Source organism: Gorilla gorilla, chromosome 8, assembly GCF_029281585.2.
Source record: "Gorilla gorilla gorilla isolate KB3781 chromosome 8, NHGRI_mGorGor1-v2.1_pri, whole genome shotgun sequence".
Lineage (NCBI taxonomy): Eukaryota > Metazoa > Chordata > Mammalia > Primates > Hominidae > Gorilla > Gorilla gorilla.
The window spans coordinates 126106208-126250386 of NC_073232.2; the positions used below are offsets into that span (position 1 = coordinate 126106208).

Genomic DNA, 144179 nt, shown 5'->3' on the forward strand with positions numbered 1-144179 from the left:
ACCTGGGAGGATGAGGTTGCAGTAAGCCGAGATCACGCCACTGCACTCCGATCTAGGTGACAGAGCAAGACTTCATCTTAAAAATAAATAAATAGGCCAGGTGCGGTGGCTCACGCCTATAATGCCAGCACTTTGGGAGGTCAAGGCGGGTGGATCACAAGGTCAAGAGATTGAGACCATCCTGGTCAACATGGTGAAACCCCGTTTCTACTAAAAATACAAAAATTAGCTGGGTATGGTGGTGTGCACCTGTAGTCCCAGCTACTTGGGAGGCTGACGCAGGAGAATCACTTGAACCCAGGAGGCAGAGGTTACAGTGAGCCAAGATCGCGCCACTGCACTCCAGTTTTAATTCCTTATTAAAACTTTGTTTCAGGTATATTATCTTATTTATACATGTTTATATTCTTAAGCTCCCAGCAGATGAGGCTCCCAAATCTTATTCTTTAGAGACCTGTTATGCTGGTATCTTTTATGCTGTCTGTGGCGTAGCAATGAAGAAGCTTTTTCCTCTTTCGGTATTTGCACATACATATTTCTTTAATATTTCAGGAGGCTTACAGCTAAGCAACACCCACATTTCTTGCCTGATGATTCAAGTGCTAAAAAAAAAACTGCTAAATTTTCTGTGTTTTTTCTTTTTCTTTTCTTTTCTTTTTTTTTTTTTTTTAAGTCTTGCCGAATTAAGCAGAACTAAATTTTATCTTTTACAGGGAGAAAAACAGAGTTCTGGGACCTATGGATTAAAGCAGATTCTCCAATTTTTGTTGGCATCAAGAACCATCTGAAGGCCTTGTCTCTTTCAAACAAAAGCAAAAAAGCCCTGCACATTACAAATTCCCAGGTCCCACTCCTAGAGATGCTGATTTAGGCTCAGGAATTTGTCTATTTTTTTTAAAGCTAGGGCCCTAGGTAATTCTGAGAAAGACTCACAGACTATGCTCTGAGAAACCTTAGAATGAAGATGAGTGGTTTCAGGTATTCTCACCTAATTGTCCAGCTGCCATCAAGGGTAATTTCGGTCTGAGCTCAGAAAGAAACCCACACAAGTCCTTCTGTGAGTGAACTGAATATTCTACAATAAGTGGTTTTAGATGCCTTGAGAAGAGAGAAAGGCAAATGCTTTGTTTCAAAAAAGTAGCCTTATTTCACCCTCTACCGTCTTGTTCTTCTTGTCCTCTTCTTCCTTTTCTTTTGCCTTCTCTTCCTCGTCTCCTTTATCCCCCTCTTCTTCCTCTTCTTCCCTTTCTTCTTCCTTTCTTCCTGCTTCTCCTCTTTTGGTTCATTTGGGCAAATGTTATTTTCTCCTCTCCTTATCCAATCTCCTTTTTCAGAGGCCGAAGTGAAGTCTGCCACAGAACTCTTAAGAAGATGAGGTAGGTACGTCTCTACTGCTAGCAGAACTTAAAGGTAGGACTCAGAACTTAAGAGACCACTCTCTCCAGAGTCCTGGAATTGGCTGGGAATAAATCACCTTTCTTATTTTTCAGGATGAATCTGATAGGCATGATGTAAAATAGTGGAGAAATTCAGGAATGCACCATTGCTTGGATCCTAGCAAAGGAGCATTGCTCCCTATCCCACTCCATACACCATAACAGGAACTGGCAAACAGGTGGCAGTCCGTGGAGTGCCACTACATTCAAACAAGTTCAAAGCCATCACACACAGGAGCTAAGGAAGAGGCTGCCACAAGATTCTCAGGCAGCCCCAGTAGTATCCTCCAGGAACTGATTATCAGGATTAGCACCCAGAGTAACTCATAGCCTAGGAAGGGAGCAGTGCTTTTGAAGGAGCCATTGGGGAATGGGAGGGTAGCAAGACTAATTTAAGAGATTGTGCGCTGGGCACGGTGGCTCATGCCCGTAATCCCAGCACTTTGGGAGGCTGAGGCGGGTGGCTTGAGGTCAGGAGTTCGAGACCAGCGTGGCCAACATAGTGAAACCCTGTCTCTATTAAAATTCAAAAAACTCTGGGAGTGGTGGTGGGTGCCTGTAATCCCAGCTACTCAGGAAGCTGAGGCAGGAGAATCGTTTGAACCTGGGAGGTGGAGGTTGCAGTGAGCCAAGATGGTGCCACTGCACTCTAGCCTGGGCAACAAGAGGGAAACTCCATCTCAAAAAAAAAAAAAAGAGAGAGAGAGAGAGAAAGAGATTGTGAACACAGACAAAACTATTTACAAACAAGGTCCTTCATTCTTTTGTCAGTGAAGCAAATCTGCTGCCTGTTAGTCTTGACGCTGTCATCTGAGTGGACGGTTAGCAACATCTCTCTCACTGAACCGGGAAAGGGTGACAAAGTATCTCCATGGACCCCTTGAGGGATAAATGGGTGGGTTGAGGGAAGGAGTGCTCATTGTCTTTTGAACATTTAGCTGTTGGAAAGGGAAGAAAGGAGTTGCAAAAAATGGGTGAACAAATGAACAGTGGGGTTTGAATCCCGGCAGTGTCTGTACTCACCTCCTTGTAGTCAGAGGTGCTGTCCTGGGAGAGAAAAGAGAACTTTTAACAACTAGTATTTTTTTTTTTTTTCGAGAAGTGGAATAGCTCTGTCCTCTGTGCTCTCACTAGGAGTCAGACCCCTGGATGGACTTGCCAGATAGGGAATTAACCCATTTTCCATCTGGGAACCTGGCTCTCCTATGACTACAGAGGGTATTTGGAGTACATGGCAGGGAATGGCATGAAAGAGCGCTCTCCTGTGAGTAGGAGATGAGCAGTTCTTACTCAGGGTCACTCAGCTTCTATAGGTTTCAACTTCCGATTCTCCCTAAAGCCACATGAAACCTTCAAATGTATCCTTTCTGTTCATGTCTCTTGGGCCATCAATTTATTCTACGTGCAGGGGAGGAGCAGATACTGCGGTGTGTTTATTGTCCAACAGGAATCACCAAAGACATTCCATAGGCTGCTAAAAGCCTGTTCATGTGTTGCACCACCAACTCGAATCTGGAAACTGCAGTTCTGAACTGTAAGCCATTGTTTGGCAACTGATGTAAGATACATAGGTTTCACCAAGTATTTGTATCAACACATTGCTAGTCAGAATGAATAATCTGTATTGATGGATGTGCTCAGTGCCTGTGTGCTCACCCTGGGAGTGCCGAAGAGTTAGTGTGCTGTGCTCTCTAAACTCTTTCACTCACTTACTACTGGGCTGCTCTGTTGCTGTCAGCTCACTGCCTCATTTTATGGTTAATACAACCATTTTACACTTTACACCACCATGAGGGATTGATTCTTCCACTGTTGTACCTCCAGGCCCCAAACCCAAGCTGGAGGAAGTTCTGCTGTTTTATTTTTTATCTTTTTATTTTTGAGACAGAGTCTTGCTCTGTTGCTCAGGCTGGAGTGCAAAGGCATGATTTCAGCTCACTGCAACCTCCGCCTCCCGGTTCAAGTGATCCTCCTGCCTCAGCCTCCTGAGTAGCTGGGACTACAGGTGTGCACCACCACGCCCAGCTAATTTGTGTATTTTTAGTAGAGACAGGGTTTCACCATGTTGGTCAGGCTGGTCTTGAACTCATAGCCACTACACCCAGCCAGTTCTGCTGTTTATATATCAAAAAGCATTAGATAAATACATATTAATAAGTAAAATAAACATATTAGCTCAAAACATTTTCTCACCTGACATATCTTAATATTATAGCGTACACCCATTGTGATAATTAGCTTGAAAAATATGATCATGTCCAAGCCCTGGCAAACCATGCAATACTTTGAAAAAAAAAAAAAATAGCAATGAAGCTAACAGACTCATAGAATCTTCCAGGCAGGACCTAAGATCAATTACTTCTCATTCTAGTGGAGGAAACTGAGATGCAGGATAGCGAACTAAGTTGCCCAATGTCACAAAAGTTAGTGGCAGAACCAGGCCTACCTAAATTATAGTCTCTGAACACTAAGTCAACAGCTTTCATTACTATACTGGCTGATTAAGCAATATCTCTTTTCAAAGAATCCTAAATAATTAGAAGTTATGTGATCATATCTATGGCCCAGGGACGGGGCCAAGATGGCTGACTAGAAGCAGCAGCATTTGCAGGCTCCCACTGGGAAAAAACATAATAAGAGTGTGAATCCTTCACTGACAACCAAGGTATCCAGGTTCTCTCATCAAAATTGACTAGAAGCTGGTGTGACCCACGGAGGGAAGGAAGAGCAGTGTGGTGCGGCAGCCCACCTGAGAGCCACACAGGGAAGGGGAACCCCCTCCCCCCAGCCAAGGGAGGCAGTGAGTGAGCGTGCTACCCAGCAGGCAAAACTGTGCTTTTCTCACGGAACTGTGCAACCCACAGATCAGAAGAGCCCACTTGTGAACCCACGCCACCGGATATTCAGGACTTTAACTCGGCTCTGGATCAAGTGGACCTAGTAGACATCTACAGAACTCTCTACCCCCAATCAACAGAATATACATTCTTCTAAGTGCCACATAGCACTTATTCTAAAACCAACCACATAATTGCAAGTAAAACACTCCTCAGCAAATGCAAAAGAACTGAAATCATAACAAACAGTCTCTCAGACCACAGTACAATCAAATTCGAACTCAAGATTAAGAAACTCACTCAAAACCACACAATTTCATGGAAATTGAACAACCTGCTCCTGAATGAATCCTGGGTAAATAATGAAATTAAGGCAGAAATCAAGAAGTTATTTGAAACCAATGAGAACAAAGAGACAACATACCAGAATCTCTGGGACACAGTTAAAGCAGTGTTAAGAGGGAAATTTATAGCACTAAATACCCACATCAGAAAGCTAGAAATATCTTAAATGGACACCCAACATCACAATTAAAAGACCTAGAAGGGCAAGAGCAAACTAATCCAAAAGCTAGCAGAAGACAAGAAATAACTAAGATCAGAGAAGAATTGAAGGAGATAGAGACATGAAAATCCCTCCAAAAAATCAAATGAATCTAGGAGCTGTCTTTTGAAAAAATTAACAAGATAGATAGACCACCAGTAGACTAATAAAGAAGAGAGAGAAGAATCAGATAGACACAATAAAAAGTGATAAAGGGGATATCACTACTGACCCCACAGAAATACAAACTACCACCAGAGAATACTATAATGCAAATAAACTAGAAAATCTAGAAGAAATGGATAAATTCCTGTATATATACACCCTACCGAGACTAAACCAGGAAGAAGTCAAATCTCTGAATAGAGCAATAAGAAGCTCTGAAATTGAGGCAGTAATTAATAGCCTATCAACCAAAAAAGTCCAGGGCCAGACAGATTCACAGCTGAATTCTAGCAGAAATACAAAGTGGAGCTGGTACCATTCCTTCTGAAACTATTTCAAACAATGAGAAAGGAGAGACTCCTCCCTAACTCATTTTATGAAGCCAGCATCATCCTGATACCAAAACCGGGAAGAGACACAACAAAGAAAGAAAACTTCAGGCCAATATCCCTGATGAACATCGAAGCGAAAATCCTCAATAAAATACTGGCAAACTGAATCCGGCAGCACATCAAAAAACTTATCCACCACAATCAAGTTGGCTTCATCCCTCAGATGCAAGTCTGGTTCAACATACACAAATCAATAAATGTAATCCATCACATGAACAGAACCAAAGACAAAAACTATATGATTATCTCAATAGATGCAGAAAAAGCCTTTGAAAAAATTCAACATCCCTTCATGTTAAAAACTCCCAATGCACTAGGTATTGATGGAACATATCTCAAAATCATAAGTTATTTATGACAAACCCACAACGAATATCATATTGAATGGGCAAAAGATGGAAGCATTCCCTTTGAAAAATGGTAAAGACAAGGATGACCTCTCTCACCACTCCTATTCAACATAGTATTGGAAGTTCTGGCCAAGGCAATCAGGCAAGAGAAAGAAATAAAGGTAATTGAATAGGAAGAGAGGAAGTCCAGTTGTCTCTGTTTGCAGACAACATGATTTTATATTTAGAAAACTCCATCGTCTCAGCACCAAAACTTCTTGGAACTTATAAGCAACTTCAGCAAAGTCTCAGGATACAAAATCAATGTGCAAAAATCACAAGCATTCCTATACACCAATAATAGACAAACAGAAAGTCAAATCATGAATGAACTCCCATTCACAAATCTACAAAGAGAATAAAATATCTAGGAATACAGCTAACAAGGGATTTGAAGGACCTCTTCAAGGAGAACTACAAACTACTGCTCAAGGAAATAAGAGAGGACACAAATGGAAAAACATTCCATCCTTATGGAATAGGAAAAATCAATATTGTGAAAATGGCCATGCTGTCCGAAAGTAATTTATAGATTCAATGCTGTTCCCATCAAACTACCATTGAAATTCTTCACAGAATTAGTAAAAACTACTTTACATTTCATTTGGAATCAAAGAAGAGCTCATATAGCCAAGACAATCCTAAGCAAAAAGAACAAAGCTGGTAGCATCACGCTACCTGACTTCAAACTATACTACAAGGCTACAGTAACCAAAATAGCAAGGTACTGATAACAAAATAGACATATAGACCAATGGAGCAGAACAGAGACCTCAGAAATAACACCACACATCTACAACCATCTATCTTCGACAAACCTGACAAAAACAAGCAATGGGGAAAGGATCTTATATTCAGTAAATGGTGCTGGGAAAACAAGCTAGCCATATGCAGAAAACTGACACTGGACCCCTTCCTTATACCTCATACAAAGACTAACTCAAGATGGATTAAAGATTTAAATATAAAACCCAAACCCATAAAACCCCTAGAAGAAAACCTAGGCAATACCATTCTGGACATAGGCATGGGCAAAGACTTCATGACAAAAATGCCAAAAGCAATTGCAACAAAAGCCAGAATTGATAAATGGGATCTACTTAAACTAAAGAACTTCTGCACAGCAAAATAAACTATCATCAGAGTGAACAGGCAATCTACAGAATGGGGGAAAATTTTTGCAATCTACCCATCTGACAAAGGTCTAATATCCAGAATTTACAAGGAACTTAAACATATTTACAAGAAAAAAAAAACCATCAAAAAGTGAACAAAACATCTGAACAGACACTTCTCAAAAGAATATATTTATGTGGCTAACAAACATATGAAAAAAAGCTCAACATCACTTATCAGAGAAATGCAAATCAAAATCACAATGAGATACCGTCTCACACCAGTCAGAATGGCAATTATTAAAACGTCAGGAAACAATAGATGCTGGCGTGGCTGTGGAGAAATAGGAACGCTTTTACACTGTTGATGGGAATGTAAATTAATTCAGCCATTGTGGAAGACAGTATGACAATTCCTCAAGGATCTAGAACCAGAAATAACATTTGATCCAGCAATCCCATTACTGGGTATATACCCAAAGGAATATAAATCATTCCATTATAAAGACACATGCATACGTATGTTTATTGCATCACTATTTACAATAGCAAAGACATGGAACCAACCCAAATGCCCATCAATGATAGGCTGGATAAAGAAAAAGTGGTACATATAGACCATGGAATACTATGCAGCCATAAAAAGGAATGAGATCATGTCCTTTGCAGGGACACAGATGAAGTTGGAAGCCATCAACCTCAGCAAACTAACACAGGAAGAGAAAACCAAACACCACATGTTCTCACTCATAAGTGGGAGATGAACATTGAGAACACATGGACACAAAGAGGGGAACAACACACACCAGGGCCTGTTGGGGGAGTGGGGGTTGAGGGGAGGGAACTTAGAGGACGGGTCAATAGGTGCAGCAAACCACCATGGCACATGTATACCTATGGAACAAACCAGCATGTTCTGCACATGCACCCTTTTTTTGTTTGTTTTGTTGTTTTTTAGAATAAAGAAAAAATAAAAATAATAAAAAATAGAAAATAAATCATGCTGATGGCCTTTTTGCAGAGCTAACCCCTGAACCCTCTGATCATCATGAAATGGTGCTAACATCCTGTTATGATTTGAATTTTTTATCTCCTCAAAACTTCATGTTGAAACGTAATCTCCAACGCAATAGTGTTAGGAAGTGGGGTCTTGAGGAGGTGATTCGGTCATGGGAGCTCCTTCCTAGTCAATGGGATTAAGGCCCTAGGAAAGTGGCTTCTCACAGGATTTGGCTTTTTTGCCTTTCTATCCCTTCCACCATTTGAGGACACAGTCTTCCAGGTGCCATTGTGGACAAAAAGACAGGAACCTCATCAGACTCTGAACCTGCTGGCACCTTTATCCTGGACTTTCCAGCCTCCAGAACTGGAATTTCTATTATTTATAAATGTCTACTATTTCTATAAATTTCTATTACTTATAAATTACCCAGTCTCAGGTATTTTGTTATAGCAGCACTAACAGACTAAAGATATGTCCCCGGCTCATTTGGCTAATTTCACCTTGTTTAATTGGAGCCGGCAAAATTTTCCTCCTCTTTTGGTTGGTGGCCTTTTCAACCAAAAGTGTTTAGTCATCTAAAGAGCCAGGCAGGGCAGTGTGGGTGCTTTACCCATTCATGGACATCTTTAAAAGGTCCCCAGGACCTGCCATCTACCACTTTGTCTGCCCCTGTCTGAGTGTGTCTATTGGCAGAGACCACCATGTCCTTGAGGAAAGCTGTCATGGCTTTATCTCCAGGGCTTTCCAAGGGTGAGGGTCTAACCTCATCTCTTCCTCTCCCCCAAAACCTTTTGAGGGTATTCATGGCTGCCTGAGGCTTCTCATTTATCACAGACTAATCGAACAGCTACTAGGTGCAAGGTACTGAGCTGAGACCTGTATCTGCTATTGATATCTACAGTACGTGCAGGGTACTTACTCACCACCCAGGTGGTGTCAATAAATCTACAGAATGTACAGGGTACTTACCACCCAGGTGGTGTCAATAAATCTACAGAATGTACAGGGTACTTACCACCCAGGTGGTGTCAATAAATCTACAGCAGGTACAGGGTACTTACCACCCGGGTGGTGTCAATAAAGTGTTTTCGAATAAATTTCTGACAAAACAGGTAGTATACAATTAAAAACATTTTGTTTGAACATAGTACACTCTACCACAAAACAATCAGGCTCTTAATATTCCTATGCAATTTGCTAAATAATTTATTGCTTCCAAGAGTTATTTACAAAGGGGCCAGGCACAGTGGCTCACACCTGTAATCTCAGCAGTTTGGGAGGCCGAGGCAGGCAAATCACTTGAGGCCAGAAGTTTGAGACCAGCCTGGCCAATATGGTGAAGCCCTGTTTCTACTAAAAATACAAAAATTAGCTGGGCATGGTGGTGCACACATGTAATCCCAGCTACTTGAGAGGTTGAGGCTTGAACCCGGGAGACAGAGGTTGCAGTGAGCTGAGATCACGCCACTGCACTCCAGCCTGGGCAACAGAGTGAGACTCTGCCCACCCCCACCAAAAAGAAGTTATTTACAAAGAAAAAATCATGAAACACAAGAGGGAAAGATGACAGACAGAATTCATGCTATTCAAGTGGAAGCAAGAAACAGGCTGGTTAATTGTAAGGGAAAAAGTCCTGTTCTGGGGTGGTGATAAAAATAGAAATAATATATTGAAGGAGGAAAGAAGAGGGGAATGAAAGCTGTATTCAGGAAATAACTATGTGCTGAGAATATTCTTGGCCAAGAAAATTTGGAAAAATACACAATCCAAACGTCAATCAATAATCAAGAATATAATGGCAGCATAATTTTTCATGCCATAATTTTTCATGTCAGTCCTTTTCTGGAGTGTGTGTGTGTGTGTGTGTGTGTGTGTGTGTGTATCTTTGTTCTAGGAAAGATGAAAAAGATACACACGAACTGTAAATGCAGTCATAAAGCAAGAAAGCCAAGTATTTGGAGGCCTGGTTTTGTGGGACCCACGTTCTGAACCAGCACAAACAAGTCTCTGTCAGCTTACTGATAGTGACCTGATTAAAAATGTGACCAAGTGGAAAAACCCTGCTGCCAAACTAGTCACTGGAACTTTGATAAGAAGGTGACAATCTAGTGGTGGGTACAAGTCCAGAGACTCATTAAAATTAAAGGAGAAAAAGTTAAAAAGGAGGAAAAAGTGGCAGATTAGTCATTCAGCCTTCTTAACAAAATGGTTCCCAGTCTCTAATTTTTTATATATATTCCAAAGCACCTCAAGTGATCATCACTAATAACTTATTTGTTCTAAATACAACGGACGATGTTTAGAGCCCACCTTCATGCTGTACTGGCAGCATTTCTTACTGCTGATCATCCCTTCTTCTGTGACAGCAGATTGTCCCTCCTGCCTCTCTGCTGCTCCTTTGTCTTCTCCTCCATAGGCCCCTGTCCTTTAATTTTGGAATTGCTTGGAGGTTCTGTCCTATCGTCTCTCGTCTCTCGTCTCTCAATGCTATATACTGTTTTTGTTTTTGCTTTGTTTTTTGAGACACAGTCTCACTCTGTCACCCAGGCTGGAGTGCAGTGGCACAATCTCAGCTCACTTGCAACCTCCACTTCCTGGGCTCAAGCAATTCTCTTGCCTCAGCCTCCCAAGTGGCTGGGATTACATTTGCCTGCCACCACACCTGGCTAATTTTTGTATTTTCAGTAGAGACAGGGTTTCGCCATGTTGGCCAAGCTGGTCTCGAACTCCTGGCCTCAAGTAATCCACCCGCCTCAGCCTCTCAAAATGCTGGGATTACAGGCGTGAGCCACCATGCCTGGCCTATAGTGGCCTATTACTCTTCTAATAAAGTATTATTCACCCTCTGCCTAAAGGTACCATCCGTATGCTGAGGACCCTTAAGCCTATCCCTTGCCAAGATCTTCCAGACTTGGACAGCCAACTGCTCACTGATTACCTTCCCTGGAATGAACACCAGGCATCTACAACCCAGCAGGTCCAGAGTATCTCCTTCTACCCACACTGGTCCTCCTGTCATGCTTAGTGAACAACCTGTGGTTCACCAGGCAACCTGGCCAGACTTCGAAGCCGCATCCTTCATCATTTTTTCTTCTTAAGATCACAAATATTTCCTGAGTGTCAATATGCACCCGCACTGTGCTAGGCAGGCCCAGGACAGAGTACTAAACAAGGTCAAAGTGGTCCTTGCCCTCATGGAGCTTATAGCCTTGGAGCCTTCTTCGCTTCCGCCAAGACGGCCAACCCTCTGTGCTGTTCTGCAGACAGTCCTCTTCTCTCTGACCTGACTGCTGCTTTCCTGTTTTAAGCATCCATCATTTCTTGCCTTGATTGACTTAATAGCTTCCTAATTATTTTTCTGATTCCAAGCTCGCTTTCTAAAGCCATTTTCACAAATCTGCCTAAAAACAATCTTATACCACTGCTGCTAAACATACTTCACTGGCTCCTTACTGTTCTTAGGATAAGGGCAAAACTCCTCACTAAGTGGCTAAAAAGAAGGATTGGACAAAGGCCCGTAGGAGTTCTGGGAAGGAAGACGCTGTGTTGTCCCTTCAAACCTGAAGTCTTTTAGTATTCATTCAACATTGTTAACCAGGAAACACTGGTTCTATTAATAAAAATAGCATATTCATTTATATCTAAAGTTAGGAATTGGCTGTATGCATGAACTATAAAAGCATCTTTTTAAAGCTGTGTGCTTCATACATGTATAAGAATTGAGTCTTGCTCTACGTATGATATATTGTCATATTATAGATGTCGTTCCATGTCATTAAGCATTCTTCTACCATATTTTAATGACTACAGAGTATTTATTTATTTACTTATTTAGAGATGGAGTCTCACCTGTCACCCAGGCTGGAGTGCAACGGCACAATCTCGGCTCACTGCAACCTCCGTGTCCCAGGTTCAAGCGATTCTCTTGCCTCAGCCTCCCGAGTAGCTGGGATTAAAGGTATGCACCACCGTGCCTGGCTAATTTTCGTATTTTTAGTAGAGATGGGGTTTTGCCATGCTGGCCAGGCTGGTCTGGAATTCCTGACCTCAAGTGATGGGCCTGCCTTGGCCTCCCAAAGTGCTGGCATTACAGGCATGAAGCCACCGTGTGTGGCCTCTTAATTATTTCTTAAATTTGGTCTTTTCCAAAATAATATATGCACAAGTTTAAAAATCTAATAGTATCAAAAAATTTTTAAAAAAAAGCAGTCTGTCTCACCTGTTCTCACTTCAGCCCTGATCCCCAGAAGCAACCACTTAAGAATATTTTAGCTCTTGCTTTTCCTAATGTATGTCTGTATGTCCGAACAGTGTGCGTATGTCACTTTTTACTGATTTATTTACTTTATCTACTGACCTCCCATCCACTGAATTCCCATTTGATGTAGTCAATCGCGCAGCAAATATATATTGTGCACCCACTATGTGCCAGGCACTGTTCCACGCATTAGGAATCCAGCAATGAGCAAGACAACAAGGTCACTGCATTCACGAAACTTATAATCTAGGAGAAAGACAAGTAAAAAGCAAACAACGAAATAAAACGATGCCATATACTGCTATGTGCTATCAAGAAAATAAAAGAGTGACAGATTTAACCGCCTGACTTTCAGTAGAGTGGTCAGAAACATTTCTCTAAGGCGATGTCAGAGTTGAGCCCCTAAATGATACGCAGGGCCTGCCATGTGAAGCTCTATGGGAAGTGCCATGATAGGCATCAGCACATGTAACAGAGACCCTCTAACAATGGCATAAGCAAGTAAGTTTATTGTTTGCCTCATGTAGTAGCCTGAGGATAGGCCATCCAGGGACCCAGGCTCCTTCAGTCCTTCATCTGTAAGGTCCCAGGTGGCTCCACCACCTCTGTGTTCCAAACAGCAAGACAGAGGAAGAAGGAGAAGGGCAGTTCTCTATAAGGACACAACTCAGCAATTTCCCATCTCTTCTGCTCACATCTTTTTGGCCAGACCTTAGTCACACAAGCACACCTAGCTGCAAGAGAAACTTGAAATGTAATTTCTATTCTGGGCAGCTACATGCTAAGCGAAAATTCTTACTGTGGAAGAGGAGGAGAACACTATCCGGAACCAACTGATTTTCTGCCAAAAGAACATTTTACACAGAGGAAAGATTGAAGGCAAAGGCCCCGAGGAAGGAAAGTACTTGACTTGTTAAAGAGAAAAAACTGCCCCTGGAGGCGTTGCAGATGTGGCTGCTGTGTCACGTTTGTGTCATTAGGTGGCAGCGATTAGAGAGGCTATGTCTATGCTCAGCGTTCTGCCCCGTGAACGTTTGAATGTTTAATAGTCTGACGCTCCTGTTTTGTGGACTTGGCATCTGTTTTCCTTCACTGGTATCTGGGAGAGTGGGTGGGCCTCGTGAATGGGCTTTCTGACCCTCGCGCTGGGCTGGGCTGGCCACTAGGGGTCTGAAGGGACAGTGGGAAGGTAGAGGGTGCCTTCACCAGGAGCAGCCTTCATTAGTGAGTTTTAAGAGCCTGTGAGAGGATGGATCAGGTCTGGTGTGTGCTGGTTCATGCTGCACACCGTGTCAGGATCACGAAGGAAAGGACTGGGGAAGGGTTTGCTGGTGTCTCAGTTAATAGCAGTAACGGCATCCACTTTATTGTGTTCTTGATTCTGTGCCAAGCATTCTTGTTATTTAAAAAAAGAGAGAGAGAGAGAAGTCCAGGTCACTGAACAGAGGTTAAAGAAGGGGAGAGTGGGAGGATCTTAAACCAGGTAGCAGATAGGACTGAACAATGTAGAGATTTTAAAACCACGCTAAGGAATTTCCATGGGAGAGTTTTCAGCGGCTAACTGATTCGACCATTCTCTCTCATATCTACCTCTTTCCCATTTCTTAATAGCATTACAGTCTTAATTTTGACTAAATTATTAATCACTATTTACATGGTGGATCCAGAACATCTGAGACAGGTCTCAGTTAATTCAGAAAGTTTTTTTTTTTTTTTTTGCCACGATTGAGGACGTGGGCCCATGACACAGCCTCAGGAAGTGCTGACGACGTGTGCCCAAGGTGGTCAGGGCACAGCTTGGTTTTACACATTTTAGGGAGGCAGGAGACATCAATCAATATACGTAAGAAGTACATTGGTTCGGTCTGGAAAGGCGGGACAACTTGAAACAAAGGCAGGAAGACTCAAAGCAGGGAGGGGCCTTCTAGGTCACAGATAGGTAGAGACAAATGATTGCATTCTTTTGAGTTTCTGATGAGCCTTTCCAAAGGAGGCAATCAGATATGCATCTATCTCAGTGAGCAGAGGAATGACTTTGAATAGAACGGGAGGCAGGTGTGCCCTAAGCAGCTCCCAGCTTGAGTTTTTCCTTTAGCTTAGTGATTTTGGGGGCCCAAGATATTTTCCTTTCACGACCTCATCATTAGTATATAAATATTGTTCACTGCAGAAAAAAGTAGCATGCTGAGATTACATTTCTTTTTCTACACAACTCTTAGCTTGCCTCAAGTTAATAATATCCTTTGTTTCTCACACACAGACAAAACTACAGAATAAGTGGCTTGATAGGTGATATGGTGGGGAATCGGGAATGAATTGAAGCTGTTATTTGTGTGCATATCAGCTTCAACTCACTCCAGATTGTCCATTATGTCACCTACCAAATCGCTTATTCTGTAGTTTTTTCTGTTTTCCAAAATCTAGTTGAAATCTCTCATCGATTGATGTCTACTATCTTATCCTTGTGAACGTATTCCTTTTTAATATCTTCCCTGCCATGTTAATGAATCTTGGCATGAAGAGGAGGAAAATAAGCATTACCTATGTACCAATTTAATTGAAATTCTATTAACGTTTTAGCTTAAGAATTCTCCTATTTAACAGTGACTGTTAACCTTGTAATATACCTTATGAGACTCGCTTTTGACATTTTTTGAGGCTACAGAAAAGATTTAAATGGCTTTCCACATGTCTCTGTGAAATGGTGGTTTCTTTGAATATGACTGAATGACAGGAGGAGATGATGAGGTGGCTTGGTTTCAATGGGGCTGTCCTTCTCCTTATCATTCAACTCCCAGCTTTGACATCACCACACCATTCTCCTTCCGCAGCAATGAATTATGATCTGCTCACTTCTTTGTATAGTCCACTAGCCCTTTAAAAGCTAGCATCTCTGTCTTTTTGGTTGTTTTTCTTTTTGAGATGGAGTCTCACTCTGTGGCCCAGGCTGGAGTACAGTGGCGCGATCTCGGCTCGCTGCAACCTCCACCTTCTGGGTTCAAGCAATTCTCCCGCCTCAGCCTCCCGAGTAGCTGGGACTGCAGACTGGTGCCACCACGCCTGGCTAATTTTTGTATTTTTAGTAGAGACAGGGTTTCACCATGTTGACCAGGCTGGTCTCAAACTCCTGACCTCATGATCCGCCCATCTCGGCCTCCCAAAGTGCTGGGATTACAGGTATTAGCCAACGTGCCTGGTCTTTTTGGTTGTTTTTCAACTGCTCACCTTATTGTCCGAACTATTTCAGTGAACACTTAAATATTTCTTGCAAGTATGGATTCTGTCCAACTCTTCCCTGAGATGAAGGTTTTACTCACAATCATCTTTGATTTTTTTTTAAAGATATAATTGCCATTCTTAGCTTTTATCGCCCCTGTGAGTATCCCAGTTGTGCTTGTGTTTAAAATTCCACCTCAGAGCTGGGCACGGTGGCTCATGCCTGTAATACCAGCACTTTGGAAGGCCGAGGCAGGTGGATCGCTTGAGGTCAGGAGTTCGAGACCAGCCTGGCCAACATGGTGAAACCTCATCTCTAGTAAAAATACAAAATTAGCGAGGCACGGTGGCGCATCTGCAGTCCCAGCCACTCGGGAGGCTGAGGCAGGAGAACTGCCTGAACCCCCCGGGAGGTGGAGGTTGCAGTGAGCGGAGATAGTGCCACTGCGCTCCAGCCTGGGCCACAGAGTCAGACTCCATCTCGAAAAATATATAAATAAATAAATAATAAAATAAAATTGCACCTCAAATGCTACCTTGTCCCTGAAGATTTCCCAAAGGAATTAATCTAAGTTTCCTGTCCTCTGTCCGTCACAGTGTCTTACACATAACTACCATTCAGCAAATGTTTCCTGAATAAACTAAGTCACCTGGTGAGGATTCAAATAAACTTTGTTTTTTATGTTATATATTTTAAAACATTTTCAAGCTTCTATCACTAAATTAGATGAAAAGGCTACCACTGTTAACATCAAACACCAAGCTGATATGTAGCAAAAGGATATTTAATGTTTTCCCCAACTGTTTATTTGGCACAGCAACGATAATGTAACCAAACCCATCTGTTTCCTCTCGTCCAGGGATTTCAAACGCTGACCAAAAACACTTTGTGCTGAACTTCTAATGACTCCTGACTTATCTTACCTGTTCTTTGTCAAAAACTTGTTAAAAATTTTAATACATATGAATAAAGTACTAGGATACAACCTGGAATAAGAATAGAGTTCTTATATAAAAGTCAAGACCTTGGAAACAAAAAGATAAGTTTCTTGGCTGCTTATCTATTCTCCTGACATGTGAATAGCTGGGTTGTTTAAAACTCTATGCTTTTACTATGTATGTTTTAAAAAACTTGATCTTAACCAGGAATTATATAATTATAGACTGTGGAGCTAAAAGTAACTCAAATAATTTATCAATTTCATTATCCAACTTTCAGAGAAGATCTATAAGAGCCTGCTGCAATTTTAAAGTTTAAAAACTAAAGATTTACATTTTATATATTCACATCAACACTTTTTAAAAATGACATTGCTTATTCGAGGTCAGCTGATGTTATCTACCTTGATATTTAAAACTCCCCTATCTCAAGTTTTCCATTCCAACTGACAATTATGAATTCATTTTCATTACTTTCTGCAATCTGGAGCAGTAACTGTCCTACCTGCACTGCATACAACCACTTCATGACACCTGCAATGCTGCTGTGCCTTTTAACTTTACCCTATTATTAATTCAAATAATTCTCATTGAACCAACATTGTAGGCTTCTCATGATCAAACATCATAATCATATAGCAATTCAAGGCCAAAGTCTATAAAACTATTTTGCTTGGGTTTAAATAATACATTTTAGAACATCCATTTAATTGAGCTTTCTATACATTGTTCCCTTTCAAAACAGTTAGTGAAGAGATACTCAACATCAGTGGTCATTAGGGAAACGCAGATCAAAACTACAATGAGATACCACTTCACACTCACCAAGATGTCTACAAGCAAAAACAATAACAAGTGTTGGTGAGGATGTGGAGAAAATGGAACTCTCATACATTGCTGGTGGGAATGTAAAGTGATGCAGCACTTTGAAAAACAATTTGGCAGTCCCACAAAAAGTTTGAAGTTACCATATGACCCAGCAATCCTACTCCTAGGTATATATCCAAGAGAAATGAAATGTATATCCACACAAAACCTTATACACCAATGTTCATAGCAGCATTATTCATAATAGCCAAAAAATGGAAACAACCCACATATCCACCAACAGATGAACGGGTAAACAAAATGTGGCATTTTCAAGCAATGGAATATAATTTGGCCATAAAAAAGAATGAAGTACTGACACATGCTACAACATGGACGAACCTTGAAAATATGCTAAGTGAAAAAAGCCATGTGTTATATAATTCTATTTATAAGAAATGTCTGGAACAGTTAAATCCATACAGGCAGAAAATTAGTTGTTGCCTAGGACCAAAGAAGGCAGGTGGTAGGGAACTGGGGCATGACTGCTAATGGGTCCAGGGATTCTTCTTTTTTTTTTTTTTGAGATGGAGTCTTGCTCTGTCACCCAGGCTGGAGTGCAATGGCGCGATCTCGGCTCACTGCAACCTCCACCTCCCAGGTTCAAGCGATTCTCCTGCCTCGGCCTCCCGAGTAGCTGGGACTACAGGGGTGCAACACCACACCCAGCTAATTTTTGTATTTTTAGTAGAGACGGGGTTTCACCATGTTGGCCAGGATGGTATCAATCTCCTGACTTCGTGATCCACCCTCCTCGGCCTCCCAAAGTGCTGGGATTACAGGCATGAGCCACCGTGCCCAGTCTAAGGATTCTTTTTGGATGATAAAAGTGTTCTAAAACTGATTGTGGTGATGGTTGCACAACCCTGTAAATATAATAACAACCAATGAGTCGTACACATTAAATGTGTGAATCGTATGGTATGTGAATCATTTCTCAATAAAACTGTTTAAAAAAATTTTTTAAATAGAGTTTGGGGGCCGGGCACACACCTGTAATCCCGGCACTTTGGGAGGCCGAGGTGGGCGGATCACCTTCAGGAGTTCAAGACCAGCCTGGCCAACATGGTGAAACCCCATTTCTACTAAAAATACAAAAGTTAGCCGGGCATGGTGATGTGCGCCTGTAATCCCAGCTACTCAGGAGGCTGAGGCACGAGAATCACTTGAACCCGGGAGACGGAGGTTGCAGTGAGCCGAGATCACGCCACCGCACTCCAGCCTGGGAGACAACAAGAATCCGTCTCAAAAAAAAAAATAGAGTTCAGCACTCTCCACAGATAAAAGACACTAATAAAAAAACCCGGCTGACTTAGCAAACAAGGATATTTGGGCTTTATTCCCTGCTTCCAGATACTGTTGCTTTTAGTTTATTTTACAATTTTATCTGTTTATCCCATGTGATATGTAATCAGAGCTCAGGGCTTCAGCAGGAAATTTGTAACAGTCCTTTCAAACAAACTTAAAAAACAGTTTAGTAACATTATCTAATGGTGTATTAAAGCCCTGCTTTGATGCCGTTTTATGATCTTAAGCACTTGCTTTCCATGTTGAATAACAGAAGGGCTTATACAGATAATGAAATTTGACTTTGCTAAACTTCCTTTTCCTTTGGGAAAAAAAAAAAGCCTACCATATTTGGGACAAAGCGGTGTTTCTGAATCTCTACATAATCTACTATAGTTCTACCAGGATTTAAACCCCCCAAATTCAGTCTGAAACACAGAAGTAGCACTTATGTAAAACCAAGTTTGATTTAAATCAAATAAGTTGTCTAAAGATCAGTCCAATTGATCACTTACGACTTTACATACCGTTTTGTGTTTCTAAATTAGTTTCCTGTGTGTTCTATTTCATCAACTAGATCATACAATTTCAATCTACCCTAAATCTCATGCTTCTCAAGATATGAAACCACACAGATTAATTTCTTAAGTATTTTTATATATATTAGCTTTTGTCCAGCCTCCTAAGGAAACTCTAAATTCCTTAAAGGCAAGGACCTCGTCTTAAGCTTCAACACGTCACAGGGACCCCACAACTGAAATGTGTTTCTCAAGGTCTAAGGCGTGACCTTAGACCAGTCAAGCTACAATAATATACTGTATATATTATTAAGGTATGTATATATGTGTGTGTATCAAGTTTATATCTATATATCTTTATACCGCTACCATCTATTTTTCTTTTATACTTCATTTCCAACACATAATATATTGACTACCCCCAAATCTTTAAGAACTCCCAATTTTCTTCAGAATAACCCCCAAACACCTTCCTATGGATTTCAAAGCTCTTTGTCAACTTCCCCATCTACCCTTTCTAGCCTGAGCATCAGATGCCAACACACCAGTTACTTAAAGCTCCTCTTCCACCCCTCTGCTGTTGCACCTCCAGGCCTCTGCTGTCCCTTGGATTGCTATCCAGTCTATGAAAAATCTGCTACACTTTTAAGTCCATGTCAAGAGCCATCTTCTGTATAGACCCTTCCTTTTCAGAATTTCTCCTCTTTAAATCCCTTCATAGCACTTTGTCTAATACTATACCCCTTATCACAGCTTGACTTATATGGTGCCTAAGACATGCCTTCTCTCCTCGTATTAATTCTCTGATGTTTGCAACTGTTTATGTGTGACTCACCTACCAAAGCACTGTGCTTGTATCCCCTTCACCCTTTACATAAAAACCACTCAATAAATGCTTGCTAGGGATGACACATCGATAGGTGTAGCAAACCACCATGACACTTGTCTACCTATGTAACAAACCTGCACAATCAGCACATGTATCCCAGAACTTAAAGTAAAATTTAAGAAAAGTAAAATAAATGCTTGCTAGATTGAATTATTCTTATCTTGAATTCCCCAAAACACCAAGAATGGTATGGGGCATATAGCAGTTAATCAATAAATAATGTTACTTGATAGAATATACATTCCTGGGGCAAAGATTCAGATGCTCAGTGACTGATTTTAGTGACAGTGAAGTGATAGATCATCACCAAAAAAAGTTTATTCTCTAAATTGTTCCTACACTGAATTGGGCTTAAGTAACAGATGCTTTAATGTACCAAAACAATTAGCTGAGTGTTTAGTTTCAATATATTTTTATTTCCAGTGTTCCTTCTGGAATAAAACTATTTTCATCTGAGGAATACACATAAAATAATTTTGGAAGTCAATTCTTAGAATGTACATGGATTTTTGTCACTGTTTATTAAAGATTCATTCAAGTATTCATCACTTATGTGAACTGTCCCTGGGCAGACACTGGAAAAGGTACTGAATCATCAATAAGATACAGGCTCTGACCTTAAGTGTTTACAGTATACTAGGGGAAGGATCTCAAAGGAATCTAGGTTTGATGCTTCAGAGAAACTGGTACTAATTATCTTGATATTGATGAATTTGGAAGTTCTTTAAAAAGTACTCTTTTAAATTCAGATTTAAATGTTTATGTTTCAATGTGTACTAAAAACAAAGGTATAACAATATTTAGAAAGCCATTTTTATTCATGCAAACAGCAAAAGAACATAACTAGATGCTATGAGTCAGGGCTGGGACTAGGGTGAGTAAAGAGAGGTTTTCTAGAGCAAAATTTCATGAGGCCACTCACTCTCAGGGTCCCGTAAATACAGGGTCAGCCTTAAAAAGGAGTGCCTCTTTAAATTCATCACCCTAGCCACCTCCTCTGCCTTACCTGAGCTCCGGCCCAGCTATGAATGTTTAAGAAATTAGTAATTTTGTGTTATACCTGGTTGCGTATACTTGGTATACTCCACAACAAAAGCTTTATAAATTATTTCTGATTTATAGAAAATGGAACTGTGAAATTATGGAGGGAATGCATTATGATGCAAAGGGAATATGTTTACTTTTGGGAGGAAAGAGTAGATACTTAGGGAAAAGGAGAAATGAAACAGAATTAGCACATTAAAATGATTGCCAAGTTAAAAGCTTTCAAGTGTTCAGATTGGAAGTAATTCTCATGACTAAACTGTTCTACTGTTATTTATAACCATTAACTTATGCTTTTGTTAACTTCAAATAACTTGTATTGGCATCTGTAATTGTCCATTCTCACGCTGCTATGAAGAAATACCCGACAGTGGTAATTTATAAAGAAAAGAGGTTTAATTGACTCACGGTTCCGCATGGCTAGGGAGGCCTCAGGAAACTTACAATCACGGCTGAAGGCACTTCTTTACAGAGCGGCAAGGAAGAAGACGAGTGCCCAGCGAAGGGGGGGGGAAGCCCCATATAAAGGCATAGGATCTCGCGAGAACTTACTCACTATTATGAGAACAGGATGGGGGAAACCAGTCCCAGGATTCAATTATCTCCACCTGGTCCCTCCCAGGACACATGGGGATTATGGAAACTACAATTCAAGATGAGATTGGGGTGGGGACACAACCAACCCTATCATTTTTCTAAGATCAATACCAAATGAACTAAATGAATAAAAAAACAGTAAGTTACAAGCTAATATTGACACTCTTTTAAGACAGATTGTTTTGGAGATTAGCACCTGAAGATTATTTTCTTAATTCCTTAGTGTAGTTATTGATGGTTATTCAAGACTGAATAAGGAAATTCTGGGTGCACTTGATCCATGGGAATACAACTCATTTAAATTTTAAATTTAAATGAAATTTAAAATTGAAATTAAAATTAAATTTGTTGTCCAAAAGAGAAATTTCATATTTAGGTACATTATTAAATATAGACTAAGTGATAATTTAAATGTAAAAGGCATTGACATTAAGTAAGAAAGGTTTTCCCATTAGATCAAAGTTAAAACAATTTGAAATCAGCCTTTCAAGTGTCACTACACCTGGTAATAAAATGTTCAATGTCAGATAAGCTTGTAAAGAAGCTTTCTGAAGGCCGGGCGCAGTGGCTTACGCCTGTAATCCTAGCACTTTGGGAAGCCGAGGCCGGCAGATTGCCTGAGCTCAGGAGTTCGCGACCAGCCTGGGCAACATGGGGAAACTCCGTCTCTACTAAAATACAAAAAATTAGCCGTGCACCTGTAGTCCCAGCTACTTGGGAGGCTGAGGCAGGAGAATTGCTTGAACCTGGGAGGCGGAGGTTGCAGAGCTGAAATCGCGCCACTGCACTCCAGCCTGGGCGACAGAGCAAGACTCAATCTAAAAAAAAAAAAAAGCTTTCTGAAAAGTTCCAAGTAAATATAAAGCAAAACATTTCCCCCACCTTGGCTTGATTCTACTTCCCCTTCTCTCCACATATTTTAGGATGTTAAGAGCTGCCAGATATTTTGGGTTGGTGGTAGGTTTCTTTTTCTTTCATTTCGCTTAAAAATGGAAAATTTCTACCTACCAAAATGTTGTATCAGAACTAAGAATTTCATATATGCTGTCAATAGAACCTAGAAAAGTTTAGTTGTGGTTGTGACTTATTTATAACACTATTTGGTATGTCCCTTAAATGAGGTACTTAATTTGGTATGTCCAGCAATAGCGGGACATTATTCCAAGCTGCCACAAATGATGATTTTCATGTAGAAAGATGTTTTTGCATAGAATAATAAAAAGGCTGAGGCTGAGGCTGCTCTTAAAATAACATGCTTGGATTTTCAAAAACGTTCAAAATCATAAAAAATCTTTTTACCTATGAAAAATGACAATTCTAGTGGGAAAAATCATTCAATTAATAAAAATAACCCCAGACGACTATCTCCCCTATGTTAAGAATATCTATAATTACAGAAATATAAAGTTTTTCTAATTATAACTCTTAATAGCTTACAAAAAGTTTAAAACATCAAGACAAGCTAAAATATTTTAAATTTGTAATTTAACTGAGAACATAAACACTACCACTGTGCCCCCCAAAAGCTTCTATTCTTCTAAATGTGATCCCCTATAATTCTTACCTCTACAAAGTAAAATCCAAACCCATGAAATAAAGTTCATGGAGAATACTATCCTTCTGATTGTTACTGAAAATGTTCCATGACTATTTCTATGAAAACATTAAGAAATTCCTTAATTTCGTTGCTAGAGCTAATGCAAGAATACACAAATACACACATGCATACATTCATTGTACTAGCTATTGTCTTATTTAGACCATATAAAAAGATCTTTAATATGCATTGGCCGCAAATTTTCACTTTGGATCAACTATTCAGTCTATGTTGGAGAGATTAGGATCCATAAATAAATTATATAATCTCACTTTATATAAAACACTGCAACTTAAACTTTTAGTTATCTGATGTCTTAAGTTGAATAGTTCAGTAAAACATGCAAACTTTTCTGCATCCTCTATTGGGTGATTATCTAAGCTTTTTGAATTGTCTTGTTCAAAGCCACAAGTTGAATTATTTTCACTGAGATTCTGTAAAATTTCATGAATGTCACAGCTATAAATCCTAAAATCCAAAAACAAAACACACGATAACCTCAAGGAAATGAGCCAATTCTTTAAAGACACAACCTGTCAAAACTCACACAAGAGGAAATAGACAATCTGAATAGGCCCATATCAATTAAAGAAATTCAATTAATAATGAACAACCTTCCAAAACATGAAGTACCAGGCTCAGATCAGTTCACTGGTGAGTTCTACTAAACATTTAAGGAAGAAATTACACCAATTCTTTACAGTCTCCTTCAGAAGATAGAAGCAGAGGAATATTCCCTAATTCATTCTAAAAGGCCAGCATTACCCTATTACCAAAATTGGACAAAGTGATTATAAGAAAACTCTAAACCAATATCTCTCATTAACATAGATACAAAAACCCTTAACAAAATATTACAGCAAATCCAACAATGTGTAAAGAGTTATAAATCATAATCAAGTGGGATTTATCCTAGGTATGCAAAGCTCGTTTGAAAATCAATTAACGTAATGTATCACAACAAAAGACTGAAGAAAAGCCACAAGATCATAGATGCAAAAAAAAGCGTTTTACAAAATCCAGCACCCATTCATGATAAAAACTTTCAGTAAACTAGGAATAGAGGGTAACTTCCTCAACTTAAAGAATATCTAAAAAGAGCCCTACAGCTAACATCATATTTAATGGTGAGAAACTAGCAGCTTTCCCACTAATATTGCAAATAAGGCAAATATGTCCCCTCTCACCCCTCTTTTTCAATATTATACTGGAAGTCTTAGCTAATGCAATGTCAAGAAAAGGAAGTAAAATGTATACAGATTGAGAATGAAGAAATAAAACCATCTTTGTTCACAAATGACATAACTGTCTATATGGGAAATCAAGATTATACAAAGGTTGAAGAATACAAGCTAGTATACAGAAGCCAGTTGCTTTCCTACATACCAGCAATGAACAAATGCAATTTGAAATTTAAAACATGTTACAATTTACGTTAGCAGAAAAGAAATGAAATAGTTAGGTATAAATCTAGCAAAATGTACACAAGATCTATATTAGGAAAACTATAAAACTGATGAAATAAATCAAAGAAGAACTAAATAAATGGAAACAATCCATGTTTATAGGTAGGAAGACTCAATATTGTTAAGATGACAGTTCTTCTCAACTTGATCTACAGATTCAGTACAATCTTAATGAAACTCCCAGCAAGTTATTTTGAGGATATTGACAAACTGATTCTAAAGTGTATATGGAGAGGCAAAAGGCCAAGAAAAGCGAATATAATACTGAAGGAGAAAAAAGTTAGAGAACTGACACTACCTGACTTAAGACTTAAAATAAAGGTACAGTAATCAAGAGAGTGTGGTATTGGTGAAAGAACAAATAAATCAGTGGAACAGACTAAAGAGTCCAGAAATAGACCCACATAAATACATTCGGTTGATCTTTGTCAAAGGAATGAAAGCAATGCAATGGGGAAAAGATAGTCTTTTCAACAAATGATGTTGGAACTGGACATCCACATGCCAAATAATAAATTTAGAAACAGACCTTACACTATAACTCAGAATGGATCACAGATCTAAGTGTACAACACAAAACAATAAAACTCCTAAGAGACATTATAAAAGAAAACCTAGATGACCTTGTGTATGAAGATGAATTTTTAAATACAACACCAAAGGCATGATCCATTAAAGGAATAATTGATAAGACAGACTTCATTAAAAACTTTGGCTCTCCAAAAGACATTGTACACTGTAGGCCAGGCACGGTGGCTCACGCCTGTAATCCTAGCACTTTGGGAGGCTGAGGCGGGTGGATCACCTGAGGTCAGGAGTTCGAGAAAAGCCTGGCCGACATGGCGAAACCCCATCTCTACTAAAAATACAAAAAATAGCCAGGCGTGGTGGTGGGCACCTATAGATCCAGCTACTCGGGAGGCTGAGGCAGAAGAATCGCTTGAACCCGGGAGGCAGAGGTTGCAGTGAGCCAACGTTGTGCCACTTTACTCCAGCCTGGGTGAAAGACGGAAACTCCGTCTCAAAAAAAAAAAAAAAAAAAAAAAAAAAAAAAAAAAAAAAAAAAAGACATTGTACACTGCCAAGAGAATGAATAGACAAGCCACAAACTGGGAGAAAATATTTGCAAAAGATATATCTGATAAAGGACTGTTACCCAAAATAAACAAATAACTCTTAAAACTCAACAATAACCAGGTGCAGTGGCATGCTCCAGTAGTCCTAGCTACTCCAGAGGCTGAGGCAAGAGGACAGCTTGAGGCCAGGAGTTTGAGGCTGTACTGTGCTATAATCGTACCTGTGAATAGCCACTGCACTCTTGCATGGGCAACCTAGTGAGACCCCATCTCTTAAAAATAAAATAAAATAAAACAGCAATTCAAAGTACTGTATTTTTTTTAGAAAAAATAAAATACAAATTTAAAAACCCTCAACAATAAGAAAATGGACAACCCAATTAAAAAGTGAGCCAAAGATCTGAACAGACACTTCATCAGAGATATACAGACGGCAAATAAGCAGATGAAAAGGTGTTCCGTATCATGTCATTAGGGAAATGCAAACGAAAACAAAAATGAGATATCGCTATGCACCTAAGAGGATGACCAAAATCCAGGAAACTGACACCAAGTGCTAGTGAAGATGTGGAGCAACAGTAATGCTCATTAGTTGCTGGTGGGAACATAAAATTGTATAGCCACTTTGGAAGACAGTTTGGCACTTTCTTATAAAAGCAAACATACTCTTATCAAGGACTGAGGTTGCTGGGTAGTATATTTACCCAAAGGTGTTGAAAACTTAGCCCACAGAAAAGCCTGGATCAGGATGTTTATAGCAGCTTTATTCCTCATTGCCAAAACTTGGAAGCAATCAAGATGTCCTTCAGTAGATGATGGATAAACAAACTGCGATACATCCATACAAAGGAATAGTACTCAGTGCTAAAAAGAAATGAGCTATCAAGCCACAAAAAGATATGGAAGACCCTTAAATATTACAAAGTGAAAAAAACCAATCTGAAAAGGATACCTATTGTATGATTCCAACTACATGACATTTTGGAAAAAGCAAATATGGAGATAGCAAAAAGATCACAGTTTGCCAGGGGTTTGGGGGGATGGAAAAATGAATAAGCAGAGAAAAAAGGATTTTGGGGACAGCAAAAATTTTGTAGGATATTACAATGATGGATATGTCATTATACATTATACAAACCAAGGAATGTACAACACCAAGAGTGACCTTAATGTAAATTGTGGACTTTGGGTGATTATGATGTGTCAATGTAGGTTCATCTCTTGTCACAAATGTACCATTCAGGTGAGCAATGTTGATCACGGGGGAGCTAAGCATGTGGGGGTGGCAGGAAGTATATGGGAAATCTCCGTACCTTGTACTCAACTTTGCTGTGAACCTAAAACTGCTCTGAAAAATGAAGTCTTGGGCCGGGTGCGGTGGCTCACACCTGTAATCCCAGCACTTTGGGAGGCCAAGGCAGGCGGATCATGAAGTCGGGAGTTCGAGACCAGCCTGGCCAACATAGTGAAAACCCGTCTCTACTAAAAATACAAAAAATTAGCTGGGCATGGTGGTGGGCGCCTGTAATCCCAGCTACTCGGGAGGCTGAGGCAGGAGAATCACTTGAACCCGGGAGGTGGAGGTTGCAGCGAGCCATTGCACTACAGCCCAGGTGACAGTGCGAGACTCCATCTCAAAAATAAATAAATAAATAAAATAAAATCTATTAAAAACAAACCAAAAAAACAAAAGACACCAGAGCAAATTTTATATTAATTTTATTTAAGTATACATGTCATATAAAAGTTTCATCTCATAATTTTAAAGACACATAATTACTTATATATATAATGCTTCAAACTACTTTATTAATTATCATTAATCCTTTTGGTCTCTGAATCTGCCTTTGCTTCCTCTTCTAAGGCTTGATGCAGAATATAACTGCCCATGGAGGGCAGGGGACAAGAAATTAAGGGTCCCAGGGAGACCCAGTTTCAGTTGTCCCTGATGATGCTGAGAGGCATTCAGCACCACGAACATGTTGTTCAAACATAAATGAGAAAATAAACTATCTGAACAATCTTCATGAGGTTTTTCCACACAAAGTGTATTTCACATTTCTATAGATTTAACTACTAACAAGCTACATCCAAGGAACTTAACTACTACTGAATCCTCGGAGGTATCATCAATATCCAGCTTCCAATTTCCACTCTCTAAAATATTTCTCCATTGTGCTCCTAGATTTCCAGGTGCCCACATTTACAGTAGGTATGATTTTCTGGGGCTTCAGCCACTGGACAAAGCGCTTCATTTCTAGGTAGCTGCTGTGTTCACTGTAAGGAATTCCTGTAACAAAAAAGAAACGAATTTGTACACTAAAATCCAACTAATTTAAACTTTCACAATCCTAAAATAAAATAGAATAAAACAAAAGAGAAAAGCAATCCACAGTATTTTTGTCAAAAACCCCTCAGTGCTTTAGTTCTGATAAGAAAACTTGTTGATATCTTTTATGAATAATAAAGATTAAGACATTAAAATTATACCGATATGGTTTGGCTCTGTGTCTCCACCCAAATCTCATCTCAAATTGTAATCCCTATGTGCTGGGGGAGGGGCCTGGTGGGAGGCGATTGGATCATGGGGGCAGATCTGCCCCTTGTTGTTCTTCTGATAGTGAGTTCTTGGTCAGGCATGGTGGCTCACGCCTGTAATCCCAGCACTTTGGGAGGCTGAAGCGGGCAGATTACCTGAGTTCAGGAGTTCGAGGCCAGCCTGGCCAACATGGTGAAACCCCGTCTCCACTAAAAATACAAAAATTAGCCAGGCGTGGTGGCACATGCCTGTAATCCCAGCTACTCGAGAGGCTGAGGCAGAAGAATTGCTTGAACCCAGTAGATGGAGGTTGCAGTGAGCCGAGATCATGCCACTGCACTCCAGCCTGGCGACACAGCAAGACTCTTGTCTCAAAAAATTAAAAAAAAATAATAAGATAGTGAGTTTTGGAGATCTGATGGTTTGAAAGTGCGTGGCACTTCCTCCTTTGTGCTCTCTCTCACTCTCCTACTCCGCTAGGATAAGATGTAAGATGTGCTTGCTTGCCCTTTGCCTTCTGTCATGATTGTAAGTTTCCTGAGCCCGGCCAGTCATGCTTCTTGTTAAGCCTGTGGAACTGAGTCTATTAAACCTCTATTCTTCATAAATTACCCAGTTTTAGATAGTTCTTTAAAGCAGTGGGAGAATGGACTAATACAGATATGAAACTTAGAACATTCAAAAATCGATTACCTTATTGCGTGTATACTTAATAACATGCATTTCCAGAGAGTCCTATTTAATTAGGTTTTTCTTATTAAACAATTCTTCCTTTAGACACTTTACTTAGCTACAGGTTTCAGGAAAATATGGAAGAAATATGAGTCAAATGTGAAGAATAACAAGCAGGAGACTCTCACTTCCAGAGCAGGTAAGCAGATTTGTCCCCAAGCTTTGCACACATAAAAAAATAGGAAAAAAAGAAAAAACAACCACACCCTTTATCTTCTTTGTTGAAGATCAAGTACCACAGAGAAAGGTGAAAAGGGTCCTATTTTCAGTATACTAGGGTCTTCAGAGGCTAAGGGTAAATCACTGGTCTGGTGACACCCCAAACATGTTTCCATCAGCTGTCACTGCAATAAGCCAACTCAGAAGGCAGTGGTAAACCTCCTTCAAGGATGAAAACAGGCAAGTCTGTATCTCCTGCTGTCACCACATCTAACCCATCATCTTCCTGCTCCCAATCTCACATTGTCATCTATACTTCCAGTATACAACCACAGTAGTCCTTTCAAGTTAATTCTGCAATTTCCTCTCAATATCACTGATCGCAAAGTGAAATGATCTGTATTCATTAATGTCTATCTACTAGTCAAGCTCCTTTATATCAGTTTACAATGGACTAGATACAGGATTAGAGTTGTAGAGAGATGAAAACTCTTGAATTATTAAATTCTTTGGTGCCTGTTTTTGTTGGATTTGAACTTTACAACATTTTTTAAAATGTAAAGTAATTATAAACATTAAAAGTGAGAAAATTTAGTAACTATACCATATATTGAAATGTTTCCTTTGGTCTGGGGAATAACATCTGCTATTCTAGTGAACTTGTTAGAGTGTGTCCATCCTGTAGGTCGAAATGCCAAAATCTGATTGTATTTCCCACGACACTTCTTCAAATGACTCTGTAAGCCCTGTTAAATTAAAATAGCATATTGAGGTCAATGGAGACGAGTTATATGGAATAAAACAGACTGATTAAAGATGTTATATTGGCACAGGCATGGGGAGTTTTCATTTTTAAGCATTAGCTTCAACAACCTAGTGCTATGCTTCTAAAAAATAATCACTGAAAAATATATATATAAAATGTTTTCTCCTTTACTTACCTGAAGTTAAACAAGTACAGTCTGGAAAAAAAAGTATAGCGAGACAACTTTAAACACAAGCAATTAGGTATAAACAAATTACAATTCTGATAGCTACCAAAAACAAAAACAAAACTACTCTCCAAATCTTACTCTACAGAGATAATAATATCAACAATGGTAAACACCAATGCAAACATATCTCCATGCATATACACCAAAAGGGGATAGCTAGGTGGATAGAAATAATTTTATGTGAATGGCATTATACTTAATACAGAGATACATTTTACAGCTGCTTAATAGCATTCTTTTCAGGTGTTTATGCCTTTTACCCTTTAAACATGAACTGGATTTATTTTAAAACTTTTCATACCACTATTGTTGGAAGTAATATGCTCCCCTTATAAGTCTTGAGTAAAATAGAACTTCCCCAAACTAAAGTAATCATAAATGATGACATTTGATAAAACTCTTAGAAAATCAATGACTGAAGTTCAGTCTTCGAAAGATAAGAGAAATCCAGTTATAAATAATAATGGCACGAGGGATACAAAAAAATCTAATACTTTTGGTCTGAGGACTAAAATCCATAGTTTCAAAGACTTAGAATGAATAATAAAATTCATTTTATTGATGAATTGGTAACAATCCTTTAATCTTTTGTATCAAATAAGAGCCTTTTATTAATTAGAAGTGAATATAAAAATACCTACCATAAGACAACCATATTTCTTACCAATTACTATGCACACCAAAAAAAGTTAAAGTTATTGATACGTAACTAAATTTCCATTTCAATATTCTTGGCTCTGCAAATTTGCAAGTTTTTGCCTTGCTTAGTCTAGGACCTAGCTAATGTAATATTATTTGTTTAATCACTATTCCTTCTGCCCTTGTCCTCACAAAGAAAGAAAATAGTAAGAAACTGAGGTTTAGAGTAATTATACATATAATACATAAACTGAGTCCAACTTTCAATACACATCATCAAACCTGTCCATTCCTATTTGTCTCTGCAAAACCATCCAGAAGAATTAAATGATAACTAATATTTGCTTTTTGTGGGACAAATTAGAGTTACCACAAAAACATCATTAGCTTGTACCATAAACAAAAACTTTGGATACTATCATATAAGCCAAATCTACAGAAAAAAAGACTACCAGCAGCTACAAATAGTCCATTAACCACAATCTGAGAACTATTCTCATGAGGAAATTTATTAAGAATACTTTAGTCAATATGAAATCCCTGATTTATGACTTGTCTCTCTCCGTTTATTGCTAACCAGTTTGGGAGAAAAACACTTTTAGCAATGTTACTAGAATTATTTTTTCAGCATGCAAATAATCATCTATAACATCATTGTTATAACATTTTACCACAATCAATCAATCAGGTTTAAATCAGGTGGTAGTCAACTACGTAGCACATGTGAACTTGGGATGTTGAACTAGATAGCATGAATTGTATTTATAGCCTTTCAAAGGCTTTCAGGCATGCCCTGGGCACCTTGAAAACTGTATTAGGATTACCTTTTCACAAAAAGTAATTATCTCTCATGAAACACAACTTTTGGCTGGTTAAAAAAAAAAAAAAAAAAAAAATGGCTCTAATTACAAACATCAGCTTCTGCTCCATCTGTGTTTTGGAGGTAAGAAATCTTCCGAGGCCGGGCGTGGTGGCTCACGCATGTATTCCCAGCACTTTGGGAGGCCAAGGCGGGCAGATCACGAGGTCAGGAGATTGAGACCATCCTGGCTAACACGGTGAAACCCCATCTCTACTAAAAATACAAAAAATTAGCTGGGCGTGGTGGCAGGTGCCTGTATTCCCAGCTACTCGGGAGGCTGAGGCAGGAGAATAGCATGAACCCGGGAGGTGGAGGTTGCAGTGAGCCAAGACCAAGCCACTGCACTCCAGCCTGGGGGACAGAGCGAGACCCTGTCTCAAAAAAAAAAAAAAAAAAAAAAAGAAATCTTCCGAAAATATTTGGGTAAATGAGGGACAGGGGAGGAAAAAAAACTTTTCACAATATGCCATTTTATAGTTTTGTTTTTAACGTTGTGAATGTATCATCTATTCAAAAACATTTTAAATACATATTTCCATTATCATTGCTAGAATGTTTAATAAATATTAAAAGAAAAAAAAAGAAGTCTTCAGAAAATGTGATCAATACCCAGTCACTTTAATGGAGGAAGAGGAGGGACTACTGAAGGCAATACCAGTAAATATCCATTCTGGTATTACATAGTTGCTAGGGTCAGTGTGGAGGACAAGAAGATACAGACTTCACTTTCTGCGAGCTTACAGCCTAGTGGGCAGGAGGTCAGTAAACCCCACCTTCTAATGGAAACCACCTGCCCTTTCTCAGCTTTTTCTATCCCTCATCATCTATTACACCATCAGCAGCTAGGAGCCTTACAGACTGACCTTTTCACAAAGAACTTGTGTTTTATTATAAAATCCTAGACGTGGAAACATACAGACTTGACGACTATCAAAAATATAGATTTAATGACTCCAGATCACTCCTCCAAGGATACTAGCCTCAAAAAATCATTCAAAATCAACATTTCTGAGTTATTAAAACCAACTTGAATTCCTGTATTAAAAAGTTATGCTTAGGCCAGGCATGGTGGCTCACACCTGTAATATCAGCACTTTGGGAGGCTGAGGTGGGCAGACCATTTGAGCTCAGGAGTTTGAGATCAGCCTGGTCAACATGGCGAAACCCCATCTCTACTAAAAATACAAAAATTAACCGCACATGGTGGCACATGCCTGTAATTCCAGCCACTCAGGAGGCTGAGGCATGAGAATCGTTTGAACCTGGGAGGCAGAGGTTGCAGTGAGCCAAGGTTGCACCACTGCACTCCAGCCTGGGCAACAGGGCGAGACTCTGTCTCAAAACAACAACAACAAAAAGTTTGAGTTTGTAGTAGTGAAAATCTAACTCTTGTTTAAGTTGGGATTTGTAAATATATGCTGTCTACAAGAAGGCCATATGCATCAGAACACACAGTCTGTAGAGTGGTAGGTTGTGACGGAACTGTCAGAGAGGAAGAGGTGGCCCTCTTCCTGTTCAAAGTGGATGCACTTCATTACCTATTTTTCAGATCTTGCTCAGAAATCTTACTTCATCAATTATTCTCTTAACTTAGATTCTTCTTGTCCATTAAAACATAAAAATCCTCATCTCTGATGGCCAACAGACAAGCAACCCTCCTCCCTTTGGCCATCAAAGTATCCAGCTTCTCTTCACGCCATGCTCTAGTCTTCCTGTCTCCATTGCCTCACCTCTCATTCATTCTTTTTATTTCATAAACACAATAGCAAATGTGAAAATACATTCTTTCATGCATTATGTTCTGAATTTATTTTAATATACAGGTTTGATGTATTCAATTGCCAGGTGTCAAAATGTTAGTATATGGAATAAACGTTAGTTAGTATATGAATAAGTCTGACAAATAAGCCCCCAAATCCCAGCAAAGTCATATCATATGTCTTAACTTACACCTTGGAACTAATGCTCAAACTTCCTCTTAGGATACACTTCCACTATTTCATTTAATTGTCGCAACAAGTAAATTTTCAATATTTATCAATCTAGAAAGGCTTAATATTAATACAGAATAGAACAGACCTGAAGTAAAGTAAGAACTTCTTAGATTCTTCACTCATTTCCCCACTCACCCAGAAAGAACTGGAAAATGATCTTAAAAATTGAAGGTTTGAATGACCAGATAGCTGCATACCTTTCCATTTTTGTTCCTTCCTATATATTAGTTCTCTAGCTCCTAAACTTCTGGTGGGCATATGAATTACTCTACAGAGTTGCACATCTAGAAAAACTATGAACATTTAAAATTCTTCTTAAAAGATTGTCTACGGCAAATTTTACTATGGGCGACTCTATTATAATTGAATTCCTCTAAGTTAAATGAAGCTTAAAATAATCAGATTACCTTTTTTGTTCATCCTAAAAGACATAGCTCTTGAATGCTTACCTTAAAATTAATTTGCACCATTGGGAGAAGGTGAACCAATGAACTGCACATGTCGGTAGTGATGAGTGAATTAATTTCTGGTATATTGAGGCACTGTAGAGTTTTATATTTTTCCTGGGACATGCCCACTTTTGAACCTAAAACATCAGCAATGGCTATGGGCAAAAGAAAAGATTAAAAATAGTAAACTTACAGCTTGTGAAAAAAAAGTTACAGTTTAAGCAAATTTTAAGGTAAGAATTTACCAAATAAAAGGAAATTCAAAACATTCACACTTTTACCATGATATCTCAAAAAGGCTGAATCATTTTGTTAGTTTACTGTGTGGAATGAATTGTGAGAAAACCAAAAAATTTATTTTTAAAGGCTTATTATTTACTATTTAAAAACTGCAAAAGTGTATAGAAAGTGGGTAGAGGAAGGGAAGGAACTAAATTTGAAGAAATTAAAAGCCCCAGCTTTATCATCTTTAATGTTTGATATAATGTGGCCATACGTAAGAAGAAATGGAAAGTATTTTGCAAATTAGTACAATACTACCTGGACAAACTAAGTTATACATCCAGAAATCATTTAGGAACAAAAATTAAAACTGATTGCTAATATAATTATTATCCTCAAAGAATGCAGCAATACAACTATGCATTAATCATCTTTCAAAGTTTACTAAATAACAATGTAGCATGGGCAGCTGCTCTATAAATTTCTTATATCTAGAAAGCCTAAATTAAACACAATTATCAAATGTTTCCCTAAAGTCAAACCTTTCAAAGATTAAATGTTTCAAACTGTCAAATTTTCCTTCAACTTCAAAGGTAATATTGAATCATTACAGGAAATAATTATCAAATGCAAGAGTAGAAACTGAAAGGGCATTATGCAAAAAGAATCTGATCTTTATAATATATTAATGTAAATTAGATACACCTACCACTCACCTAGGAAGACTTTCTCTTTTCCAATAGAGTAAGTGCCACAGACAACAAGAGCATGTGGGTTTAGAGTTACAGCCTCAAAGGCAGTATTGATGGCAAACCGGATAACCTCTTGCTGAGATGGAAAGGTGTATTCTGGGCTACAATATCTGTGATATGGAAACATGGTACTTACTAAAAGAACAATAAAAAAGCCATCACCTTAAGCTGGATGCTATTTTAGAAAACAAGCGTTAGCAACTTACATACAACAGCAGTGTAATATATTAACACCACAAGTTATCTCACTGCCTGTGGTTGGAATTATTTACCAGTTACTACTAACTTAAAATCAAATTGTAAGTTTTCAGTATATCTTTTTCATTATATTTCTTTTATCACTCTCAAAAAATTGTCTTTTTGAAGACTTTTTTCCTCCAAGAATATTTCTAGCAAGCCAGCTATTTTAGTTATAAATTATAAACCTCACTGTCTTTTATTTAACTCCAAACACTATCAAAAAATCATATTGATAAGGATTATATTTGGACTAAAGACTGACTTAATAAAAAATGATTAAAGTAATGAAACTAAATATGAATTTAGTGAAACAGTTTTAAATCAGTTAATATTGACATGGTTAATATTAATATCATTTCTTACAGACACAAAATATATATACTATGTGTATATATATGTACATGTGTATACACACACACACACACACACACACATACACAGATACATACAAATACAACAGATCCAGTTGGGTCTATCTCCATGCAATATAACCCAGTGAAAAATTAAGCTACTATCTATCTATCTATATTTGAGATGAAAAGTAAGCACTTTTTCACTAAAAATGTAATCAACTGCAAAAGCCAAAGAAACATATTTTTCCCAATTTTCAGAATTGTTTTTGCTAGTCAACCACTAGAGAAGAGGAAGAATAACCTTTCTCCTATAAAAACCCATGAGGAAATTCAGAATCGTATCAGAATAGAACTAGGTAACAAAAAAGGGTTTTTTTAAAAACTTATTTTCTTAATTTATCCAGTGCTTAAAACTCATATAGAAGAATGGAAAAACCAGTTATAGTGTGAGAAAACTGGATGCGGAAAGACCATCTTTTACTAAAATATTGCATCCAAATGTACTTCTCCTTGAAACAGGTTGAAATGGTTAAGATAATTTCTAACAAGTTGATGAGATATTTTAATATATAAAATCACATCATATACCAGAAATATATACAATTTTTATTTACTTAATAAAGCTAGGGAGAAATACATACACAGTTAAAATGTAATGGCTTATGCCATTATATTTATAGCACTCAGGAATTCAAAACTGTCACTTATAAATTATCTTTTTAAGAAAAGAACAACAGCAACTTTGGATACTCAAAAACAGAATCACATTTTGACCTCTGTCTTCTCTTCACAATTAATAGCTACACAGTCACTCTGAAAGGACAACTTAAAAGGGTGTCTTCCTAAAGTTTGCTCCTAAGTTTTTCTTCCTTGTTTCAGTAACAGGATTCTCATGTAACGTATTTTCAAAAATAAATCACACAAAAAAATGAGCTGTAGTCAGTTAACACATACAATCTCAAATTTGCCCTTAAGCAAGTATATATATATTTTTCAAACAGCATCCCTCTGATAAAGAGCCTTAAAATAATAATTGGCAATAAGCCATCATTTTGATAACCATAATACAGAGAGCAAAGGCTGTCAGTGGGAAAAGGAAACATACAAAAAAAGCCTCTCTTACGTGGTATCTAAGTACAGCATATGGACTTTCTGGTCCGCAAGAAGAGAATGTTCCATGCTGGGATCTGCTCTGAAGTCTCCCGTGTGTAATATGACAGTACCATTAGGAAGATAAAAGAGGATCATGACAGCACCTGGACAGCTGAACACAAATGTCAAAGGAATGTTCATAACACAGGCAAGCACCTAAAGGAACAGTATCTATTTCAATATCAACAAGTTAGCACACTTTATTAGCTGACCACAATGACACAGCATTGCACTACAGGAAATGCGGCACTTCAACTCAAGGAAATTTACATCATAAAAAGAACTGGTGTGCAGGAAAGGCAGACCCAGGTTGCTCAAACTCCACACATTCCCAAGAAAAGCATGTCTTCGGGACTGGCCCTTGGCTGGCTCCTAGGAAATGAACTCTGAACCCTAGGAATATTATGCCTGGTAAGACTGTTTTGTATGCCTGAGACATTGAACTATGTGATACTAGCTTGACGCTAACTTTGTGATCTATGGTGAAAACCCCATAAAGTTGACTTTAAAAATCAGAACTCAGCCAGGCATGGTGGCTCACGCCTGTAATCCCAGCACTTTGGGAGGCCGAAGCGGGTGTATCACCTGAGGTCAGGAGTTCGAAACCAGCCTGGCCAAAATAGCAAAATCCCGTCTCTGCTAAAAATACAAAAATTAGCCAGGCGTGGTGGTGTGCTCCTGTAATCCCAGCTACTTGTAAGGCTGAGGCAGGAGAATCACTTGAACCCGGGAGGGAGAGGTTGCAGTGAGCTGAGGCTGTGCCATTGCACTCCAACCTGGGCAAAAAAAGCGAAACTCTGTCTCAAAAAAAAAAAAAAAAATCAGAATTCAAACTGGCAATTAAAAAAAAAAAAACAGCAGCAAAGTTAGCAGACAAAACCTTAAAGGCAACCTAATGTAATAGCTTGGCCTGGATTTTAGGTAACCTAGATTTAGTCTTCTTTCTCTTCATCTATGACCTCTATGTTACAGTGGGCTAACATTCTATAGAAAGTAGAAAGAAGCAGAGTTGACAGTTGTGTTTTGACAACATGAATGCTGATAGTACTTTATATTAAAGAAAAAAAGAGGGGAAAATGGAGGCCATTTCCAAGAAAAAAAAATCTTCCAAACCTTTAATATCTAAAGCCTGAATGATTTCTTAGTTTAAAGAGGGGTAGGGGGAGATAAAACCAACCTCTAGTATCTGAATGGAATACAAGCTGTTAATTTATGTAAATGATAAATGATACTAAAGAAAATGGCAAAATGTTATCTTGCAAAGAACAGCAACAACAATATGTTAAAGTATTTTAAAAAATAAGATGGAATCTCAGATGTCAAGTGTAGTAATTTAAACTGGATAAAAAAATGGGTTAGATAACATTTAGAAGATCCCTTTACTTTTAATCTCTGATTCTATAATTGGGCACATTATTTTTCAAAAGGAGAAACATCTTACTCAAGTTTTAAGAAATATCAAGCATATTAATTATAATGAAAAAGTTATTAATCATGCCAATGTGTTGTCCTTTTGAACATTTAAAAAATGTGCTATTAAGATGACTTTAATACTTACTGATTGGCATCAAGCAAAACAACTTTGACACCATTCACAATACATTCAGTGTCCAGTGGCAATGGGTGAATATATTGTTCTTGCACATGAAGCTTGTTCTTCAACAAATTGCCAGTTATCTGCAAAACAGGACGTGCTTATTGCTGATGCAGTAAAACACTAAATATTTTATTTCATACCTAGTTTAGAACCATAGCACCTTAATAACATCCATTTTCCTACTTATATTTAAGTAAACACTCCACAATGCCAGGAAGAATTTCCTATAATGGCTGTGCCACTACTCTGCTTGAACATCGTCACTGACTTCGCCTCATCTGTGAAGAGTCCATCCTTCCCACCATGACATACAAAAGCCTGAGTGATCTGGTTCCAGCCCATTCCTGTGGGTTTGTCTCCTGTTATTCCCTACCTTGTGTTCTAGCCATTTTGAATTACCTGAAGTGCCTGGAATGGGCATATTTCTCAGGTGCCTGTGCCTTTACATAAACTTTACTCTCTACCTAGAATGCTCTTTCCTCTGCCTGGTCCTGGAATCAGACAGATTTGCATACAAGTTCAGACTCTGCCATTGCTAGCTCTGTGACCTGGGGCACGTCACTTAACTTCTCCAAACCCCAGGTGTTTCATTAATAAAAAGAATTCCTGAAGCATGCTTCAAGAATGCTGTGAAGATTAAATCAAATTCTAGTTCAAGCCCTTAGTAATGAGCATTAAAATGTTCACTTTTTACTAATTAGTTCGAGGTATCTTTTACCACAAAACTGTGTCTAACCTTAGCCCAGGACAGGATAAAGCACTCTCTTCTCCCTACTCCTAGGGAGTACTACTTCTATTATGATACCAATCCCAATATGGCATTATTTATGAATGTTTCCTCTGGAGGTTATAGGCTCCTTGAAGCTTGATACAGTCATGTCCCTCAGTATCTGCAGGGGACTGGTTCCAGGACCCCCTGAGGACACCAAAATCTCAGGATGCTCAAGTCCCTTATATAAAATGGCATAGTATTTGCATATAACCTATGCATATCCTCTTTAAATCATCTTTAGATTAATTATAACACCTAATACAATGTAAATTCTGTGTAAATAGTTGTTATACTATATTTTTTAATTTGCATTATTTTTCATTGTTGTATTATTTTTTATTTTTGAATCTTTTCGGTTGCGGTTGGTTGAATCCATGGATAGGGCACTCACAGATACAGCAGGCTGACTGTATTTTGCCTTGAGAATCCATTTAGGCTTTCAGTGAATGTTAACTAAATGAAACTTCTTGTTTTTAGTACATTGTGAAATAGTTTATCTTTTGTTTCCATGTAATAAAACAGATGTTTTCTAAAAACTGAAACTTGACATTAACTCGTTTTAAGTTTAGAACTTTTACGTGGAATATGTTCTCTCATTTTTTTTCTAGTAGAATGAAAGATCTTACTGGTTTAATTATTATTTTTTAACCAAATTGCTTAGAAATTCACAGCATTCTACAAAGTCAAAAGTTAGAATACTAAAACTTACCTCACTACAATAAACTGGAAATGTGAAGTGTTTAGACAATCCAGCATAATGATCAGAATGAAAATGTGTGAGAAAATAGGCTGTGCAACCTTCAACCATGCCATACTGAAAGGCATCAACTGTAAAGCCGGTTCCTGCAATAAAAATACCGACACAGTAGGTTGAGCAAGAGCTAAGATACTCAATTTGATTATAAATACTGAATGAACCCTCTATCCTCTTTACCTCTTATTTCCAATTTATATTTAAAAACTTATACCACATAAATTTAACAAAAGGTAAAGCTAAAGTTGAGAATGTCTTAAAAGTTTCTACCAAGTATCTCAGTATAGAGACTTTTGTGAATAATTGCACCAAAAAAATTTTTTTAAATTCTAGGTTACAAACCAATTACTTCGTTTTAACTAATACTTTCACAATACTTAGCACTTTACTTCTGCAAAACAGCAAAAGGAGAATGCTAACTTTCTTCTAAAACATGAATTCTCAATGGGGGCAGTATTGATCTAAGGAAGCCAAAATGGTTGAGGGCCAACATAATCTCACATATGAGACAAACAATGTATCTACCATCTTTGAATTTTGCTGCACAGTCGAACTAGAGGAGGGGGTGGGAAACAAGAAAAAAAATGCCTAAAAAGGCTCCTTAGAGGAAGAGTAATGAAGAAGAGGTTGAGAAATACTGTTCTAAAGTGTGCTCATGCAAGAAATAATTAAGTGTACTGACTGGCGATGTGCAAATAAATAAGCATAACTTCCCAATTCTATTGAGACTTATCAACACATGGTTTTAGGATCATTTAAAGTATAGAAAATTGGCCGGGCTCGGTGGCTCACGCCCGTAATCCCAGCACTTTGGGAGGCCGAGGCGGGCGGATCACGAAGTCAGGAGATCGGGACCATCCTGGCTAGCACGGTGAAACCCCGTCTCTACTAAAAATACAAAAAAAAATTAGCCGGGCGTGGTGGCGGGTGCCTGTAGTCCCAGCTACTTGGGAGGCTGAGGCAGGAGAATGGCATGAACTCGGGAGGTGGAGCTTGCAGTCAGCTGAGATCACACCACTGCACTCCAGCCTGGGCGACAGAGCGAGACTCTGTCTCTAAATAAATAAATAAATAAATGAAGTACAGAAAATTAATCAAAATAATTATTAAAAACACCACTGATGTTATGAAGTATATAAATGCTATTCTTTACATAAATATATTGAACAAATTATAGATCTAGAACAACAATAAAGCACTTTAAAAATCTTTCAGCAACCAAGTATATTTTGGCAGCAACCAAAGTATATGAAAGGGCAGAGAAACTAAGTTCTAATATGGTTTTAAAATTTTTGGCATTTACTATGATATGTAAAACTTGTGACATTTCCCATCTTTGAAACTATTTAGTACTTCGTATTTCTCACAAGCACTTAGAGGCTGCCTTTTATTACAGTTATTTACAGAGATGCCTTTCCTCCTTTTGTATTAAGCTGAATCCCTACTCCTCTCTTACTAATCTTTCTATAGCCCATAATATCTACCTAACTAGGATAGTCACTTACATAGAGGGCATGTTTAATAGAAACTTGATTAATTGAATGGAGCAAAAAAAATCAAATAGGCAAAAACCAAATCTACGTTAGAGGCTCATGAAGTATCACAAAAGCAAAGGAAACACATACAAAAAAATTGTCTCATACACACACACACACAATGGGCAATAAACACAAAGTTCAAAAACGTTGTCTTTGTTGATATATCGAGTATTGACATTTCAGCTTACCAGGTATTTTCTTATAGAATGGACATGTCTTTTTTCTTGATCCTTCTCCATTAGATGACTCTGGGATTTTCTTGTTGCCCCTTTGCAGCCCACCATGAGCTGATTTTGTGAAGACTTTGACTTTACTTAAATTGACTGCTTCAGATTCTGTATTAATAAGGTGATCTGATCTCTTCTGACATGCTCCTTCCTGCAGTGAATTTGACTTTCTACATCTCTTTTTTTGACGCTGTGACCTCTCACTAGAAAGTTCCACAGAAAGCTGACTCTCATGTAAAGTACTTGCATCAAATTCTAAATCACTTAAAGATTTTTCTGCTTTCCTCTTGCACTGCGAGGACCTCTTTTGATTAGGACTTGGAACTGGATTTAAGTTTATCCCTTCTAATGCACTTTCCCCTAGCAATTTCTCTTCTTTTCTTTTGGGAGGTAATCCAAAATACACACCTATATCCATTTGCTTCATTACCTTGGTAGAAGGATGTCTTGCATTATACTTAAGACCAGAAGGCAATATTTTCAAATACTTCGGAGCAGGTGTACTAGACAAGTTTTCTGTATTTAAAATTGTAGCTTTACCAACTGGCACACCCTCTAATGCCTTTCTGCAGAAACATACTGAGTTAGTATTATTCTTAGCATTCAAGTTCTCACTTGATAATTTTCTAATTGTATTTTGGGTTGGTTGGGAAGAAAGATACCCTTCTACCTGACTTTCAAAAGGTTTCAACATTAAACTCTTAACTAACGGAAGAGAAACTTGATTGTAAACATATGATTCTTCAATTACCTGTTTCTGTTTATTTGATTGAGCTGAGTGAAATTCTGGCTCATCAGGTTTTGCTTTAGTTGCCTGATGAACAGAAGCAGCAAGCTTCCCTGCCAATGCAGGTGGAAACAACACAAAATCACCACCAGTACATGCCAGATCATAAGGCAAAGTACTCTCATTATTTTGAGAAATAGGTTGAGACAAATCATTTAGACTATTGAATCTAGACAATCCTTCATCATACTTATCCCGAGTTAAGAAGCTGTTCACTTCGGGGCAGCTCTCATCCTGGTCCTTGAGTAAGGGACCATGTCGTTTTTTAAAAAAACCACAGCTGTCATCATCTTCTTCGAGGCTGCCATCTTTTGAGCTTTCGGTAAAAAACAGTTGTTCTTGTGAATCATCCGGTTTTTCATCGATATCATGAGTGTCTTCATCACTTTGAAGTGGAGAATAGGAGATTTCACAGTCACTGAAGTCATTTTCTGGCAATGGCAAATTTATGTGTTCTGAGTTGTTTGCAAGACGCAAAGCAACTCCCACCAGTTTGTCATTCTCAACAAATTCTGTAAATTGTAGAGCTTGTTGGGATGTTTGGATATGAGTAGAAATCTTTTCACTGGCTTCAGTCGGAGACGGAGACTTTTTAAAATACTGTGTCATCAATAAGGGATCATTTGAAACCGAGTTATCAGTTTGGTTCTGATACGAAGACCATCTTTCCTCAAGGCTACAAAGGACGCCTGACTTAGTCTCACTGAAACTGCCACCTGACGCAGGTGATGGGCTGCTAAAAGGATGATCACCAGCCCTGCTTTGAGCTAGCAGGAAGTGAGTGTATCTCTTGTAATGAAAAGGAATGGTTGAGGTACACAGAAGACCATCAGGACACTCTGAAATTTTAATAAAGAAAAAATATTACACGATCAAAGCATAGACTAAGCTTTGACAACATTAGCAGTATAAATTGGGTTCCATTATTTAATATCCACATTGCATATAATAAAAAGCAACAATTTTAATAAGATTAGTTATAATTGTTGATACACTGAACAAGTTTTAGATTCTATTCTAAGAATAGAATTTGAGAAATTGGTTCATTATAAGGCTTTACTAATTTGGAAACTATTCCCTATCATACTACCATGATTGAGAAACTTTCTATAAGCCATCTTGGTATATCCCTGTGTATGTTAATTTCCAGATTTATCAAAAAATGACACCTCCCTCCCCTCAAAAAAGATGTTGTATTTGTTATATTAAATTAGAAAACTTCATGGCTTACAACCTAACTTAAAAATGCCTCTTAAAAGCATTTGTTATACAATGGAATTTAATTCAAGAGCCATCTGAGAGTCTACTCAAAGGAGTTTAGTGAAAAACCAAAAGAAAAATTTTTTGAGGTGGCTTCATCTATATGACATTTTACCCTAAGGTCTTCAACCATGGACTCCAATTTCCATTCTTGATTTTCAAGTTACATGAAAGCAAATTACTAGCAAATTTATGAGGTTTTCACTTGCTATCCTTTTCTGGGAAAGGCTAATGCCAAATTTAAAGAAGAGTTTTTTTTTTTTTGTATCTTCATGCAGTACTTTAAAATAACTACAGGTTAATAATAAAATGTATTCTGAATCATAGCTAACATGAAAGCCATATTGAGTATTTTTTTATTTTACTGAATTTTAACTTTTTCAGATTAAAAAAATCCATATATGGAATATAAATGATTTCAAAATATAGAAATCATCACAACAACCTGTTCTCCATATGTATTCCAAGTAGGATTTTCTACGTTAAATACTTATTACATATTTTAAAAGATAAAAAAACATAGCATACTTTTATTATCATTTGACACGTTTTTTGTTAGAATCTTAATCACCTAGGACTCCTTCACAGTTCCTCTTCCTGTATACATAGCACGATGACTAAAACATAACCATATTTAGAAACCACATTATATCTATACTTTTTTTTTTTTTTTTTTCAGACAAGGTCTCCCTCTGTCGCCCCACCCAGGCTGGAGTGCCCTGGCATGATCACAGGGCCCTACAGCCTCGACCTCTTGGGCTCAGGTGATCCTCCCACCTCAGCCTTCCAAGTAGCCCACCACACCTGGCTAATTTTTGGTAATTTTTTTTTGTAAAGATGGGGTTTCACCATGTTGCACAGGCTGGTCTTGAATTCCTAGGCTCAAGTGATCCGCCTGCCTCGACCTCCCAAAGTACTGGGATTACTGGCATGAGCCACTGTGCCCAACCTATTTATAATTTTCTATGGAGTTCCATAATAATAACCAACTGGGGCCGGGGGCGGTGGTTCATGCCTGTAATCCCAGCACTTTGGGAGGCCGAGGAGGGCAGATCACGAGGTCAGGAGATCGAGACCATCCTGGCTAACACGGCGAAACCCCGTCTCTACTAAAAATACAAAAAATTAGCCGGGTGCGGTGGCGGGCGCCTGTAGTCCCGGCTACTCGGGAAGCTGAGGCAGGAGAATGGCGTGAACCCAGGAAGCGGAGCTTGCAGTGAGCTGAGATCGCGCCACTGCACTCCAGTCTGGGCAACAGAGAGAGACTCCATCTCAAAAAAATAAATAACCAATTGGACAAGTTATCTGGCTTTTAAGAACTTTCATCTATAAAATGTCAGTACTACCTACCTTATATGGTGATTGTGAAAGTTGGGTAAGTAGACAGTGTGAAAGTACCCAGCATAGTAAGGATTCAGTTAACATTTATGGAAAATAATCCAGATACTTAGGAACTTTTATGAAATAACACAATGTATTTAAACTGTTTTCTAGTCTGCCATTTGCTTTACAATTATACCGTTGACTGGTATGGTGTCTCCCAATGTCTCATCTCTCTTTTAGGTTACTGCTTGCCTTCCTTGTTTCACTGAATTGGTATGTCTGACCTAATGAAGACTTTTTAGATTATTTAGAAACTACTACCTTTTCTGCAGTCTTACCTGTTTCAGAGCGTGGTGGAGAATCCAAACATTCAAAAACATGCCATCGAGGTGTCTGCCCTATCAATGAGGAAAAAGGCATCTGGCAATTTGGACAGTATCCATCATAAACTGGACGTATCTTTGGGGGCACGTGTTGGCTTTTTTGAGTTCTACAGAGTTTTCCTGGAGTAGTTTCCTTGTCTTGGGTCTGCTGAATACCATCTCCACAACTTGAATTCTGACTAGAAGCTACAGAAGTCTGACAACCTGCATTTTCAAGGGGCATTTCATGGTCCTTCACCTCTTTAGCTTCTGTGGCTCTTTTTCTGTTTCTACTCCGTTTTGACTGGTATTTTCCATCTGTTGCTTTTTCAACAGATTTTAGAATATTTTTAGAGCCATTATTTGGATCAACTCGTTTTGGTTTTCTTTTAGATTTGTATTCCCAAATGTCTTCTTCGGAAATGTCTTCTAACATGGCAAAATGATTTTATCATTCAAGAAGTATTAATCTTAAGTAAATTGAAAGTCCATTTCTTGTCACAAAAAGTTATAGAATTATTTTGCTGAGAAAAAAAAAAAACAAAGGTAAGAAAACCCCCACAAACTCAATGGGAATCTGCAGTGTTGGTAATGAACATATTGGCAAGCTACAAACCTTGTACCTGACAACACCTGCTATTCCATTTATACCACAATGAAACTAAGATAAACCTATCACGGGAGTAGCAACTGTGAAGTTCTCCATTATGGGTGCTATTTCATTCAAATATCTTGTCCTTTTCCAGGGCTTGATTCATAAAAATAAGAATAATACTTCAAAAATTAAGCACTAATGGGAAATATAGGTTCAACAGCTTAATCTTAGAACGAGATTTGTAACATTGTTATGAAGCTACTGTCAGTTCTTTCAAGTGGACAACCGTCCAAATAATTCATAAATCCAACCACAGTCCCTGGACAAGGGGCTTAATAGGTATCCCAAACACTAAATGACTATCTAACAAAACTAGTCACAACATAATCAAAGAGATGTGTAATTCGCAAAAAAACTGCGAAGTCACTGCCCTCATCCACGACTAGTGGATACTCAACCACTTCAGTTTCCCGGGACAGTCCATGATCTTCCTCCAGCAGCAATGAACAATCCCTGCACAGTGAACAAAAAAAGTTGATATGTGAAAAAAGTTCAAATATGTGAAAGGGTGGGCTTGTATTGAGGTCTGACTCCGTATTGCACCCATGGTTCCGAAGGTGGCCAGCCCTCTGTCCACCTGACTCAAAACGGGGTCACACGCCAGCCTCTCCCTTATCTTTTGGCATTAGAGGCTGGAAGGCCAGGAAGCGGGGCCTTAATCCTCTCCAGGTTAAGCACAGCGAGCTCCAAAAAGCCCTCAGAGTCCTCCCCTTCTGAAGACTCTAAGGCCCGCCCTCAAGGACCCTCGCCGCCCCCTCTCTGCCACTCGGCACCCCAAGGGAGCCGCTCCAGCTGCATCCGCTCCTCCCGGCACCCCCATCTAAAAATGTGTTCGCGCCCGCACTTTCAGCACTCCCAGATGACAAAACGCTGTGTTTGTGTATAAGTGAAAGCCACTCGCGCCAGTCACTTCCAGTTTACAAAGCCTTCTCTCTGGAGGTTATCCCTACCCCCTTTACCTTTAGAGTCTTGGCGGGAACAACTTCCCGCTGCCAGTGCCGTGTCGAATCGGCGGATGCTGGTCAAAGAGAGAGACTTTAAAAATAATTTTTAAAAATACACTGCCCTTTTAAGTCCTACGGATTTATTGTATTTTATTTGTGTTCGAAAGTCCGCTAATTCCCAATGTGGAGGGTTGGGGATGTTTCCCTTAGCGCCTCTGGGACGCTGTCCCTGAGGCCTTATTCCATGTTGAATCTGACGCTCTCAATGTCCAGGCTCGGCTGCGGCGTGGGGACCGAAAAGGGGCGGGGTGGGTCGGGACGGCAGTTTGATTACGTCCCCGGGAACTGCGCCGATTTGGACTTTTGGCACTTGGACGTATGCTTTAAAAAGAAAAAAGTGTCATTGGCGTGGAGTGGGGCTAGTGGAGGGTGAGGTGAATGCGCCGTTTGGAAACCACAGGACAGTGAACGTTTAGTCTCTCCCAGCGAGACTCTCCCGTGGGCCCGGCGGCCGCCTCAGGAGCCCGGCGGAAACATGGCGGCGCCCGGAGCCCGGGGCCGCAGCCTCTCCGGCCTGCTCCCCGCGCAGACCTCGCTAGAGTACGCCCTGCTCGACGCCGTTACCCAGCAGGAGAAGGACAGCCTGGTCTATCAGTATCTGCAGAAGGTGGACGGCTGGGAGCAGGACTTGTCAGTACCCGAGTTTCCGGAAGGTGAGGGGCTGGCGTCGGGGTGGGGGCCCCTCCCGGCACCTCCCCTTCCTCGGGGACGGCGCCCTCCCGCGAAGCAGTGGGCTAGGCGGGTTTGTGTCGCTGGCGCCCCGGGGAGTGGCCCTTCACCTAACTTGGGCCGCTGCTTGCGTGTTCTGCAATTCCCAGGGGTCCCCAAGCGGCCACCGACGGGGGTTTTCCTGGCACGGGGATCCACATACTCGTCTGTGTATCCTGAGTCCCGCCCGCGTCTGATGTTATTAGCCAAGTGGACACTCCGTGAATATTTAGTGTCCCCGGTGGCAATGATTGCAACGTCCACACCATTCTGTCCAATCAATCTGGTTCCCCAGTGTCGTCTCGTTATCTTTCTGCATCATCTTGACATTTATTGATCACTTTTTCATGTATCACACACAGTTTTTTTTTTTTTTTTTTTTGATACGGAGTCTCGCTCTGTCTCCCAGGCTGGAGTACAGTGGCGTGATCTTGGCTCGCTGCAACCTCCGCCTCCCAGGTTCAGGCGATTCACGTGCCTCAGCCTCCGGAGTAGCTGGGACTACAGGCCCGCGCCACCACGCCTGGCTAGTTGTTTTGTTTTGTTTTGTTTTTTTGTATTTTTAGTAGAGACGGCGTTTCACTATGTTGGCCAGGCTGGTCTCGACCTCCTGATTTCAAGTGATCCTCCCGCCTCCGTTTCCCAAAGTGCTGGGATTACAGGCGTGAGCCACCGCGCCCGGCCTGCCACACACAGTCCTAAACACTTGAGGGATACCTAAACACTTGAGGAGATATTACCTTATTCAATTACCTCTATAGCCCAGTGAGGTGCTCCTATCATTCCCCTTTTACAGTTGAGGAAATGGAAGCACAGAGAGGTTAGGTAACATGCCCAGGGCCTCACAGCTGATAACTGCCCCAGTTGGATTATACAGACCCTAGATTTGCTGGTTTCTTAGCTGTGCTGTGCTTCTCCGTTCAAAGTCGTGAAACTAATACTTTTAAAAATCGGAATCAATTATAGCCTATTTCCAGGGTTTAAATCCTGGCTATGTGAGCTTTTGGAGCATGAAGGAACAGATATTCCCGGCAGGGATGTTTGTGAAGCACATCTTGCCATGATAAATTAAAACGTATTTTACCTTCTTTGGATGGGAGTAGCATTGCTTTGCCTGATGGTGCTGGCATGTGTCCTGGCGTGACACTGAAACCACATGTATAGTTAATTGGTTGGATGTGGCAGAATTCAGTTATCTCATGGGAGGTATATCGGAACCTGCCTCCGACAACAGAGTATTGGTGTCTTTCCAAGTCTTTTGCACTACCCACCTTGAGAAGTGCTTATTTTTCCTGCTATTAATCTTATACTGGATTTGAAATATTGTGGAATTCTTACAAAAGAATTGGGTACATGAATGCTTATCCCATCAAATAAACTTTAAAATATTGTTTACATCTATACAAATATATGATTTAAAAAAGTTTTGGTGCAGAAGGTAGTTATATAATAAGTACACTGTTATAAACAAGCAGGCCATCAACTGGGATTTGGGGAATGTTTTTTATTTTCTAGTCTTGTTTGTATTTACAGGGAGTGTATTTTATTCCCGTGAGATTTGACCTCTGTGACTCATAACTAAAAAAACATATAATAAAATATTCAGGCTTTGTGTTTAACACAGTATGATTTTCTCCTGGACCCGATTATTGAGGACAGAATGCTAGAAATGACTGTTTTCTTGGTTTCTTTAGCAGTAAATTATAATCAGGAAGTCATAAACATAACTTTATCTGAAAAACTGTATGCTTTGTTCATTTCTTAGAAGACTTACATGTTTATAGGAGACAGTGCAGTGTAATGGATAGATGCACAGAGACCTGGAATTAGATCCTTGTTATTTCCATTTTGTTGGTTGTGTGATTTTGAGCAAGTTACTTGACCTCAAAGCCTTATATTTCTTACTTGCAAAACTGAACTATTATTTACCTTTCAGGATTGTTATTTGTATTGAAAGTAATATATGTAAAATTCTTAATTCACAGAAAAGCTTACTAAATGTTAGCAGCTTTTTATTGTATTCATTGTAATTATTGTTATTGTAAAATACATTTTATTAAGCCTGGTAAGTATCTAGCACAGTGACTGAGATGTAGTCATTCCTTCTATACCCCCGATCTAAGCCACTCTTGACTATTTACAGAAAAGTCACAGAAGACAGATTAATAAATATTTTGCAAGTAGGATATGAAATATACATTAATTAGTGTGAAGTTTTGTATGATCACTTGATCTGGTATATAATTAATATTTTAACAAAATGGATAATTAAGAGGTCACTGTACCCTGAAAGCTCATTAGTTTGGACTAATTGGCCCAAATACTAGTTTGATCTGCAGATTTTTTTTCTAGAATTTTGTTACGATTGAGTAACTACAGTTGTTGTTAGTCATTAGCTGTTACTGTTTACTTATTCCTCCCAAGTTTGGCTTTCAGTTGCTAAAAGCTATTCTAAATACCTGCTTCAAGGTATAATTAATAGTTGTAATAGCTGCATTGAGTTATTTATAAGCAGTAAACTTTGTTTTCTTAAATTGGTTAAATAGGGATGCTGTACTTTATTATTAGCTAACAAAATCTTTCTTCATAGTACAGAGCTTTCTTTTTTTGGAGGAAAGGGAACACGTTCTTCATTAATATTAATGTTACCTCAGTGAAATCTGTGACAATAATAAGTGTATTTTGCTTAACTTTACATTTAGCATATTTTATTTTGTATTTACAGTCTCATCCAAATCCAGAATATTTCAGTTTCTTCTCCTTTAGGAAACTGTTTTAGGTATTTTGTACGTTTATCCTTACACACATTTCACTCCTTTTTGATGTTTAGTTATATCTTACTATTCTTAAGCTTGACCTTTATTCTCAGTAGCCCATTTGTATCTAATTGTTTATGTAATTAGGTTCATTTGCTTTTTGATATTTCTTCCTTTTTTTTTTTTTTTTGCCTAAGTGTGTTGCCTTTACTCCTTTTCACAGACTGTTACCCTATTTCTGAAAGAATTTAGTAGCTTTTTCTTGCTTTATTTGCAGACGGCATCATAATAGCAGCTTTCCCGTCCTCTACTCCTCCTGCTCCCCCACCCGTACCCCCATCCCTTCCTTTTCTTTCTTCCCTTTTTGGGCTTTTAATCTCTACTAATTTGCCTTTTTGGTATGTTCTTCCAAACCCAAATACCTGTTTAGTCACAGTCATAAAGATATGTCTTTTTTTTCTTTTGTTGATAGAAAATGATGGTTCATAGTAAACAACTATAAATACATGCAACTGCCACAGCCTTTATATGGTGCTACTCTCTCAAAGTGTTTATTTGCATTAGTCTTAAAAAAAAAAAAGGTCACATTTTAATGGAAAGTTTTAGGTAAATTTTGTCTTTCTCTTTCAGCATTGTAATTTATTTTATGTAAATTTCAGGATTAGAATGGCTGAACACAGAAGAACCTATTTCTGTCTACAAGGATCTATGTGGAAAAATAGTCGTCCTTGATTTCTTCACCTACTGCTGCATAAACTGTATTCACCTATTGCCAGATCTCCATGCATTAGAACACACATACTCTGATAAAGGTATCTGCTCTTTAATTAGTTTCTAACAGACTGTCCTGGCATAGTCACTGGAAGAGTGGCTGACTCATTAGCTCATAGGAGAATGAACATTTGGCAAGACTTCAGGGATTCTAAAAGTAATCTCTTATCTATGAATTAAAGACTTCATGTACCTTTTCATAAAGGATTAAGCTTAGTGATAGTGGTTTGCCTATCTAAAGAACCAGCATTTAGTATATGGTTTTTCTCTGAGGATAGGGGCATAATTTGCTATTTTTCATGATCAGATGTTTTAAAAGGTCTTTTTGTATGTTGAGGCTGACTTAAATTTGTTCTATTAAAGAAATAAAATATCTGACCTTAATTTTACACTGTTTTCACTGTGATACAAAGGTTTAAAGTTCTTATTAGGAAATGTGACTAGGCTTTCATTAATATTGAATGACATGAACTGCAGTGGAATGCAAAATATAACAGATACTCTTTCTTTGACCCTGCTTCATTAAAAAATGATTTATTACAGCTAATGTTTTTCAAAGCACACTAGGAAATCCATTTTTATGGTATTACAAATTCTAAAGATGTAGGAGATTATACTTATTGGCTTTAGAAGTTTGAAAAATTAATCAGATTTTTTTTTGTCTACTTTCTAAAAAAGCATGGGAGTGAATGAAATTAATTAAAAGTATCATTTAATTAGGTTTAAATGAATTGAAGCACTAATCTTGGAGTGAATAAAAAAAAAAGAGATAGGGTCACCGATCCCGTGATAGTAAAGATGAGAATAGAATATATACGTATGAAAGTAAAGGATATTCTGAAACTTAACTTTAAAGGGGAAGTGATAGAGAAATCTTCAGTGCAACTGAAACTTCAGATGCTTTTGAATTGTAATACATTGTATGTTAAAATTACCAGTCAAATGATTTATCAAGAACTCAAATATTTCTACTAGCTAAATCCTGTTATTAAAAATTTATCTGTATGGATTTAAGAAATATGGATATCTTATCTCCTAGGTTTTAGATGCCAGTGTTTCTTGTTCAAGACATCACATTTATTGAACATGTTGTTATGTGCAGGGTACTCAGCTAACTGCTGAGGAAATATGTAACAAAATTGAATAAAAAACATTATGGAACCTAAGGAAAGGAATAAGTCACTTTGCCTAGAAACGTTGGAAAAGATTTCTCAGAGAAGGAGACAATTGAGCTAGAACTTGAAAAATGAGCAGGAGTGCAGCTGAAAATGAAAGTGGGGCAGAAGGGACACTCCTGGCTGAGGAAGCGTCAGGTAAACAAGCATGGAATCACAGAGGAGTAGGATTCTTGCTCCAAGAACAGGTAAATAATTTAGTGTGGCAAGATTGTAAGGGTTCATGGTAAAAGTAAAAGGAGACAAAGGTAGGTTAGGTTAGGACCACATTGTGAAATGCATTGTATAGCATCCTTAATAGTTTAGACTTTTCCTTCTGTGAGGATACAGAGATTGAAGTTTGTTTTTGATTTGTTTTTTTAGTAGACGGATGACGTTTGTGTTTTAGAATGGCATTACACATGGAGTTAAGAATCTCAAAGTTTACCAGTTCCATACCTAAGATCACCCCTGAAAGACTATTTGGTGAACTCATGGTTAACCCCATACCTTAAGCAGATTCAGTGACTTTCTAGAATGGATCCTTATAGTCTCCTACTAGTTTACTGGAAACATTGTTTTTGTAGCACATTGTGACAAAAAAAATAAAAATATTTTTATATACAAATACGCTTCTGAAAAGTAAAATACTTTGTAAGTGGAGCAAGAATTCACTGTCAGTTTCAACAAAGAATCGCAAAGCATACACAAAGAACAGGGAAGTACAGCCCATTCAAGAACAGGGAAGTACAGCCCATTCAAAGGAAAAAAATAAACCGATAGAAATTGTCTCTAAAAAATACCTGATACATATCTATGAGACAAAGACTTTAAAACACTGTCTTAAAGATGCCCAGATAACTAAAGGGAAATATGGAAAAAGTTTTAAAAAAACAATGTATGAAGAAAATGGAAATACAATAAAGAGATAGAAGACCTAAATGGAAGCTAGAAAGAAATTCTGGAACTGAAAAGTGGACTAACGGAGAGGAGAAACTCACTATAGAGGCTCCTTGACTTATAGTGCAGCTGATAAACCCATGGTAAGTTGAAAATATCATGAAGTTGAGAAAGTATGTTTAATGCTTGGTAGCACAGCAGATGGTTCCTGACTTATGATGATTCGACTTAAAATATTTTGACTTGATGGTGGAAAGGTGATACTCAGTAGAAATCATAACTTCCTAAATCCTAAGGAGCTCTTTGACTTACAGTGGATTATGTCCAGATAAACTCATCGTAAAGTTGAAAAATCATAAGTCATACCCTCGTAGGTCAGGGGCCATGTAGAGATTCAAAGACAGATTTGAGTAGGCAGAAAGAAGAATCAGTGAACCTGAAGATAAGGCAATGGAAATGATTAAGGAACAAACAGAACAGAGATTGAAGAAGAGAAAACAGAGCCTAAAGGACCTTGGAACACCATCAATCAGACCAGCATGTGCATTTTGGCAGAGAATATTTGAAGAAATAATGGTTGAAAACATCCCAAATTTGATGAAAAACATGAACACAAACATCTAAGAAGTTTAGTGAACTCCAAGTAGGATGAACTCAAAGAGAACCACGCCAAGACACGTTATTATCAAACTGCCTAAAACCAAAGAGAGAATTTTGAAAGCAAGAGAGAAGCAACTCATCACATACAAGGAATCTTCAATAATCAGCTGATTTCTCATCAGAAACTTTGGAGGCCAGAAGGCAGTGGGCCAATATATTCAAAGTACTAAAGGAACAAAACTGTCAACCAAGAATTCTATGACTGGCAAACTGTCCTTCAAAAGTGAGAGAGAAATAAGACATTTCCAGATAAATAAAAGCTAAGGGAGTTCATTAATAGACCTGTCCTGAAAGAAATGCTAAAGGAGTCCTTCAGGTTGAAATGAAAGGACACTAGACAATAATTCAAAGCCTGTGAAGAAATAAAGATCTCAGTAAAAGTAAATAATAGGCAAGTATAAAAACTAGTGTTATTGTAACATTGGTATTTAACTCCACTTTTTGTTTTCTACATGATTTAAGAGACTACTATATTTTTAAAATTATTCTAAAAGCTAATGTTATTGTAACATCACATTTTGTTTTCTATGTATTTTTTTTTTTTTTTGAGACAGAGTCTTGCTCTATTCCCCAGGCTAGAGTGTAGTGGCACATCTCGGCCTACTGCAACCTCTGCCTCTCAGGCTCAAGCAATTCTCCTGCCTCAGCCTCCCAAGTAGCTGGGATTACAGGTGCCTGTGACCACGCCCAGCTACTTTTTGTATTTTTTTAGTAGAGACAGGGTTTACTATGTTGGCCAGGCTAGTCTTGAACTCCTGACCTCAGGTGATTCGCCCACCTCAGCCTCTCAAACTGCTGTATGGGATTACAGCCATGAGCCACCGAGCCCGGCCTATTTTCTATGTAATTTAAGAAACTAATGCATTAAAGTAATTATTAGTTTATATATTTGGAGATATAATGTACAAAGATGTAATTTGGGGCCATCAACAACTGAAAGGGATGGGATGGAGGTGTTAAAGGAGCAGAGTTTTTGTGTGTTATTGAAGCTGGCATAAATTCAAATTAGAGCGTAATAACTTTAAGATGTTAAATGTACTTCCTCTGGTTACCACAAAAAAAAAAAAGAAAGAAAGAATATACACAAAATGAAATAAGAAAATAATTTAAATGTTTCACTACAAAATAAAAATCAACTAAACAAAAAAAAAAACAGTAATGTAGGAAATGAGGGACAAAAAAGCTCTAAGGCATGTAGAAAACAAATAGCCAAATGACAGATAAGTCCCTCTTTGTCAATAATTACTTTAAATGTAAATGGATTAAGTCCTCTAATTGAAAGGCAGAAATTGGCAGAATGAATAAATAACATATTCCAACTATATGTTGTCTTCAAGAGACTCACTTTAGATCCAAAGATACAAACAGGTTAAAATTGAAAGGATGGAAAAGGATATTGTATGCAAATTGTAACTAAAAGAGAGCTGGGATGGCTATGCTAGTATCAGACAAAATGGACTTTAAATCTAAAAAGGTTACAAGAGACAAAGAAGGACATTATATACTAATAAAAAGCCCAAGCCGAGCACAGATTGCACCTGTAATCCCAGCTACTCAGGAGGCTGAGGCAGGAAGATCACTTGAGGCCAGGAGTTGGAGACCAGCCTGAGTAACATAGCAAGACCTCATTTATTAAAAAATAAAATTAATACATAGATGATATGATTATAATGATAAAATGATTATAAACAGGCACTTAATAACAGACAAAATATATGAACAAAAATTGACAGAATTGAGGGGAGAAATAGACAATTCTACAATAGTATTGGAGAATTATACCCAATATATACAGGACGCTCTCCCCAACAAGATAACACTACCCAACAACAACAGGATTGCATATGGGACATTTTCCAGGATAGACCATTAGTTATGCCACAAGTTAATTTCAATAGATTTTTTTTAAAGATAAATATTAAAGTATCTTTTCTGATCACAGATGAAGTTAGAAAACAATAACCAAAGGAAAATTGGAAAATTCACAAATTTGTGGAAATCAAACAGCACACTCTTAAATAACCAGTGGACCAAAGAAGAAAACACATAGGTAATTATTAGAAAATACTTAGAGATGAATGAAAACACAATGTAACAAAACTTATGGCACATGGTGAAAACAGGGCTAAGGAAGAAATTTATGGTTATAAATGCTTATATTAAAAAACAAGAAATATCTTAAATCTAAGGTGTAATATATTAGAATTTTACACCTTAAGAATCTAGAAAAAGAAAAACACAGTAAACCCAAAGCTAACTGAAGGAAGGAAATAAAGATTCAAGCAGGGAGAAACAAAATAGATAATAGAAAAGTAATAGAAAAGATCAATTTGGGTACAACCAACCAAAAGTTGGTTCTCTAAAAGTACCAGAAAAATTCCTAGACCTTTAGCTAGCTAGACTAAGAAAAAAGAAGACTCAAATTATTAAAATCAGGAATGAAAATGGGAACATTACTACTGATTCTACAGAAATAAAAAGGATTGTAAGAGTACTATGAGCAATTGTACATTAACAAATTGGATAACCTAGATGAAGTAGACAAAATTTCTGAAAACAAAACCTACTAAGACTAAACTATGAAGAAATAGAAAACCTGAATAGACCTATATCTGGTAGCATTATTCTCAATAGCCAAGATTTAGAAACAACCTAAGTGTCCATTGATGGATCGTGGGTGAGGAAAATGTGGTGTATGCATACAGTGGAATGTTATTCAACCTTGGAAGGAAATTCTAACATGGATGAACTTTGAGGACATTATGTTAGGTGAAAAAAAATTCACAATTTATGCCACTTATAAAAATTCAAATACTACATAATTTCACTTACACAGGGTACTTAGAGTAATCTGAATCATAGAGACAAAGTAAAATGGTGGTTTCTAGTGACTAGCGAGAGGGGAGAATGCGGAGCTATTGTTTAATGGGTACATTTTCAGTTTTGCGAGATGAAATGAATTCTGGAGATGGAGGATGGCAATGGTTGCACAGCAATAGGAATGTACTAAATACCCTGAAATGTACACTTAACAAACGGTTAAAATAGTAAATTTTATGGAAGAAACTATAAGAACACAAAAATGAGCCAGGCGTGGTGTCTCACGCCTATAATCCCAGCACTTTGGGAGGCCAAGGCAGGCGGATCATGAGGTCAAGAGATGGAGACCATCCTGGCCAACATGGTGAAACCCTGTCTCTACTAGAAATACAAAAATTGCTGGGTGTGGTGGCGCACCCCTGTAATCCCAACTACTAGGGAGGCTGAGGCAAGAGAATCGCTTGAACCCACGAGGCAGAGATTGCAGTGAGCTGAGATTGCGCCACTGAACTCTAGCCTTGCGACAGAGCAAGACTCCGTCTTAAAAAAAAAAAACACACACGCACAGAAAAATGGGTTTTTAACAACTATTTTAAAAATGAACCTTACAAGGTCAGAATTGTGCACCACTGGGAGGGGTACAGTCAGTGGTGTGTTGAAGCTGGCTCCTGTAGGCTGGTGAGAGCCATTTGTTAAATATGTAAGAAATTTTATGAGCCAGTGGTAATCTTGAAATCAGCCATAGTGGGAGTATTTAGACCATGGAAATCAACAAATGCTACAAATCAGAGGTTTTTTGGGTTTTTTTTGAGACAGAGTCTTGCTCTGTCGCCCAGGCTGGAGTGCAGTGGCGCCATCTCAGCTCACTGCAAGCTCCGCCTCCTGGGTTCAAGCGATTCTCCTACCTCAGCCTCCCGAGTAGCTGGGACTACAGGCGCCCCTCACCACGCCCAGCTAATTTTTTGTGTTTTTAGTAGAGACAGGGTTTCACCGTGTTAGCCAGGATGGTCTCGATCTTCTGACCTCGTGATACGCCTGCCTTGGCCTCCCAAAGTGCTGGGATTACAGGCGTGAGCCACCGCGCCTGGCCACAAATGAGAGGTTTTTAAAAATCGCTTTTCATCCACCCCGTTCCTCTCACCATATAATAGAGCTGGTTTATTAGCATATTACTGGGTATGATTTGCTGGCCCAATAACTCACTTGTTAATGTGGTAGAGAATACTGACTAGTGATTTTCTGTATTTGGCTTAGAATATTGTTTGTGGAATATATTTCTTTTTTAGATTACCGTAGAACTTTTTCTTTAATTTGCCACAGGTTTGTGAAGAATATTAGAAAAAAGGAAAAGCACGAGAAATAGTTGAGAATGCCATTGTGATAAGTGTTCACAGAGGCTTTCTTTTTTTTTTTTTTAATATAACTTCGACTTTTTTTTTTTTACTTTAAGTTCTGGGATACATGTGCTGAACGTGCAGGTTTGTTACATAGTGGAATAAATTTTTAACCATTAAAAAATATTTTGTAAGTAGTCTCAACATTGTATTTCAAAGAAACATTGCTTCTGTAATATGCTACTATGTGAAAATCCTAATAACTTTAAAGATTTTTATATTGATTAGAAGATAAGTTCAGTTCATATTCATAAAAGCAGACATAACCAGAAATGATCACATGGCAGCTCAATAAGCTGTCACTAAGTCACTAAATTAAATTTGCTTTTTTGTAGTTAAATATCTTCTCCCATTACTATTTGATGTACTTCTGAATGTATCTGCAGCAGTGCTATTTATGTTCTCGAAGTGCCATTTGGCAGTATATTTAAAATTCCATGAAATGTTCTGCTCATTTTACCATAAAGCCAGAAATGCTCCACTGAATAAGGAAGTGTTTATTAATTCAAAACACCTTGAAAGAGGCCCAATTTCATAATCAACTTGCTTCCTCCAAATCAGCTTTTAAACGCAGGTTTGTAATAGGGGCCAGTGCCACTTTCACAGTTGCAAATGAGAAATCGCAAATGCCAAAAAGTTTGAAAGCAAAAAGCAAAACGTACTTAATAGGAATGAATTGTTCTGATGTTTAAACATTTTTAAAGAAGCAACTATGCCCTAAGATTGTTATTAATTAATAATAACTTAGTACATATTTATGTTAAACTGCAAGTGATATTTTACCATTTTCTACTTGAGAACTTCTAAGTTTTTTATTTATGGTGTATACATTAATGGTATGTTATTATATAGTACTGAAATTGAACATAATGGCTATTATCTAAGGAAAAGCACTTTTGTTTTATAAGAAAACTTCTATTAGGAAAGCCTTGTGTATTTTAATGTGATTGCTAGGTGTATGTTAATGTATAACTAAGTCAGACTTCTAAAAATCTGAATTTCATATTACTGTTGAGTAAATGCTAGTATTATCATATAGTATATGCTTTTTTCTGTTTTATACTTTATTAAAAATTAGAAGAATGCACTTTAAATTTTATAGTAAAACTAAGCCTTTAAATAAGTCTATATATAATTTCACTTTGTGTCATTGTTCTCAAACCTCGCCTGCCCCCCTCCCCGCCTCCACCCCCGGCTCCTTCACCAGGTTTGATAGTTTTCATTAGGAGTACTCACAAGATTCAGCATGTAATTGTACTCATGACTATATTATAGCAAAAAGATACCAAGCAGAATCAGGAAAGGGAAAAGATGCATGGGGCTGAGTTGAAGGGAGACCAGGTACAAGATTCTAGAGTCTTCTTTCAGTGGAGTCAACCCAAGGTGCTCTTAATTTCCTCAGCAGTGTGTTGTGACAGCACATTTGGGATGTTGCCAACCAGAGAAGCTTAGAAATAACCAAGGCTTTTATTGGGGGCTGGTCATCTAGGCAGCTTCTGCCTGCTGTCATGTTTCTAAAGTTCAGATTCTCAGAAGGAAAGCAGGTATTCAGTATAAGCTGTATTGTTTGTACAAACATTTTAGGCAAAGTGAGCCACTTATCAGTTCTAGGAATGGTGAAAACCCTCCCGAAATCTAAGCTCCCAGAAGCCAGGCAAGAGCCAATCTTGTTTGCACACCTTTTAAAGGATAGCAGTCAGGGCTACTATGTTAACTCTTTCTGCACACACTTTATATTTTCTTTATTCAGTAGTTCGTCTATTCTGTGTTCTTAAATAAAGTACTATGAAAACACTGCCAATTTATGGCATATTTTCAGATGTTTAGTGTGGACAACAGCCTGACATCAGTGTTTGATTGGCTTTCAAATTTGCTTCTCATTTATTTCCCAATTTAGTGTTCAGCGATTTTGATCCTTTCATTTTTATGTTTCCATTGTTCTTAGTATAAAAATGAAAATTTTCCCTCTCCAGCATCTTTTCCACACCCTTCTCATCCTTCCTCAAGGCTGTTCTAGCCTCCCTGGCTTTCCTTCAGTTCCTAAGTATCATCGTTCCTCTTGCTTTAACACCTTGACACAGTGTTCCCTCTGCCTGGAATCATCGTCTCATCCTTTTTGTCTAGTGAAGCCATGGTTGTCTTCTGGATCTCAGAATGTCTCCATTACCGGTTTTTGTTTTTGTTTTTTTTTTTAGCATCTTTCGAAATGCCTCAAATAGTCTCAATCCTTGCATTTAACTAGGTTTTTACATTGCCTGTGATTAAACTACACGTTCTGCTATAGTATATACAATTGTAATTGAGTGCATTTAGAAGTATACGTCTCTCAATAAGACTTTTGAAGCTTTAAAAATACGTATTTTAAAAAGTGGTTTTATTACTAATATTTTAGAAGCAGTTATATATTTATCATGTTTTTTGTTTGTTAGTCAGAGACAAGGTCTCACTCTGTTGCCTGGGCTGGATTTCACTGGTGCGATCACAGCTCACGGCAGCCACGACCTCCTGGGCTCAAGTGATCTGCCCGCCTCAGCCTCTCAAAGTGCTGGTATTAGAAATAGCCTGAGCCACCATGTATGTGTGGTTTTTTTATTGGTGGTGATGGTGGTGTTTTACTTCACTGAGAAGAAGGAAGTTACAATTTTTGATATAGTTTCTCCTTCCCTCATTCCCTTCTTCCTTGCCCTCTTCTCTCCCTCTTTCCTGTCTCCCTCTCTTCTTTCCTTTCTTCTGTATTTTCTCTTAAATGGAGTAATTTTGATCCCTATGTTGGCAAAGGATTCATAAAGGGAAGAATCTTTTACATCTGCTTTTCAGTATACATGATTAACAGAAAACGCAAAATAATTTAAGAAAAATCTGCATATTGAGGTTCTTACAGAAAAAAATGGGAGTGGATATTTGGCAATTGTGTTTGTACGTAGATCAATATAGATCTCTTATTTGGACAATATGATATGGTTTATTATACAGATTTATAAATTCCTTCAGTATTTATGTCCTGTGAAATCATTTGTTTCCTACTTACGTACTAGGCACTGGAGAATAATAAAACATGCATGGGACCTATGTAATTAGTAGGCATTATAGTCTAACAAAAGAAGGCATATAATTAAATAATCATACATATTTTTATAATTTCTGATTAGTGATCTATAGGAAAAATTATAGGCTGCTATGATGACATTATAGAGTTTAATCTGGAAGAAATCTTTCTTATGAAAGTAAAAATTGAACTTCAGTTCTAAAAGACAAGCGTGGCTTTAGTAGGTGAGAACAGATGAGAACATTCCAGTCAGAGGGAACACTGTATGCCAACCCTATAAAGCAAAAGGAATAATATTATTGAGGAACCAAAGGAAGTCCTAGAATATACTGCAGGAGGAAAAGAGTGTGGAGAAGATACTGGAGAGATGAGATTTGTTATACTAGGAACAATTGAAAGCCAATGAAGGATTTTCTGCAACAAGGTGACATGATCAGATTTGTGTTTTTAAAAGATCAGTGACTTCAGGATGGATAACTACTTGGTGGACAAGAATGGATATGGGAAATCTGTGACAAAGCTATTGTGCTGTCTGTGAATAGGATAACAACTTGAAACTAGTCATAGCTGATAAGAGCAATAGGACTTGATTGTGGATTAAGTATGGATGATGAGAGTGGGCTGATTGATTACTACAGAGATGTCCTAGATTGGTTTTTTGCTTCTATAATTGGATGGATGATGGTGCCATTCAGTGACAGGAAACACTGAAAAGGTCATATTTGGAGGAGAAGGTTATGAGTTTAGTTTGAAATATCTTTGAGACTTGCCCTTCATTCTCCATATAACTTCCCATTTTTCTTAGGATAAAGATATAAATCTTTACCATGACTTACAAGACTGATCCCATCTGTATGTTTATTCTCATTTTGTCCCACGTTCTCCATTGTTCTCTGTGCCTAGTCACTTACCTTCTTCAGTTTCTTCTATCCTTCCTGCTTCCTCTTTGTAGGTGCTGTTGTTGTCTCTCCCTGGAATCTCCTTCAGCGTTCTCTGCACCTAACACCTCATCATTCACATCTCACTTCAGTCATCACTTCTTCAAGGAAATGTTGGGATATATTCATCAGTAGGAAAATGTGTGATACATGATAACATACTTTATGATAAATATTACATATATATAATGTACACAAAATGTATACAGATTTAACTCATGGATTCTTATTTAAAATTCATTGGGTTATAAATCATTACTGTGATAATTTATTTTGGTATTCAAATGGTCCAAGATTTGACTAATAGGATCCCCTTCAGGCTGTCTTCTGTGATCTTTTGGTATTTCTTTGTCATTTTTTGAGCCCTTCCTTACTAAACACACCAAAATATTTCCATATGTATCTTGTGTTTTTCCAGCCCAACCCTGAGTCAGCTATTTCTTAAGGAGCTTTGATCCCTTTTAGTAGGGAATGGTATTGAGAAACCAAGGTCTGGGAACTAGATGTGTTCATTGCTACTATGGTGTTTTTGCTTCTAGTTTCTCAAATAATTCAGAAATTACTTAGGCTATTCCTTCCCACTTCTCAGCTTCCCCCATTAAATTACGTTATTCATCCGAAGTATCGTTAGATTTATTTTTTTCTTTGTATTTCATTTTAAGTCCCCCCCATCTTTGTTGACTTAGTTTTTGAGTGTGTAAGACAACATGGTCTTCAAAGTGAGGATGAAACAGATATTCATTCTAGCCACCCATCCCTTCTAACTGTTCTTGCCTTCCCATTTCTGTCCCATATTTTTTAAAATTTCCTTTTTTTTAAAACAAAAGGTGACATACTGTAGACATTTTTATACACTCGCTTTTTTCATGTAAAAATTTATCCCAGGAGTCACTTCATAACAGTTCATAGAGAACTTCTTGACTTTTAAAAATAACTGCATAGTACTCTGCTGTATGTGTGCCATAACTCATTCAGCCACTCTCCTATCCTGTGTGTTGGCTCTTAGATCATTCCATATTTAGCAATTATAAGCAATAAATAATCTGGTAGATATGCTTTTGTCTTGCTGGTGGAATCACTTAAGGATAAATTCCTAAAAGTGGCATTGCTGGGTCAAAGTTAAGTACATATGTAGTTTCGTTAGGTATTGCCTAGTTCTTCATCAGGAAAGTTGTACCAGTTTGTATTTCTGCTAGCAGTGTGTGAGTGTACCTCTTTCTCAGATGCTGCTTCAATAAACTGTCTTGACATACTTTTTAATTTTTACCAATCTAATAGATAGGAAATGGTATCTTGGTGTAATTTTAAGATGCATTTTTGAGTTGGGTTAATCTTATGTTTATATGGCTATTTATTGTATATGAAGTTTTGTCTGCCATTATATCCCCTAACTGGTTATTGTTTGAGTATATAAAGGCTATTGATTTCCATGTGTTAATTATTCTTGCTTCCTGAATCTTTTTTTTTTTTTTTTTTTTTTTTTTGAGACGGAGGTTTGTTCTTATTGCCCAGGCTGGAGTGCAGTGGCGTGATCTTGGTTCACCACAACGTTTGCCTCTCAGATTCAAGCAATTCTCCTGCCTCAGCCTCCCGAGTAGCTGGGATTACATGGATGTGCCACCATGCCCGGCTAATTTTGTATTTTTAGTAGAGACAGAGTTTCTCCATGTTGGTCAGGCTGGTCTTGGCCTCCTGACCTCAGGTGATCGGCTGGTCTCGGCCTCCCAAAGTGTTGGGATTACAGGCGTGAGCCACTGCACCTGGCCCTGAATCTTTTATTATTTGACTTAGTTTTATAATTGAGTCTCTGGACTTTTCTTGATATACTGTTACAGCTCCATATAGAAATTTTTCAGTCTTATGCCTCTAATTGATTTCACTTGTCTAATTATGTTGGCTAATCCCCCACGCCCCACCTCAATTTATTGTTAAACAATAGTAGAGATGGTAGGCATTTTTTTCCTTATTCTTTATCGTATTGGAAGTACTTCTGTTTTTATACTACTGGAAATACTTCTATTGTATACTGTACTTCTGTTTTTATACCAGTTTCTGGTTTTATACTTAGTTAAATTTATTTAATCAATTAACAAAGTATGAAAGATTAGTGTAAGTAATTATATGTCAATAAACCTAATGATTAAAAAGAATCTATCTCTGCTACTTCTGGGTTTGGAGGAGGATGGTGGCCACCTGATCTTTAATCTCCCCACTGTCCCTCCCCTCTGTTCCAAATAATAAAAAAGGGGAGAACAAGTAAAATCTCACTTGGCCCTGCATTTCACAATACTAGGAGACAGAGAATATCATGGCCTTGACATTACATGTAAGTTCAGAAATAAACTAAATTCCCATAAAGGTTCTATTGCTGTAAGTCTGTGGATGCCAAGAACAAGTGTAGGGGAGACTTAAAACACTCCATGAGAACAAGTAGAGTGGTTCAGAGTATTTAGACAAAGCACAAACAGAATAGTCTCCTTACCCCCAGAAAGAGAAGCTCCAATACAAAGTATAAAATACTGAACACAGGTTTGGACATACTAGACCATATCACCAGCTCTTACAAGAGTGCAGGACTAGGAATCGAAGCCTCAGAGAAGCATTGCTCCTGGGAGATAATCAGCTATATAAGAAAGATGTGGTTTCCCTTGGAGATAGGCCACTGAAGAGAAAAAAGCATATATGAGGGAAAAGGTAAGGTTCTAATGGAAACAAAAGAGAAAGAAGATATATCAACCCCTCCTTACACCAATGCTATTCATAAATGAAACTGCCCAGAAAAAGGGAACTGTCAGAAGAGGGCACTCTCAAACTAGGAACCCTATTCGCAAAATGAACAGGAATAGAAAAAAGCAGATCACACCTATATAAAAACTACTGCAAAAGAAGCTGAAAATGCAATTCAGAGTTAAAATGCTGATACAAAATTGACAAAACTGTAACACCTTGCTTCATACTGGATTAAATATCCTTAGCATTTAGGAATAATGAAAAAAAAACAGCTTGAATCAGAAATTTCAAAATAAGAAATGGACAAAAAAGAAACAGGGAAATGAGTGTTAATTGAATCCAGAAAAGAGAAGACAAATTCAAAATTGTATTACAAATGAAAACTTGACCAAGGGACAATAAATTTGTATAAAAATTTATTAAGGGGCATTAAAAGCAGGGAAGGAAACCCCAGAGAATGAAAATGAGCTTAAAAAAAAAAAAAAAGTTAAAAGGTTTAGAGAAAAAAATGATTGAATTGGAAAACAGGCAGAGGAGGTCCAACATAGAACTACTTGGAGACCTTCAAGAAAATCAGAACAGCTGACTGGAACAAATATCTAAAATTAGAATCCAAGAAAACTTTCTGGAAAGAAAAGAAACTTTGAATCTACATATTGAAAGGGCCTACCAGGTACCAGGGGTGATTGACCCAGAACAGTCCAAGAAGTATCCTAGTAAAATTATTATACTTTAAACATTGAAAAACAAAGAACGTAACTTACAAAGACATGTAAGTTAGACTGGCCATGCTTTTCACAAATAACGTACAAAGCAAGGCAACAGTAGAGTGACATTTCAGGAATCTTAATGAGTGTAAACCATAAACCAAAGAGATTATATCCAACCATTTGTCCTTCAAGAATCAATCAAGGTTAAAGAAAAACAGTTTGAATGTCCCAAAACTCAGAGAATACTGTGCACATGTGCCCTTTCTGGTGAATCTACTATAGGGAGAGCTAGAGAACCATGGGTGAGTAGGGAAACTGCTAATGGATGGATGGAGATTTTATACATGTAGAGCTAACACCAAAACTAAGATGTAGAGTTTTGGTATATTAGTCATAGTTTGATCAGAGAAGCACAACAACTGGGTGTAATAATGAGAGAACTAATAGAGAATTCATTATAGGTAGTTGACCTTATGTTATTGTGGAGCTACATGGCTAACTAGTATATGTGAGGCTGTTGCTTCTGTGTGCTCCTGCAACCTACCTAAGTTTACTAACTTTTCACAGTCTTCAAGCAGAGGTGTGTGTGCGTATGTTCCTGTGCTTTGGTTTGGAATTAAAAGTTGTAATTACTGGCAAATTATATCTCCTGATGGCAGGTCAGGCAGTTGAGAAGGAAAGATGGATATAAAGTAGCAGAGAACAAGGGCAAACCAGAAAGAACGTGCAAACATGAACTAGAACTTGCAAGGATAAGCTGAAACCCATGTAAGCTTTAGTTTAGATGATGAAGTGGAGCAAAACACTTATCTGGCCCAGAAATTAGAGACGCGGAAGGCGGAGATCTACAACCCTTATATTCTTACTGCTTTCATTTGCCTTGCATATCTTTTTCTACCCCTTTACTTTTAGTCTTTCTGATTCACATTTTCTTAGATGTATCTTTTATGTAAAGAACTTATCCAAATCTTTTTCTTTTAATAATGAGTTAAGCCCATTGGTATTTATTCATATGACTGGTAAAGTACAAAAGTACAAGTATTATGTGTATTTGGTTATATTTGTTGTGTTTATCAACATGATGCACTTTCTTTGCTGTTTTATTTTCCTAATCTCTTCTGATATTTATAAATGTTTACATTTATCTTTTATTAATCTTTGTACTTACAACTTTAAAAAATAATTATAGCAAAATTTGTTGAAATTTTACTCTACACTAGGTACTATGCTAAATGCCTTACACAGATTATCTCTTTTAATCCACCTGACTTATAAGGCATTTACTGTTATTTTCCTCGTTTTGCAAATGAGAAAACAGATGAACAGGTTAAGTAACTTGCCCAAGGTAACAGGTGTGCAGTCCTTCCCACTCCTCCCCACCACCTTTACCCACATCCCCCAGGCAACCATTCCTCACTGCATCTTTTTTCCCAGCTGCTTTCAAGGCGTGTGTGTGTGTGTGTGTGTGTGTGTGTGTGTTTAGCCTTTGGTTTTCAGCAGTTTGTTTATGATGTGTCTAGACATGGTTTTAATGTATTTTATTTTGTGTGTGTTGAGCTTGAATTCTCTAAATTTATATATTTAATCAAATTTTGAAAGTTGGGGCATTACTCAGTTATTTTTTTCTGCCCCAATCTTATTTATTCACTTTTTCTGGGATTCCAGTATACTTATTTAGATATTTTGAAACTGTTCCACAGGTCCCTGAGGTTCTGTTTATTTTTTTTCAGTCTTCTTTCTCTCTTTATGTTCTTTAGATTGGATTAATTTCTGTTGAGCTGTCTTCAGGTTCATTAACCTTTTCTTTGTCATGTCCTTTTTGCCAATGAGATCATCCAGTGAACTTGTGGTATTTTTCAGTTCTAACATTTTTAGTTATTTTTTATAATTTCCATTTCTCTGTTTATATTTCCTGTCTTTTTACTTCATTTGTGTTTTTCTTTACCTCATGGAGCATAGTTATCTAGTTGCTTGAAAGTCTTTGGTAAGTCGAACATCTGCTTTATCTTGGCATCGATATCTGTTGCTTGTTGTTTTTTTTTGCGCCCCCCCCCCACCCAACCTTGATAACTGACCATATTTCCTTGTTCTTTTCTTTGAATGTCAGGTAATTTTTGATTGTATCCTGGACGTTGGAATGTGATGATATGTGAACTCTGGGTTCTGTTGTAGTCCTGTAGGGAACATTGGTAGCCTAATTTTAGTAGGCATTCAACCCTCTTAATTCAAATTATAACTGCTGTCTCATCTTCCATCAGCTCTCGCTCCTTCTGTAAACCCAGTTATTCAGTTCTCAGCTCCCCAAGCATTTGCTACACTTTTAAAAATCTGTTCCATATACTGTAGTTCAGGGGTTAAACAAAGACTTCTGAGTGTTCATACTCAGAAATAAGGAGCCGCCTTCCCCAGCTCTTCTCCTCAGGGTTTTTCCCACACTGTCGAAGTTATGTGGTTTCTTGGGCTAGAGTTGCAGTGGGACTTTTGAGTTTTGGCTCTCCATACAGCTCCAAAACTGGAACCCACTCTTAGGACAAAGCTAGGAAAAGGATTGGAAAAGAAAATAAAATTGGCAGCTCACTCTTCTGTCGTTTGATCTTCTGTCATTTGCTTTTCTGAGTTTTGGCCCTCCTGTACAATCTATCTGGTCGGGTTTACTTTTCTCCATCTTCAAGCAGGGTGTGTCTTCAAGCATGCATGTTTGTGTTTTGATTCGGAATTGATAGTTATAATAGAAGCATGAGTTGCTGGGAAATTATACCTCCTGATTTGTGTGGTTTTATTTGTTTATCTTGCAGGTTTGAGTAGTTTTTGGTGGATGTGTTGGGAGATTTGAATGTTACTTAGCTGTTATTATCTCTACTACTTTGGTAGTCAATATTGAATTTTTTCACTGAATCCAGCCAAACACTGTTTTTTTTTTTTTTTGGTACTATTTTCTTGAAATAATGTATTGATTAGATAAGAGAAGTATGTTGTTTTCAGCAGTTCTGTCTACAGAAAGGCTTGTTCTAAGAACCATACAATAGGAATTTTAAATAAATCAAAAGCCTTATATTATGGAAACATCTTGCTTATATTTATTCTGTTAATCTGTAATGTAAAGTTAGATAAAAAAAAAAAAAAAGACAGTGATACAACAATAAATATCTCCCAAAAGCAGGCATAGTCAACTCTGAATTTCAAAGGGGCTTATTATAGGTGGAAAAAATTTCAACATTTAATAAAAAAAAAGATAATTTTTATAGCATTATCTAAATAAAAGAAAAAAAGTTTTAATCCTGCAATAGCCATATGAATTTGATCGTGTGTGTTTTTATGTAGTAATCAAGATTGTTATGAGATTTAAATTTGTTAGTTTTTTATATGTGTTAAAATGCAGTTGAAGATCCCAGCGTAGTTCTACTTTTCATTTTTTTTAATCTATGGACTTTTAATATTTGTGACCCAAAACCTAATGTGTAGATGATGATATTCAAACTTAAATATTTAATGATGTTTAACATATAATTTTTTCCTTTCAGATGGTCTTCTCATTATTGGTGTTCACTCGGCTAAGTTTCCAAATGAAAAAGTCCTGGATAACATTAAGAGTGCTGTTCTTCGATACAACATCACCCACCCTATGGTTAATGATGCAGATGCCAGCCTTTGGCAAGACCTAGAAGTTTCCTGCTGGCCAACTCTAGTCATACTTGGACCTCGTGGAAACATGTTGTTTTCTTTGATTGGAGAGGGACACAAAGATAAATTATTTTTATATACTTCAATTGCTTTAAAGTATTACAAAGACAGGGGGCAGATCAGAGATAATAAAATTGGAATAAAACTCTATAAAGATTCTTTGCCACCTTCACCATTGCTATTTCCTGGCAAAGTAACAGTAGACCAAGTTACTAATAGATTGGTAATAGCAGACACTGGACATCATAGAATTTTGGTCGTTTGGAAGAATGGACAAATTCAATATAGCATTGGAGGTAAAACTTGCTTCTGATTATGATATATAATGTGTTTTACAGTAAAAAAATAGTTCAAGGTAAATATAAAAGTTGAAATGTCTAAATGAAAACTAATTATAGAAAAGTGATATACATTGGCTTAATTTCCTAACAAAAATTTTTTGTTAGTTAATATGATGTCTGAATTAACCTCTTCTTACTCCCTCATAAAACAAACAAAAACACTGAAAAAGCTCCAGGTCAAAAAGAGGAAATAGTTCAGCTTTTAGGTATATTTGTATATTCTATCTTTTTTTTTTTTTTTAAACTGCTGTACTTACTGTTTCTTATGAAAACATACGTTTTGGATTTCAGACGTTTTAAGTAGAAGTATTATGTTTCACTTTCCAACAAAATATAGCCGTATCTTTTTAAAGATCATGTCAGTGCCCCATGAACTTGAGATGTAGTTTATAAAATAAATAAGCTAGAATTTATGCATAGTTTTACTTTTCTTCCTTTCTTCCATAAGAACTTGAACATGTTTCTGGATCTATTTCCAGAATAGAAATAGGTGTAGCAGAGTATGAGTATCATGCAAGCGTAGATCATTTTGTTCTATATCTCCCTGGTCTTAGATCTAAAACTACCTCTTGGTTACATCTACATAATTAATAAACTCTACTGAGTACATTCTTATTAATCTTTCTTATCTAAACTGAGCTGACATCTGACAACATGTTAGTCAAAGACAAAAGTAATTCATTTCTTTGCAATCCTGCTTTAGTAATATATGCAGCATTAGTACATAAAGTAGAAATGTCTGAGTTCCTAATATAAAAAAGCTAGTTGTGGTCCTATGCCCTGATGTTATTCTTAATATACCAAGATACAGTATGTGTTGTGTTTTGTGGTGTTTGTTTTGTTTTGGCTACTTGGTATTTTGATTTATGACAGGCAGTTATGAGAATTGAATTGTTACTCAAAAAGTGTCTTTTGTAGCAGTTTGAATTTAAGTGGTTTTAAAAGTTAATAGATTCTGTGATTTTCAAAATAGTGTAGGTGAATATTCTTTGTTAAAAGAGAAACCAGCAGCAAGCTACACTACCCAAACATAGTTCTAGAAATACTGTTATCTTTTGATACAGTTATTCTTTAATTTTTAAAAAAGAATTCTTTGGTCAGATACACTCAGGAAACACTTTTAATGCTATCAGAGTTTTATTGGTGATGGTATAATATTTCTCAAATTTTTTACTCTCCTAATTTTCCTTATGAGGGGGTATAGTACACAATATTTTCCAATCTCATATAACCACAGAACTCTCCCTTTTTTTTCAGGGAACTCTTATCAATATCAACAACAATAATAGTATTATTAACAATTGTAGGTACAGTAGACACTATATGTCTGGCATTATTCAAAACATTTTACTTGTATGAACTCATTTTTGCCTGCACAATGCTATGAGTTAGGTAATTAGTTCCATTTTACAGAAGTAAAACTGAGACACAAAGAACTTTCCCAAATCACCAGCTAGAAAGAGACAGACTTGGGATTTAGACAAGGTCTACTGGGCTCTTGAGTTCATTTTCTTTTTTTTTAAGATGGAGTCTCACTGTCACCCAGGCTGGAGTGCAGTGGCATGATCTCAGCTCACTGCAGCCTCCACCTCCTGGGTTCAAGCAATTCTGCCTCAGCCTTCCAAGTAGCTGGGATTACAGGTGCCTGCCACCATGCCTGGCTAATTTTTTGTATTTTTAGTAGAGATGGGGTTTCATTGTTTTGGCTAGGCTGGTCTTGAACCCTTGACCTCAAGTGATCTGCCTGCCTCGGCCTCCCAAAGTGCTGAGATTACAGACGTGAGCCACTGTGCCAGGCCTTGGGTTTGTTTTCTAGCCACTCTGTTACACTACCTTTTTATGGTTGCCTAGGACAATGGAGTTCCACAAAGCAGTTTGAACTGCTGATTTAGAGGCCTTGAATGGCTTGTCTGCTGGCCATGGAAATAATAGTTACATTTTATTGTGTTATATTCTCCACCCTTGAAACTCTACATGAATTGTAAAAACTGAGAAGTGGACTAGAATCACTCTCTCTTACAGTGTGTATGATATATCGTAGGACTTTGTGACAAAGTGAAATAGTAGATAAGAAGGATTCTTAATCTGGGGTCCTTGGACTCCTAAGAGAGTCTTCAGTGGTCCTCAGGATCTAGGATTGTTTACAACAATTTGGCCATGTGTATTTTTCTAGGGAAAGGGCTCATAGTTTTCATCATATTATCCAAGGAGCATATCTTTCAAAATTGTTAAAAATTGTTCATCTGTTGAACAATTGGAGTTATTTTTAAATCTTTGTAGTCTAGGTAATGGATAATTAGAATGCTTTTAAAATTATTTTCTTCGCTATATGCTGCTATGCTTAAGTGCATTAGTAATTATACTATGAGCCCTGTCATTAGCAAAACTCACTCTTAAGAAAAATGTTCCTTGGGGAACATTTTAGTTTTTAGATGGACATACCATGTTTTTATATTAAAATCCCAGCATTAAATACAAGTTTGTTTTGTTTTGTTTTGTTTTGTTTTACCTTGAGATCACTTCTTAAGTGGCAAATTTTATCTTATTTTAGGACCCAACCCTGGAAGAAAAGATGGAATATTTTCAGAATCAACTTTTAATTCTCCACAGGGTGTAGCCATAATAAATAATATCATATATGTGGCAGACACTGAAAACCACCTTATAAGAAAGGTAATTTTTATTTTAAATTTGTTTTAATACTTACAATCAGAAAAAGGAAATGTATTTGCTACATTAAATATTTGAAGTTAAAGCGTGATGCTTATGTATGTCAATGTCCTTGTTCTGCTTTTCTTGAGGTATGTACTTTAGTTTTATTCTCAAGTATCCTGTTTCTATTTGTGTCAGTATGCATTTGTCACAAAAGAAAACCCCATTCAGTTCTTTTTTTAACCCTTGTTTCAAAGCTGTGTCCCTAATCACTCAAAAGCTCCTCATTTTGAAGTATCTTCCTAACCACTAGTTTACAATGATCCTTTGTCCTTTTTCAGTTGAATTTTCTCAAACTAGAAAAAAAATCCTACCACTCCTGCTTCTCTTCAACTCTTATGCTTTGGCTGGAAATACTGATTAGCCAATTCGTCTTAAAACTTGTTTGATTTTATTATGTGTTCTTATTTCTAAAAAGTCAGCTAATACATAAACGTAAAAAAAAATCCCCTGACCATCAATTCCAGTTTCCCAGAGGTAACCATCCACTGTTAAAAGTGTGTGTCTTTTTGGAAATTTTCTACTCTTATAAAAATAAATTGATATTAAAAAGCCTTTTTGTAGAGAATTTTTTTAAACAAATGTAATGATGCTATGCATACATAATGTTTTGCAGGTTTTTCTAACTTTTTTTTTTGCATGTTAGTCACCTGAATGATATGACTGTATCACATTCCATTGTAGATGTACTCAGTTATTTCAGACATTTCCTCCTGATGGTTGTTTTGGCTAAACCATTGGTCTTTAAGTTGCCATGTGTTTGGAAAATAAGTAACCAAGTTCATCATACTCATCCTGTCTAAATACATTGTTTCAGATACTGCCTTGTTTTTCTCACTGTTTCTTTCAGTATTGACATTTATCCTCATTTATTTGACAATATTTTCACTTATATACACATAGTAGAAAAAAATACATATAATATATAATAATATCCACTGTACTGTAAGTCTTCCTGAGGGCTAGAAGTATGTTTTGTCTACTACTGAATCCTAGCACCTGGAAAAGACCTGGCCTATGGTAGGTGTTCAACAGATATTTGTTGGATGAATTTATGAGCAAATAATACTGTTTCAGGAAGCACTTTTGGAAGTGTGTATTCCTCAATATAAAAGTGTTACATGAAAAACAGATTTTGTGGGTTAATACATTAAAGCAGATGTGTTTTTTAAAGTCCTGCAGACTTTCTTCCAGACTTAAATATGCTAATGTATTGTTGAGTGCATTAATGGGGGGATATCTGTGCAGCATTTCTAAACTTATTTGACCAGAGAGCCGTTTATAGGCAGAGCTGCTTATAGAACTGTTTCCATGGTGTATATTTTAGGGAAAAGTGGTTTTTTAAATTACTAAATTCTTAATGATTAATATTTCGTTATCATTATCTTTTTGGGGTTGTATGTCTCTATAATTCATCGGAGGGGCTAGACCTCTAATGGTGTATTGAATTAATAAAATAGCCAGCCTGCAACATTCAGGGAGTACTTGTCCTTCTTTTTTAATCGTATGTCATTTCTCTTGCTTTACAACTTAATGGGTTTTGGAGTATTGACCATGTGCTCCATTTCAAATATTTATGCATTTAAGTAGCATAATCACAACAAATTTAGGTTACCTGAATATAGGTTACCTATATTCTGTGACTTAATATGGTGTTTGCAGAAATGGAAAGTAGAATTTTTTCCTTTTAAAAATACAAGAATATTTATTGTGTTTTATTTTTGTTTAAGACCTCATTTGCAGAGGATTGAATTGATTATATTCTACATTCATGGCTCACAAACATTGTTTCATGCAGACCCTTCTCATTTAGAATAATTTATTTAAATTATAAATTCTCCTACTTCCCCATACCCCCAACTCTCACTCCCCTTACATTAGCATACCTATAAGCAGCCATTGTGATACGTTTAATGCATGTTTTTATTTGTATGTGATCTTGTAAAACAGTGTTTTGCGTATATTTTTTAATTACTTTATTGTGCTATATTTTATATATCATAAAGTTAACCCATTGCAAATCTATAATTCATTAGTTTTTAGTAAATTTAACAGGTTTTGCAACTGTAACCATACGTTGTTTTTAAAACATTTCATCCCCCAAGTAAGAACCCACATGACCACTTACAGATAGTCCCTGTCCCCTCCCATCCCTAGGCAACCGTTAATTTACTTTCTGTCTCTATAAATTTGCCTTTTCCAAACATTTTATTAAATAGAATTATATATATTTTCTTGTGTTTGGCTTCTTTCATTTCACATAATGAAAAGTTCATGTGTGAAGTAGCATTTCAGTAGTTCATTCCTTTGTATTGCTGGATAGTATTCTGTTGTGTGAATATATGACATTTTATCTACCAATTCACCATTGATACTTAGATTGTTTTTTGGCTATTTTGTATATTTTGTTATTTTGGGCTGTTATGAATAATCTTGCTGTGAGCATTGATACACAAGTTTTACATGGACATACATTTTTATTTGTCATGGGTAGATACCTAGAACTGGTATTGTAGAGTTATATGTTTTATGTTTAATTTTTTGAGAGCTGCTGAATTATTTTCCGTAGCAATTGCACCATCTTACGTTCCCACTCGAAATGTATGTGGGTTCCAGTTTTCTACATGTTCACCGTCACTTGCTATTTTTCATTTTTTAAAAATTGTAGCCATCCTACTGGATATGAAGTGGCATCTCATTGTGGTTTTGATATGCATTTCCCTCATGACTAATGATGTCAAGCACCTTTTCCTGTGCTTATGGGCCATTTTTATATCTTTGAGAAGTGTCTTAATATTCTTTGCCAAATTTTTAATTGGGTTGTCTTTAATAGAGTTGTAAGAATCCTTTGTATATTCTCGGTACAAGTTCTTTATCAGATATATGATTTACAAATGATTTTTCACATTTTTCTGCTTGCCTTTATACTTAGTTAATCATGTTCTTTGATGCATTGAAGTTTTAAATTTTGATGATGACTAATTTGTCCATTTTTTCCTTTTGTTGCTTATGTTTTTGTTGTTGTAAGAATCCATTGCTAAATCCAAGGTCACAATTATTTACCCCTGTGTTTTATTCTAAAAGTCTTTTAGTTATGGCTCTTATAATTAGGTCTTTGATCCATTTTGAGTCCATTTTTGTATATGGTGTGAAGTAGGGGTCAACTTCATTCTTTTACATGTGGATATACAGTTACCCCAGAAACATTTGTCCAAAAGACTGTTCTTTCTCCGTTGAATAGCCGTAGCAGCCTTGTTAAAAATTAGTTGATCATAGATGTATGGACAGGTCTATTCCATTGATCTCACTGTCTGTCTTTATGCCAGTACCTTACTGTTTTGATTGCTGTAGCTTTTAATAACGTTTGAAATTGGGAAGTATAAGTCCTCCCACTTTCTTCTTTTTCAAGATTATTTTGGCTATCCTAGGTCCCTTGCAATTTGATAAGAATTTTAGGACCAGCTTGTCCATTTCTGCCAAAATCTTTTGATTGTTTCTTATGTAAACATATTGTCTTCAAAAACAAATTCCCTTTTGATTTTTAAATTTCCTGTTTCCTTTTATTATATTGCTGGCCAGTACCTCTCTTGCTTTTAAGCATTAGCAATGATGGTAGGTATCTTGTCATGCTTATAATCTTAAAGGGAATACATGTATATTTTCTCCAGAAGTTTAATATTTGCCGTAGCTTTGAGGAATAAGATATCTATGAAGTAAGGAAAATTTCTGTCTATTGATAGCTGGATAAAATGTGCAATAAAGCAATTAAGTGAAATATTGAATATCATCTAAGTGGTAGGTATATGGATGTTTGTTACAAAAATCTTTTAACTTTCCTGTGTGTTTGAAAATTTTCCCAATACATTGTTGGGGAGAGGGTCTCAGGAGATGAAAGCAGAACATATTTTCCCAGTAGAATACATTAGTTTTTCAGTTTATGAAGTAAAGTCCGTAAAGTGTCATGGAACTGCCTGGGTTCAGGTCCCAGATTCTTGACTTACTAACTTGGGACATTGAAAAAGTTACTTAACGATCTGTGTTCTAGTTTTCTTTAAAATATTAAAATCTTCACACAGTTATGAGCATGGCTGGATGGCTGGTTGGCTTGCTCACTGTTGGATCAGTGCTTGGCACATGCAAGTTTTATTGTGTGTCAGTTACTAGCTGAGCACAACTGAAATATGTGCATTTAATTTTTAGAAACATGTATTTTGCTACATTGTGTTTTAAAATTTCATTTTAAAATTTTTGTTTAGTTAAGATGAGGTCAATGCCAGATCTGCTGGAGGCATGATGGGAGATGGGGATAAGAGGGGAAAAGTAGAGGAATGGACAGGTGGGATATGAAAGGGACTGATTATGTGCATTTGAATAAGAAGTTCATTCTATAATTGATCGGCCTTTTTTTAAAATAAAACTTTGTACTGTACATACACTCTAAATGTTCTATTGACTATTGAAAATCTTTACACAGCAAAAGACAAAAGCAAAAGTAACATTCATTGCATAAAACCATCCTTTGAATTTCTATAGATTGACCTAGAAGCTGAGAAGGTGAGCACTGTAGCTGGTATTGGAATTCAGGGTACAGATAAAGAAGGTGGAGCAAAAGGAGAACAACAACCCATTAGTTCCCCTTGGGATGTAGTTTTTGGAACATCAGGTATGTGAACTTTTGATATTAAATGTAAAGGTAAATTTTACTTCATATAAGATTTAAAAATATTCTTGAGGTGGTCATTTGGATTCCATTACTAGTTATTTTATTTTATACTTTTATACCTATGCCTCGGAGTTTGTTAATTGTGTAAAAACAAAGCTAGCAGTAATATAGATATATATACTAGAGTATGTATTATATATATTACATATTTTATCTATAAGATAGACTATGTGTTACTCTAAAGAATTATATATTAGATGCACCCTCCAATTAATGTAGTTCTGAATTTCTTATACTGAAAGGATTATAGTATCAGAACTTCAAAAGGTTATTCATGAACAGTAATCAGTAATAATAAAAATAAATTTATTCATAAATAAGGAACTTACAGTGTCATTATATACTCTAGTTTGAAAAAGAAATCAAAGAGGCAGCTGCTTTTGCTTTAGATTTAAAAAATTTATATTAAAGTATGATAACTTCTTTAAACTTTTACCCTACTGAATTGTGTAGACATTGATAATGAATGAAACTTAATGTTATTTTTATTATCTATATTTAATTGACTAAAAGAAGTCCAGGAGTACTCTTATTAGTATTTTTATTTTTTATTGGCTCTCAGTGATACTGAGATGGTCATCTACATGTCTAAAATTGGATTGATGAGTAAACAAAGTTAGAATATGTCGAAAATGGAATTTTGGACTAAATGCTTGGTGTTGTCTTCATATATTTAAAGAGTATATAAGTACCAGCTTAGTTGAAAAGCTTTACATTTGAGGTAATTTTCTTTTATGATGCCAATTTAATTATGATTCAAACACCCTACTTTTTGGTTGTTATTAACTTTTATGAAGTACTTAATATTCATAAAATAAATGAGTGAACTTCTAGTACTACCCGCACTTAACACTTAAGTATTTTGTGTAGGTTATTTTTGAGAATTCTACTTATGGAATTGTATGTTGTAAACATAATTTGTTTCATAGCTCACCGAGGGGGATAGTATAGTAGGAGCAGTGCATCCGACTAAAGGGATACTTCATATGTAGAGAATTTTGAAATATTAATACAGTGAACTAAAACTCAGTCTCCATTTTATTACCATGCATTAGCAATTCTAAATAATTTCAGGGCTAAATCTTCACCAGTACTTTTCACTTTTACCTCCCTGCCTTATTTGCTCTACTTTTGATTATTTTTACTAAATCGTATTTTAGTATGATGTTATTTATTACATGAGTTGTTCTATAGTGCAAGTAAACAAACTACAGCTACATCTAGCAGCATGGACAAATATAGCAAGGGATATTTTGAGTGATAAAAGAAAGTTACAGAATATGTACAATATAATTTCTTTGTATGTAGAAATCTACAATATGATTTCTTTTATAGCAAGTACAATAGTATTTAATACAAGCATTGGGAGATCCATTCAGACATAATAAAGTTAAAAAGTAAGAAGAATGATAAATGTACATTTTTATGCTAGTGGTTCCTTATGGGAAGAGGAGCAATTAGGTAAGAAAAAGAAATAAAAGGCATCCATATGGGAAAAGAAAAGTGAAATTGTCTCTATTTGCTGATGACATGATTTTATATGTAGAAAATCCTTATGACTCCACCGGAAGACTATTAGAGCTGATAAATTTTGTAAAGTTGAAGATTACAAAATCAACATACAAAAATTAATAGTGTTTCTATATACTAACAGTGAACTATCCAAAAAGGAAATTATGGAAACAATTTCATTGACAGCAGCATTTAAAAAAGTAAATATTTAAGAGTAAATTTAACCAAGGAGGTGGAAAGATCTGTACACAGAAAACTATAAAACATTGATGAAATAATTTGAAGAAGACAAATAAATGGAGAGATATTCCATGTTCATGGATGGGAAGAATTAATATTGTTAAAATGTTCATACTACCCAAACCATTATACAGATTCAGTGTAATTTCTATCAAAACTGTGTTGTGATTTTTCTTAGAAATAGAAAAAAACTATCTTAAAATGTGTATGGAACTAGAAAAGATCCTGAATAGCCAAAACAGTCTTGAGCAGAAAGAACAAAGCTGGAAGCATCACACTTCCTGATTTCAAGCTATGAAGCTATTGTAATCAAAATGGCATGGTACTGTTATAAAAACACACGTATCAACCAATATAACAGGATAGAAAACCCAGAAATAAACCCAAGTATTTACAGTCAAATGATTTTCAACAAAAGTGCCAAGAACACACAATGAGGAAAGGACAATTCGTTCCATAAATGGTGTTGGGAAAACTGGATATCCACATGCAGATGAATGAAATTGGACCATATCATATACAAAAACCAACTCAAAATAGATTAAAGACTCACAAGGCCTGAAACGGTAAAGCTACAAGAAGAAAACAGGAAAAGCTCCACAGCATTGATCTGGGCAATGAATGATTTCTTGGATAGGACTCCAAAAACACAGGCAACAAAAGCAAAAATAGACCAGTGGGATTGCATCAAACTAAAAAGCTCTATACAGCAAAGAAAACAGTTAACAGAATGAAGAGACAACCTATGGGTTGGGAGAAAATATCTGCAAACCATATAACCAATAAGGGGCTAATATCCAAAATATGTAAGGAACTCAACTCAATATCAAGAAAACAACCTGACTAAAATATAGGGAAAGGGTATCAGAAACATTTCTCAAAAGAGATATGAATGGTAAGCAGATATATGAGAAAATATTCATCATCTCTAATCATCAAGGAAATGAGAATTAAAGCAATGATGTGATATTACCTCACACCTGTTAGAATGACTTTATCAAAAAGACAAATGATAAATGTTGATGAGGATGCGGAAAAAAGAGAACCTTTGTACACTGTTGGGATTGTAAATTAATACAGACATTTTGGAAAATAGTATGGAGGTGGCTGAAAAAACTAAAAATAGAATATATGATCCAGCAGTCTGACTTAACAAAGGCATTTTAATTGCTGTGTCATAGAGATATTTGCACTCCCATATTTATTTCAGCAGTATTCACAATTGCTAAGATATGGAGGCAACCCAAGTGTCCATCAGTGGATGAATGGTTGAAGAAAATGTATATCTAAGGCTGGGCATGGTGGCTCACGCCTGTAATCCCAGCACTTTGGGAGGCTGAGGCGGCCAGATCACCTGAGGTCAGGAGTTCAAGACCAGCCTGGCCAACGTGGTGAAGCCCCGTCTATACAAGAATACAAAAATTAGCTGGGCGTGATAGTAGATGCCTGTAAAAATCCTAGCTACTTGGGAGGCTGAGGTGGGAGAATCACTTGAACCCGGGAGGTGGAGGTTGCAGTGAGCCAAGATCATGCCACTGCACTGCAGCCTGGGCAACAGAGCAAGACTCTGTCTCTAAAAAAACAAAAAGAAAATGTATATCTACACACTGGAATACTATACAGCTTTAAATACTGTCATTCATGACAACATGGATGGAAGCAGAGGACATTATGCTAAGTGAAATAAGCCAAACACAGACAGACAGATACTGTATGATCTTACTTGTGGAATCTAAAAATGTCAATCTTAGGCCGGGCATGATGGCTCATGCCTATAATCCCAGCACTTTGGGAGGCTAAGGTGAGAGGATTTCTTAAGGCCAGGAGTTTGAGACCAGTCTGGTCAACATAGCAAGACACTATTTCTACAAAAGAAATTTTAAAATAAAAAGTAAATTTAAAAAAAATTGTAAGAAAATCTCCGAAAAAGAACGTAGGAAGGTGGTTGCTAGAGGCTAGGAATAAGGGAAGGTATGAGGAAAGGGAAGAGGTTGATCAAAGGGTACAAAGTTTCAGTTGGAGGAATAAGTTTTAGAGATAATTGTGCACTGTATGGTGACTGACTTGTAGTTATTAATGTGTATTTCACAGCTGCTAAAAGAATAGATATTTAACATTCGCACCACACAGAAAAAAATGTTGGTAAGTTCATAGATATATTATTTAGCTTGATTGAATCTTTCTACAGTGTACACATAGATCAAAACATGACATTGTACCCCACGAATGTACACAATTATTATTGGTCAATTAAAAATTTGAAAAAAGAGATGTAGGAAAGGGACTAGAAATATCTCATTATTTTAAATCTACATGTAGTATGTAAATGCATGTGTTTATGTATTTTAAATGGTATCTGAATATTTAACCTAACTATGCCATATAGTTATAAAAATAATTAATATAAAGTGACTTTTACAGAATTACATTTTATCTGTGTTCATTTTTTAATTGTCATTCTTAATGTGGTCAGAACATCATGCACCAAAAATAATTACTACAGTAAGTTCATTTTTTCAGCAGATACATTGTAATGTTTCTAAAATGTGTATCAGGTCTGTGTTGACTCCATTTGTACCAGACAACAACCTGAAAGACGTTTAGCATAAAGGTTGAAACTCCTATCAGTATCTTTTTTTTTTTTTTTTTTTTTGAGACTGAGGCTCGCCATGTCACCTAGGCTGGAGTGCAGTGGCGTGATCTCGGCTCACTGCAACCTCTGCCTGTCGGGTTCAAGCAATTCTCCTGCCTCAGCCTCCCAAGTAGCTGAGATTACAGGTGTGCACCACCATGCCTGGCTAATTTTTGTATTTTTAGTAGAGATGGGGTTTCACCATGTTGGCCAGGCTGTTCTCTAACTCCTGACCTCTAGTGATCTGCCCGCCTTGGCCTCCCAAAGTGCTGGGATTACAGGTATGAGCCACTGCGCCCAGCCAAAACCCCTATCAGTATCTAAGTACTTTAAGACTTTACCTGATTTTGAGTCATTTATAGAAAGGATAACGTGTCAGAATCCCATTAACCTTTCTTGGCCCTTTAATCAACATTTTCCCTAGATAGAAGTTTAGCCATTCTTCTACAACCTTTAATGGTTGAAATCGAACTATTTAGTATGCTAGTCTGATAATCTACAGTGTTCGTATTTATGTGCTTCAATAAATGCTTCTCTGACTCCCATTATTAATATGATATAAAATACCATGAAAATATTTTTGCTTTAAAAAAATCAGATGACACGGAGTTTTGAAGGAATAAATTTGATGCAGTATGACTAGTACATTTTTATTTTGTTAAAATAAGTTATATCTTTCTGTCTAAAATTTGAGAGAAGATTCTTATACTGCCTTATCACATTGACTTGGTGTCGATTTTTTTTAGGTTAATTAGGTATAATTTGTATACAGTAAAATTTACCCTTATTAGGTATATAATTCTATGAAATTTGACAAATATGTGCAGTCTTGTAACTTTTACCACAGTCAAGATACAGAATATTTTCATCCCAAAAAGTTATTTCATAGCCTGTTGTTGAGTCTCCCCCCACCACCACCACACTCACCGCAGCAACTGGCAGCAGTCATCTCTTTCCTGTTCTCTGTCATCTTTCATGTCTGGCTTCTTCCATTTAGCATAATGTTTTTGAGATTCATCCCTGTGGTTCCATGTATCAGTAATTTGTTCTCTTTTATCACTGAGTAGTAGTTCGTTGTATGGCTCTACCACAGTTTGTTTATTCATTCACCAGTTGATAGACATTTGAAGGTATTTCTAGTTTTCAGTGGCTATAGAAAACCTCCATAAATGTTTGTGCACAGTTTTTGTTTTGTGGTAATATGCATTCACTTCTCTTGGGCAAATGCCTAAGAATGAGATTACTGGGTCATATGGTAAGTGAATGTGTACAAGAAACTGCCAGACTGTTTTCCACAGTGGCTGTTTTCTTAAAGTCCCAAATGTCTGTTGGGAGTCATTGCTTCTGCCTGAAGAACTTCTTATGACACAGGTCTGCTGGCAGTGATTTTTCTTGCCTTTATTCTGGTCTGAAAAAGTATCTAGCTTTCATTTTTGAAAGTTATTTTTATTGCGTATGTGAATCTGGATTAACATTTTTTTCTTTTACTATTTTAAAGATATTACTACATTGTCTTTTGACTTACATAGTTTTCCACAAGACATCTGTTTTAATATTATCTCTTGTTCTTTATATGTAAAGTGTATTTTTTTCTCTGGTTGCTTTCAAGATTTTATCTTTGGTTTTCAGCAGTTTGATATATCTAAGAATTATCCTGCTTGGAGTTCTTGAATCTGTGGTTTGATGTTCATTATTTTCAAGAAATTCTCACTCATTATCTCTTCAGATATTTTTTTCTGCCCCTTTCTGTCTTTCTCTTTCTGGGACTTCAGTTACTCATGTTAGATTTCTTCTTAATATTATATTCAATAACTCTTGCATATTGTGTTCTTTTTATTCATTCTTCTTTTTTTTTCTTTTTGTACTAGTAATTTCTACCAATTTATCTTCAGTCATTAATTCTTTCTTCAGCTGTGTCTAGTCAACTGATAAGCCTGTTGTATTAGTCCATTCACATACTGCTATAAAGATACTACCTGAGACTAGGTAGTTTATAAAGAAAGGAGGTTTAATTAACTCACAGTTCCACATGGCTGGGGAGGCCTCAGGAAACTTGAAATCACAGCAGAAGGTGAGGAGGAAACAAGGCACATCTTACTTAGCAGGCAGCCAAGAGAGAGTACCAAGGGGGAAGTGCCAGACAGTTACTAAGCAAGCAGATCTCGTAAGAACTCATTCACTATCATGAGAACAGCAAGAGGGAAACTACCCCCATGATCCAATCACTTTCCACCCGGTCCCTCCCTCGACTTGTGGGGATTACAATTCAGATTACAATTCGAGATGAGATTTGGGTGGGAACACGGCCAAACCGTATCATTTGTAGAAGGAATTTTTCATCTCTAATATTATGCCTTTTTAATATAGCATTTGCATTTCTTACAGATTCATCTCTGCTGAAATTCCTTATCTATTTAGGTGTGTTGACCACCTTTTTCTCTAGGTTCTTTAACATACTATGCACAGTTATTTCAAAGTCTGTATTAGATAGTTCCAAATCTGGGGACTATCCTCGAGTCTGTTTCTGATCATTCCTTTGTTACTTGGAAGTGGGTAATGTTTTTGCTTTTATGTGTGTCTTCTCATTATTTATTATATGTCAGTCATCTTGTATAAAACAATAGAGGCTGAGATAAATAGTACTTATGTTATAATTATGAAAGATTGAGTCAATTTGGTCAGGAGCTGAGCTGGGCCTTGGTTTTATTATTGCTATGTCAGTGCACCACATGTTTTAAATTCCTCTAGCTGGGCAGTTGTTGCCTTCTGATTTTGCCTCAGTACATGGGCCTAGATTAGCTGGAGGGTTTTCTTAGTGTTAGTGCTCTACCCTCAGCTTTCAGTCGTCCCTGTACAATGAAGCCACATGGTGGTTCCCTCTCTCCACTCTTGCAGCCGTCCCAGGGATAGACTGCTACTCGTTGTTATTCTGCCCCAGGCTTGTGTTGTGGATGGGGGTGTTCTCTGTTGTTCAGCCTCAGCCTTGGGAAGGCCCTGAGTGCCTAGGCCTTGAGGAAAGGATGTGGGGAGCTTTGTCATTGTTGCTGTTCCTCTCTCTGGCAGCCAGACTCTGTCTTGTGTCTGTGATTGGTTTGGGGAGCCTCCTGTTTCTCCCCTAGCAGAATGAGAACTCTGCTTGGTGTCAGTAGAGCATTTTTTCATCTACCTTTTCCACAGCTGTAAATGGTATTTTCCTGTGCTCTGTGCAAAGTGACAGGCTTTGCTGCTCTTCCCTAGTGGCTTAAGACTTTGATTCATAAGAGGTTTAGAAACTTTGTAGAAACAAATCTGTGTAGAAGCACTGATGGAGAATTTCACGGATGCTGTTAGGAGGGTTCTAGTCATGGGTACTTAAAATGACAGAATTTTTTTAAAGCTGGATTTCAGGTAATTTTCATGTTAATATTTCTTTTGTTGATTTTATTTCTGTTTTCTAAAAATATGTCTAATCTCTACTGATAATTATGAGTGAGTTTTGCCTTTAAAAATATTTTCAGAACCTTTTCAGCCTCTGTCATTGTCGTTTTAAAAAATTTTTAATTTGTGATTGTTGAAAGTCAGTAATATTAAGTGCACTCTTTTTTGTAATTTTACCTTCTATTTGAGATTGGGAGGTATGTGTGCAGGTTTGTTGTGTAGGTCTAAGTATACTCTTAATTTAAAATGGAAATGTTTATGATTACCACATTCTTTTTAGAGGGAACAAATCTAATACCCATACTCAGTGATGGAACTGTGTGCTTTGGAGGCACACTCCAGGATGAACAGTTGTAAATTGTTAATATGACTCTTGTTACTTTGATAGACATTGTAAATGCCAGCCCACTTTTTTTTTTTTTTTTTAACTTTCATTTTGTTTGCAAAAACAAACTCTTTAGTGCTCAGGGTAAAAATATCTGGAGAAGTGGTCTAGCACCGTGGCTGTGAGCAAGGACTCTGGAGCCAGACCAGCTAGGTTTGCAGCTCCACATCCTAGTAGTTGTGTGATTTTGGACAAGTCTCATAGCCTCTTTATACCTCAACTTCCCCATCTAAATTGATGATACAAATAGTACCTACCTGAAAGGCTTACCACGAGGATAAGAATTAATATATGTAAAGCACTTAGAACAGTGTCTGGTGCATAGAAAGCATAATATAATATATGTGTTTGCTATTATCACTGTTTTCTATAAGATAAGAATTTTGTCATAAAGTGTCATGAACAGATGCTGATGATCTGAACCAAACCAAAAATGGGAAGGCAAGGGACTAGAAAATAACTTTAAAGACATTATCCAACCATAGACCATTCCCAGGGGTACAGGGAGAGAAAGGCAGAGGGGTAAACCTCACTATGCATCCCAGAGTAGGAGGCTGTGGGTACATTTAATCAGATCCCTGTTTCTGATCACAGACAGAAATGCACTTGAGTACTTGTTACCAGAGCTAAGTCTACATGGGTCAGAGGCAGAAGGAGGGCGAAAAACGGGCAAGCAGAGAACTGAACCAAATAGTTCCTTCATTCTCATCAGAACACTCATAATCTAGAGTCAGATTCACTAATGAAGTCGTTTTCCAAGTTTAGCTGGGTGAATTTCAGCAAATTATTTAGCCTCTTTGAAGCCGGCTTTTTATAAAATGAAGATGATGATAATAAGACTTGTTAAGGTTGTTAAATTGAAGGAAATAATCCATGTAAAATGATTAGCTCGGTGCCATCAACACAGAAAGTGACCTGGGTGATGATTATCATTATCCTCATAAGTTGGTATGTAGAATTCCAAACACCTGAACCCTGACCTGACACTGCTGCTGCTTCTCTACTTTTTCTCTTTCCTCGGGCATCTGAAGGAAATAAGTACACAGAGACCAAAACTAAACCAATGCCCATACTTTATCTATCACTGGGAAGCTTTTGCCTTATTATAGTAAGCCCCAGCTGAGCTAGACCGACCTGTTTGGAGAACTAGATAACAAAGTTAAATTTGATCTTTCACTCAGCTATGCACCAACATAGCTCTCCTTTGCCAAGACAGAGGCTCTAAAAGCAAGCTAAGAAAAGCAAATGTTTTTGTTCCTAAAGCTTAGAGCTAAATTTGCCTAACTCACCCTTCTGAGATTTTCTTAGAGTGGGACATTGATGTGAAAGAGAAAGAAAAAGGCAGTTTTCAAGGTGGGAACAGGATGACAAACCAGTTCAGAAGGAATTCTTGCAGTAATCCCTGATAGTGGCTTAGGTCAAGGTGGAGGTTGTGAGAAGTGGTCAGATTTTGAATATATTTTGAATAAGGAGCCTACATAATTTGCTGATGGATCATGTGTGACATGTGAGAGAAAGGAGGAATTAAAGATGACTCCAAGGCTTATGACCTGAGAAGCTAAAAGGACGGAGTCCTTTTATTTTCATTTACTTGGTCAACCTTCCAGTCTTGTTACCCATAAGGTCCTAACATTGGCTGGAGCTGACTTTTCAATCAAGATAAGTTCTATAAAAATATCTGTCTATATTTCTCTCAATGATGATTCTTAGTGTAGAAGGCTTATAAATCTTTTGTTAGATTTACCCTTAGGTGTTTGATGTTTTTAAATGTCGTTATAAATTTTCTTGTATATTTGCTGCTGTAAACCGATAAAAGAATTTATCCTTGCTTATTGACCTTGTACCCAACAACATTGCTAAATTCCTGTATAAAATTGTGAAGATTTTGTGTACATAATTATGTCATCTGCTAATAACTACAGTTTTATTTCTAATCTTTTTGTGCTTTGCTTCTTTTTCCTTCTTTGTTGCACAAACTAGGACCTCCATAAGGTGTTAAATAGAAGTGTTGATAGTAGGTATCTTTGTCTCATTTTTATTCTCGGGGATTTTGTTCTTAAGTAGGATGTTTGCTGTGACTTTCTTAAAAATGTTCTTTATAAGATTAAATAAATTGCCTTCTGATCCTAGCTTGCTGAGTTTTTATCATGAATGGAAGCTTGTTAGAGATGTTGAAAGGCTTTATTGTTACGTGTGGCTTTGGAGTTCTCAGCCCTATCAGATCCCAGATCCCCTTCCTATAATACATTTTATGAAAAGCCTCCTTTACCATACCTAAAGTGAAATTCATAGGTAGTATAATCCACCTGTGCTATATATTGATATATACATAATATAAATATAGAGAAGAAATAAGCATAATTTATAATAAAATAGTGTAGTCATTATGTAAGTGATCTGGCATGACTATATTATCATATGATATATTACCCATCAAATATCCACAGCATTTTTTAGGGTGGGCTGCCACTCCCATTCAGCGTCATTGTTTGAGAGGATAATAGTACAGGTTCACATCTATAGCAGACTTCTGGGATTAGAAATGAATCATTAGTACTATTAGGAAATACCAACCATCATTAGGATAGCTTTAGGGCTTTTTTTCTTTTTTTGTGGTTTCTAGGGGAAAGTTTACTCATTCAACAAATACCTACTGAGCATTTGGCATGTGCCAGGCACTATTCTATGTGCTGCTAATAAAACTGTGAATAGAACAAAGCTGCTGGCCTCTTAGACCTTATGCTCAGTAGAGGAGAAAGGCAGTAAATTAATAAATATGTAATATGTAAGATAGTGATAAATTCTACAGTGAAAAATAGGCAAGGTAAGGAGCTAAGAGTGATGGGGGTGTGTGTGTGTGGTATTAGATAAGGGGAGTAGGGAAGAAGCTTGAGCAGAGATCTCAATGTTCCTATCTGGATGTAAGCTTTCTAGGATGAGAAAGGAGGGAGCACACTAGGTATTGAAGTTGAAAGACAGCAAATTATTTAGCACCTAACATGATGCCTGGCACCATGTTAGGTGCTTTGCTTACACTGTTTTATTCCTTCCAGTAATCTTATGTAGAGAGTGATGATGTGCTCATTTTACAGATGAGGAAATGGAGGCACACATTAGAAAGTGATGTAGCTACTACAATTCAAATCCAGACCCACGTGGTTCCAAAGCTAAGGAATTGGTGAAGGAATGCTTTCAGGAGCCCTCTTCTTTTAGTGGTCTGTCACATTACCATGGGAGTAATTACATTTCATTGAGAAAAATGGGAGAACTGGGTAGAGGACTTGAAAACATAATCATTTACATTTTTTCATGTAGCATTTTAAAAATATTTGAACCTCCACAATGAGATACCATCTCACACCAGTTAGAATGGCGATCATTAAAAAGTCAGGAAACAACAGGTGCTGGAGAGGATGTGGAGAAATAGGAACACTTTTACACTGGTGGTGGGACTGTAAACTAGTTCAACCATTGTGGAAGTCAGTGTGGCGATTCCTCAGGGATCTAGAACTAGAAATACCATTTGACCCAGCAATCCCATTACTGGGTATATACCCAAAGGACTATAGATCATGCTACTATAAAGACACATGCACACGTATGTTTATTGCGGCATTATTCACAATAGCAAAGACTTGGAAGCAACCCAAATGTCCAACAATGATAGACTGGATTAAGAAAATGTGGCACATATACACCATGGAATACTATGCAGCCATAAAAATGATGAGTTCATGTCCTTTGTAGGGACAAGGATGAAATTGGAAATCATCATTCTCAGTAAACTATCGCAAGAACAAAAAACCAAACACCGCATATTCTCACTCATAGGTGGGAATTGAACAATGAGAACACATGGACACAGGAAGGGGAACATAACACTCTGGGGACTGTTGTGGGGTGGGGAGAGGGGGGAGGGATAGCATTGGGAGATATACCAAATGCTAGATGACGAGTTAGTGGGTGCAGCGCACCAGCATGGCACATGTATACAAATGTAACTAACCTGCACGTTGTGCACATGTACCCTAAAACTTAAAGTATAATAATAAAAAATAAATAAATAAATAAAAGAAAAAAAAATATTTGAACTGGCCAGGCACGGTAGCTCATGAGCGCCTGTAATCCTAGCACTTTGGGAGGCCGAGATGGGCGGATCACGAGGTTAGGAGATCGAAACCATCCTGGCTAACACAGTGAAACCCCGTCTCTACTAAAAATACAAAAAATTAGCCGGGCATGGTGGCGGGCGCCTGTAGTCCCAGCTACTCGGGAGGCTGAGGCAGGAGAGTGGCATGAACCTGGGAGGCGGAGCTTGCAGTGAGCCGAGATTGCGCCACTGCGCTCCAGCCTGGGGGACGGAGTGAGACTCCGCCTCAAAAAAAAAAAAAAATTTTTTTTGAACCAATAAAGGCTTTGAAATATTGTGAATGGAAAACATTCCAAATTAAGTTAGAATGAATAAGATTATTCATTTTCGTGGGCTTTCCATGTTTTTATTTCTCTTACCTACTGAAGTTTTTGTTTTGCTTGGTCATTTCCATAGTTGATAATATCATTGACTATGCAGGAACATAAAAGTCATTTTCATTGTTTAATACTAAAAAGTTTATTATCTTAGATTTATGATAGATTTAACAGAAATAAGCAATTCTAAACTGAGTGCTTTCTTAGGTACCAAATATCATCTGTTGGTAATACATGCATTATTAATACTCACCGTAAAATTAATGAACTTCTTAAGTAGAAGAGGTTGTATTATACTTTTTACCCTCTATGGTGTCTATTGAAGGGCTGTTCAGTTTGTAAATGTATTTATATTTTCCTAGTACAAATATGTAAAATTAAGGTCCAGATTCACTAAATGATCATGGCTAACATTTGAGTGATATTGCCTCCAAGCATTACTCTAAGTGCATCATGTGCTTTGAGCCTTTTATTCCAATGTCAGTATATCTAACATAACAGAATATTTTATTAGCTTAGGTTTCCTGTTCATTTTAGTAGTCCTAGGTTGTGGCTCTAGAATAACTGAAACATTATGGTATGCTAAAAATTAATTGTGGAAAGCTTTTGATGTAGTTTTAAGGTGATTAAGCAGAGACAGTCCCCAGAATATATGTGTGCCAGTGTCGCTTTTAATAGTTTATGTCATGTAAAATAAGAAATCAGATGTTTAAAAACATTGTTAATGCTCATTGTAAAATTAACAAACTGCTGAGGCAGAGTTCAGATGCAGAGATGCAGAGGACTTATTGCTAGTAAGAATACTTTAGATTCCTGTGAAATTGTTGTGGGTAAAATTACAAGTCTAAAAAAGTAAACCTTTCACAAGAAAACAAAATTTTCAAAGGTAACTTGAAACATTGCAGATATTTTTATTTATCAGATGATTCACAAACATATTGTTATCCTCCATAAATTTAACACTTTAAAACCATTGGAGTGTTTGTATTAACCAGATATGTATATAATAATAATGATTTATTTTTATAAAGGTTCAGAGGTCCAAAGAGGTGACATTTTATGGATAGCCATGGCAGGGACTCATCAGATATGGGCACTCCTGCTGGACTCTGGCAAACTGCCAAAGAAAAAGTAAGTGACAGCCTCTCTCTTTGAGTAGACTGTACTATTTGGTGTTCATATAATTTCTTTTTTCAAAATCACCATCCTCACTGTACCAGTCAGGATGTGCTAGGTTGTACTGCCATAGCACACAACGCAGATTCTCAGTGACTTAAAACAAGGCGTGTTTATTGCTCACTCACATGGGTTCACTGGGGAGCACTACTCTGTTGCCCAGGCTGATGAAACAGCCTGGAGCTGTTGGGAGCTTCGCCAGTCATCCTGGCACAGTGAGAGAGAAAGAGGTAGTAAGTCACTCACCGACTGTTAAAATTTCTACTCAGAAGTGACACACGTCACTTCTACTTACATTTTATCAGCCAGAGTAAGTCTTAGGGCCACACTTCACTTCACGGAACCTGCAAAGAATCATTCTCCTTACTGTCTAGAAAGAGAACTAAGAATATTCAGTGGACCCTTATCTTTTAAGACATAGTTGAACTATCTCTAATCATTCATTCAAACAGTTGAATACCACATAGCAGAGTGCTTAATAACTCAGTTTTTGTAGTCAGGCCTGAGGTTGAATCCTGGCTCTGCCATTTACTATCTGTGTGAGTTTAGGAGAGCCACTTTAACTTTCAAAGCCTCAGTTTCCTTATTTATATTACCTCATAGGCTTGCTTTGAGAATTAATAATATATGTGGAGAGCTTGGCATAGTGCCTAACATGTACAGTAAACATAGGTAGCTTTGCTGTCACAAGGATATAAGGATGAAAGGGTAGTGTCTGCAGAGTTTCTCATATTTTTTTCCTTAGACCCTTTCCTCTTCCTCCAATACCCCAGGCAGAACTGGCCATACTCTTCTCTGTGACCTCACTGTACCTGGTGTATAGTTACATCACTGCACTAAGTTTTCCTGCCCCAACCGGCTGCCCCTTCCTCTTTCTCTCTCTTCTCTCCTTTTGATTGGTTTTATTTTTAGCCATTTCCTCCTACTAGTCTCTTAAAGGAAAGGATCCTCTCCCATTCATTTTTCTGTCCCTTGTACCTAGCACAGTATTTGGTACCTAAGAGGAGCTCAGTAAGGGTTTGAGAATAAATGAATAAAAGCCATTAACCAGAAAGGCTGTCAAATAGCCATGGAAAATGATCATCTCAAGTTACCATTATTAATAGAAAGCCGCATTTATATACATCCTTCAAAATAGCAGATATTCCAAATAGTGTGTATGTTTGTGCATGTTGCTTTGGACACACTTATGTAATGTTTTAAGACATTTAATCGTTTAGCAAATATTTATGCTAGGCAATAGGGATGAAATAATATGCTCACTATGTTAAGGATACAATGAAAAGATGTGGTTGTCATCAGTGAACTTATAGAGGAAGAATCAGATCAGCAAACAATTAAAAGTTAGTGTGCGCAAAAGGAATCGCTGCAAATTGAAATTGTTCGGCTGGGTGCAGTGGGTCACGCCTGTAATCCCAGCACTTTGGGAGGCCGAGGCAGGCAGATCACAAGGTCAGTAGTTCGAGACCAGAATGACAATATGGTGAAACCCCATCTCTACTAAAAATACAAAAAGTTAGCTGGGCGTGGTGGCGCTTGCCTGTAATCCCAGCTACTCAGGAGGCTGTGGCAGGAGAATCGCTTGAACCCAGGAGGCGGAAGGTTGCAGTGAGCTGAGATTGTGCCACTGCACTCCAGCCAGGGCGACAGAGCAAGACTCCGTTTAAAAAAAAAAAATTGAAATTGTTCCTTATATAAGTAAGAGGAAGACGCAACATCAGTAAGATTTGAGTTGTCAAGGAGGGCTTCTTGGAAGAGGCAACTAAACGGTGACCTGATAAGAGCAGTAGGAGTTAGGGAGAGTGGAAAGTTTTCCAGGCAAGAATTGGCACTAGTGATGTCAGTAGAAGCCAGATCACACTGTGCCTTGTGAGTACTTTTAGGGATATGAATATTCTACAAGCCTTTCTAGAAAGGTTTAAGCTGGGAAGTGACATGATTAGATTTGTGTTTTTGAAAGAACATTGGCAGCACTCAGAGTGGAACAAGACTAGAGACAGAGATAAGAGATACCACTGAGGAGCCTATTGCTGTTATCCAGGCAAGAGATGATAGTAGCCTGAGCAGTGAGATTACCAATAAGATTTTACATGAGGCATAATTATAAACCGCAAAGAGAAGTAACAGAAGTTGCCAGAATATGCTGTTGTGGGTGATGGCTGTTTTAGGCATAGACGGTTCAGAGCTGCCTGAATTTCCTCATAAGTAGAGTTGTCACTCTCCTTCTTAATAGGAAATTGGCACTAGGACCACACTGACCTGTGTTTTAATTTTAAGGATGTATTATCTTTATTACCGATCTTCAGGTAGTAATGACCCTTAGCATTTTAAAAGTTATTGTTTCTCCCTACTCTTTTCTTTATTTAATTAAGGAAACTCCTTTTTAAAGTATTAAGACTCCTTGTAGACTCCTTTCAATTAATTTGTTCAGCATATTAGTTATTACATATATTGTACTTGCTATGTTCATATGTTTCTTGAATAAGTGGCCATATTTTATGCATGCTAAATCCCTTTGCCTCTGTCCCCTGCTCCCTACCTAACTTATTATGGGAACATATTAGCCAGTAAGTGATGGTGAGTTCAGACTTTTGCATGTTATACCATATTCAGAAATGATTTACACAGACTCTCATTTTGTGTCCCGAGTCAGCTGCTTCCCTTCCCTCAACACAACACACTACCATGTCTTCTTTACAGTCTCTCTGGAATAAACTTAGAAACCAGGATCTAAAGCTTTCTCTGCATTACAAAAGGAATCATTGCAATAGTTCTTTAAATAGAAATTTCCCTAATGTATATAAGAAATTGATTTGTACAGTCGATGTAATTGTACATAATTATCCCGTGTAATTTTAAGATAATTATGTGCAATTATATTATTTTTCATATAATAGTAATGTCTGACCTGGCCAACTTTCAAAAACTATTCTTTAATTCCTTTTGCTAGTCTCTGTTTATATATAAGAACACAAAACATTTTTAATGAAAATTGAAGCTTTAAACTATCAAGAGCTAGATAATCTTTTTAGTTCCCTTTCCGAACCTCATATTGCATGAAACTAAGAAGTTAAGAATTTAAGGTAGTAAAAACAACCTATCTCATCAATAATCTGATCATTATTTTTATCTTATAATTCTATCAGGGATTTGTCGTTTAACATTTGAAAGTGATTTCAGTTTTGTGTGTATCAAAGTAAAGTAAGAAGTTCCCTACACAGTGGGTAAATAAGTTAATGGTTGGAAAAATGATAATGAAAGCTGACTTGAACAATTTAACTAGGCCAAGATCACTAGTTTGTTTTTTTACGAGGCTTATCACTATTGATTTGATTATTCACATTCATTTATTTAAGAACTAAATTGCACACAATATACCACATGTTGAGTCCACCTATGAACTTGTCTTTTTCAGTGAGTTAACAAAAGGAACCTGCCTTAGGTTTGCTGGAAGTGGAAATGAAGAGAATCGAAACAATGCCTATCCTCACAAGGCAGGTTTTGCCCAACCTTCAGGCCTTTCCTTGGCCTCTGAAGATCCCTGGAGCTGCTTGTTTGTAGCAGATAGTGAGAGCAGTACAGTGAGAACCGTTTCACTGAAAGATGGAGCAGTGAAGCACCTCGTAGGAGGAGAAAGAAACCCCATGGTAATGACAGTCACTCTTGCACAGTGCGCTCGGACACTGAGCAAGCTGTCAATTTTGTGAATTATGGAAAGTTAATAAGATTTAAGAGAGACCATCCTTGGCCTATCTGCGAATCAAAATGAAAGTCAAACCAAAGGAAATGTGAATGTAAAGCAACGTGAGGAACACACCATCTAAGAGAAGTGAACTGACTCTACTTTATTATGTATAAATGTTAAGGTTTCAGGGAGAAAGAAAGGATGAAGCATTGGTTATTGGAGAAAAGAAAAAAATGTAAATTAGATATTGGGCAGTGGGGTGGAAAGAGCACCAGACTAGTGGACTTGACCTATTCCTGACCAGATGTAGTATTGTGAGTAAAACTACTAAGCACCACCGATTAATACAGGTTCAAAATACTGTCATTTTTTTTCTAATCTGAATGAAGTATCCAACCCTATTTATATGAAAATCAGCATTTTCCCTTTTAAGTTAAATACCATTTATAACTGTTTGAATTTTCCTTCATATTCTAACAAAACACTGTAAAAATTATAATAACTGCTGTTTCTTTTCTTTTAAAAAAAATTAAAGAATTTATTTGCTTTTGGTGATGTTGATGGAGTAGGAATCAATGCAAAGCTTCAACACCCCCTTGGAGTAACATGGGACAAAAAAAGGAGTTTACTTTATGTGGCAGACTCCTACAATCACAAGGTGAGTCGTGACAGAATTATATAATATCTTGCTTTTTGTGTGTGGCATTTAAAATGCTGAAAGATCTGTGAGCCTCCTACAACTGCCACTCTAAAATATAGAAAGGAGTAACAGTCTTTGACAACTATAACCCAGCCTGTTCTGCTCTTTTCTTGTTCCTTTCTTTGCCAAGAGGTTATGATGGTATTCTGAACTAGGGAAAGCACAGAACCAGTTCCAATGGCAATAGCCAACAGTTGTGAATTGCAACCCATCAAAGCTGCTTAGTAATATATTCAGTATATCAAGAGAAGGCAAGTAGCAGGGAAATTTATATGTCATCTAACAAATGAACGTTTTTGAGCTGTTGCATAGTTACAATGCTTGTTAGTAAATAATTTTGTTTTCAGCATTTCCATTTTTGTCTATTAAATTGTCTTAAGTTTTATTGCATTTTTACTTTTTACAAAAATCAGTGGATAATAAATGTTCATACAGTACTTCATGATGTGAGACCATAAATTTAATATAATTGAGACATAACTGGCAATCATTAAGTTTAACAAAGGTAGCAAATTCTCAGGCAATGCTAGATGCTCAGGAAGACAAAGTCAGTTCAGTTGTGAAAGCGTGTCCCATTGTGAAGAAAAACAATTCAATCAAAAAAAATTTTTTTTAATTCCAGAAATAATTTCATCAAAGATTGCTTCCAGAAGACAAGATGGAGCTAAGGATTTTACATAGTCTTTAGTTCTTAGAATAGAATATCTCCCCTTAGACTGCAATTTGAATGTTTGGCTTTTCAAGAAAATATGGAAATAACTATTCCTTTTGTGAGACTTATTGAGAATATTAATGGCAATCAGAAATTAGCTTGCTTGATACCATACTCTTCCATACAACAAGCATGAGATTGTTCTTCAGTTATATAAGTTTTTGTTCTTTCTTTTTTAGATTAAAGTTGTGGATCCAAAAACAAAAAACTGTACAACATTAGCAGGAACTGGAGACACAAATAATGTTACCAGTTCCAGTTTTACAGAGTCAACTTTTAATGAACCAGGAGGCTTGTGTATTGGAGAGAATGGACAATTATTATATGTAGCAGACACCAATAATCATCAAATTAAAGTGATGGATTTAGAAACTAAAATGGTATCTGTGGTAAGTAATTTTAAAATATAAGTTAAAAAATGTGGTTTTAAGAATGATACTAAGATCCTCGCAGCACTGACAGAGGCATTTTTGGTTAGACCATCTCCAGGAGAGTATTAAGTGGATGCTTCTGTTGTATTCTTTGACAAAGAGACCAGCAGGACTGCTTTAAGGATATCCTTTTATTCTTAAAAGTTCCATCTGTGCTGAGAGTTTGAAAAAAATACTGGAAATTGGAGATAATCTAATGAACCTTCAAGAAAAAAAAAGGAGAAGACTCAGATCTGTTTTTAAGTGTACAGACATACTGACATACACTACATACACCTGCTCTGTGGGTTGGGTTATTTAGCTTATTGTTTTTGTTTTTTTTTTTTCAGTGATCTTTAGATTAACGTGTAACCTTTGTTTGCCTGTGATGAATCCATTACCAAATAATCTAACAAAAGCTTTAGAAGCCACTTTCTCAAGACATCGAAAATAAGATTGTGGAAGAAACTTAAATGAGTTATAGTCAATTTTTAAAGATATGGACGTGGTTTCTTATAGAATTTTCAAGGGGAAATGTCTATTATAAACTAACTCTTGATGTATGACATTTACCTGAAAAAAATGCAACAGTTTTTTTCTGAAAGTCTGGTAATTTGCATGGTATATTTTTAAAATAAACATAGATTACTATTGCAACATAAGTGTCATTTCTCTTCACGTAGATCTCTGATATAAGATGAATAACATCTTCTTATAGTTGACAGTGAAAATTATAAGAAAATGTATACCTAGCGTGTTTAAATTTATAAACTTTTGCTTTAATTTCCTGCCATCTATATACATTGGACAGTTACTTTAATTCTGCCTCATTCATAAGTGTTGGGTTTTGTTGTTATCGCTAAGATAAACTTTCTGTGTCTACAAAAATAATCTTGAGGGCATCTAACACATTCTAATTCAAACTAGAATGGCGATTAGTTTCATTGACATAGAACTTCATTATTCTACTAAAGTCTAAAAATATGCTCTCATTCTATAATTAATATAAAGTTCTTATGTTTTAATAACAGATTTTCTTATTTCCTAGCTCCCCATCTTCAGATCTGAAAATGCTGTGGTAGATGGCCCGTTCCTAGTAGAAAAACAGAAGACATTACCCAAACTACCTAAATCTGCTCCAAGCATTAGGCTTTCCCCGGTGACTGCATGTGCTGGCCAGACTCTTCAGTTCAAACTCAGATTAGACCTCCCATCAGGATCAAAGCTAACTGAAGGAGTATCCAGTTGCTGGTTTCTAACAGCTGAAGGTATGAGTATAAGCTTGCAAATACTAATACATCATATATTCTTGATGTTTAATCTAGTTATTTTTTATTTGTTAGGTGATATTTTTACTCTGTATAGTCAAGATTTGAAGATCATATGAACAAATGAATCCAGATCCAACCCCACATTGGCCATTTGCTTTTACTCATCAAGAGTCTTTCTTCCCTTTTATTAAAGAACAGTGTAACTCACCAAAAGTTACAAGTCAGTTGTTAGCATGATTTCTTGGAATGTGGGCTTTCCTATACCTCATCCCTTATTCTGATCCTGTTCTTCATTCTATTCTTGTTCCAAAAAGAATCTTAGAGTTAAAAAGTCTGAAATAGAGAAATAAAGTGGAGCCCTCGTATTTAACATCTTTTTCTGTGACTCTTCCTAAGAATGTCACTCTTAGGCATTCCTCCCTTTCTTCTATTTGTGAATCACAGTATGAGCTAGCTCCTTATTTCATTAATCTATGGTAAGGAATCAGTATACTGCTTGCCTTGCAGTATGCATTCCCACATCTGTAACCTGGTGGACAAAAATTTTAAAGTGAAATTTTAGTGGTTCAGAACTTCTAAATTACAACTTGTCTCTAATGATATTCCTCTGTCCTGGTCTCCCACGCTCTTTCACACTTTCTCACTCAATTTTCCATTTCCTTCCCAACTCCTCCTCCTTCATACCCTCTCACACACTTTTCTTTTGTACATTACCCAAATCCTGGGTAATTCATTCCTTCTTACCTTCAACTTTCTCAGGGCAGCAGCCACTGGCCTGCAATTATAATATCAACTTAGTGTCTAAACCAAGAGGATAACGGTATCTTGGTAGACTAGCTGGGAGGAACTGCTGGTTAGTGTTTGGGAGGCTGGTTCTAGGGTGATTGAGTCTGTAGGGAAACCACCCCTTGTCACTTCCCACAAGGGAGAAGGCTAACTAACCATGTACTAGGAACTTTGGAGCTTGCTTTGTAGACAGAAGAATACTCAAACTACTCAAACCCTGGCCACTCCATAGCCTTTTGTAGGTTCAGAGCAAGTTCTAGACTGCCAATTTAAGTCTGGAAGTATTACATCAGTTGGAGAACATTAATTTCTCTCAGTGTAACTGTAAGAGCAGTCACTGTTAGAGCAGTGTATTAAATGGTGTCACTGTAGGAGCAGTGTACTAATTTTTAAAATAGGATATTGACAGATTAACATTGATCTGCATTGTCAGACACACTGATTAATATTGAGTCATTGGGATATAAAATACAGATAGTATTCAGATAAAGTAGTCTATAGAGACTTTATCTAATTTGTCCAAGATATGGGCCCCATTTTTATTATATAGTAGCAGATAATTTTCAGGCAATAATCCTAATAATTTAAGGTTTTTGAATATTATACAGTACATTTGTACACTTATATTTAAAGGACATTTTCCCTTTTGGCTTGTTATTTAGAAACACTTATTTTTAGCCAAATTTTGGTCTGTATAATCTTAAAGAAGTTAGAATATATGCAAGTTTTAAGCCAAAAAAAAAGGCAGCATAAAAGCACCACGTGTTGTAACTTCACAAATTGTGTGTGTGATATATATGACAAATATCTAAAGAAACATTTTCTGTTTTATTTCTAGATTTGGACATTAAAATAGCTCAGTATTATTTTCTTTGTTTGATTTAAAATATAAGAAATTGGCCAGGCGTGGTGGCTTACGCCTGTAATCCCAGCACTTTGGGAGACAGAGGCAGGCGGATCATGAGGTCAGGAGATCGAGACCATCCTGGCTAACACGGTGAAACCCATCTCTACTAAAAATACAAAAAATTAGCCGAGTGTGATGGTGGGGTAGTCCCAGCTACTCAGGAGGCTGAGGCAGGAGAATGGCATGAACCCGGGAGGGAGGCAGAGCTCGCAGTGAGCCAAGCTCGCGCCACTGCACTCTAGCCTGGGTGACAGAGCGAGACTCCGTCTCAAAAAATAATAAATAAAATATAAGAAGTTCTCTACTAATCTCTCTAGCAAAATCATGCATTAGATAAAAGATACTCTCTAACCCAGGAATAAACAAAGCCAAAGAGTTTTAAAGAGAATTTAAAAAGAATTCTTTAAAAGCTTCAGCATAGAAGTTTTGTACTTATCTCTCTAGATTCTTAGCTTTCACCTTCTTACTCTTATTTGACATATTTTTCTCGAATTTGATTTTTCAGTAAACTAAAGCAATAAACTAAAAGAGACATCAAGAGGACTGATAAAGGCAGGCACTCTGAGTCGGTTTACTTATCCTGAGAACAAAAGAAAGAGACAGAAAAGCTAAAAAGTAGACAGCATTTCATCACACTCAGTAGGTGGTCCAGTTTTTGTACAGATGAGTCATTAGAAAATGTTCAGTGTTCTCCATTTACATGGTGGGAAAGCATTTCATATATTTCCCAAATGCTGGCTTTTGAGGGCTGCCAGCTTTTTAGGCTGAATGTCTGTATGTGACTGTGCTTCCCCAGTATGACATGTGTGTTCCTTCTAAGAGAAAGTCGAGATGAATAAAGACATTTAAAGATGATTTTAATTCTTGAGGGCTTAAAATTTGTTAGTGGTTTATTCGATTTTTGCTATAGATAGTCTATTTCTCGGAAGAGTTTTACGTATTATAATGAGATATACAAAATTTCTTGGTTTTTACATTACTTAAGCCCACAGAGAATAGATATGCAATGGTACCTGTTTCTAAATAAAGTGTGTGTGTATTTTTAAATTATTTTTAGATATTCAATAATTCATTATTAACCAGAAAGTCACTACAGAGTTGCACATACATTTGTATTCCCTAGATAAAATTTTATTTTGTAGTTTTTATATCCCTAAAGACTTTCATCTCTTTGGTAAAAATGATCCATTTTCTCAAGTGTCGTATGTTTATTTCTAAAATTTAATAGGTTTTATTTTTAACTTTAGAGATTAAGGCTTTATAGCCATATTTGCAATATTCAGCTTGATTTTAATAAGAGTAAATGTGTAATTTATTTTATAGTATCCAAACAAAGGAAGAACTATAATAATTAGATGTAATAATCATCAGACTGGGAACTTCTAATGAGTGGTCAGTATATGTTATGTATATTTATGTCCTTCCCACAGACCACAATGCCTGGCACTTAGAGATTTTTTAATAAATATTTGTCGATTGAGTTTATCTAGTCTTCATAAGATGTTCCCAGTTTTCTACTTGTCTTATACAGTCTTAATAATTTCATTTTTGATTTTTAGGCAATGAATGGCTACTTCAAGGACAGATAGCAACTGGAGATATAGACAACATTTCCAGTCAACCAACAATTTCACTACAAATTCCTGATGATTGCTTATCACTTGAAGCCATTGTATCTATCAGCGTGTTTCTTTATTACTGTAGTGCAGACAGCAGTGCTTGCATGATGAAGGCAATTTTGTTCAGTCAGCCTTTACAAATAACGGATACACAGCAAGGTTGCATAGCTCCAGTAGAGCTCAGGTATGTATTTTAGCCAGCCAGCTAGCTAGCAACCCATTGCCACCACCTACTGTCTCCCATCCTGACTATCACTGTAATTTAAGGAAAGAAAACTTCAGTTCTGCCTCTGGATACCAAGATGCCCATTGCTCAGTTCAGACAACTGATATTAAAATAAAGCTATGCTCCTTACTTACTTCTTTTATTATAAACAAATTCCTTTGCTTTGGCTGATACTAGCTGAGTCATTGATCATCACTGGTACCATGATATTGTAATCTATGCTGCTATTTGGCACAAGACTGAAGTTCACACTACAGTAGAGAATACTATAAGATAATTTGCAATAAATACTGATAATAATAATACCAGATATTTTAACTAACTTTTTCTACCTTTATTAATAGCAATCAGCACACTTGAATGTGTAAATTTCACAGTAACTTTAGGCAGAACTTAAGCTCCAGTCCACATTTGTATAAGAACACCAAGTATTCAAGGCATAAAGTCTGTTGTAAGCCAAAAAAAGTCTTTTCATCACTGTAGAAGCTTAAGGAGTACATCAGTGGTAAATACGATCTTTATTCTCTTCTGTGGTTTTCTCAGTTGAGATATTTTTAAAAGAGAGTTTTGATCTATTTTTATTATAAATTATTTGTTATTTAGCATACCATTATGAATGCCTTAAAACTTTGTACAGATAAGGTTGGACATAGAATCTCTAAGGACTGACTCCTTTAACTGTTTTTGAGTGACTACATTACCAGATAATGAATGAGTCCCCAGAAATATTATGACTTTCAAGGAAAAAGGGACTTTAGGACACATTACTTAGTGTCTGTGATAAATAATTTATTGTGACAGCTAAATCTGATGGTTACATATCTTGTTTTGGAAATGTACATTTCACTTGTAAGCATTAAATGCAGATTTGTTGAGTTTAGGTTTTGAGGTTTTTTTCGTTCCCATATTCAGAATTTAAATTATGATCATTTATTGTGATGTTTTTAAAAATCACTTTTAAGCCTTAAAAGTGAAATTTTCAGTGTGAGGTGCTTTCATGCTATTAATAGATACAGTATATCCTAATATATTAGTCTTCAAAATATTAAGGCCGAAACAGTGATTTAATGATACTATTTTTTAATTTTTGTTGTTTTTTATCCCTAAAAAAAGATATTGGAAAGGTTTTTTTTCTATTGTCATAATTTATAACTACTTAAAAGCCTAATCTTGTTTTCCTTAAGACCTATTCAACATGTTTGTGATTTAATCAGCTTACAAGGTTTTAAAAACATCAGGTGAACCATGTTTATTTATTCAGTAAATATTTATAGACAATATGGCATAATATGCTTCCCTTCCCTGTAAAAACAGTGCTAAATTTGAAGTGTAATCTTTTTTAAACATCATTGTCTATTTTTAATTTTGTTTGAAATGTAGTATTAGTTTGTTTTATTCATAAGGTTAGCTGAATCTCTGAAGTAAGGATGTATAAATCATGACATTGATTTAATTAGTCATCTACTGAAGCTGCTTTTAAAGAGAAATATAGATATAAAATTAAAAGGAATCCTGTTTAAAATTGTATGTAATTACCTCATAAACCTTTTCTCTCCACAAGCAATCAAAAAAATGAAATGTTCTGTAATAAAAGGGTGTATAACATACTCTCTTTTATGAGAATAGGCCTTAGTTATTTTATTTTATTTTTGAGACGTAGTCTGGCTCTGTAGCCCAGGCTGGGAGGGCAGTGGCGCGATCTTGGCTCACTGCAACCTCTACCTCCTGGGTTCAAGAGATTTTCCTGCCTCAGCCTCCCAAGTAGCTGCGATTACAGGCGTACACCACCATGCCCAGCTAATTTTTTTGTGCTTTTAGTAGAGACAGGGTTTCACCATGTCAGTCAGGCTGGTCCCAAACTCCTGGCCTCAGGTGATCCGCCTGCCTCTGTCTCCCAAAGTGCTGGGATTACAGGTGTGAGCCACCTTGCCCTACTGGCCTTAGTTATTTTTTAATCTCATTTGACTTATTATGTTTCTCATTTCTAGATGGACAGGATGAGAATATTTTGGCCCAATCATTTTCTGTTTAAGGACTTAAACAATTTCACACTCTAAAAGAAGTATATACAATTTTAATTTGCTAATTTAGAAATATCTGACAGTTTATTTTTCAATATAATATACAAACACAGTGTTTGTTATACATGTTCATGTACAGTGAAAATGCAAAGGCATTTTTTAGACTCTATTCCCCTTCATTTGTCTGGACAGTTTTAGGTTAGCCTTAGCTTATACTTTTCTTGACTTTCAAAATACAGTTTTATTGAACATTCTTATTCTTACCCACTGCCAGTCTGCATTGTTTTTTACATTAAAAGTATTATTTATAGTAGACTAATATGATTTTGAATAAATCACACTTAAGCAATATAGATAGGTTCCTAGAATTTATGACGAGGATAAACCTCTCACATAAGAGGAAGCACTAGAAAGTTTATTTTTAAAACTTGTTGATCCATATTCTATAAGGACTAATGCATATTTTTTATCTTTTGCTTTTCTTGTTGGATAAATTATTATGTCCAGTGATAGTTTAAAAAGAACAAGATTTTAGTGTAAGTCACCTCACTTGAAATGCCAGTAATGTGGTATTACACACATTTTATATAATACCTGGAATCTTTGCCCTAAATTATTCTGCTGGTTTGTCGCTATTTTTTTCCTCTTCTCTTTATTATTTCACAAATGGTAGAATTTCTTGATATGATTCTTGTAAAGAGTTTAGCTTATCTTGAACATTCTGTCTTAAGCAAATATTTAACAAGAGAAAACTTTGTAGTTTAATCACCCATAAGTGTAACTTTAGCAAAATTCAATGACTATGAAAAATAATTTTTTTCTTAACTGTTCTAATAATATTTAGTTATAATATTATCAAACCTTCAGAAAGTTATAAATCCTAACAGCCAGAAAAAAAAAATTTACTATGTGTATATTTATATAGGTGTGTGTATACACAAAGATTAAGAATTATTCATGATTCTTTTATGGCCAATATACTTTTGAGCTTATATAACTGAGATAAGTTACTCTTTGCTTGCTTTTCTGTAGTTGGAAAATTTAGGAAGATATTAAAAATACATATCTCTATAATGTAATAATTTTCTGCCTGCACAAAGTTTACTATTAATTTATGTCTACCAGTTAAAAATACAATAGTTAGATTTGGCATCACGTTTAACCACAATCATCAAAATCTACTTAAATTCTATAGTTAACAGTTACATAAGAATATATGCAGAGGGAAAATGTCAGTGGTTCTTGTGAATGAAGGAATTATGGATGTTTTTATTTTAATTCTACTTTGCTTTTTTTTTTTCTTTTCAGTGAGCAATCTGTTATTTTTAAAATCACGGTGGGGGGAAACCCATAAGGTTTAAAGAGTTAAAGTTAACTGAATCATAAGCACTTATATAATAACTTTTTAAAAGTCATTTTTATTACCAGAGCTCAGAACATTGTTTGGAGTCCTTTGATCTACCGGTTCTTTTAAGTACGTGATTTCGTGAAGATAGCAATGGTTATGGCTTTTTTGTTCTGTTATTTTTATTGTGTAACGTAGCATAGTGGTTAAGAGCTTGGATTTTGCAGTAACTTGGATTCTAATCCTTTAAAATGGGGCTAATATACCTGCCTCATATTCAATGAAATATTGTGTGTACAGCACTTAGTAATTAATGAAACTGGTAATTATTGGCTTAGTTACTGTAATGATAATTTGGGACCATAAACACATATCACCCTACATTTTCTTTGCAACTACAATTTGTGAAGGAAAATCTCCCACTAACTATTCGTTATGTTAATATTCTTTATAGAGTTGGGTTCAAGAAGAGAAATGTTTTATAATGAAGCATGTAACTATTTTATAAACAACATTGTAGTTATAAAGAAGCATGCCTATAGTGTTATTAAAAATTTTTTGTAAGACTTTCTGGAGCTACAAGTAATGAACTTGCTTTGAGAGGGTCCAGACATACTCATCCTGAACCACATTCCTACAACATATGCCCAACAACCTGCACCAGAGTACTTATATCTTAACCAAAAAGTTTCACTCCAATGGTGGTGCTTCACAAAATCTTCAAAGTGCTTTCATGTATATTGCCTCATTTGAGCTTCAAATAACCTTATAAATCAGGCAGGTAGATGTTAGTTTACAGAGGAGGAGACAGCTTTGGAATAGTGGTGACGTATCTGAAGAATAGAAAACTCCCGGAATAGTGCTCGATGCCTGAAGTGGTGCCTGGCGCCAGCAGATGTTCACTTCTGTCAAACAAGGGGAAGTAGTGGTGGAGCCTTTATTCAGGCACGGGTCTCCTCGTTCCTAACTCCAAGATGCAGAGGGAAAACGAACTGCTCAGTTAAGAGTTCTTCCATAGACACTTTCTTAAGCCCTCACATAAAGTAACAAGAATAATAGATATTTATTGAGTAGATATTTATTGAGTTCTTACTATTTGCCAGCACTCATCTATTAGGTGCTTTTATGTATTAACTCATTTAATCCTCACAACAACCTTATGTGAGAAATACCATTTTTCCTTATTTGATTGGCGAAGAAACACACAGAGAGGGTAAGCATAATCAAATACACCAGCATAACCAAAGTCACACATTTAGCGAGTGGCAGGGCCTGGATGGGAGTCTGTTCAACTCTCTGCTGTATTGTCTCTTAAAGTAGATTTTCTTAAAACATAAATCTTTCATAACTTTATATATTTATAGTAACTTAATCCAAAGAACCCCAAAAGTACTAGCAATGATTGTTTCTGCAATTTAAATAAATCCATTTAATTATACAACTTTGCATTATATACTGTTATTCAGACCTTGGAACAGTCTATAATTGTTTGTCAAAAGATTTTATGTACTACCTTTTCTTAATTTCAGATATTATCCAGAGTTTTTCTTGGCAGATGGATGTATTAAAAAAATAGCTTTCCAATGTTAGTTCTAACAGTGCTGTTTCAAAAGTTGTTTTAAAAGTTCTAACGGTTGGTCTTCAAAACGTAATTAAGACCTTATCATAAAGAGCCTTTTGCACAGGACTATCTCAAACCCTAAGAAGCTATTCATATTTAAGAAAATTTTGTTGTATTAAATATTAGTCCAAGTGAGCTCTAGAAATATAGTCTTCTGCTTTCTTGTTTCATAAATAACACTGGTATGCAGACCCCTCCCCATGACTCAAATATTAATATATGCAATTCTGTTACAGTAAAGTTTTCACCATGGTCAACCTATTCCAGCATTAGGTACTTTTTGTTGTTGTTGTTTTGTTTTTTTTTTTGAGATGGAGTCTCACTCTGTCACCCAGGCTGGAGTGCAAGGGTACAATCTCAGCTCACTGCAGGCTCCACCTACCGGGTTCAAGTGATCCTCCTGCCTCAGCCTCCCAAGTAGCTGGCGCTCACCGCTACTGGTGCCCACCACAATGCCCGGCTAATTTTTTTATTTTTAGTAGAAACAGGGTTTCTGTTGGCCAGCTTGGTCTCGAACTCCTGACCTCATGTGATGCGCCTGCCTTGGCCTCCCAAAGTGCTGGGATTACAGGCGTGAGCCACCGTACCCAGCCTAGCATTAGGTACTTTGTTTTGTTTTGTTTTGTTTTTGTTTTTTTTGAGATGGAGTTTTGCTCTTGTTGCCCAGGCTGGAGTGCCATGGCAACACAGCCTCCGCTTCCTGTGTTCAAGCAATTCTCCTGCCTCAGCCTCCTGAGTAGCTGGGATTACAGGCGTCTGCCACCACGCTTAGCTGATTTTTTGTATTTTTAGTGGAGATGGGGTTTCGCCATGCTTGCCAGGCTGGTCTCGAACTCCTGACCTCAGGTGATCTGCCTGCCTTGGCCTTCCAAAGTGCTGGGATTACAGGCGTGAGCTGCTGCGCCCAGCGCACTAAATACTATTAAAAGGAATTAAGCAAAATGCTACGTACCAATGATTATGATTCATGATCACCTAAACACAGAATGCAGACTTAACTTTTCATTCTTACTGTGCTAATTAAGTAGTATTATGGTGCAGTAAGGAATTTTGTTAATTTTGTTATAAACTCCCTCTCCTGAAATCCGTAAGGAAATGTGATAATAAGAAAGTGATAATAGTGTCATATTTTAAAAGTAGAATCCACTGTTAAGCACCAAGATTACCTTTTCTTCCCCCTGTGGCACAGTTTATTTAAATGAAGTATTAGCAATAATCATGTCACTATTTTGTCCTGAATAATTAAGAGTTTGCTTTTTTCCCATGTCTTTGCAATAGGATAATATAAAGAATAGTATTAAAAGTCAGAGGCTTTACTAATCTACCTATATGTATTCCATGGCTAACAAACCCTGGCCCCTTTACATATGAGCGCTGGAGGTTCGCCTGGCTGCCTCAGGCTTGCAGAAGGCTGCCCCAATCACAGAGCCTGGGTAAGGTGGAACAGGAGGCAGTCCCACTCGGCTTTTCTGATTGCATCCCACCTGTTTCTGAGTGTGTTGGTTTGGTTTAATTCTTTTCAAGGGTTGGAGTTGGAAAGTGAAAACCCTAGACACTTGCTGTGGAATGTTTGCCTGGTTGTTTTGGTGTGTCCCTCTTCTTCACTGGCATGTCGCTTTCAAGTGTACCAAAGGACATTTTGTTCTGTTGAAAGCCACAGGACCAAAAGGAAAGTATTGCAACTATTTGCAAACATAATTCCCTACCTATACAAGCAGCCATATACTAAAAAGCACTAAACAAGCACAAATGAACACTAAATAGCCTTATACCAAAAAGCATTCTTGTAACTGTCAGGGCATGGTATGAATTCCTTCCTCTTTAAGCAGCAACTTACCACAGGCTTGGTGGCTTTAAGTAATGTAGAATTAAGCAAATGGTCAGTTATTTTTTAATGTTGAAAACTTCCAAGTGTGAATAATACGGACATAGTTTGCTACCTTTTGCTTTTAATATACCTGGTTATCTATTTCCATTTGAAATAAAATGAAAGGAGACCTCAAACTGATGCTGACAAGTAGACAAAATCAGCTCTCAGATTTAAATCTGCCCAATTTAAATAGTTTTTTTTTCCCTTCCCATTTTTTTGTTTTTAAGAGATAGGGTCTTGCTGTGTTGCCCAGGCTAGAGTGCAGCAGTGACATGATCATAGCTCACTGCAGCCTGGAACTCCTGGGCTCAGGATCCTTCTGCTTCGGCCTCCTGAGTAGCTAAGACCACAGGTGTGTGCCACCACACCTGGCTAATTTTTTTAAAATTTTTTTGTAGAGATGGGGTCTTGCTATGTTGCCCAGACTGGTCTTGAACTCCTGGCCTCAAGCCACCAGCCTCTCAAAGTGCTAGGATTACAAGCATGAGCCACCACACCTGGCCTGTTATTCCTTCTTTATCTAATGTGTGCTAAGCTTGTGAAAAATATATGTTGAGGTAAATAGGGCAAAACATTAGTTGATAAATTATGCTAATTAATGGGAAAAATAGACATGTTCCTCTCTGAACATTTAGAAGGACTCTGCCCTACAACTATCTTCTGTTTTTAGAATTTGTAGTCACTGTTCTTAGTGCCACTGGAAATATATTCATTCTTTGAGCATGTACAGGATGGGCTCCCTGTTGTATTTATTACACTTTTCAAAATGCCAGCAAGTTTTTGTTTGTATAGAGTTGGAATGTATTGTTCATGCATGCCTGTGATATTCATCATCAAAATATACCTGTAAAAAATAAACTACTGCTTCCTTTCCACACCTTAGGCCTCCCTTTTACTAAAAACAATAGTAGTTTCTGTAGAAGTTTCAGTGAGAAATTATGGTTATATAAATAACAGATATGGCAGAACAGTTTTTTTGTAGTATTTTTTTCTGTAGCATTTCTTAATAATAGCTCAGTTTTTAAAGGAGGGGAACAATACCCCATGTGAGTTCAAATTAATTTTCTCTACTTTGAGGTATACCTTCCTAATTATATTTTACATAGGCTAATTTTTTTTAAGTTTAAATTCTCACTGTTAAGTTGCATCGAGAGACAATTAGAAATGTTGTAATTGTCATCTCTTTACATGTGGATTATGAACAAATGAAAGTTTGCTGTGTGATTGCAGTTTTAAATTATAATATTTCATAAATATGTCAATTTTAGAAACTCAAACTCTTTCCCATCTTTTGTATGGATAAAGTTTATGGTTTCATTTCTGAGAATAGAGTTGGTCTGCTGTGCTAACTTCATGTTTCTCATTCCAAAGGCTTGATCATATTTTTTTCTCCAGTGATTAAAAATGCAGCGAAAATCCAATTTACAAGTTCATATATTGATATTTCTAGACATAGTCTAGTTCTGAAAGAATGTACTTGGTGTGCATTTTTAAGTGTTTCATGTAGACAGATTAATATATTTTTGTACAACGTATTTCTACATTTATTTCAAGACTGTACTTTTCAGTGACTTTTTCAAGTGCATGTGTTAACAGAAGATTGTTTGGAACGAGAGTGCAGTGGCTTCTTTACTAGCAAAGAGAAGTGTAATACAAGTGATCATAGAAGGTGAGAATGTGTTTATACTGTACATGGAAACCTAATGCCTCTTTTCTAAAGCTTTGTACATTTTTTTCGTGAAATAGATTAAATATTTTCTCTCTAAAACCATGTTTCTGTTTTAATGTGCTTTCTAAGTATATCATGAGGTAACTCTACTACTTAGAAACCTGAAAGCTGTGATTTACTTGAGCTTTTGGGGAAATGGAAAGCAGAATACTTAGTTTAAAAAAAATTTTTTTTTAAGTGCAAGCAGATACCTCAAGATCAAATCATGCAATCATAATTACTATAGAGATTTTTAATATATATATTGGGAAAGGGTAATCTATTCAATAAACGATACTGGGAACATTTGAAAGGAACAACAACAGAAATTAGATCTCTACCTAACACTGCACACTGAATTTGAAAGGAATTAATGACATAACATAAAAAATAAAATTACAGAAACGCCAGAAGAAGATAAAGGAGATGACCTATAGTGTTGAGGGTGAGGATGGCATTCCTGAGAGTGACCTGAAGCCCAAAAGCATGATTGGAAAAGTTGACATGTGTGACCCCATAAAAATTTTAACCATCTGTATAATGAAAGAACAGAAATGAAAAGAGGAAATGCAAACTGTGAAAATATTTTCAAGACACAAAATGGACATGGGATTACTATGTGTAGTATCTGAAGAGCTCTTATAAACTAATCAGAGGAAGACATCCCAGTTGGAAAATTGGCAAAGAATATGAGCATGCAATTCACAAAAGAGATAAAATAGTGAAACATGTTCAGTCTCACCAAACCAAGAAATGCAAATGCATTCATTCAGCTATCTATTGAGCACGTGTTTTATGCCATATTCCAGGCCCAGAGATGAACAAATTAGACAAGATCTCTGCTCTAGAACTTGTGTTGTAGTTGGGAGGAGAGACAAGAAAATGAATAAAACAAAAAGGATAAATGCCATAACAAGGTAAATAGGGGAGTCCAGGCCTCACAAATGAATTTGAATGATGAGAGAAGCCCAAGTCATGCACACCCACCTGTGGGAAGTGCGGAGGCGACGTAGGCGTCTGTTTTCCAAAGGGATTCCACCAGTTACACTCACACTGGCAAAGTACGTGACAGCCAGTGGATCCACGTATTCACCATTATATTGTCAGACTTGAATTTTTGCCCTTTAGTTATAAGATGGTATGTCATTGTGTTGATTTGCATTGCCATGACCACCAGTGAAGCTGAACATTTTCTCACTGATCCAGTAGTTGCACTTGTAGAAATTGATTTAGTAGAATACTTGCCTATGTGCACAAAAGCGCATCAACATTGTAATAGTGAAAAACTGAAAATAACCTAAATGTCTCAATAGGAACATATTAAGTAAACAATGGTCTGTCCATACCATGGAATATAATGCAGCCATTAAAAATAATCAGACATCTACTTGTACTCACATGTTGTGAAAAACAAGTTTCTGAATAAATGTAAATCTTATTTTTAAAAGCTCTATACACGTCCACATATGTACATCTATAAACCATCCTTGCTTTGCACAGTAATGCATGACCATAAAAATGACCTTGCAAGCTGAAGCTGTGCAAAGCAATCTTAACAGTCAGTGAAGGAAAAGATGATTGTCTCATGACCTTTAAAAACATTAGTGAAAATATTAAAAGCTCTCTGCCAATTATAAATGGGGAAATGAAAAACATAGTAAAGCTAGTATTTATTTAGTAGACCATAATTTAAAGCATTGCAAATGTTGAGAATCTTAAGTTTTTCTCAAACTTACCAAGAGCATTTGAACAGTGCTTGCTTGCATCTCATAATTTGAAATACAGAGCAAGTACCTTTTCTATGCCTTGGCAAATTGTTACACTCCTTTCAGTTGTAAAATATCTCTAAGAGTTCTATGATGTATTTATGCCAGCATCACTTCCTTTGGGACATCGTCTCTTCATTATAACCAATATCTTCACTTATGTTGATAAATGTTAAGTTCCCTTTCACTAAGTGTCTCTGGCTTCTTACCTAGAGTCTCTATCAAAGAGCACTGTATCAGCATTCCCACAGTCAGCCCAAATTTTATTTCCAGTGTTAACCGCTTTTCATTTCTTTGCTGTGTTTTTTGTCTTTTTTGGCCAGTCCCTGTTTTAACTCTCCAGTTTTGTAAAATGTCATGTGCCTCTATCACCAGGACACAAAAAGGCAATACAACTACACACGTTGCTGTCTGTGCATAACAGATGCATAGTGACCAGTTACTGACGGATTTTGAGATAAGTGACATTATTGGTTACTGATCATGGGACACACCTGTTATTAGTGAGTTGTGGGTTGAAGAGCTAACAGTGAAGTTTGTACTTAGTAATTACAGCTAATATGCCATGGGAATGAAATTTGAACTGTGTTGTTTGGGGACTGGTGTTATTTAAGCCATGTAACTGAAATTGTGCCTGTCAGAATTGTTCAAAGCAAAGACTGCCTGCATATATATATATATGCAGGATATATGTATATATGTGCATCTACACACATATCTTATGGAAATATATAAAGGAATAGAAAAAAGAAATATAGTAGGACACAACAAATTCCTAATTAACAATATAGAGTTGAATTTGGGGAAGGGGATAGGGAGGAACTAGTATTTATTGATCCTACAATATTTTTGTATTGTTTGAATTTTCGTAGATTAATAATTTTTTTAGAACAAAATTGAGTAGAAGGGCTGGGTGTGGTGGTGCACACCTGTAATCCTAGTACTTTAGGTGGCTGATGTGGGAGGATCACGAGGCCAGGAGTTCAAGACCAGCCTGGGCAACATAAGGAGACCCTGTCTCCACAAAAAATAAGTGGGAAAAAGATTGCTTCTGTTTCCCACAGTCACAAGGTTTGCTTTGTGTACATTCTGGAAAAGGTAACCAGAATTGTAATGAGAATATAAGAATGCTGAATACATAAACGTTTGGGGGAAAAAACCCTATGATGTTTATCTTAGAATATAGGGAGAAAAATATAAAATGAGAGTAGGCGTGCCACAGCTTAGTGCAGTGTCTAAGATACCAACTCTGTGCCAGCTGACCCAACACTGTCACTTAGCAGAATTGCTTCATCTCCATCGACATTCAGTTTCCTATCTGTATCTGTATATTAATACCCCAGAATTATTTTATGATAATGTTTGAAAAGCACTTAACACAGTGACTAACAACTACTAAATGCTCAAATCATCGCATTATTCATGCCATGGAGAGGAGTGAGTTTTCTGCCAGTGAATGTCTTCAAATAAGAGTCTGGGAGGTGGCTGATCGGAGTATTTATCACATTGGGAGAAATGGAACCAGGTGACCTGAAGTTCTGAGCCATTCTCAGAGACCGTGATTTGAGATATTTATGGAAAAATCTGTTTCGTTTTATTTCAAAACAATAATTTGTTATTTACGCCTTCGGATTTTATAATACTTTTTGGAATGAGACATACGCTACAAACCAATTCAAGTAATAGTGCATTTTACAGATACACAGAGTTTTAATAGGGCTCAGAAAATTATTTAAAATGCTTTTAATCAAATGCAACTTTATTAATGGATACAATTTTGTATAACTCTAATCTCGCTAATTCGACTTATATTTTAAACTCTTAACTAGGTAAGAAACTTAAGACTTAAAAGGATTTTGAGGGGAAAAAAGTGAAATTCACCCCTCACTTTTTTCTGTATAAGTAGTTCATGAAAAATATTTGCAAAACTCTTTATATACATAAAACTTAAGCTATTTTAAAACTCCATTAAAATGAAGGGTTTTTTTTTTAAATCATGGGCTATTCAACATACAATAATCAAGCTGTTTTGCAAATCTGTGACCTCAGTCTTAACAGTTTTCCAAGGAATATACTGTTCTTTTTTTTTCATGACATCTGGAATACATCTAGATCTTTATGATATTTTGTGCTCATTTCTTATCTTGCCAGCTGCTAAGGAGCAGAAATTATCAAAGAAGATCACCGAACTGACAGACAACTGTATTTCCACACTCCTGCCCTTTGAAATCTGCCTTCTAGTGTGTGAGGCAACCTTCATCAGCATGTAGTAGCATGTCGGTGCTGGCTAGTTACTTTCCAAGAGGGAGATAAACACCTCAAAATAAGCAATGAAATTGCTTCAAGTCAGTTTTAAAATCGTTAGTTTTAATAAAACTAAAATGAGAAAGTGTTTTCACATTAACTGCTGTGGGCCATTTTGTTGTTCCTCAAACCACTGTAAGTTTACTTTCTTTTAGTTCAGATAATTTAGCTTTTTATTTAAAAACATCTCCACAACTTTTAAACCATGCTTATATCTCTCTTGTGAGATATACAGTACACAAATTGTATATACTAAATTATGTATGCCAACATTTTATGTGTGTGTGTGTATATATATATATCTTGTGAATTTGACCAGTTGCAGTTTCTAGTTTCTGCTTTGTGATGCCAGAGTCACAATTCTAGTCAATCTTAGGGTATCATTTTAGTAAGTAGTAACTTTCATCAAACTTTGAAAATTGGGATTGCATATGTTAAGCATATTTTAATTTCAGTTGCTCAGAGAAACTAACAGATTATCACTGTATAATGTGTCTGCTGTTACTTCCGCTTATTGAAGAAATCACTGAACTGCCACTGAAGAGTGGGAGACGCCTAAGAAAGGCTGAGTTCTGGAATGCTGCCAACACATGAGAAGCATGCATTTCTCCTAAGATGTTTAGGGTTTTCATTTGAAAGGAGTCATCTCATTCAGTAGTATCTATCTCTTTAAATTGACATGGTTCTATATTTGGCATTTCATTGGAAATGACATCACAACCAAGTCCCTTATTAGAGTAGGCAAGATAAGGAGGATAGGATAAATATTTGAAGTATAGTTTATCTGCCCATCCTGGAAAGGGAAGAACAATAGCTTGTCCATGTTCAGGAAGCTAACATGACCTAAAATTCCTAGCGTTGCATGGGAGCTAATGAGGCTGTTTACCCTGTTCCCTCGTCTTTGGGCAGTATTACAGTAAACTTAAGTCAGCCTTGCAGAAAGTCAAGTAGGAAAAAACACCTGCTTTTATTTGTGTAACTTTCTGGAGGAAGAACAAGATAATCATCTACATGGCCAAGAACCTTCTTTGGTTCCCTTGCACCTTGCTGTTACAAGTTGTAGGATACCCTTGGGTGTTTTTGCTGTGGTTCAGTGTTGTAGGTGGAAGGTACAGCACTGAAGTCATCTTAATAATTTGTGTTAATAAAGCCCTTCTGTCAAAACTTACCACAATGAGTGAGGCGATAGAGAAGCTGCATTTTAGCCACTCATAAGATTAACTATGTGAAGATGATAAGGATCTAGCCTATTTTAAAATGCTATTCTGCAAACTTTATGGGAAGTATATTCTTATTTAACAGCCCTGCCAGGAGATGATTCCTTGTGTCTAATCTCTGTACCCTGCTCTGTGATGTAAGCATTCCACTTGCTTGTTGTTCAATGAACATGTTTCCTAGCTCGTTATAACCTAAACTTTCTCATTTCAAAGTGAATCATTACATATTTTTAACATTTTCTTCAGTTCAATATTAATTCCCCACACATATGCCTGCTAGATCTTCTTTCCCAGTCTTATGTTTTCTGTCAGCCTTCCCTGAATTGTTCACAGCCACCTGGAGTTATAAAGCCAAGAATTAATGCATTCTGTGGACAGGAGAGCCAGTGCTGGAGATGAAGGTATATTCCTGAATGGCACACGAGGAACTCTAGTGAACAACCATAACTGGTAAAAATTATTTTTAAAAGAGCTATTTAAAGTCTCTGGAAATTGTCCCAAAGGCATGTAGTTAATGAAACGTTTATTCAAGAAAATCTAAACCTCGATAAGAACTGTGAGAGTCTGTGACACTAGAGTCATGACCATTCCTTCCCTTCCCCTGCCCCAGAACAATGTGATGGAAGCTCCACTCCAGCTGTGGCCAAGAAGGTGGGACTCCCCCTTCCCCAGTTCCGAGTAAAGGGCTACAGGAGTTCCCCAGGAGGGGCAGGCTGACAGCATCTTCCTCTCCCCAAGCTGTGTGTTGAAAAGGCTAAACTCCAGGTGAGGGCAGCCTTGAGTCCACGGGTCCTCTCCCTTCACTAAGCCCCCACTCATAAAGTGGAGCTTCTTCCCCAGGCATGACGAGCTGAGATCACAGGAGCTTTGGACACCCTCATCTCAGCTCGCTGGCAGGACAGCGATTTCACACCAAGAGTCAAGCAAAGAAGACCAGAGGCTGCCGCCACCACCTAGTGCCCTGCTCACAAAGCACAGGTGTCACTCCAAAAATAGCAGGGCACTGACTTCACTCCCATCTCCAGAACAGTGGCATAGAGAATTGGAAATAAAAGGGAGCATGACAACTGACCTCACAAGACTACCAATGAATACTATGAACAATTTAACTTAGATAAAATTTTTAAAATTCCATAAAGACAAAAAGGCTGCAAATGACTCAAGAAGAAATAGAACAACTGAATAGACCCATGAACAGATTGAATTAGTAATTTTAAGACAGCCCACAAACAAAAGAACAAATGGCTTCCCTGGTAACTTCTACTAAACGTTTAAAGAGTAAGTAATATCAATTCTCCACAAAACTCTTCCAAAAAATAACGGAGAACACTTTCCGACTCATCCTATGAGCCTGATACCAAAACAAGATAAAGACATCACAAGAAAAGGAAACTACAAACCAATATTGCTTGAATATAGATGCAGAAATCCTCAATGAAAAATACTAGCAAGCTGTATCTAGTAACACATTTTTTAAATTATGACTGTTACCTGGGCATAGTGGCTCACGCCTGTAATCCCAGCACTTCAGGAGGCCGAAGTGGGAGGATCACTTCAGGTCAGGAGTTGGAGACCAGCCTGGGCAACATGGTGAAACCCCATCTCTACTAAAAAACTACAAAAATGAGCTGTCTGTGGTGGTGGGCACCTGTAGTCCCAGCTACTTGGAAGGTTGAGGCAGGAGAATCGCTTGAACCCAGGAGGTGGAGGTTGCAATGAGCTGAGATGGAGCCACTGTACTCCTGTCTGGGCAACAGAGTGAGACTCAGTCTCAAAAAAAAAAAAAAAGGTGACAAGCAGGGAAGGGGGATGAGATGTATGGGGAAGAGGAACAGCTGCCATAAAAAAAACAAATTATGACTGTTGTCTAATAAAGATTTTGGTCTTTGCCCTGGGTTCCTGGTATGGAGATTCTAAAACCCTTGGAATTCCCTGAGTGATAAAAATGTATGTTTTTATTTATGAGCCCCTTAGAACACACCTTAATTTGTACTAATGAAGTGACTCACTGTGTGCCCCGAGACAGCTTCAGGATGGGAGCTGCAAAGATCAACCATGTAATTAGAGGTTTGGAGCTTGGAGCCATATGATTTTAGCCTAGCTTCCCAACCTCCAAGGACAGGCTGGGGAGAGGCTGAGGCTGGAGATTGAGTTCAATCACATGGTCAATGTTTAATAAAGCATGCCTATGTAATGAAATCTCAGTAAAACCCCTGGACACAATCAGTGGAGCTTCCTGGGTTGGTAAACACATTAATGTGCCAGGAGAGTGACATACCCTGATTCCACAGGGAGAAGACACAGAAGTTATGTGTTCAGGACCTTCCCAAACCTCACCCTACATGACTCTATATTTGGTTGTAATAAGTATAGTGCTTTTCTGAGTTCTGTGAATCATTCGAGTGAATTAACCCAACAAGGTGATGTGAGTCCCCAGATTTGTAGTCAGTTGATCTGAAGTGAGGGCAATCTTGTTGTGGACCATGCCCTTTAACTTGTGGCATGTGAACCAAGTTTGGCTGGTTAGTGCCAGAGATGAAATGTAGCACACCAGTTGGTATCAGAATAATGACCAAGTGATATTAATTCCAGGAATTCAGGGTTGGTTTGACATCCAAAAATTAATCAATGCAATACACCATATCGGTGGAATAAAAAGCAAAAAGAAAAAAATCACATGGTAATATCAGTAGATGCAGAAAATCATTTTACAAAATCTAACACCTTTTCATAATAAGTACACTCAATAAACTAGAAATAGAAAGAAACTTAACCCAATAAGGGCATCTATGAAAAAGAACATAGCTAACACTGTACTTAATGGTGAAAGACTGAATACTTTTCCCCAAGATCAGGAACAAGATAAGGGCTTCTATTTTGCAGAAATCGACAAACTGACCCTAAAATTCATATGTAAATTCAGGGGACTCAAAATGTCCAAAACAATCTTAAAAAAAGAACAAAGTTGGAAGACTGACACTTCCTGATTTTAAAACTTACTGCAGTTAGGGTAGTCAAGGAAGTATGATACTGGCATAAAGCCAGACATATGAATCAATGAAATAGAATTGAGAGTCCAAAAATAAATGTCAACGTTTATGGTCAATTTAAAAAGCCAGCTGGGATTTTGATAAGGATTGTATTGAATCTGTAGATCAGTTTGGGAAATATTACCATCATAATAATGACTATGGCATGTTTCTCCTTTAATTTAGGTCTTTAATTTCTTTCAGTGATGTTTTGTAATTTTCAAGGGAGAAGTTTTGTACTTCTTTTGATAAATTTATTCCTAAGTTTTTTTTTGGAATTATTGTGAATGGAATTCTTAAATTTATTTTTTTGATTATTTATTGCAATTGTACACAAGTACAATTGATGTTTGTGTCTTAATCCTTTATCCCACAACCTTGCTGAACTTTTATTAGCTTTAATGGTTTGTTAGTGGGTTCCTTGGGATTTTCTGTATTTAAGATCCATGTTATTGGTGAATATAATTTTTTTTTTTTTTTTTTTTTTTTTTTAGATGGAGCCTTGCTCTGTCGCCCAGGCTGGAGTGCAGTGGTGCAATCTCAGCTCACTGCAACCTCCACCTCCTGGGTTCACGTGATTCTCCTGTCTCAGCTGGGATTATTCAGCTGGGATTATAGGTGTGCACCACCACACCCAGCTAGTTTTTGTACTTTTAGTAGAGACGGGGTTTCTCCATCTTGGCCAGGCTGGTCTCAAACTCCTGACCTCAGGCGATCCACCTAGCTCAGCCTCCTTCTTGAGCTGCAAAAGGCAGCTCCCTCATCTAAAAGTAACAGAGATCAATGTTTGATTTTAAGTGGACTTGGCTTTCAGGTGGAGCAAGTGTAACAGTGTCACATAAACCCGTGTCAGGAAGAAACAGCAGCACGTGATTCCACTGAGAGATAGCTGCTGCTTGAAACATGGAGACAAGGATGTCCTGTTGGAACTAAATATGGAAAGTTCCCAGAAAACCATCCATCACTCTGATCAAGCATTAGGTAAGTCTTATTATCCATCTGAATAATCACTGTTGTTTCTTTGCCAAGTAGAGGACCTCCTGCCTCCACCCCAATTTAACCACAGTGCCCATCAGCCTGATATTGGGCAGCTGCACTAGGTGATGGCAGGCCTGCCCTTGTGGCCTCCCAGAGCACAGCCAAGACGGGTCTCTCCCTTGGATTACATATCTGGGAGGAAAACCACCTCTCGCCCTAGACCTTTTTGTAAGGCAGGCTTCATTAGACGGGCCCATGTTGTTATCTAATGCCTTTATTCATCCCCAGAGTGGGAAGTTACACCTGTGAGAGCTGTTTTGTGGACTCAGAAGCCCAAGGGACCATGGGGACTGACTAGTGGAACCATCATATTCTCTGGGGAGTCAGACCCATAGATCTCGGTATTTATCCACTGCCCTATTGTTAGTGGCTGCTATGGTCTGAATATGTGTGTCCCATCAAATTTCATATGTTGAAACCTAAATCCCCAATGCAATAGTGTTAAGAGTTGGGGCTTGAGGAAGTGATTAAGTCATGAGGGCTCCACCCTCACGAATGGAATTAGTGCCCTTATAAAAGAGGCTTGAGGGAGCTCCCTAGCCCCTTCTGCCATGTGAGGAGGCTCCAAGAAGGCATCATCTATGATGAACAGGTTCTCACCAAACACCAAATCTTCTGGTGACTTCCCCACCTCCAGAACTGTAAACAATAAGCTTCTGTTGTTTATAAATTACCCAGTGTGAGATATTTCATTACAGCTGCCTGAACGGACTAAGACAGCAGCAGAACTGGGTTTAGAACCCAGGTGTAGAAAAAGCCCAGTCCAGGGCTCTTCCTTCGTGGTGAATGAACACCAGTATAGCCTTATTTATTGTAACATAGGGGCCTCTGAGACTGCTCAGAAACTCACACTGCAATTTTCTCACCCTACACATCAGAAAAAATGGCATCCTTTCATCTACTGTTTACTTTGTCTGAAGATTGATAAAATGTTTCCATACCCGTAACAAAATGAGCTTGCTTCTCATGAGATTAAATCTGTTATTTACCCAGAGTTTAAACCTGGGCACAGCAGGAGGTGCCCTTGCCCTCTGGTGTCCTCCTAGGAAGGGTGCTACAATGCATGGAGACTTTTCAGATTCAGGTGTTTGCCTGATGAATCAGGGACTCTCTGATTTTCCCAGAAATCTCAGGGTAAGAGCTCTTGTTCTTTACATTACGTTCCCAGGCCTGTTGTAAGTGGCAATGTGCATTAGGTCATCTTATCTTCACAACATCACCAGGAAGTGAGGACTGTCATTATTCCCATTTACCATTGAGGAAACGGAACCCAGGAGAGGGTAAACGGCACACCCAAAGTCACCCAGCCAGTGCTGCCAAGCCGGGACTCAAACCCAGATCTGCCCAACACTAGAGCCACTGACACTGCTTCATCGTGGGCAACAAAACCCTTTTTATTCAAGTGTTATCAATTTAGGATCTGACATATTTTAGATAGAGATAAATCAAAGTATAAAAAGATCACAGGAGGCAGTGTTAAAATTACATATGAGAATAAATTCAAAACACTTCAAAGTCTGTAAAACAAATGACATGTTACTTACAAATGTCATATCTCCATTTGAGCAAATCCCGAAAAGACTCCCTCTTCTGAGCAATTTTTTATTGCTCGAGGTTGAAAGTAATGAAACTGCATTTCCTTTAAAATAGTCTAATTCTGTGGCTCAATTGTTATGAAGAACTATCTAAGTGTAAAATTATGGCTTTAGTTTTACATGATGAAGAAACTAGACTTTTAAAATGTCTAAGGTCTCTCCTTTTTTTTTTTTTTTTGAGACGGAGTCTCACCCTGTTGCTCAGGCTGGAGTGCAATGGCGCAATCTTGGCTCACTGCAACCTCCACCTCCCGGGTTCAAGCGATTCTCTTGCCTCAGCTTCCCGAGTAACTGGGATTACAGGCCCGCACCACCTCACCCGGCTAATTTTTTGTATCTTTAGTAGAGACGGGGTTTCACCATGTTGGCCAGGCTGGTCTCGAACTCCTGACCTCGTGATCTGCCCGCCTTGGCCCCATAAAGTGCTGAGATTACAGGCATGAGCCACCACACCTGGCCCCAAGATCTCTTTTATTGCTTAAAATTGAAAACATGAATCTTTGGATAAAACTTATAGTCAAAGTTTTTATAATCTAGGAAAGCTATTTGATTCTTACCACTGCTGAAACTACACTTCCTAAATTCTGCTTAATTGGCTAAAAATTCTATTAAATTTAAGCTATAAAGAAATCCTCTTGATGTAAATATTTTTGAATACATAAAATGTTACTTTATTGTTCTGCCATTTCATTTTCACCAAATGTTATTCTTTAGGGATTTCATCCAAGTGAAGAGTGCATAGACTTACGTACAAAAAAAAAATAGTCTAATTCTGACTGTATGCATTTAGATCAACCTTGACTTCTTCCCTAAAAGACTACTTTTGTTTATTAAAATGCAAAAAAAGTTACAGAGAATAACAAATTAAACAAGCAATACATCATTTCAGTCCTGGAAATGAGACAGCCACAGAACTAAACTCACAGTAGTGAGAGGAGGACATAACAAAGCCACAGACAGCCAGCTCTCATGAAAGTCTCTAACTGTCCCCACCTAAGAAATAAACATTGGGCTCCAAAAAGGCCAGATGTCTTCAATGTCTCAGCCCAGCATTTATTTCTGTTTGCCATCCAAATTGACTCCCTCTTTGATGTCCCTTTCTTTTGCATGTGCTGGTACAATATAACTTAATTTTGAGGCATCATCAACCTGGTTTTTAAAACCAACTCCAATAATACTGCCTTAGTCTACAATTAGGATTAGGAACTTAAAAGGGTTCTTCTTACATTTCATTTGAAAATTGATGTCTGCAGTGCTTGTTCATAATCCTCATTACAATCGCTGGGAAATTTAAAGGGTGGGATTGCATTCTCATTTGGATGAAAGGGTAAGCTGGTTTTCATGCTCTTCCCAGGCAGCGATCTCATTTAGCCTTGGTGTTTGGCGAAAAAGAAAGGGGAAGAAGAAGTTAACTGGAGAACTAGAAGATAGAAATTTGCCATGTGGGCAGTTTAAGGTTCTGTGACTCTGTCTACTGATATGCTTCTAATTCAGGGCAAAGAGGGGTGAGAGAAGAGGGCTGGTGAAAAAATGAAAAGTGCATTTTAAGCCAGGGAGAGATCTGAAATCTTAAGCTGAGCGGCCACAGGAGGCTTAATAATCACTGGAGTGCATGCATGAGAGATTCCACTTCAAAAGAAAGGGAATGATGCATTAATGCCCCAGGGACATAGTAATGCCCTAGGGACTCCAGGACTGTCCCTGTCACAATCTGAGAGCCATAGAGAAACCATTCAGTGCCAGGCTTACTTAGAGCATGTCCTCCTTAAAATTGCTCCTCCAAAGGCTATGTGATGTGGAGCTGTGTCTGTGAGGGCCCTTGAAGCAACCGGATGCTTAGGCCAGAGAGGAATCCATTTAGGATTCGGAGTTACAAGCAGCTGTCCACAGGAAATCCAAGAGGCTTGCCTGAGAAATGAAGAAAACCAGGACACCTTTCACTGATTCCATCTGCAGAACTCAAAAAGACCTGAATTTTTCTCCTTTATGTTGAGATACAAATCCAAATAGCTTTAAAAAAAATTTTTTCAAAAAGTTTAATGCTTAAGAATCCAGAAGTCCTCCAAAGTTATGATGTGGAATGTAATGTAATAACTGGAATCACTTGAGCAGAACATTGCTTAAAGAAACCTGCATGTTTATTAAATGACCACCTTGGATATCTTTCCTTTCAGAAAAAGAAGTTCGAATCTGGATGGCTGAAAAATAATACTTCCAGTTCATTCATATTATCTGCTTCCTCACCAGGTTAAGATAATAGAAACCTCATCATATGGAAAGGTCAAGACTCATGACTACATGTTCAGCTCAAAACTTCATTTTTCTCTTTTTCAGGAGTCCTCTGCATTCTCATTAATCAAAGCAAAGTTTGCAAATTGTAGCTATGCAAAACTTGCATAAAATCATTTGGTCCTTGATTTTTTCTCTTTGTTCCTTTTCAGTTAACTTTCAAAAAAATTTTTCCCAAACATCTCCCACTTCAGGAAAAAATTTGACAACCCCTTATAAGCCTGCATATTTTGTGACAGAGCTATGATTATACTCAAGCAGCCTTGTCAAGAGAAGCACACTCCAGCTTTTTTCTGAACCTTGATTTTAAAGAGTGCAGTGAACTCATTGATGTTCTAATAAGAGCTTTCTGCACGTCAGAAAAGGAAGGGAAATGGGTGGGACTTATAGAAGGTGATGGTTATCATTAATAAATGAAAGCAAAATAAATAAACATAGCTAGCTAAGCCATGCTACTGAAAGTCAATCTGGCCCTAACTCTCCAGGAAACATAATGGTTCAGTCAGGCTAAGGGATGCCAGGGGAAGAGCAACCCTTCTGGAACCCAGAAGACACCAGGTTTTCTTCTGGAATCTCTGGAATGCAGCTGTCAGTGGACGCAACAGGAAAGTGGGTTTCCTCTGATTATAGAGAAGAACTTGACAACAATTAGACATGTCCATAAACAGAAAAGTCAGAAAAAAATTATGTACTCCCCAGTGCAAGAAGCGTGCAAGGAGAGGCCGGATGATCACCTGGCAGAGAGTGTGTGGAAAGTGTTTCTCCTTTGGGTATGAGGTGAAACTGGATAACTAAAGGCTTAATGTACCTTCTAACTCTAAGAATCTGCGATTCCATAGCTTTGGATGATCAAGAAAAGCCACTCTGGGCCTTGGTTTCCTTATCTGAAAAACAAGAGCCTTGGCACAAAATACGCCATCTTAGGTCCGTCGCAGCCCAAGATGGTATGAATGACCACCTGATAAACTTGTGATGTTAGAGGCCAGGCTCAGGCATCCCAACTCACTGCCTGGCTTAGAAAGGGTCATCAAACTTCTCTGGGTCTTGCTCTGAAGTCGTTGATATAATCCATGGGCAAGCTTGAAGAACGAGGGAACACAGCCCACCAAGTGCTGGAAGCACCAGAGGAAAGGCAAATACAGGCCACATGCCTCAGGTTAAAATATTTTCAAGGCCGAAGGTTTACTGAACCTTATTTCAGACAATATCAATCAAGAAAAGCATTGGGACCATGCCTCAGAGTTCCTTGTCATGGAATTTAAGGGAGTTTACCATAAAGCTTATATTGATTACTTGATTTATAGAATAGGTTTCATGTCTCAAAGACTTGTTTCTAAAAAGGAAACACCTCCAGCAGGGAGGAGGCACAGTTTCTTCTTGATTTCCAGAAAACTGGTACACCATGCTTCATTCCAGTGACTCCTGGCATTTGTGCCCTATTAATGTTTGGTATAAGTTGGTGCCCAAAGTGTGTTTGGATGAACAAAATAAGTTTTATTGAAAGAAAATGTCTGTTTGTAACAAAGCTATTTTAAACTTGTATATGCACTTCAAGTATGTATATTATATAACATATTTTTAATTACCGTGACAATTTGAATTGAGGTATCAGTAAGGCAAAGTCTTTGAGGAAATAAAGACATCTGTGATAACATAGGGACATGGACATAGGTCAGGGTTACAAGGCTAAGTGAAGCTCTGGATAATTTTAGGCCATTTCCTGGCAGGCTTCTTAATTTCAGGTTAAATTTGTCCATGATGAAGTGGGTATTTGCCTCTCAGGGAGCCATTTAGTTGCGTACATAGAGAGAAAGGATTTATATGACTCCAAAGAGAAACGTTGACTTATTTTTTCTTTAAGCTGTTGGGGAAAGAGAGGGTAAGGGTGCCTTTACCTATACAGCTAAAATGCAAAGACTTTAAAGACTCTTTCTGCCTATAATGGTTTGAGTCTGAGGTCCCCAGCCATTGAGTTCCAGTCTAGCAGAGCTCACGCAGGGTAAGAAAGAGTCTCTGGAGCAGGCACAGTGGCTCCTGCTTGTAATCCCAACACTTTGAGAGGCCGAAAAAGATGGGTGGGTCGCTTGAGGTCAGGAGTTTGAAACCAGCCTGGCCAACATGGTGAAACCCCATCTCTACTAAAAATACAAAAATTAGCTGGACATGGTGGCGCATGCCTGTAGTCCCATCTGTAATACTCAGGAGGCTGAGGCACGAGAATCGCTTGAACTGGGGAGGCGGAGGTTGCAGTGAGTCGAGATTGTGCCACTGTACTCCAGCCTGGGAGGCAGAGTGAAACTCTGTCTCAAAAATAAAAGAAAGAGTCTCATCCTCTCTCCCAGCCCCTCAGGATCCCCTCCAAGCTTCTTCCCACTCATCCCCAAAACTTGCTCTGAATTCCCCCGAGAATACCCCCTGAGCATTTTGTTGATGCCTATTTTATGACATTCATCATATTCCACCTCCTGTTCAGCTCAACAGCCCAGCACTCCTTGACATGTTTATGCAGCTTTGTGTCACCTATGTAGGATCTGGTCCAAAGCAGGGCTTCAAGTAATTGATGAAGAAGTAGCTAACACATGGTTTAGGGTGTCACCCTTCCAAACCTAGATACACTGTAACAGGAGACTGGATGGAAGGATGGATGGATGGATGGATAAATGGATGGATGGTTACACCCCACGGGAGCACACAACTTAAACTCTGAGTGATGTAGGGTCAGAGACTGTGCAGGTAGAAAAGTGGATTTATGGAGAAGATAGCAGAGAAGCAAATAGGGAGAGAAATGGAGAGCAGAGCTCTCTGTCCACTTAGTTGGGACAGGGAGAGGACAGAGAAGGGACTGAAGTGGATCTCTGTGCCTTTGCTTCTCCGTTTGCCAAAGGAGTGGGTTTGGATCATCTCTAAGGTCCCTTCCAGCTTGAGAGCCCACTGGACCACAAATTGTGAATTACTAGTCACTGGGCCCTGGTGAAAGTTAAGTGGTACAGCTGCTTTCACCAGATCAGCCAAACGTTGGCAAGCATTTTTGACTCCCATTTTAAGAAAAATCCTTAAACCTTAATCATAATTTCATATGATGAACTATTTGAGCTCCCACAAGAGGAAATTCTTGCATTTCAAAAACTGCAATTTGAGCACAAACCCCTTGCCATGGTATTGAATCTGAAGATCATCCTTTCTGCCTCCCTCTTCTTTTTTCTTTTCTTTTCTTTTTTCATTTCATTTTGTTTTGTTTTGAAATAGAGTCTCTTTCTGTCACCCAGCCTGGAGTACAATGGTGTGATCTCGGCTCACTGCAACCTCCACCTCCCAGATTCAAGTGATTCTCCTGCTTCAGCCTCCCAAGTAGCTGGGATGACAGGCATGCACCCCCAGGCCCTGCTAATTTTTGTATTTTTAGTAGAGATGAGGTTTCACTATGTTGGCCAGGCTGGTATTGAACTCCTGGCCTCAAGCGATGCACCTGCCTTAGCCTCCCAAAGTGCTGGGATTACAGGCATAAGCCACTGCACCTGGCCTCCCTCTTCTTTTGTAGAATGTTGCTGATTCCTCTGTGTGAGCCTATCAACTTGTATGCACAGAAGGACATGTCCCACAGTGATCCCACTACACTCACGCCTTTTCCAGCAGAACCCTGACCTTTGCTTCTTGTTATAAGCCAGCATAATTACAAGCAGCAGAGACTACCAAAAACTCTACACACACGTGCTCTCGCACTCATACACAGACATGGAGCTGCTGTGAACAAACTGTTCAAGTGCATTCAAGTTCAAGAGCATGAGTGGGAGAAGGGGAGAGAGATTTTAATCTTTGGCCTGTCACATGGGAGAAGAAAGAAAATATCACGTCCTCATGCCTGTCTCCTTAATGTTTATCGTCTGAGATCACAGGCAACGAGTCTCCTCCCTGTGTCCCGTTTCCTTCCCCAGCCCTGGGTTGGGGATGCTGGCTTGGAATTAGAGAAGACAGGATATGTGCTGATCAGTAGAGGAAAAGTGAAGACTGAGTTCTAGATGGAGCCTCAGGGGCTAGAAGATGGGGCCTAACCTGGGGTATATGTGCACTTTGACCCACTAGAAATTATGTCTTAATTTTTTATGTCTTTGCAGATGTAGTTAAGTAAAGAAGAAGTTCTACTGGATTAGGGGTGGGTCCTAAATCCAATGACTGTGTCCTTATAAGAAGGCCATGTGTGGGAGGCCAAGGCGGGCAGATCACGAGGTCAGGAGATCGAGACCATCCTGGCTAACACGGTGAAACCCCGTCTCTACTAAAAATGCAAAAAAAAATTAGCCGAGCGTGGTGGTGGGCGCCTGTAGTCCCAGCTACTCGGGAGGCTGAGGCAGGAGAATGGTGTGAACCTGGGAGGTGGAGCTTGCAGTGAGCCGAGATGGCGCCACTGCACTCCAGCCTGGGCGACAGATCGAGACCCCGTTTCAAAAAAAAAAAAAAAAAGCCATGTGAACACACGGAGACAGGTACCCAGGGAGAGCACCATGTGAAGAGGGAGACAGACACTACAGTGATGCCACTGCAAGCCAAGGATTGCCATGGATGGCCCGCAACTACTAGGCTGTGGTCTTCGCCTTCTGACATTTTGTCCTGGGTTGAACAGTGTCCTCCCTCAACACTGTAGATATTGGGGCATTCTGTAGCTGGAATCTCTTTTTAGAGATAATACTTGTATGGATTTTCCAGGGATGGCATGACAAATTAGTACAAATTAGATGACTTAAAACAACACAGATTTATTCTCTCATGTTCTGGAGGCTAGAAGTCTGAAATCAAGGTGTTGGCAGGGCCACACGCCCTCAGAAGGCTCTAAGAAAGAACACTTCCATGACTCTTTCTGGCTCCTGGTGGTTGCGGGCCAACCATAGCATTCCTTGGCTTGCTGTGGCATCCCTCCAGTTTCTGTCTCCCTCTACACATGGGGCTCTCCCAGCGAACGTGTCACTGTGTGTTCACACGGCCTTCTTTTTTTTTTTTTTTGAGATGGAGTCTTGTTCTGTCACCCAGGCTGGAGTGCAGTGGTGCAATCTTGGCTCACTGCAGCCTCTGCCTCCCAGGTTCAAGTGATTCTTCTGCCTTAGCCTCCGGAGTAGCTGGGATTATAAGCGTGCACCACCACACCCAGCTAATTTTTGTATTTTTAGTACAGATGGGTTTTCACCATGTTGGGCAGGCTGGTCTCAAGCTCCTGACGTCAGTGATCTGCCCCCTTCAGCATCCCAAAATGTTGGGATTACAGGTGTGAGCCACTGTGCCTGGCCAGTCTTCTTATAAGGACAGAGTCATTGGATTTAGGGCCCACCCCTAATCCAGTAGGATGCTGTCTTTATTTAACTAATTGGATCTGCAAAGACCCTAGCTCCAAATAAGGTCATATTCTGAGGTTCTGCGGACAGATGAATTTGGAGAGAGGACACTTCAACCCAGAACAATATGGCAAAAGGCAAAGGCCACAGCCTGAAGGTGAGGAGATCTGGGTTCAAGGTTTGGGTCTTTGACTTACTAGCTGTGTAGGGTTGGAGAAAGCACTTCAATTCTCAATGCTTCAGTATCTTCAGCTAAAAAAATGGAAATGATGATAATGATGATACCTACATCTCAAGCTTGTTGTGAGACTTAGAGTGAGAAAGACTGAGATCTGTGGTATGGGAATTATCTAGATAGATTCAATGACTACTTTCAAGTTCACTACTGAGTAGGCTGAATCAAAGGTCACAGAGCATCGTGTGGTAAGCAGCTTCTAGGACAGCTCCCAGCGGTCACCTCTTGGTATTCATACCCTATGTAATCCTGTCCCCTTGAGTATTGCCTGGACCTAATGATTTCTTTTTTCTTTTTTTTTTTTTTTTTCTGAGACAGAGTCTCACTGCTCTGTCACCCAGGCTGGAGTGCAGTAGTGTGATCTCGGCTCACTGCAGCCTCCGCATCCCCAGTTCAAGCGATTCTCCTGCCTCAGCCTCCCAAGTAGCTGGGACAACAGACATGCACGACCATGTTTTTTTAGTAGAAACCGGGTTTTGCCATGTTGGCCAGGTCTCAAACTCCCAACCTCAAGTGATCTGCTCACCACGGCCTCCCAAAGTGTTGGGATTGCAGGCGTGAGCCACCGTGCCTGGACTGGACCTAACAATTTACTTCTAATGAATCTGGCAAAAATGATAGGGTGTCACTCCTGAGATGGGGTTCTACAGAGACTCTGGCTTCAGTCATGCTCACCCTCTGCTGCTGTGTCTCTCTCTCACTGGGAGGGAAGCAGCTGCCACATTGTGAGCTGCTCTATGGAGAGGCCACATAGCAAGGAACGGAGGAAGGCCCCTGGCCAAAGCCCGTGAGAAATTGGTGGATCCTGTCAGTAACCACTTAAGTGAGCTTAGAAGTGGATCACTCCCAATTAGCCCTGAGATCACTGCAGCCCTGGCCAAGACCTTGATTAGAGCCTTGGGAGAGACCTTGTGTCATTACATCATAATTTCTGGGGGTCAGGAATCTGGACATGGTCAGGAATTTTGACATAATAAATGTTAGCTATTTTAAGCCACTAAGTTTGGGGATAATTGTTACACAGCTATAGATAGCTAATACAGCTTATTAAATCAACTTAAAAGCAAGAAACGAGAGGAAAGAGATGGGTTCAGATGTAAGCAGAGTGAAAGACAACATGAGCTGAGCCCTGGATTTTGCAATATTCATATATCTATCCGGTTTCTCTCCCTGCCTCACCAGCCTTCCCCACTGATGGCAGGGATTCTGAGGACCGGAGTTGAGGTGTGAGCAAAGGGACCATTTTTAGACCTCATGAATAGTGAGTGCCTCATATCATGTGTATATTTAGCCTATCATGAATATTTGATGCTTTGTTTATGTATTTTAAATGCCTAACAAGTGTATTTAATGCATGCTTGGTCTTTCCATCCCTTTTTTGTTTGTTTAAAAAGTACTTTATTAACCTTAAAATATTACAGAAATAGGAGAAAACTGCATCCTTGTTATTCATGCCTTCTGCTTTTCTGGCCACTCATTTGCCATGTGTTTATTTTGCTTAGAGTGACTTCTGTCAAGCCTATCAAACTCCTCTTCATCCTTCAAAGCCCAGTTTTAAGTCCATCTTCTCCAGAAAGCCTGCCCTGACATTTCAGCCAGCAATGTACTAGAGATGGCTCACACCAGCTCACAAGAACCAATTGTTAATATTTCATGAATTTTGTGAGCTGGTTATGGAACACAGGCATTATTAAAAATTAAGTTACGTAAACTCACAAGTAAATAAATTGTATTAAAAACTAAGGTAGGAAATGTCCAGAACTCATCACCTCTGAATTATAATACATTTTGCTATAATCTGTGCTCAAGTTCATTTACATCTATTGCACCGTTAAAGTGGAGCTACTCTGACGAGGCACTCTTGAGTGTCTCTCCCCAACTCCATGTTTAATGAGTCAACTTGGCAACTTGAAATTGACCATGGTAGAAGTATGGTATTTACACCGTGAAAATTGGCAAATGCTACAAATTGGAGTTTTTATTTTCTTTCCAGGCAGTTGTTAAACATTTACCAGCACTGCCACTGGCCCCAGCCAAAGTAATCTAAACTCTCATAGCCCTCCTATCTTTTCTGCTCAGTGAATGGGCATTTCGCATTTGCTGCCTGAGTTACCAGGTACATTTCGTGTGTGTGCTTCTATGCACACCCATGCCTCCTCCCCTTAACTGGGTTATTGCCAGCTTTAGAGGCAGGGACTGTGTCTCCTTCAACCTTCTGGAGGCCCTTTCCTTAAATGACTGAACAAAATGTATCCATCTCCCAGCGTGAAGCCCAGCTTCACCATCCTCAAACTTCCTGGCACTTCCAAGGGGCTTGCCCACTCACCATCTCCGCTCCTCCCCTTCTGGCTGCTGACCTGCTCCTGTTGCTGCTCTCTGTGTCTGTCCCACATCAGTCCCTACCTCTCCTCCTCTGTCCCCCACAGCACTATGGACACAGCAATGTAATTTTACCGAGGGTTTGGTAATGGGCTGGAGTACAGCAGAGGAATCGGTAATAATGCAACGTGAGGTATCACTTCCTTGACGCATCCGTTCCCATTCCTGGGATCTCTCCCTGCCTTTTTTTCTCCATGGGGCCCTCTCCACCAGGACCCTTCTCTCTATGTTTGAGGGTCCCCAAGCTCCAGTTTCCTTACTCATCAAGAGAAAATTTACAATCTATCTCACACAGTAATGACAAAAGATTAGTTCTCAATATTTCCTAAGGCCCCATCTTTGTGCATTTTTTTAAAAAAAGATGACTTTATTAAGGTGTTTTGATAAATAAAAGAGTTTAGCAAGGCAAGGAATTGTAGAAGTTTTGAGAATATTTACACATTATTTAAAAAAAAAAAAACATACTCCAGATCAATTTCATAGGCATCTATCAGAACATCTATCAGAACCCAGAGGCATTTACTCCTTCTCACTATGCTTCTGAACATGCCTTTGGATGGACTGAGACTGATATGCATCCCATCCTGGGTAACCTGACCCTGCACTCCCAGCATCTTCCTGAGGTCAGGAAGCCCTAGCAGGTGACTTCCCGGAATCCCCAGCTATCCTGAGATTGGCTTTGAAAACCATCATCCTCGCATCCTCTCCAGCCCTCTCACCTTCAGAACCTCTGTCCCTGAGCTCACACACCCTGAAATCACATCTCTTTGAGAACTTTTACAGACTCGCTATTTTTTTTTTTTTTTTAGAGACAGGGTCTTGCTCTGTTGCCCAGCAAGCAATCCTCCCTCCTCAGCCTCCCAAGGAGCTCAAGCAATTCTCCCTCCTCATCCTCCTAAGTAGCTCAAGCGATTCTCCCTCCTCATCCTCCTAAGTAGCTAGGACTATAGGCGTGTGCCACCAAATGTGGCTAGGTATTTTATTTTTAGTAGAGACAGGATCTCTCTATGTTGCCCAGGCTTGTCTGGAACTCCTGGCCTCAAGCAATCCTCCTGCCTTGGCCTCCTAAAGTGGTGGAATTACAGATGTGAGCCACCACACCCCGCCTGACTCACTATGCATTGTCTCTCCCAAGCATCAACTGATAGAGATTTTTCCTTCCTGGAAGCACTCCTTATCCCCATAGGCCACTTCCTACCTCCTGTTACTAGACATTTCTGGGTGGAAACATTTTCTCTCTCCCAAAGGAGACTTCAGGTAACAAAGGCAGGGACCATTCTAGCTCCCCCACCTTCCCTTGGTATCTTGTATTTCTGCAGCAGTTTGCTCATAGTCAATGTTCAGTGCAGTAAAAACCCTGCAACCTTAACCTGATAAAACTGCTTTCTCCAACACTTCCAATGTGAGGCTGCCCCCTTGCTGTGTCTACCGTGTGCACATTACATTCATGACAAGGGGAAGACTTTTTTTCTCTGCAGTAAAAATGATGTATACAGTGTACCGAAGGTCCCAAGGCTAAAAACGGGCTCATGAAACACTCAGACACCTCATTAAATGCACCTCTTTCTCATCCATGATGATGATCGTGAAGAGTGAGTAACCTTGATATCTCAAAACCACAAGTAGTCAAAAAATAATTTATATCTGGCAGTTATATTATTCTCTTATATTGTTCTTAGAGTTCCATTATAGACTCACACATTTTTAGAATGAAAAGACTAGTCTGTTCCCCTCCCTTTGAAAAAAATTGTGATATACTGGGCAGAGTAGTAGTTCCAGCTACTTGGGAGGCTGAGATGGGAGGATCGCTTGAGCCTAGGAATTCGAGACTGCAGTGAGCTATCATCATGACACTGCACTACAGCCTGGGCAACAGAACGACAACCTGTTTCTAAAATAGACAAACAAATTTAATTCATTAAGAATCCAGACAGTTGCCCATTGCGGCACCCAGACAGATGGGCTTCCTTTCGGCCTGTGAGCAGCCAGTTAGGACGCCCCACCCGACTTAAATGAACTTAACAGTAAACCCTTTTGGGGAGTGAAGAGTCCTCTTTCCCCCTCACCCTTCCTTTTGTGAATTGAAATCTTTGTGAACACTGTTTTCTTAAAGCAGAATTCGCTCTACAGTCACGAGAAGGAAGGCTATCCATTGTCATGGCTGCTTCGATGATATTCTCTTACATGAAAAACTTTTTCACTTTATCTGCCACCCCCCGACCTTTTCTTTAAACAACAGCAGCAGATGTTGGAGATGGAGTCAGAGACTGCTGGAGACCAGCTTTCCTACAAGAGGGTCCCATGTAGGAGTTGTCCTACTTCTTCCCAATGCCTCCAAATCAGGGTCTCAGAGTCCGTTATGACGGCTTGGACTCGGAACTGTGCCGGTGCAGTTTAAGGTCTGGAGCATCCCTTGGAAAAGTTCTAATGTTCCTGACAGATGATCAGTCAAATCACCATGTCCTCATTTGGAGTTCCCAGCTCTCTGAACTGAACTCTGTCTAGCTAAAAAGGGAAGGAAAATACTCCGTGTGCTCTTTACTGCAGGATCCAGCCAGATATGAGCCTACTTTCATTGTCAGTGGCACCAAAATCCAGATCATCACCCTGGCTGGAGACTCCAAATAGCTCCCCAAGGCCACAAACCTTGTGTAGACTTGGGGTTTGGAAGAGGTCACTTTGGGTCTCACAAATGCACCTCAGTCCGCCTCCGGAGCCTGAAAATGTTTATCAGAATGATTTGAAGTTCAAATTAACATCAGATGACTAGCCAAGGCACCCCCATTTATGTTATAAAATCACATTTTCCAAGCTGGAAAGGATCTTGGAGATCTTTGAGCCCAATCTCCTCATCCTACAAATGAGGAAAGGTGGGGAGAGCAGCGAGCTGAAGAGGGTCATCAAAGGACATGCTGCTGGTTGGTAAACAGAGACAGGGCCAGAACCCAACCAGGTCTCCTAACTCCCTATGACCATAATTCTTTCCACTACAGCCCGTCTGAGTTTCCAGATAACCAAAACATTGACAAAACCCTGCCGATGGCCCACCGACTTCAGTCAATATTTGCTATGACAAAATTCCAGCAGAACCTAGAGATTTTGAAATCTGCATTCATGTGACTCGATGTGTTCAACTGGAAAGAGACAATTTTTGACTTTTCTCTATGTGACAAGGCTATCTGTTGATTTAGGTCACCCACAGTGAGTGTTTTGTACTCTCTTACCAAATTCACACTCCATAAGTGTTCCATAAACATCCAGCCCATTTCTCCTGCTTCTTCACCCCCGGAAAGAACCCACATGACAAATACTTTTTGGTTCCTTGAGGCGGATTGACCAGGGGTAGCAGAATTAGGATGAGGATTTTCTGGCATTCGGTCCTGGGGGCCTCACTTGACAGGGCCATTGAACCAAAAGTCGGGGACCTGGGTTTGAGCACCCGCCTGTGCAATACCTGCCTGGTTTCTTTGGAAAGGCTCACACCTGGCCTGGCCTGCAGAAGCCAGGGGGTTTAAGGAGCTCCAGCCCTGGGCTCTCAGCTTTAAGTCCAGCCAGCCTCTCATTTCCCAGGTTGGTCTCCACACTCTGCTCTTCTGCACCTGGGGGGTGACCTGCCATGGCATCATCATCAACAGTTTCTGTGTTTTGTTTTTCCCTGCAAACTCATTCAAACTCACTTTCTCCCCCATAACCCTTTCTATGACAGACTTCCCCAGTGCTTGGTCCTGGACTCTCTGTCACTGCCCTGACCACCTCTTGGGACATATGACCCTGCTGGGCTAGACCCTTGATATGGTTTGGCTGTGTCCCCACCCAACTCTCAACTTGAATTTTAATAATCCCCACATGTCAAAGGCAGGGCCACGTGGAGATAATTGAATCATGGGGGGTGGTTCCCACATACTGTTCTTGTGGTAGTGAATAAGTCTCATGAGATCCGATGGTTGTATAAAGGGGAGCTCCCCTGCACAATCTCTCTTGCGTGCCACCATGTAAGACGTGCCTTTGCTTCTCCTTTGCCTTCGGCCATGATTGTGAGGCCTCCGCAGCCATGTGGAGCTGTGAGTCCATTAAACCTCTTTCCTTTAGAAATTACCCATTCTTGGGTACGTCTTTATTAGCAGCATGAGAACGGACTAATACAACCCTCCAGTGCTGAAAGCTCACCTGGCCTTGGCTGGGGTGAAGTGCCTGGTGGTTCTGATTCTACATGTCTGTATACATTCAATTCCCCAAACCAAACCTCTCTCTGGCTTCCCTCCCACTCTCAACTAGGTCTCCCTCCCACCCACCTCCCTCCCACCTCCCACTCCCACTGTATATATATATTATATAATAATTTTATATATATAATATTATATATAATATATATTATATTATATAATTTTATATATAATATATATTATATATAATATTATATATATTATATTATATAATATTATATATCATATATGATATAAAATATATATAATATATTATATATCATATATGATATATAATATATTAGAATACATAATATATTCTAATATATGTCATATATGATATATGATATATTATTATATATTATATCATATATGATATATTATATATCATATATGATATATAATAATATATCATATATGATATATAATATATAATAATATATCATATATGATATATAATATATAATAATATATCATATATGATATATGATATATAATATATTATATATGATATATTATATATAATATATTATGTATAACATATTTTATATATAATATATTATAATATATATTATATATATTATATAGTATATATTATAATATATATGACATATATTATATAGTATATATTATAATATATATTATAATATATATTGAATATATAATATAATATATATTCAATTATATATATATTATAATATATACTATATAATATTACATATATTATATAGTATATATTATAATATATATTACATATTATATAGTATATATTATAATATATATTACATATTATATAGTATATATTATAATATATATTACATATTATATAGTATATATTATAATATATATTACATATTATATAGTAGATATTATAATATATATTACATATTATATAGTAGATATTATAATATATATTATATATTATATAGTAGATATTATAATATATAATATATTATATAGTAGATATTATAATATATAATATATTATATAGTAGATATTATAATATATAATATATTATATAGTAGATATTATAATATATAATATATTATATAGTAGATATTATAATATATATTATATATTATATAGTAGATATTATAATATATATTATATATTATATAGTAGATATTATAATATATATTATATATTATATAGTAGATATTATAATATATATTATATATTATATAGTAGATATTATAATATATATTATATATTATATAGTAGATATTATAATATATATTATATATTATATAGTAGATATTATAATATATATTATATATTATATAGTAGATATTATAATATATATTATATATTATATAGTAGATATTATAATATATATTATATATTATATAGTAGATATTATAATATATAATATATATTATAATATATATTATATATTACATAGTATGTATTATAATATATATTATATATATTACATAGTATATATTATAATATATATTATATATAGTATAGTATATATTATAATATATATTATATATAGTATAGTATATATTATAATATATATTATATATAGTATATATTATAATATTATATATTATTATATATTATATATATTATATACATTATATATTATTATATATTATATATATTATATTATATATATTATATATTATAATATATATTATTATATATTATATATTATATTATATATATATATTATAATATATATTATTATATATATTATATATTATATATATTATATATTATATATACTACATATAATTATATATTATATATTATCTATATTATATATTATATATACTACATATAATTATATATAGTATATATAACTATAAATAATTATATATAGTATATATAATTATATATAACATATATATTATAATTATATATAACATATATATTATAATTATATATAACATATATATTATAATTATATATAATATATATATTATAATTATATATAATATATATTATATCTATAATTATATATAATATATATTACATTATTATAATATATAATATATATTATAGTTATATAATATATATTATATATTATAGTTATATATTATATATTATATATTATAGTTAGATATAATACATATTATATATTATAGTTAGATATAATACATATTATATATATTATAGTTATAGATTATATATTATATTATATATTATAATTATATATTATATATTATATTTATAATTATATATAATATTATATATAATTATATATAATATTATATATTATAATTATATATATTATATATTATAATTATATATATAATATTATATATTATATATAATTTACAATATTATATATATTATATATAATATATATTATAATTATAGATATAATTATAATATTATACATATTATAATTATAGATATAATATATTATATAATATATATAATTATAGTATATATTATATATATTAATATATAATATATATAATATAATATATATTCTATAATATATATTATAATTATATATAATATATTCTATAATATATTATAATTATATATATTATATATTATATAATATATATTATAATCTATATTATATATTATATAATATATAATATAATATATATTATAATATATATTATATTATATATATTATATATTATATAATATGTATTATAATTATATATATTATATATTATATAATATATATTATAATTATATATATAATACATATTATATAATATATATTATAATTATATATAATACATATTATATAATACATATTATATAATATATTATAATTATATATAATACATATTACATAATATATAATTATATATAATATATATTATATAATATATATTATTTATATATATAATATATATTATATAATATATATTATTTATATATATATAATATATTATATAATATATATTATTTATATATATAATATATATTATAATTATATGTTATATAATAATAATATATATTATATTATATAATATAGAATATGTATTATATATTATATAATATATATATTATATAATATATATATTATATAATATATAATACATATTCTATATTATATAATATAATACATATTATATATTACATATTATATATATATATATAAAACTCCCATATTTTATATATATATATGTATGGGAGTTTATTAAGTATTAACTCACATGATCACAAGGTCCCACAATAGGCTGCCTGCAGGCTGAGGAGCAAAGAGAGCCAGTCCGAATTCCATAACTGAAGAACTTGGAGTCCAGTGTTCGAGGGCTGGAAGCATCCAGCATGGGAGAATGATGTAGGCTGGGAGGCCAGGCCAGTCTCTCTTTTCACATTTTTCTGCCTGCTTGTATTCTAGCTGCACTGGCAGCTGATTAGCTTGAGCCCACCCAGATTAAGGGTGGGTCTGCCTTTCCCAGCCAACTGACTCAAATGTTAATCTCCTTTGGCAATACCCTCACAGACACACCCAGGATCAATACTTTGTATCCTTCAATCCAATCAAGCTGACACTCAGTATGAACCATCACACCCACCAACCCTCTTCCCCACCTCCCATCACCCCACAGCCTTCGGGTGGGCCCAGTTTCAGAGTAAGGGTACCCTGTCTTACTGAAATGAAGGGGCCAGGCTGGGCACACGTGATTCACAGGAGTACTGTGCATACACACACATGCAAACACAGGCATGAGAATCGATGGAACAGGATGTGAGAATTTGGCCATTAGAAAAGCAAGGCTGGGCCGGGCGTGGTGGCTCATGCCTGTAATCCCAGCACTTTGGAAGGCGGAGGCGGGTGGATCACTTGAGGTCAGGAGTTCAAGACCAGCTTGGCCAATGTGGCGAAACCCCGTCTCTACTAAAAATACAAAAATTAGCCGGGCATGGTGGCAGGTGCCTATGATCCCAGCCACTTGGGAGGCTGAGGCACGAGAATCACTTTAACCCAGGAGGCGGAGGTTGCCGTGAGCCAAGATCATGCCGCTGCACTCCAGGTTGGGCAACGAGAGCAAAACTCCGAAAAAAAAAAAAAAGAAAAAAAGAAAAGAAAAGCAATGCTGGGTTTCATGATGTAAGTTTGATTATCTACTAATGTCTTTAAAGTGACCTAGTTTTGAAAGAGAGTTGAAACGTACCCACTAAATGAGGAAGATGAACACTGAAAATCTGCACATGCTGGTGGGTTCATCCTGTCCCCAGGCTCACATGGGTGTCACGGAAATATGGAAACTCATCAGCCACAGCAGATACCAAAACAAGACTGAATTTTGAGGGCCTGTTGCTGAAGCAGGTGTGTATTTCTTCTTAAAAGTCCTAAATCTGGTGGTATAATGAAGAGCCTTTGTTTCTGTTTAAATTTTGTTGATCAAAAATCTGGGTTCATGATTTGTCCCCTTGACAATTTCCAAAAGCATGTGTCTTCCTCACACAGCCCTCAGATGAATCCAGCTTGGGCCGGTGTCCCGTACTTGGGATTCTCCCTCTCTCCTAGAGCCCTGAGAAAGGTGACATGGGGAGCGCAGTGGGAATAAGCTGGCGACCCCTGGGTGGAAAGCGGTGCAGGCTGAACAGATGGAGCTCCGTGGAGGCCCCAGAGGCCCCGGAAGATTAATCGCAGCTCCCAGTTGACGTGGGGACAGGAGACACACACAAAGTTGGGGTGTGGTGGTCACAGAGGTTGAGTGCACAGAGGATGTCATGGAACAACTGGCTTTGGGGCACCTTTTGACCTCTTGTTCCATCCTGAACCTAGTAATTCAGAGATGTAATATTCGTACAGTCAGTCCTGCAATTGCTCCACATGGTAGTTCCTTAGAAGTGTACGTTTTACTTGCAAGTTTTCAAAAGCTTTCCTACAGTTTTAGGTTGGGTTCCCCAGAAACAGCCTAGGAAGATTCATGTGCAAGTGACTTACAATGGAAGTACTCCCACAAGAAACCAGCAAGGGAACGGGGGAAACAGGACAGGGAAGTGGGAAGAGACCCAGCACAGGTATGAGTTCAGGTGCAATCCCAGCCTCAGCAGACCCTAAAGGGGACCCAGGAGTATAAATTACAGCTTACGGTTTCTCCCCCGGCGGGGAAGGGAACTGTCATTAGCTACAGGCCACTGGGGCCAGGATGGGCTCATGAATTCCCAGAATGTTCCAGATCTTTGCTTGTGGGAGAAGAAGCTCCAGTAGCCCAAAGGCCAGCCTCCAGAGAAGTTCTCATGTGGGAGCTTTTAGACAAGAAGCACTCAGAACCTGGGAGACAGACACGCAGAAGCAAAAAGATTCTCCTAGGAGGCCTGGCAGATCTAGTGCACTTGATCCAAAAACCACTGGGGAACGGGCGTATATCCTCCATTTACAGAATGGGGAAACTGAGATAAAGAGCCACTGTGCCCAAGGCCGCACACTCAGTGTAAATAACAGAGGCTGACAAAACCCACCCCACGCCTCAGTCTTCCAGGCTCTTCCTTCGCTACCACATAAGTGGACTTTTCTTACTGTCTACTGTGGCTATCCACCCTGCCCAAGGTGACACGCGCCCAGGGAAGGAATGTAATCAGGAAGTCAACTCAGCTGCATTCCAAAGCCAACTGGAAATTCCTTTCAGATTTGCTGCTGGTTTTTATTATACTCAGCTGTTAATCCCCTATCAGAACAGGTTATCAGGATCTGGTAGCAGCTTCTTACTTATTAATCTCAACACCTCTGGGAAACAGACTGCAGAATAGGTTAGTTTTGATGAACAAGCTCACCATTCTAATGTGCCTTACACTGTCCCCACTCACTCCACCCCTGTACCTGTGCCATCCCTGTACCTGTGCCATCCCTGTCCTACCTGGGCAATGCCCTCTCCTCAACTCCCTTCAAAGTCATATCCTACCTTCAGGCAAGATCCCCACTTAAGCCTTTGAGCATGTTTTGTCAAGACATCCACTACCCAGGGCCTGCTCCCCTCTGACCTTGGAAATCAGCTGTGCAGCCTCTTGGTAGTGTCTCTTTCTGCCTCCCTTTTTAATGGGTTTCTCTCCAAAGCAAAGATCCATTTCTTAGGACATCTGCAGCCATATTCTCTGTATCTTCTGCAGTGTCCAGTGTGATGCTTGTAAACAGTGGATGTTTGGATAGCATTTAGCCACTCAACACTGGAGAAACATGGCAGCACCAAGATCACCCTCAAATCACTGGCTCAGCTCAGCCTGGAAATGTGTCCTCTAGATGTTCTGATATGCGTTTCCTCTTTGAAACTGGGTGGGATCTAGGAGACTTTCTGTTCAGGACTGCCCCTCTAAGGGGTGCCAGGGAAAGGGGCGGGCTCTGGAGTCAACCTGCCTGCCTGGGTTATTAACTGTGTGGCCTCAGACAAACTTACTTCACTTTTCTCTGCCTCCACTTTCTACTCTGTAAAATGGGGTTAATAATATAAAAAGCACCCGTCTCATGGGACAAGGGGATTAAATGAGTTAATGTATTAATGAACTTAGGAGGGTACAGAATAAGCACCCTAAATAGATCTACCACTGGGCATAGTGGCTCATACCTGTAATTCCAGCACTTTGGGAAGCTGAGGCGGGTGGATTACCTGAGGACAGGAGTTCGTGACCAGCCTGACCAACATGGTGAAACCCTGTCTCTACTAAATACAAAAACATGAGCCAGGTGTGGTGGTGCATGCCTGTAGTCCCAGCTACTTGGGAGGCTGAAAGAGAAGAACCGCTTGAACCTGGGAGGCAGAGGTTGCAGTGAATCAAGATTGTGCCATTGCATTCCAGCCTGGGCAATAAGAGTGAAACTCCATCTCAAAAAAATAAAAAATAAAAAAATAAATAGACCTACCCATTAGTAGTAGTATTGCTATTGTTATTTTACAAAAGTCAGAGGGTTAAGGAATTTGCCTCAACATTTTATATCTAGCAAGATTATGCTCAAATATCTATCACCTTCTCAATGAGACTTTCCCTGGCCACCCTATTTTAAATGGCAGCCATCCCCTTTCCCATACGTCTCATCCCCCTCTCCTGCTTGTCAGCTTCTAACCTGCTATGTAATTTACTTTTTTTTTTGTCTGTTTCCCCCACTATAGGGGAAGGCAAATGCAGGGGTTTCTGCCTATTGTGTTCCCTGCTGGATCCCCCAAGGGCTGGAACAGTGTCTGGCACACAGTACGGACACAAGAAATATTCATGGAATGATGAAGCAGCAAATCTAGGATTCAGTGATGTTTTGGCAGCTGTGAGCACCACCACACACTGGCTTGGGTGATGGCCTTGACTGTGGCTTCCTATATACAGTCTTCCCTCTCAGCTCCTACTCCCAACACCCACAAATATACGGTGATAGTTCAGCAGCAAGTCACAGAAAAGACTCAACTTCTACACGGAGGCACTGCATGAATGAGAAGAAAGATATGCCACAAGAGGATAGCTATCTCATCATTTTTATTCTTCCACTTTGGTAACAAAGCCCTCAGGCGTGGGTCCACCTGAGACTGAACTCTACCATATAGATGTGTGCTGTCCAATCTAGAGGCCATGTGCCACATGTGACTATTCCGCATTCGGCATGTGGCCAGTGCAGACTGAGATGTTGCTGCCAGTCAGCGATGCATTCAGTTCCGAGCCCTGCCTTTTATCCAGCTGCAAGACCTGCGCCAGACCCTCTGCTTCTGCCTACCCTCCTCTCCGGCATGGTGGTTGCCAGGCCTTCCCCAGCTTCCTCAGTACCTGCTGCAAGGCCTCCCTACTTGAAGAATCTGAGAGCATCAAGGTTTTCCTGGCCTGCCTTGTCATCCCTGATCTAAATCAGCAAGGGCGGCTCTGGGCACAGCTGCTGTAAATGCAGCCCCTGTCCGCGGGAGAGGAAATGAAGGGAACAGGCTTCTGCAAGGCCTGGCCCAGCGTTCCCCGGACTGGCCCTGGGGCAGCTTGGAGCAGGAGGGGCTGGCCCAGTTGCTTAGTCCTTTGAAGCTGGAATAGCTGCTTGGGTGGGGCAAGTGTGTGGATGGGGCAGGTTTTTTTTCTTACTGGCAAGAATTTCCGCTTCCAATGGCATTCATCTTTCCCAGGAACTCCCTTCAGCTGGAAGAGAAAAGAAAAAGCAAACAAAAGCAACCCTCCCTGAACAAGGAGACTTTCTTTCTATGACTGTGAGTCCCTGATAAGAAAAACCCTCTACCATTTGTGGCATCCTGTTCTAGAACCACGCCTGCAACTCCTCTCCCTGGCAAGGCCTCTCTGGGTGTGATTAATGGCAGTGGGGGTGCTGAGTGGCCTTCAGGTGGTTGCCACAAGGTCAGCAGTAGATGAACTGTTGGCGCTCGGGGACATGAATTCAAGCTGTCAGCCAAGTGTGCAAAATTACCCAGCTGAGGCTAATTTAATTTTCTCTCTCTCTCTCTGTTTCTCTCTCTCTCCCTTCTTAATTATAACTTAGACACATTGCCTGGTAGACACTTAAAAGAGATTAAAATGACCATACCATCATTTTTATTTTTCCACTATGGTAACAAAACCCTCAGGCATGGGTTCACCTGACATTGAATTCTGCTGTATGGATCTGTGCTGTCCAACCCAGAGGCCATTTGCCACACGTGACTGTTGAGCATTCGGAATGTGGCCAGTCTAAACTGAGATGGGCTGTAAGTGAAAAATAGGCACTGGATTTCAAAGACTTAATATGACCAAAAAAAAAAAAAAAAAAAAAGAACTAGCTCAATAACAATTTTTATATTGATTACACGTTGAATGACAATATTTGGGATATATTGGGGTAAACAGAATATATTACTAAAATTAGCTTTACTTTTTAAAATGTGACTATTAGAAAATTTAAAATTGGGCCAGGCACAGTGGCTCACACCTGTAATCCCAGCAGTTTGGGAGGCTAAGGCAGGCAGATTGATTGAGTTCAGGAGTTCGAGACCAGCCTGGGCAACATGGTGAAACTGCATCTCCACCAAAAAAAAAAAAAAAATATATATATATATAAATTAGCCGGGTGTGGTGGCACATGCCCATAGTCCCAGCTACTCAGGAGGCTGAGGTATGAGAATTGCTTGAACCTGGGAGGCAGAGATTGCAGTGAGCCAAGATCGTGCC

At 37.6% G+C, this 144179-nt stretch overlaps 2 protein-coding genes and 1 non-coding gene across 6 annotated transcripts; 2 read left to right on the forward strand and 1 right to left on the reverse strand.

The window, feature by feature from the left end:
* Window positions 1-13065: 13065 nt before the first annotated feature.
* On the forward strand, window positions 13066-13197 carry LOC115936124 (small nucleolar RNA SNORA17). The gene has a single exon (XR_004071704.1). It is a non-coding gene; the product is annotated as a small nucleolar RNA SNORA17 (small nucleolar RNA).
* A 14140-nt stretch (window positions 13198-27337) lies between these two features.
* Window positions 27338-47536, reverse strand: DCLRE1A (DNA cross-link repair 1A). Of its 3 annotated transcripts, XM_055352182.2 has the most exons (11): window positions 46958-47536; window positions 46397-46451; window positions 45320-45867; window positions 41573-43237; window positions 39802-39935; window positions 38282-38400; window positions 36695-36835; window positions 34943-35088; window positions 34005-34159; window positions 29670-29811; window positions 27338-27925 (listed from the first exon to the last, which is right to left on the reverse strand). In XM_055352182.2, exons 3-11 carry the CDS (start codon window positions 45777-45779, stop codon window positions 27765-27767), a joined length of 3123 nt encoding a protein of 1040 aa, XP_055208157.2. In that variant the 5' UTR covers window positions 45780-45867; window positions 46397-46451; window positions 46958-47536; the 3' UTR covers window positions 27338-27764. The 3 variants fall into 3 exon arrangements, with proteins under 3 accessions (XP_055208157.2, XP_063566589.1, XP_018890866.2); XM_063710519.1 differs by lacking the exon at window positions 46397-46451 and having other exon boundaries at window positions 46958-47244; XM_019035321.4 differs by having other exon boundaries at window positions 45320-46451; window positions 46958-47244.
* Window positions 47478-109816, forward strand: NHLRC2 (NHL repeat containing 2). Of its 2 annotated transcripts, XR_002007656.4 has the most exons (12): window positions 47478-47655; window positions 51126-51278; window positions 69111-69566; window positions 72163-72284; window positions 76857-76986; window positions 90731-90830; window positions 94291-94522; window positions 95096-95218; window positions 96152-96361; window positions 97431-97650; window positions 99852-99985; window positions 100906-101031. XR_002007656.4 is itself a non-coding variant. In XM_004050119.5 (11 exons), the coding sequence occupies exons 1-11, from the start codon at window positions 47478-47480 to the stop codon at window positions 101160-101162; spliced, it is 2181 nt and encodes a 726-aa protein (XP_004050167.3). In that variant the 3' UTR covers window positions 101163-109816. The 2 variants fall into 2 exon arrangements, 1 of the variants encoding a protein (XP_004050167.3); XM_004050119.5 differs by lacking the exon at window positions 99852-99985 and having other exon boundaries at window positions 100906-109816.
* The last annotated feature ends 34363 nt before the right edge of the window (window positions 109817-144179 follow it).

Bases quoted from the DNA above. Each gene is read 5' to 3' on its own strand.
- DCLRE1A (XM_055352182.2), bottom strand. From the start codon at position 45,779: ATGTTAGAAGACATTTCCGAAGAAGACATTTGGGAATACAAATCTAAA. The intron at 36,836-38,281 runs GTAAGTATTAAA...ATTTGTGTTCAG, and splicing joins GTTTTGCTTGATGCCAATCA to CTGTCCAGGTGCTGTCATGA. The intron at 34,160-34,942 runs GTGAGTGGTAGG...TTTTGCCCATAG, and splicing joins AAAAGAGAAAGTCTTCCTAG to CCATTGCTGATGTTTTAGGT.
- NHLRC2 (XM_004050119.5), top strand. From the start codon at position 47,478: ATGGCGGCGCCCGGAGCCCGGGGCCGCAGCCTCTCCGGCCTGCTCCCC. The intron at 72,285-76,856 runs GTAATTTTTATT...GAATTTCTATAG, and splicing joins AAAACCACCTTATAAGAAAG to ATTGACCTAGAAGCTGAGAA. The intron at 96,362-97,430 runs GTAAGTAATTTT...CTTATTTCCTAG, and splicing joins AAACTAAAATGGTATCTGTG to CTCCCCATCTTCAGATCTGA.